Here is a 144,179-nt window from a genome sequence, read left to right as displayed (position 1 = left end):
CTTGACAAAATACACAACCACCATATCATGAAAATACAACTTTACAAAGTGTGTTCCAGGGCTCCCTGGAAGAATGTTTCACAGACATCTCAGAGTCTACACATCCTTACCAAACTGACCCTCATTTTCTATGTTCCACTCTTGATGATGACACCACATCAACACAGATGTCCAAGCCAGAAACCTGCTACACTTTGTAGATTTCCTCCCCCTTTCCAGGAAATCTGGTTCAAGTGCCCATTCTACCCCATAAATGTGTATCTAAATCTTTTCCCTTTTTGCACTGCCATTACCTTAGTCCAGGCAGCAGCATTCACTATGAGATTATTGCAATGACTTGATGGGAGAGGGCCTCTCAGTTGCTAATCTTAAACTCATTCAATCATCTTCCTGACTGTTATATTTATAGGATTTCTAAAACTCAATGACCTCCCACTAAGTTGAAAGTCATTTCATGTCTCCTCGTATTATTGAGGATAAAGTCTCAACTCAGCATGGCATACAAAATCATTCATAATTTGAACAAACTCCTCTTTCACTACTCTTCCACATTAAGATGATGCCCTGGCCCAAACACATTTGTAAGGCAAACAACATTCCACATTATTTCACATTTCCATAGCTTAGTTATGCTATTTCATCTCTCTTCTCTTCACTTCCTGATCAATGCCAAGAGTTTTTTTTTTCTTTTTTTTTTTTTTTGTGGTACGCAGGCCTCTCACCGTTGTGGCCTCTCCCGCTGCGGAGCACAGGCTCCAGACGCGCAGGCTCAGCGGTCATGGCTCACGGGCCTAGCCGCTCCGCGGCATGTGGGATCCTCCCGGACCGGGGCACGAACCCGCGTCCCCTGCATGGGCAGGCGGACTCTCAACCACTGTGCCACCAGGGAAGCCCCCTAGCAAACTTTTAATGGGAGGCTTAGTATCTCGTTCTATCCACTTCGTTGGATAGAATACAAACTCCCCAACGAAGGGCAGCAATTCTCTTCTCTTAGCTGGTCTTAGAATAAATGCAGGGGAGTTAGCAACTGAAGATACTTGAAGCCTGAGCTGAGAAAGCTCCAAAGATTGTCATTCCTTGTGCTAGCAATTTTTTTTTTCATTTGCCACGTGTTCTTAAAGCACAGAGAAATGTCCTTCTTGCCTCTGTCATATCTTATTTAGTTCAGGGATTTGATTAATTTATAGATACTAAACCTCATGAACAAACTTTTAATCCACCCTACCCATGTCTAAAATACTGACCCAATATTGTGTGTATTAGTTTGCTAGGGCTGCCATAACAAAGTATACTGTGTACTAGGTAGCTTTAAGAACAGAAATTTATTGCTTCACAGGCCTGGAGGCAAGAAGTCCAAGATCAAGGTGTCAGCAAGGTGGCTTCTCTCTGAGGGCTCTGAGGAAGAATATGTTCTATCCTCACTCCTAGATTCTTGGAGTTTATTGGCAATCTTTCGTGTTCCTTCACTTGTCAACACATCACTCAATCTCTGTATGCATGTATGTGTTCCCCTTTTTATAAGGACTCCAACTGTATTGGATTAGAGGACCACCTTACTCCAGGATGACCTTAGTTTAATCAATTACATCTCAAAACAAGGTTACATTCTGAGGCACTGGGGGCCATTATTCCAACACGTGGGTTCTTGGGGGACACAATTCAACCTACAACAATATAGGTTGTAAAAAAGTGATTTATTTTTCCGTTGACCTTTTATATACAACACTGGAGAAGAATGTACAAGGCACTCAGATGCATTAGTAACCACAATGGAAAGATGAAAAATCATCCTGAAAATGATGATTGTTAACAAAATATTCATTTAGAAGATGAGCAATCAAAAATATTTCTGTTAGAAGTAATTTTCTGTGAAATTTTAACCACTTTCTCTACCACTAGTCTTTTCCATTTACTATCAGTGTGTCAATGTTATTTCAAAACTAGCCAACTGGACCACAGTATAAATTCAAGTTCTCATTTTCCTTCATTTAACTTTTCTATATTTCCCTTTTCAATCATTAATCACTATTGCTGATGACAAAGTTCTGAACATGCAGAGTTCAATTGACTTGACAACATGGATGAATTATGAACCAATTTGTGCTTAATTTTCTAGCTGTTGTTTTCCAACCAAATCAGTTCAATCAAGCACCTTATATAAATAACAGGGAATAACAATTAGTAAATCATTGAAAGTCAACTTATAATTCTGAGAAGTGAGCATATGTTGGCTTAATGGACATTGAGACTCTGGCAACTGTAGGCTTACAGCCCCTAGCCTTTTCTCCTCTAAAAACTTTTCTTCATTTCACATCATTAATTAATTTATATTATCACACCTTGGAAATTCTAAGTGGAACTGGGTCTTTCCTGAAGTTGAAAGCTGGAATTTCCCTATTTTAACATTTGGGTCCTTTATTTTATCATTCCAATTTTCTCACTCCCTTCTTGCTTGTTCTTCAACTCTTAACCATAATTGTCAGATTCTTGGACCTGCTGTGTTCTCCAGATCTAACATCCTTCTTTTGGTTTCATTTTTCTTTCCTGCCATTCATGGAATTTATGGTAAATCTGTCACTACATCTCAACAATCTTCAACTCTGGCTTCTTAGTAGAACTGGAGAAAAATCTGTACCTTACAAGGCTCTTTTGTTCACTATAAAAGGTCACTAGAAGGCAAACATAGCTTAAATTCTAGATTTAATAGTCATTGTTCTACAAATGCTTTACTGACATTATAAATGGGTGCTGTGGTGATTTGTAACACCTGTTCACAATATTTTCCATGTCAAAATACTTGTAGCCATGGTCTATAATGGATGACTTTGGGCCCTCAGTTGCAGCTGAGAACTAAGTAAAATGTTAGGTCTTCCCAGAGTCACTACCTTGGCTCAAATCCATGCAGTAGTTGGATGAGAGTCTATTCAAACCTGAGTCTTGGTTGGGTTTCTCATTTTAATAAGGGGATGTCAGTCTCCCTATGGGCCCATTAACGTATAAAACTCTGCTAGCTCTTGCTTATGTGCCTACATGCCATATGTCCTTCAGGTTTTAGTCAGAGAATATAATTTAAAATTCCCTGCTATGCAATTTTTTATCAAAAAAGAGTTGGGGGTAATAATATTCATGGAGAATTGACTAAAGAATTTGTAATCCATGTGCTTCCAGAAATATTCTAAATTCCACCCTAGATGATGATGAATTAAGCCATATTTTTTGTTTGCTCATAAAATTATTTTTATGGAAATTAGATGTTGGAACTACACCATTGGTGTTATTTAGAGAAGCCAACTGGTAGGTTGCTTACTGTACCGCAAAGTGCCCTTTTCATGAGGATCCACAGGAAATATTTCTCTTAAGTTTCTCTATTAGAAAAAAGTTTTTCAGAGGGAAAGTCTATTTCATTCCCTGCTTCGTTAGATAGAAAACTTAGAATATAATTGTAGACCAGCTATATAAATATGATTTCATATTATGCATTTGGGGGTATAACTTTAAACTTGGCCATTTGTGATGGTTAATATTATGGGTTAGCTTGGCTGGGCCACAGAGCCCAGATATTGGATCAAACATTATTCTGGCTGTTTCTGTGGAGGTGTTTTTTGGATGAGATTAATATTTAAATTGGTGAACTTTGAATAAAGCAGATTATGCTCCATAATGTGGGTGGGCCTCATTCAATCGGTTGAAGGCCTGATTAGAATGAAGGACTCTGCCAGCAGATGATTTTTGGGCTTGCACTGCAACATTGATTCATCTTAGATCTCCAGTCTGCTGGTCCACCCTGCAGATTTTGGACTTGCCAGTTTCTATAATCTTGTGAACCAAATTCTTAAAATAAATCTCATTCTACTTATATATACATCCTATTTGTCCTGTTTCTCTGGAGAACCCTGTTAATAAAACATTATTCCTTCTATACTAATTTCTCTTTGCCTTAATTTCCTTTCTCTGTTTTTTATACTACATATTTCTTAGGCTCTTACAACTCCTTTTAAACATTAAACATGGAATAAATATATAACTCAACAAGTAATACACAGAAAGGGTGACTTCTAAAAAATATTTAGAAAAAAATGTTTATAGTGTCTTTTAAAACAAGGCTATTCTGTTGGCCTTGAAGGAGCAAACTTCCATATTGTGGAGAGAGCCACATGGCAGGAAATGATGGATGGCTTCTTGGAGCTGAGAGTGTCCCCCAACTGATGACCATCAAGAAAGTAGAGATCTTAGTCATTTAGCTGTATGGATCTGAATTCTGCCAACAACCAGCGGGCTTTAAAGAAGACCACGGGCCTCAGAAGAGATTACATCCCCTGAAACTTCTTGATTTCATCGCAGTGAGACCCTGAGTAGAGAATCCTGCTAAGTTCCTGGGCTCCTGATCCATGAACACTGAGAGATAATAAATTTTATTGTTATATTTAATAAATATAAGCTACTATATTTGTGGTAATTTGTTTCATAGCAACAGAAAACTGATACAGAGAAAATCAACCAGACTTACCAATATCAAGACAAATTTTAGTAAAACAAATTAATCATGCAAATAAAATCAGATTTTCGTATGACTTGCTTATGTCAATGCTTTATGCCAGAAGGCAATGAAGTAACACTATTATGATATTTGAGAAAAAAATATGAGCCAAGGGCTTTATATTCAGCCAAACTACCTTTTAACTATAAAGGCTGGTAGACAAACTACTATGAGCATATGAGAACTTAGAATTTATTGTTTTCATGAGTGCTTCCTGAGGAATCTACTAGAGAAAGATTTTTCAGACAACCAAATGACTGGAAAAGTGCTGAAAACAGAATTACTGTGAGCTTAAAATATATACTGACCTGTATAAGTCACATAAAATGATGACTATATCAGAGAAGCATACATATGTAATAGCTATATTCTCTGGCAATATCAACATAGTACAAATATAAAAAATGGAGGCAAAGTGGAGAAGCCATATAAAATACAGGATACAAATTATTCACCTTATTTTTAATAATTGAAAACAAAAAATACTTCAAACCAAATGTGAGATAACAGGAGAAGAAAGGGAAAAAGAATATACTAGTTAATTTTAATACTGTTTGTAGTAGGAAATTCATAACCAAAATATACATAATTTATATGCATTATATTTGTATGGTATATAGTAGAAAATCAATTGATAATTGACCAAAAATGGAGCCTAATAGAATTATATAAATATAAAGATATTGTATTCAGGTTACCCTTTGGAAAATCAGAGAAACTTTTCTATGTAGTCTTCCTACACTACTATGGAGCAATTGTCTGGATAACTGAAAATATGAGATGAAACCAATTTTGTAATATGCTACAGTTTATTAACTGTGAGAGAAAAAGTGTTATGCATATATACATCTTCTTTTATTAAAAAAATTAAAGGATAAATCATAAAATTAAAGAAGTTACATTGGAGATTGGAGGATAAATTAGGCTTTTTTGAGTACATGTCATTTTGCAAATATAATTTTTGCATCCTGTAAATAGTTTATATAATTATAAAACAAAATTCAGTTAAAATTGGTTCCTAATCAATTAAAAATCTAAAAATTAAAAATAATATGGAATAAATGACCATAAAAATGTGTCCAGTTAATGCATAATTCTACAGAGAAGATCTTTTGCATTTGGGTTTTAAACATCTCAGTTGTTTCTACAACCCAGCTGGTTTTCTACATCCCTCATGGGATATAGCCTGAGGACAAAAATTCCCCTGCAAAATAAATTTTCTCAAACTTTTTTCTGTCACCCATCTGTGGTAGCTCTGGTAGTATTATTTGGTGCCTGTTGGGTGTGGCCTTATACCTCAGCTGGCTTTATACATAGTTTGACTTAAGAATGAAGTACTAGACTCAAATAAGTGAAATTTCTTTTAAAAGATCTTTTTAATAGAGTAAAAGAAAAAAAGTAAATGAAATGGGAAATGAATTATATCTATCTATTTATCTATCTATCTATCTATTATTTCTCTCTATTTATTCCTTTCCTGTCAACTTTCAATTTCCCTTCCTTGGTTTGGGAAAAACCTAGTCAAGGCTTGTGACCTTAGGAAGAAGGGTCTGCTATTGGTTTGGTTAGGAGAGCTCTGCAGTGGGAGGGGAAAGAGAAGGATGTAAAATGCAGCACAAAGCTATTTAGAAATATTGGTCAAAATGTTCCCAGTGAGTGGTTTTCCATGGAAGTTCCCAAGAGTTTTTTCTTCCTTTTTCCCACACATTTCCCCTTCACACTATAGTACCACATTGAGAAAATAAAATAAAAGGTGTTTCTTTTTTGGTGTCAGCAAAAAAAAGCCTTCATCCTCTTCCTTTCTCCCCCAAATCCCTTAGCCTTAGAAGGTTTTGGAGACCCAGTCTGCCTTGGAAATCAACTGATGAGATATCTCATGCCGATCTCTCTGTACTTTTATTCCTTCATAAATTGTCTTAGAGATGCATATTACATTGCATTATGAAAATCTTGCTTATTACCTTGTCCTTGCATAACATATATCAAATGTGGTTGATTTTTTCTTTCATAAAATAGTGAATTTCCTGACCCAATGGGAAAAAAAATTGCTAGAAGCTATAATTACGTGTTCAGAACAGTTGTGAAATGCAGATGCTAGAGACATAACAAGCATCTGAAAGTATTATTGCAGTTTGTACAGTTGCCTTTTTGAAAGGCAAGTGCTGAACTTCATCTTCTTAATTTTTATTTTTCAAGCTGAAGCTTGCAGAAAGTGACTGTACTGGAAACTGTCACTCCCTTGGATTAGGACCAATGCCAATGATGTAATTGAAGGGGATAAGGATAAAGATAAAGGTTCCCCACTTAAGAGATGATTTATCTCATCAAATGGGATAAATGTAAAAGTCTATCATCTCTTTCTTCACCTTACAGCCTTCATTACTCATCCTGGACCCACCCCATGTTCTTTCAAGTGAGCTATTTCAAGGTTTGCACTCCATGCCCCAGCAGCCTTGCTTTTTACTCTCTCCCATTGAAGCCTTTCACAAACTCCAAACTTTGATCAATCCTTTTTTTCTCCTCCATCTAAGTGTGGGATATTCCCATGAGCACTTAATAACACTAGGTGATCAAGATACTGGGAGGTCTTCAAGGTGCTGGGAGGGGAGTGAGAGGGTTTTACATGTGGGAAAGATGTGAATTGTCATGGTAGGATGTCTGCAAATACGGCTGCCAATTCTTCCCATGTCTGTTGGTTATGTGCCACTCCATTCCCAAGAAGGGGAGTCTATTTCCCTTCCTACTGACCCTGTGACTTGCTTTGAACAATAGAACACAGAGAAGATGCAACTGTGTGATCTCAGACTTTTTTTTTTAAACATATTTATTGGAGTATAATTGCTTTACAATGGTGTGTTAGTTTCTGCTTTATAACAAAGTGAATCAGTTATATATATACCTATGTTCCCATATCTCTTCCCTCTTGCGTCTCCCTCCTGCCCGCCCTCCCTATCCCACCTCTCTAGGTGTTCACAAAGCACTGAGCTGATCTCCCTGTGCTATGCGACTGCTTCCCACTAGCTATTTTACATTTGGTAGTGTATATATGTCCATGCCACTCTCTTCCTTCGTCCCAGCTTACCCTTCCTCATCCCTGTGTCCTCAAGTCCATTCTCTAGTAGGTCTGTGTCTTTATTCCTCTCTTGCCCCTAGATTCTTCATGACCTTTCTTTCTTTTTTTTTTTTTTTAGATTCCATATAAATGCGTTAGCATAGCATACGGTATTTGTTTTTCTCTTTATGACTTACTTCACTTATGACAGTCTCTAGGTCCATCCACCTCACTACAAATAACTCAGTTTCGTTCCTTTTTATGGCTGAGTAATATTCCATTGTATATATGTGCCACATCTTCTTTATCCATTCATCTGTTGATGGACACTTAGGTTACTTCCATGTCCTGGCTATTGTAAATAGAGCTGCAATGAACATTGTGGTACATGACTCTTTTTGAATTGCGGTTTTCTCAGGGTATTGGCCCAGTAGTGGGATGGTATTCCTATTTTTAGTTTTCTAAGGAACCTCCATACTGTTCTCCATAGTGGCTGCATCAATTTACATTCCCACCAACAGTGCAGGATGGTTCCCTTTTCTGCAAACCCTCTCCAGCATCTATTGTTTGTAGATTTTTTGATGATGGCCATTCTGACTGATGTGAGATGATATCTCATTGTAGTTTTGAGTTGCATTTCTCTAATGATTAATGATGTTGAGCATTCTTTCATGTGTTTGTTGGCAATCTGTATATCTTCTTTGGAGAAATGTCTATTTAGGTTTTCTGCCCATTTTTGGATTGGGTTGTTTGTTTCTTTGATATTGAGCTGTGTGAGCTGCTTGTAAATTTTGGAGATTAATCCTTTGTCAGTTGCTTCATTTGCAAATATTTTCTCCCATTCTGAGGGTTGTCAGACTTAGGTTTTAAAGAGCATTACTGGCTTCTTGAGATCCAGCATCATGCAAGGGAGCTTGAGCTTCATCAGCTCCTAGAATTTTTAGTCACTCTGGATGTCACCAAATATTGAGAGTAAAGCCATCTTAGAAGTTCAGCTCCAGTCCAACACCCTGTTAAATGTACTGTAATATCATGACCAGCAAACCACACACCTAGCTGAGCTCAGCCAATCCACAGAATTAAGAAAACTATAAAGCTTGTTGTTGTTTTAAGCCACAAAGACTTGGGATAGTTTGCTAGGCAGCAATAGATAACTGATACAATCACCAAGTCTAAAGATGATTTTGCTTGCACATACACTTCCATTCTCGGAGGTGAAATAGAGTGTGGTTTAGTGAGGTAGTTGTTGGGGATGATGGAGCCTTTCTTCAGTTTTTCCCCCACTTACTCCCATACCCTTGTTCAAGAAAAACTGAGACTGTTAAATGAGGCAAAACTGACTGTATTCAAACTACTGCAATAGGGAAGAGAGACTCCAGTATAAACTGAGTTTCACTCCAATTAAGACAACATTGACTGAGGTTTTTAAAGGGAGAACAGATAGGGAACAAAAAGGGACCATAGGGAAGTAAAATGGGAAGGGACTAGGGGGGAAAGTGGAAGTAGAAAAATTACAGAAGGAGATAGGCAGATAATTACTGAAAATGGTTTAGCAAGGTGGGTTGGGACAATGTACTTTTTTGCAGTTTGGCAGCTTTGTGTTTTCTTGAGCAAAGATAGCCTGAGGGTTAGGGTTACTTTTAGGATTATGGTCTAGTTCAGGTGGAAGCCAAGCTGAAGTTTGGTCAAGTCTCTTAGCACAGTGTTTAGGCAGGTCCTCTGTGCCACGTGGGAGTTCACAGTTCACATCCCTCCATGCAGATGACCTCAAGTCCTTCTTCAGAGATGAGATAGGGCATGAACTCTGCCTCCACACGGATACATTCTTCATGGGAGGATGAGGTGTTCCTCTATTTAAATTCTCCATCTCTTCTCTTTGCTATCTCCCACTTTATTTCCTTATGGATTTGCTTCATAAAATAGCACTTCTTCCTTCTCTATTTTCTATCATAACCTCTGCAATAGCTCCTCCTCAACATTTCAAGTCTCTCCACTATTATTATGATTCTTCTCTCACCTTGAACTCTTTCTAAATTCTTTTCTTTTTCTTTGCTTCATGGCTGAGTTCTATGGGTATTATTTACACACACTTTCCTCACTTTTTATCACCTACTCTAAGTAAATTTCCATCTCAATTGAACTTTTGCCAGAACAACTCACCCATGATTTTTGAACTTCTAAATCTAGTGAGAATACTCACCTCACCTGTAAACTTATTTTTCCCAGTGCTTTTGTGGTTTTTCCACTCATCTTTCTCACTGTTTGTTTCCAGTCATGTTTTAACTGCTCATCAATCACTTTTTTTAAATGTAGGGTTGTGGACCATTGTTCTTTCTTCAAGCCTCTTTTCTCATTAGACTTTCCCTGATTTAACTCATTTATTATGTTACATGCTGAAGATTATTAATGTATGTTTTTGTTCTAGTCCCTGTTATTGAATTATCCTACTGTCTTTTGAAACTCTCTGCCTGAATATGTGAGAGGTAATTCAAACTCAGTAATTTCTTGCTACCACCCCTGACACTTGCCAAACCTTGGCTCCTGTGTTTTGTTTGTTAGCATAATCATTTTGCCAGGTCAGAAACATGGGCTTGATCCTACTCTTCTGGACTTCCCCTTACCTCCTGAATCTTACCAGTTTCTGTGTCTTAAATATATTATGATTTCTACCTCTGCTGGTCAATTCCAATTCCACGGCCTTAGCTAAGATTTCTTGCCTAGACGGTTTCAAAAGTCAGTTTTTGAAGTTGCTTATCCCTTTTATTAATTTTTAATCTCTCTGTATTCATACTAATAATTTTTTTGAAATGAACATTTGATTACATCGTACTTTACACTTCAGCTATACTCAGGGCTCAGCTGAAGCGTCATTTCCTGTATGAAGCCTCCATAGTACGTTCCTTACCACTCTTCACTCTCTTTGCTCTTCCTACTGTACCTTGCACAAACCTCTAGCAATGCACTCAGCCCACCATTTTGCAGTTTACACGTTTTAAGGTCTTAAGGATTGCAGCTTCCGTTGTTGACCTCTAGAGATCTGTGTAAAGAAGCTTGGGCTCAGTCAGCCCCCAGATGTTTCAGTCACAATGGGTGAGACACCAGATCAGAGTGTGAAACTATCTTAGAAGTTCCAGCCCAAATCAAGCACCCTGAAAGCTAAGTTTCTAGTTTCTTTTGTGAAGGGACTGTTGTTCGACTTTTGATTACCTATCATTTATCAGAGGGGTTGACAAAGTATACCATGGACTAAATCCAGCATTTCTCCTCTTTTTGTAAATAAAGTTGTTTTGGAACACAGCCATGCCTGGTTGTTTGATGGATTGTCTGTGGCTTGTTTCATGCTACAGTGACAGAGTTGAACAGTCACAACAGAGATCCTATGGCTTACAGTGCCTAAAATATTTACTATTTGGCCTTATAGGGAAAAAGTTTGGTACTTCTGTTTGTGAATGAATGGACATAAAGTGCCATGAAAATGATAGGTCACATTATGAAAAAAAGAATGGTGTATTACTTTGCAATCATTGTTGCTTTTGTTGTGGCCATCCATTTACAATGCTTGGTGTCAGCTTATTTATCTCTTGTAAAAATAAAATATAGTGTGTGTGTGTGAGTTGACAAAAAAAGAATGGTGTATTACTTATGGTAACTATAGCTGTTATACAAATTAACCCCAATATTTTTGAATATAAACAAAGTCAAAGTTTCTGTGTAGTGCATATTAACAGTTAACAGGTTAGCAAGATGCCCTCCTCCACACAGTAATTCAGGGAACTTGGTAAATGCAAGTTCTTCAATAGGCAGCTTCCAAAGTAACCTTGGATATGAAGTAGGCTGTGTTCCCAGGAAGGAAAATAGAACAGAATATTATGGTAAGCATATAGCAAACTCTGCCACACATAATATCATCATCACTGGTATAATTTTTTAACAAGTGTCTCCTTTATGCGAACACTTGTTCAAGTTAATTTATTAATCTAATGCTCATTCACGTTAATTACTTTAGTAGAAATCTTCTACCAGATATTACAGTGAGGTAAAGGACGCTTTAGTGAGAGTGGTGATATTGGTAAGGACTCAGTCGGGGAAGAAAGCAAGTAACTTTTGGAGTATGGAACCTTTTGAAGGGAAAATAGGTGGTTTATTGTAGGGCTTTTGTCAGTCAGAAAAAGAATGGAGGCCTTGAGTTCCTAGGAGGTTGAGGAAAGAGAGAGACAGTAAAGGAAATGTGAGGATCTGGAACACAAGCTTCACATCTTTGACTTGGGCTTCTCAGAATACAAGGTTTCAGGGGACATATGGCAGAGATGATCAGGCATTTAGGGATTGTTTTTGAGGTTACCACAGAGCAGGATCCAATCTCTCTTCAGGCATGACTCACTTTTTTTTTTTTTTTTTTTTTAGAAATTTCATGTAATGTCTGAAACATTTATATTAACATATTTCCATACAAATAACCCAAAGAAAGTTTAGTATATGTTGTTTTTGTTTGTTTATACTGCAGGTTCTTAATTAGTCATCAATTTCATACACATCAGTGTATACATGTCAATCCCAATCGCCAAATTCAGCATACCACTATCCCCACCCCACCGTGGTTTTCCCCCCTGGTGTCCACACGTGTGTTCTCTACATATGTGTCTTAACTTATGCCCTGCAAACCGGTTCATCTGTACCATTTTTCTAGGTTCCACATACATGCATTAATATACAATATTTGTTTTTCTCTTCTCTGACTTCATTCTGTATGACAGTCTTTATATCCATGTACATCTCAACAAATAACTCAGTTTCGTTCCTTTTTATGGCTGAGTAATATTCCATTGTATGTATGTACCACACTTCTTTATCCATTCGTTTGTCGATGGGCATTTAGGTTGCTTCCATGACCTGGCTATTGTAATAGGGCTGCAATGAACATTGGGGTGCATGTGTCTTTTTGAATTATGTTTTTTTCTGGGTACATACCCAGTACTGGGATTACTGGATCATATGGTAATTCTATTTTTAGTTTTTAAGGAACCTCCATACTGTGCTCCATAGTGGCTGTATCAATTTACATTCCCACAAACAGTGCAAGGGTGTTCCCTTTTCTCCACACCCTCTCCAGCATTTGTTGTTTGTAGATTTTCTGATGATGCCCATTCTAACTGGTGTGAGGTGATACCTCATTGGAGATTTGATTTACATTTTTCTAATAATTAGTGATGTTGAGCAGCTTTTCATGTGCTTCCTGGCTATCTGTGTGTCTTTGGAGAAATTTCTATTTAGGTCTTTTGCCCATTTTTGGATTGGGTTGTTTGTTTCTTTAATATTGAGCTGCATGAGCTCTTTATATATTTTGGAGATTAATCCTTTGTCCGTTGATTCATTTGCAAATATTTTCTCCCATACTGAGGGTTGTCTTATCATCTTGTTTATGGTTTCCTTTGCTGTGCAAAAGCTTTGAAGTTTCATTAGGTCCCATTTGTTTATTTCTGTTTTATTTCCATTACTCTAGGAGGTGGATCAAAAAAGATTTTGCTGTAACATATGTCAAAGTGTGTTCTTCCTATGTTTTCCTCTAAGGGTTTTATAGTGTCTGAGTCTTACATTTAGGTCTTGAATCCATTTTGAGTTTATTTTTGTGTATGGTGTTAGGAAGTGTTCTAATTTCATTCTTTTACATGTAGCTGTCCAGTTTTCCCAACTCCACTTATTGAAGAGCTCCACTTATTGTTTTCTCCATTGTATATTCTTGCCTCCTTTATCAAAAAAAAGGTGACCATATGTGCGTGGGTTTATCTCTAGGCTTTCTATCTTGTTCCATTGATCTATGTTTCTGTTTCTGTGCCAGTACCATATTGTCTTGATTACTGTAGCTTTGTAGTATAGTCTGAAGTCAGGGAGTCTGATTTCTCCAGCTCCGTTTTTTTCCTTCAATATTGCATTGGCTATTCAGGGTCTTTTCTGTTTCCATACAAACTTTAAGATGATTTGTTCTAGTTCTGTAAAAAATGCCATTGGTGATTTGATAGGGATTGCATTGAATCTGTAGATTGTTTTGGGTAGTATAGTCATTTTCATAATATTGATTCTTCCAATCCAAAAACATGGTATATCTCTCCATATGTTGGTATCAACTTTAATTTCATTCATCAGTGTCTTATAGTTTTCTGCATACAGGTATTTTGTCTCCCTAGGTAGGGTTATTCCTAGGTATTTTATTCTTTTTGTTGCAATTGTAAATGGGAGTGTTTCCATAATTTCTTTTTCAGTTTTCTCATCATTAGTGTATAGAAATGCAAGAGATTCCTGTGCATTAATTTTGTATCCTGCAACTTTACCAAATTCATTGATTAGCTATAGCAGTTTTCTGGTGGCATTTTTAGGATTCTCTATGTATAGTATCATGTCATCTGCAAAGAGTGACAGTTTTACTTCTTCTTTTCCAATTTGTATTCCTTTTATTTCTTTTTCTTCTCTGATTGCCATGGCTAGAACTTCCAAAACTATGTTGAATAATAGTGGTGAGAGTGGATATCCTTGTCTCATTCCCGATCTTAGAAGAAATGCTTTCAGATTTTCACCATTGAGAATGATGTTTGCTGTGGGTTTGTCATATATGGCCTTTATTATGTTGAGGTAGGTTCCCTCTATGCCCACTTTCTAGAGAATTTTTATCATAAATAGGTGTTGAATTTTGTCAAATTTTTCTGCATCTGTTGAGATGATCATATGGTTTTTATTATTCAATTTGTTAATATGGCGTATCACATTGATTGACTTGTGTATATTGAATAATCCTTGCATCCCTGGGATAAATCCCTCTTGATCATGGTGTATGATTCTTTCAATGTGTTGTTGGATTCTGTTTGCTCGTATTTTGTTTAGGATTTTTGCATCTATATTCATCAGTGATATTGGTCTATAATTTTCTTTTTCTGTAGTATCTTTGTCTGGTTTTGGTATCAGGGTGATGGTGGCCTCATAGAATGAATTTGGGAGTGTTCCTTCCTCTGAAATTTTTTGGAAGAGTTTGAGAAGAATGGATGTTAGCTTTTCTCTAAATGTTTGAGAGAATTCACCTGTGAAGCCATCTGGTCCTGGACTTTTTATTTGTTGGAAGATTTTTAATCACAGTTTCAATTTCATTACTTGTGATTGGTCTGTTGATAATTTCTGTTTCTTCCTGGTTCAGTCTTGGAAGGTTATACCTTTCTAAGAATTTGTCCATTTCTTCCAGGTTGTCCTGTTTATTCGCATAGAGGTGCTTGTAGGTGTCTCTTAAGATGCTGTGTATTTCTGCGGTGTCTGTTGTAACTTCTCCTTTTTCATTTCTAATTTTATTGATTTGAGTCCTCTCCCTCTTTTTCTTGGTGATTCTGGCTAATGGCTTATCAATTTTGTTTATCTTCTCAAAGAACCAGCTTTTAGTTTTATTGATCTTTGCTATTTTTTTCTTTGTTTCTATTTCATTTATTTCTGCTCTGATCTTTATGATTTCTTTTGTTCTGCTAACTTTGGGTTTTGTTTGTTCTTCTTTCTCTAGTTACTTTAGGTATAAGGTTAGATTGTTTATTTTAGATTTTTCTTATTTCTTGAGGTAGGCTTGTATAGCTATAAACTTATCTCTTAGAACTGCTTTTGCTGCATCCTATATGTTTTGGATCATCGTATTTTCATTGTCATTTGTCTCTAGGTATTTTAAAATTTCCTCTTTGATTTCTTCAGTGATCTCTTGGTTATTTAGTAATGTACTATTTAGCTTCCATGTGTTTGTGCTTTTTACATTTTTTCCCCTGTAATTCATTTCTAATCTCATAGTGTTGTGGTCAGAAGAGATGCTTGATATGATTTCAATTTTCTTAAATTTACTGAGGCTTGATTTGTGACCCAAGATGTTATCTCGCCTGGATAATGTTCCATGTGCACTTGAGAAGAAAGTGTAATTTGCTGTTTTTGGATGGAATGTCCTATAAATATCAATTAAATCTATATGGTCTATTTTGTTATTTAAAGCTTCTGTTTCCTTATTTATTTTCATTTTGGATGATCTGTCCATTGGTGTAAGTGAGGTGATAAAGTCCCCCACTATTATTTTGTTACTGTCGATTTCCTCTTTTATAGCTGTTAGCAGTTGCCTTATGTATTGAGATGCTCCTATGTTGGGTGTATATATATTTATAATTGTTATATCTTCTTCTTGGATTGATCCCTTCATCATTATGTTCTGTCCTTTCTTATCTCTTGTAACATTCTTTATTTTAAAGTCTATTTTATCTGATATGAGTATAGCTACTCCAGCTTCCTTTTGTTTTCCATTTGCATGGAATATCATTTTCCATCCCCTCACTTTCAGTCTGTATGTGTTTCTATGTCTGAAGTGGGTCTCTTGTAGACAGCATATATATGGGTCTTGTTTATGTATCCATTCAGCAAGCCTGTGTCTTTTGGTTGGAGCATTTAATCCATTCACGTTTAAGGTAATTATCGATATGTATGTTCCTGTGACCATTTTCTTAATTGTTTTGGACTTGTTTTTGTAGGCCCTTTTCTTCTTTTGTTTCCCACTCCGAGAAGATCCTTTAGCATTTGTTGTAGAGCTGGTTTGGTGGTGCTGAATTTTCTTAGCTTTTGCTTGTCTGTAAAGCTTTTGATTTCTCCATCAAATCTGAATGAGATCCTTGCTGGGTATAGTAATCTTGGTTGTACGTTTTTCCCTTTCATCAGTTTAAGTATATCATGCCACTCCCTTCTGGCTTGTAGAGTTTCTGCTGAGAAATCAGCTGTTAACCTTATGGGAATTCTCTTGTATGTTAGTTTTCATTTTTCCCTTTCTGCTTTCAACAATTTTTCTTTGTCTTCAATCTTTGCCAGTTTGATTAGTATGTGTCTCAGCATGTTGCTCCTTGGGTTTTTCCTCTGTGGGACTCACTGCGCTTCCTGGACTTAGGTAGATATTTCCTTTCCCATGTTAGGGAAGTTTTCAACTATAATCTCTTCAAATATTTTCTCAGGTCCTTTCTCTCTCTCTTCTCCTTCTGGGACCCCTATAATGCGAATATTGTTGCACTTAATGTTGTCCTAGTGGTCCCTTAGGCTGTCTTCATTTCTTTTCATTCTTTTTTCTTTATTCTGTTCCACAGCAGTGACTTCCACTATTCTATCTTCCAGGTCACTTATTCGTTCTTCTGCCTCAGTTATTCTGCTATTGATTCCTTCTAGTTTTCATTTCAGTTATTGTATTGCTCATCTATGTTTGTTTGTTCTTTAATTCCTCTAGGTCTGTGTTAAACATTTCTTGCATCTTCTCTATGTTAAACATTTCTTCATCTTTGCTATCTTTGCCTCCATTGTTTTTCCGAGGTCCTGGATCATCTTCACTATCATTATTCTGAATTCTTTTTCTGGAAGGTTGCCTACCTCCACTTCACTTAGTTTTTTTCCTGGGGTTTTATCTTGTTCCTTCATCTGGTACATACCCTCTGCCTTTTAATTTTGTCTATCTTTCTGTGAATGTGGTTTTTGTTCCACAGGTTCCAGGATTGTAGTTCTTCTTGCTTTTGCTGTCTGCCCTCTGGTGGATGAGGCTATCTATGAGGCTTGATGGGAGGGACTGATGGTGGGTAGATCTGGGTGTTACTCTGGTGGGCAGAGCTCAGTAAAACTTTAATCCACTTGACTGTTGATGGGTGGGCCTGGGTTCCCTCCCAGTTGGTTGTTTGGCCTGAGGCAACCCAACACTGGAGCCTACCTGGGGTCTTTGGTGGGGCTAATGACAGACTCTGGGAGGGCTCATGCCAAGGAATACTTCCCTGAACTTCTGCTGCCAGTGTCCTTGTCCCCACGGTGAGCCACAGCCTCCCCCACCTCCTCCCGTCTCTGCAGGAGACCCTCCAACACTAGCAGGTAGATCTGGTTCAGTCTTCCCTGGTGTCACTGCTCCTGCCCCTGGGTCCCCATGCACACACTACTTTGTGTGTGCTCTCCAAGAATAGAGTCTCTGTTTCCCCCAGTCCTGTCGAAGTCCTGCAATCCACTCCCACTAGGCTTCACCGTCTTATTCTCTAGGAATTCCTCCTCCCGTTGCTGGACCCTCAGGTTGGGAAGCCTGACGTGAGGCTCAGAACCTTCACTCCAGTGTGTGGACTTCTGTGGTGTAAGTGTTCTCCCGTCTGTGAGTCACCCACCCAGCAGTTATGGGATTTGATTTTACTGTGATTGCGCCCCTCCTACTGTGTCATTATGGCTTCTCCTTTCTCTTTGGATGTGGGGTATCTTTTTTGGTGAGTTCCAGTGTCTTCCTGTCAATGATTGTCCAGCAGCTAGTTGTGATTCTGGTGTTCTCACAAGAGGGAGTGAGAGCACGTCCTTCTACTCTGCCATCTTGGCTCCTCTCCTCCTCACTTTTCTTTTGAACAGTTCCCCAAATAATAGCAATAGCAAAAGTAATGGAGAAAGCAGATTACAGAGTTCTAGCATTTCGATAATGGGAATGTGAAAACTATTAAATTGAAAATGCTCTCTTCTGGCAGATCAGGCCATTGTTGTATGCTGTATGATCAGGCTGTTTTATGTTCATTGAGTTCTGGGGCTCACTGAGGTTGAACCTTGGAGAAAAAAAAAAATACAGGAAAGATAAACTAATTCCTCAAAAGGGAAGTTCTTTCTCTTTTGACATTAGGGGGGAAAAAGAGGGTGAGGTAAGAAATAAGGAATTTTAAAGCATCCTTCTCTGTCTAGAAATTTCATGTTCCCAAATATTCCATGAACTAATTAAACATTTACTGAACCACAAAAGAAAAGCTAAGATATATTCCCTCAAGTAGTTTAATTTTTTTATTTTATTAAGAAAATAAAGTATAGTTGATTTACAATATTATATTAGTTTCATGTGTACAACATAGTGATTTAATATTTTTATAGATTATATTCCATTTAAAGTTTTTATAAAATATTGGCTTTATTCCCTGTACTGTGCAATATATCATTGTAACTTTGGTTATTTGGGGTCTTTTGTAGTTCCATATAAATGTTAGAATTATTTGCTCTAGTTCTGTGAAAAATGTCATGGGTATTTCAATTAAGATTGCATTAAATCTAGATTACTTTGGGCAGTATGGATATTTTAATAATATTAATCCTTCCAATTCATGTACATGGGATATCTTTCTATTTCTTTATATTATCTTCAATTTCCTTGATCAATATTTTGTAGTTTTCCAAGCATAGGTCTTTCACCTCCTTGGTTAAGTCCATTCCTGTTTAGTCTGTGGAAAAACAAAACATTTCTGTATACAAATCTTGTGACTTGAAATTTTACTGAATTCATTTATTAGTTCTAATAGTTTTTTGGCAGGGACTTTAGGTATACTATATATAGTATCATGTAATCTGTAAATAGTGAGTTTTACTTCTTCCCTTCCAATTTGGATCCTTTTATTTCTTTTTCTTGTTTGATTGCTGTGTCTAGGACTTCTAAAACTGTGTTAAATAGAAGTGACAAGAGAGGGCATTTTTGTCTTGTTCCTGATTTTAGAGAAAAAGCTTTCAGCTTTTCACCATTGAGTATGATGTTATCTGTGGGTTTGACATATATGACCTTTATTATGTTGAGATATATTTCCTGTACACCAACTTTGATAAGAGTTTTTATCATGAATGGGTATTGAATTTTGTCAAATCCTTTTTCTGTGTTTATTGAGATGATCATGTGATTTTTATACTTCATTTTGTTGATGTGGTGTATCATATTGATTGATTTGCAGATATTGAACTATGCTTGCATCCCTGGAATAAATCCCACTTGATCTTGGTGTATGATCTTTTAAATATATTGTTGAATTCAGTTTGCTAATATTATGTTGAGAATTTTTGCATTTATATTCATCAGAGATATTGGCCTCTAATATTCTTCTTTTTATAGAATCTTTGTCTTGTTTTTATATCAGCATAATGATGGCCTTGTAGAATGATTTTGGGAATTTACTCATCCCAATTTATTAATTTCTTCTAGCTTGCCCAATATGTTCATATATAACTGTTTGTAGTATTCTCTTATGATTTTTTGTATCTCTGTGATATAGATTATTGCAATTTATTTGGTTTATTTTCTTATTTTTTTTATTTGTGTCCTCTCTATTTTTTCCTGGTGAACCAGGCTAAAGATATCAATTCTGTTTATCTTTTCAAAAAACCAGCTCTTGGTTTCATTGATTATTTTCTGTTAGTTTTTTGGTCTCTATTTTATTTATTTCCTCTTTGATCTTTATTATTTTCTTCCTTCTTCTGACTTTGGATTTTGTTCTTCTTTTTCTAACTCCTTTAGATTGTATGCTAGATTGTTTGAGATTTTTCTTGTTTCTTGACATAGGCCTCTATTGTTATAAAGTTCCCTCTGAGAACTGCTTTTACTGTGTCCCACGGATTTTGGAAGTTGTGTTTTTACTTTCATTTGTCTTGAGGTATTTTCTGATTTCTTTTTTGATTTCATCATTGATCCACTGGTTTTCTTCAGTAGCATATTGTTTAATATCCATGTGTTTGTGTTTTCCCTATTTTTCTTCCTGAAATTGATTTCTAGTTTCATTCCTTTATGGTCAGAAAAGATGCTTAATATAATTTCTATCCTCTTAAATTTGTTGAGACTTGTTTTGTGGCCTGGAATGTGATCTACCTTGGAGAACTTTCTGTATACACTTGAAAGGAATGTGTATTCTGATGTTTTTGAATGGAATATCCCATAGTTATCTATTAAGTCCAACTGGTCTAATATGTCATTTAAGGCCACTGTTTCCTTATTGATTTTCTTTCTGGATAATCGGTCCACTGATGTAAGTGGGGTGTTGTTAAAGTCCCCTACTAATATTGCATTACAGTCAACTTTTCCCTCAATTTCTACCTTTATATCTGTTAATATTTGCTTTGTATATTTAGGTGCTCTTTTATTGATGAATATATATTAACGAGTACTACATCCTCTTCTTGTATTTATCCTTTATCATTATATAATGCCCTTCTTTGTTATATATTTCTTCTCTTGTTACAAATTTCATTTTAAAGTTCATTTTGTCTGCTGTGAGTATTGCTAACCCAGTTTTCTTTTCATTTATATTTTCATGGAATACCTTTTTATATCCCCTGACTTTCAGTTTATGTGTGTCTTTAGCTCTCAAGTGAGTCTCTTGTTTGTAGCATATAGATGGGTCTCTTTTTTTTTTTTATCCAATCAGCCACCCTATGCCTTTTGATTGGAGCATTTGGTGCACTGACTTTATTTTTTTTTATTTTTGTGGTACACGGGCCTCTCACTGTTGTGGCCTCTCCCGTTGTGGAGCAGAGGCTCTGGATGCACAGGCTCAGCGGCCAAGGCTCACGGGCCCAGCCACTCCGTGGCATGTGGGATCTTCCCAGACTGGGGCACGAACCCGTGTCCCCTGCATTGGCAGGCAGACTCTCAACTACTACACCACCAGAGAAGCCCTGCACTGACTTTTTTATTGAATTATAGTTGATGTGTAATAAGTTTCAAGGTACAATATAATGATTCATAATTTTTAAAGGTTATATTCCATTTATTGTTATTATAAAATATTGGCTATATTCCCCATGTTGTGAAATACTTCCTTGTAGCTTATTTTATACCTAACAGTTTGCACCTCTTAATCTGCTACCCTTATATTGCCACTCCCTTTTCCTTCTCCCCACTGGTAACTAGTAACTTGTTCTCAATATCTGTGAGTCTGTTTCGTTATATTCAGTAGTTCGTTGTATTTTTCAGATTCCACATATGTGCTATCATACAGTATTTTTCTTTCTCTGTCTGACTTATTTCACTCAGCATAATGCCTTCCAAGTCCATCCATGTTGCTGCAAATGGCAAAATTTCATTTTTTTATGGCTGAGTAGTATTCCATTGTATATATATATACCACATCTTCTTTATCCATTCATCTGTTGATGGACACTTAGGTTGATTCCATATCTGAGCAATCTTAAATAATGTTGCTATGAACATTGGGATGCATGTATTTTTCAAATTTGTGTTTTTGTTTGTTTCAGATGTATACCCAGGAGTGGAATTGCTGGGTCATTCATATGGAGTCCATTGACATTTAAAGTGATTCATAGGTATATACTTATTGCTATTTTCTTACTTGTTTTCTGGTTGTTTTTGTAGTTCTTTTCAGTTTCTTTTTTCTTCTTTTAGTCTCTTCTACTGTTTGATGATTTTCTTTAGCAATACGATTGTATTGCTTTCTCTTTTGTTTCTGTGTAACTGTTGTAGATTTTTGATTTGTCATTACCATCGGGTTCATATATGTTGATTTATAATTATATATACTTATTTTAGACTGATAGTCATTTAAGTTCAAACATGTTCTAAAAGATCTACATTTTTTATTCCCCCCCCCGCATTTTGTCGTTTTGATGTCATATTTCACACCTTCATGTTTATCCCTTAACTGTTTATTCGAGTATAGTTGATTTTTGCAATTTTTACTTTTACTAATGGGATTCTTTTTCTTTCCTATAAATTTTTATTTCTTGTAGCTTTTTCTCTTCTATTAGGGAAGAACCTTTAACATTTCTTTTGGGGTCAGTTTAGTATCGATAAACTCTTTTAGTTTTTGCTTGTCTGAGGAGTTCTTTATTGTCCCTCAATTCTGAATGATAACCTTGCTGGGTAGAGTATCCCAGGCTGTAGGTTTTTCCCTTTCAGGCCTTTAAGTATATCATGCCACTCCCTTCTGACCTGCAAAGTGTCTGCAGGAAAATCAGCTGATAGCCTTATGGGTGTTCCCATGTTACTCTTTGTTTTTCTCTTGCTGCCTTTAGAATTCTCTATCTTTAATTTTTGCCATTTTTATTATTATATATCTTGGTGTGGATCTGTTTGGATTTATCTTGTTTTTGACTCTCTGTACTTTCTCTATCTGTATATACATCTTTTCTTCTTCAGGCTTAGGAAGTTTTCAGCCATAATTTAATCAAATATATTTTTGGCCCCTTTCTCTCTCTCTTCTCCTTCTGAGATCCCTATCATGTGAATATTAGTATGTTTGATATTGCCTCAGAGGTCCCTTAAACTATCCTCATTAAAAAAAAAAAAAAACTGTTTTACTTTTTGCTGCTCTGATTGGTTGATTTCCACTATTCTATCTTCCAGACTGCTTATGCATTTTTCTATATCACCTAGTCTGCTGTTAATTTCTTCTAGAGTATTATTCATTTCAGTTATTGTGTTTTTTAGTTCTGTTTCTTTTTTGTATTTTCTAGTTCCTTGTTAAAGTTCTCACTGTGTTCATTTATTCTTTTCCCGAGTTCGTTAGCATTTTTATTACTACTGCTTTGAACTCTTTATTTAGTAAATTATTTATCTCTGTTTTGTTAGGGTTTTTTCAGGGTTTTTTCTCATTCTCTTGTTTGAAACATTCTTCTATCTTCTCATTTGTTTAAATTTTTTTGCCTCTATGAAATTAGGTGAAAGAGTTACCTGTCCTGGTCTTGAATGGGTGTACTTTGTGGGAGCATCCCTATGCGGTCTGTATGTGGCCAGTGACTTTGGTGGGAGAGCAGGATCTTAAGTGAGCATGGGTCATGTCTTATCCCTGGGTGTGCTGACAGCTGTCATCTTGATGTGAGGTATGGCTAGAGCCAGATCCAGGTGTGAACTGAGGCTTATCCTGTGCTCAGTGACAGTCACTGCCTTATGAGGTGGTTGGGGCCCAAATGGTTGAAGCAAAAGTCCTGAGGGTTGGATCCAAGCAGGTTTCATTTCCTCTATGTATATGCATACCCTCTTTGGGAATGGCAGCATCCAGCCTAGTGGAAAGCAATGCTGGAGCAAGAGAGGCTGAAGCAGGCATCTGGTGTGAGCTGGGCTGCAGGCTGGTGTGGTCCCAGCGAGCCAGTCAGAGCTTCAGGCAATTTTCAATCTGCTCCCTCCACGCTCTTCCTGGGAGTAAGCAAACATGTACATACACTCTTGCATGTATGAGCAGAGTCTCACTTTCTTATAGTTGTTTTCAAACCAGCTAAGTGGACTCCTCTTCCCAGTGTTGAACCCCATGGCTGTGGTGCCCAATATGTGGCTTGAACCATTCACTCCCCAGGGAGGATCTCTGAGCCTGTGATAGCCACCCACCACTTCCATGGATGTGGGTCTCAATCTGATTGCTTCTCTACCCTTCTTACTCGACTCCACGTGGGTCCTTCTTTACAGCCATTGTTGTAGAAGAGCTTTCCTGCCAGTCTTGTTTCCAGTGAGAGTTGCTCCACATGTAGATGTATTTTTTTTTTTTTTTTTTTTTTTTTTTTTTTTATAAATTTATTTATTTATTTTTGGCTGCATTGGGTCTTCGCTGCTGTGTGCGGGCTTTCTCTAGTTGCGGAGAGCGGGGGCTACTCTTCGTCGTGGTGTGCAGGCTTCTCATTGTGGTGGCTTGTCTTTGTTGTAGAGCATGGGCTCTAGGCACGCAGGCTCAATAGTTGTGGCTCGTGGGCTCTAGAATGCAGGCTCAGCAGTTGTGGCGCATGGGCTTAGTTGCTCCGCAGCATGTGGGATCTTCCCGGACCAGGGCTTGAACCCGTGTACCCTGCATTGGCAGGCGGATTCCCAACCACTGTGCCACCAGGGAAGCCCCTAGATGTATTTTTGATGTGTTTTTGGGGGAGGTGAGCTCACCGTCTTTCCACTCTGCTATCTTGATCTTTCTCCTCCTTCAAGCAGTTTAGAGACATCACTTCACAATATAGGAAAATATGTAATGAAGCATAAATGTATGGGATTCATTGTAAATATATGGTGAATTCTCTGCAGAAATGAGAGGAGGAACAAATCGTTATTTATTGCAAAAATAATGTTGAACAGGAAACCACCCCAAAACTTATTAGCTCAAAACAAAAATTATTAGTTCTCAGAAATTTACAGTTTGGCTGGGTATCTTTTAATCTAGGCCAAATACATCTGCCCTTGGCTGGGCTTATACAAATAGTGGGCCAGCTGATTGAGGATGGCCTCAGCCAGAAGAGCATAGCTCTATTCCATGTGTTCTCTCAACCTCTAGCCTCCTTTCTGAGCTTGTTCTAGAAGGAATGTATCTATTATAGCCATTGTCAAACTTTTTGATCTCAGGAACGCTTCATATTCTTAAAATCATTGAAGATCCCAAAGACCTTTGATTTAGGTTGGTTATAGCTATCAATATTTACTGTATTATAAATTAAAATGGAAAAATTAAAAATCTTTATTACTACATTACAAATAACAGTAATAAACAAAAGTAATAAAAAGCAATAATAAAAATTTTTAACATAAATGACATATATTTGTGAAAAATAACTATATTATTCAAAATAGAACATTGAGAAAGTGGCATTATTTAAAATTTTTCACAAATCTTTTTATCTGGATTAATAGACGTTAAACTCTCTTATCTACATCGGCACTGAATCTATTATGATATGACTCTATGCAGATCTTTAGATGGAAGGGGGAGGAAATTTTAGACTCTCTAAAAGGGTCTTGGGGACCCCTAGGATTCCTTGGGCCATAGTTGGAGAACTGCTCTATTCAAGTTCTCTATAGAATTTATCATGGGAATCTTTGGGAAAAGAGTTAAAAATGCAAAAAAAAACCATATAACAAATTGTGATTTTTTTCCCTCCCAAACTGGCTATTCACGGTGAATGTTTAAAAAAAAAAAAGTTTCCTCTAATTTGTTGTAACAAAAACAACAAAAAAAATCTATGCTGTTTGGGCCAGTGCGCCAAATCACTTAGTCTTCATGCCAAAAATGCAACAAATAAGAATTTTAATCATGGGAAAAAGTTTCAAAGGATCTGACTAAATGCCTAGGTTGAATTTGATAAAACTGTGATCTTAACTCCCATATACCATGCTTTATTGAAGGGATATTTTTTTCGCCACTCAAAAAATTCCAGCCAATTTCACTGAGATTCTTCATGTTCCAGAAACTTCCTCAAAGCTGACCTTTCATTCTCTGGTGAGCTGGGCAAGAATTTCTCAGAAATCAAAAGCCTGACTGCTCAGTCAGATTGGGAGTGGCATTTCCTAACATTTTGATTGGAAAAGAAAACTTGAGTTTTAACAATTTCATTTCAGAAAGAATGAGCTGAAGTTTCTTTGCCTAATGCCATTTACAAAGCTCATTACAAATTCTTAAACTAATGCAGTTAATGAAGAAAGTGAATTATTAGTTCTGGTTTTATAATTCCATTACAGTATCCATATCTTTCTGTTCCATTTCAAAAAGTAGATTCTAATATTTGTATGCAGCCCAACCCTTACTTTAAGTTACGGATTATAGAATAAATGAATTTAAATAACAAGTATCTTAAAATCCAATTTTAAAGCATAGAAAATTTTAAAATTAAAAAAACACACAGAAGGAAAGATAATCACATACAATCTTACACAAAAGCTACCACTGTTACCAGTTGACTTTTTCCCCCAATATTATTTAATTTTTGCTGGCATCATTAATACAAAGTTACTTTACATTAATTTTACACCTTTCCTTTTTACTTAAAATACATGATGGTCTTTTTTTCCCTTTCCTCTGTGATTAACCACAGAGACAGTTTAAAAAAAAAACCAACAAAACACATACAGCCTACTTACTAAGAGGAGTTCTATCTTTATATGTAAACAATGACTTGTAAAAGGCATTAAAAGTGACCTCAGAGGGAGAGATATGAACAGTCCCTAGGAAGCCTTAGATCCTCCCAGGCAGCGATGGCTGTGCGTTTCCTTCCTATTACCCTTGAGAGGGACGTGTGGTTTGTGCAGTCCTCCTGGTTGACCCCTCCTGGGAGAATAATTCTGTCATTTCCATTAGGAAGATGATTTATTGAGGGCAGTTCCTTTTCAGGATTGGACAGGAAAATCACCCTTGCAACCTGATGATGTTTATTTCCTCCGCAAAGCCCTTCAATGACGAGGTTGTAGCAATTACGTTGGCCTTAAACGGAATCACAGGCACCTCTCTAATTCCTTCTGTAATCTTATCTGGTAACACAAAGGTAACCACTGTGTCCTCGTGGTTTGGGGTGGATGTGAAGCAGGGAATGTAGCTCCCAGATTTCTCACAAGAGAGTATCCAGCCCAGTAACAGATATGCCCTTAGGCCATGCTGGAGAAGCCAGATGCTGGACAGTGGGTATTACAATTGCACATGCCCTTGTAAAAGTGAATATGATTGCAGCTGGAAAATAATTTTCTATCAAGGCACATGGCCAGACATTTTACTTCCATCTACTGATATCTCCACCTATTCCCTTTATTTCTCATTGAACCTCAGGGAACTCAATGATTCAGTCCCCGTTTTTCAAAAACTGTTCCTTTAGGTACAGTTAAGGGATGACCCTCTGCATCCCAGTAGAGGGCAGTTTCCTCAAGCCTACAGTAGTACATCATTGCTAAGCTCCCCTCACTTCTCAGATGTGGTTGTTCAGACCTGTCCTGGAGAAATGTAAACTTGTAGTCAGGTTACATGATTACACTGGCTACGCGGCAGCTTGCGTTGTGCTAAACTGGTCATTCACGCAGATACTTGCCTTAAAAAATAAAAGTGAATGCAGTTGTGGTTGTGAGGAGTGAGTGCTGTAGGGAGAGTAAAGAGATCTGGGTCCTGGTCTTGGATTTGTCACTAAATAGCTATGTAATGTTAAGCAAGTCACTTTAGTTCAATTCTGCATCTGCAATGAGGCATTTTGAACAGTATGACCTAAAATTTTTAGATACAGGAGAATTTTCCTATAATATCTTTAAAGCTCCGATAAAAATATATTTCAAGGCTAAGAGTTTGAAGTTAAAGAAATGGCGCTGTATATTAAGTAACATTAATTCAAATAGTTTAACTGATTCACAATATCAACTTTATAGATTGTCACCAGTCTATGGGAGTCAGACTAAATCATCTTTTATCTTAGGAAAATTCAACAGGGCATGACATTTGGGAGTGAGAAGTGTTTTCTGACCCTGCATTGGCTTCTCCCTAGCTGTTGGACTTTGGGTGAATAATCTTAACTTTCTAATTCTCAGTTTTCTCATGAGCAAGATGAGTGGGGTGGGCTAGATCAACATTTGTCCAAAAAGGACCAGTAGTTGAATAAGTTTGGGGAAAGATAAGCAGGGGTCTATACTGCAGCAAGTCTTGAACTCTTTCCACAGGGTCATCTAACACTTATTTAATGGGATCCCTTTCCCAGAGTGACAGTTGGAACAGTGAACAACTGATCAGCCTGTCACTGACCCATCAGAATGAATTCTGGCAGCTCTGAATACACTCTGGAGGGCCCCAGTGGAATCTGCCAATTGTTGCTGGCTCCTGGGGAGGCCTAGAGAGAAGCTGGATTACCAGGGAGAGTGGACCTTGGTCAATGGCTCTTTATTAATCTCTATGGAATTATGTCAGTATTTTCACAACTGACATGGCACCATAGTAAGTACACACTATCACATTTGCACTGCTCTAGGGTGAAGTGGCCTCTCTAACTTTTTCTCTCAAAACATGATGGCTAGACAAGCAACAGCAGCAGCACCTGGGAGCTGCTTAAAAAGGAAAATTCCTGGGTTCCACTTGAGATCTCCCAAATCCAAATCTGCATTTTGACATGATCCCCAGGTGATCAGTGTGCACCTTACAATTTTGGAAGTGATGGTATACAAAATAGGCCTCAGTTACTTAAAATGCACAGGGATTTTGGCTGGTGCCCACAGGCAATCACCAAAGAGTGCAGGTTTTCACTGAGAAGAAAAAGACAAATAGTTTCTGCTGAATCTGAGGACTCCTTTCTCTGCTGGATGCCAGGCACTGAGAGCATGCTTATTTTTTAGTTTCCTCTGCTGTCCCTGGTGACTGTGTACCGTTGGCTGCTCCTCTGTTTCCCTGTGGTTATTATTAACCAGACAAGTACTCCTGAGTCTTTCCTTCTCATAATTAGATGGGTTCTAGGTGGGTTCTTGATGGGCTCAAGGCTCTATCTTCTCAAATTCTAAGTCTAGGAACCGACTCTCCTTAGCTGGCTTTGGGATGATGGCCAAGCTATTTAACCCTCCCGGATTTTAGTCCTCCCAATTGTAAAATGGCCTCAAAGGCCTTTTCCTCTCAGGCAGGGATGTCTATGTCATTTTCAGGACATAATTGAAAGTGAAAATGCAGGGTCCCTCATTCAAAAAAGAAAATTTACAAAGTTCAGTTGAAAGAGTAAAATATACAGCTTTTTCCTTAAAAAATATTCTGTTATTTATAAAATGAAATAGGAGTAATAGTGATAAATGTATAACAGCATAAACTTGCAAATACAAAATACAGTATTTCTGTGCCAGAATAAAATAATAATACTACATCTTTTACATGAAATGTGATGGTCTTTAAATTTCCCTTCCGAAGCCTGCAGATACCTGCTTTGCAATGTTGCAGCCATTTTCAAAATGAGAGGCTCTAAACTCTGACAAATCTAATAGCTCCCTGATATGTCTTATTGCAATGTCCACTTTGACTTTGTAATAATTTACTGACAAAGTTTATTGCTTGTGTACTGGAAGTTTCTGTCCCTGTGCTAGTCCAGAGAGTTAATAGCTGTGCAGATGCTGTGAGGATGAGCTCCAGGCAGGGTCAGACCAACTGCTTTCCCACTGAGGGTCCTTCCCCCATGGGAGGCCCTCCTTTCCTCCAGGGCTGCAGCCACTGCTGTCACTGCTGCTATTGCTGCCACTGTCAATGCCAATGTGGGTCCCGATCTTACCATGGCTGCTCCTGGAAGCCCTGAGGAGCCCAGAGTTACCCCAGGTGTGCACAATGATTAGCCAGTCCAGATGCGCCACGCTACCCACCTCCAGCAGTGATGGGCTGAGCTCACCTCCTAAGCCCACACATGTGCTGGCTGCTTTCCAGTGGGTTGTATCTCCTCTGCTCATGCACATCCTTCATGGTCCCAGTGGGCTCAGCTTACACAACTCAGGTTCAAAGTTTGGATTATTAATAATTTCAAGAAGGCAATAGCAGTATATTAAACCAAGTGCTGGGCCTCTTCTGAGAGTGAGACCCCGTGTAACTACACAGGTGTAACACCCATGAAGGCCATCATGCTGGAAGGTGTGATGGAAATTATGCTTCCAAATTAGATCTGTATCATTATTTTTTTAACATCTTTATTGGAGTATAATTGCTTTACAATACTGTGTTAGTTTCTGCTGTATAACAAAGTGAATCAGCTATACATATACATATATCCCCATATCTCCTCTCTCTTGTGTCTCCCTCCCACCTTCCCTATCCCACCCCAAAGGGAATCCTCTGTATCAATATTGATTCAAATAAGCCATTCATTATTTATTTATTTATTTTTGGGGGGCTGCTGCACCGCATGGCATGCAGGATCTTAGTTCCCCCACCAGGGGGAATCGAACCCGTGACCTCTTTAGTGGAAGAGCAGAGTTTTAACTGCTAGACTGCCAGGGAAGTCCCTCACTCTTTATTAATGTACCATGTTTATAACCTTTCTTATGGAGCCATTGATATTCATAATGGTGGATTCAAATGAAACATTTAAGAAATTGCTTTTGCCATTAGAAATTTATTCTAAAGGAAAAATTAATTAAATTTTGATTAATAAAGTTAAAAATCCATGATCTGAAGAATATATTAATTCCTTGATTAAGCAGGTACTTTTCTGTAGGAGGTTAAAGACACTTAACATATTTAAACTCAGGCTAATTTTCTTTGTGAATCTGGAAGTCTGAACCAGGCCTTTAATAAATAGTGAATGAATGAATAAAAATCTTCTTGAGGAAAATGTGGAGAAAACCTAAGTTCTAGGAAGTTAGAAATTGGGTCAGATGTTCTAGAATGGTGTTTTTCAAACTATATTTTGCATTGAGAAATCACTTTGGGAGCTCAAGAAAAAGGCAAATATCCATGTCTCTGCTCCCCAGAGAGTTCTTATGGAACAGGTCTGGGATGAGACCCTGGGATTTGTATATTTAATAAGGATGCCAGGTGATTCTGACTCAGGTGGTCGGTGTACCAGCAAATTGAGTGTTTTACGTCAGCATAACCAGATTTTATCCCCTAGCAAAACCAGACCAAGAAATTAATGGGATTGGGCAGACCATGATGGATAGGGCAAGAATTTTCCTGCCTGGCTCTGAACTAAAAGAGTACTTACCCTTTTAGTTATTTTTATCTCCAGATATTGATATTTTTATGGCCTTCCAATTTTATCTAGGAGCTTGAATTCATCTAGAAAAGGTATCTGGGAGGTAGGCTATGCTTTTGAAAGACATATGCTTAAATCGGGTAATGGTGTGAGAAGGAGGTGAAAGGAAAGAAGAATGAGGAGAAGAAAGGAGGAGAAATGAAACTCAAAGATTGGAAGAAAACATTAATTCCATTATGTATATTTATTGTATGTCTGTTTTGTTATAAGAACTATATTAGACCCTGGGGAATTATAAATTGAAAAGACCCAGTTCTTAGAAGAAGGTGCCCATGTTATTTTCCTTCCCAGCAATTCTGTCTACTCACCCCAACTCCCATCTTACTGCCCTTCTTCCCCATATTAAGAGAATCAAGATTAATAAAGGAGAGAGGAAGAAGATGAAACAAGGGCAACGAAAAATTCTGTACAAGTTGTTCTTGCCTGTTGTTGTGTCTCATCCAAGTTCAAACATTTTTGTATTTCCATTTTTATTTTGAGCTACCAGGAAAGAGGTGAATTTTTACATCTCTTCCTTCATATGGACTCTATTTAGTTGCTACAAATTGATATTTTCTGATTTGAATAAAGCACATATAATTGTTATCATCTTATAAGTTCAAAATTTTAGTTTGAACTTCTTGTTTAGTTGATGGTTTCTAGACAGTTAAATATGTTTAATTTTCTGAGCTTTTCTTTCTGCTGAAATGATTTGTAACATGGATAACTATTTTAGTGGACTCTAGTGGCTAAAAAGAAAAAAAAGATTAAGGAATGAATTATTGCTGTTTATATAATAGGATGACTTTTGAACATTTCGAGAACTTTAGATTTCACTGAGTTTCCATTTCTGGTGAGATATTTGAACAGTAATATCTGAGTTTTCAGGCAAGCCACAGCTTAACTCTATTGCCATATTTATCTAAAATTGATTTTTCAACTATTTATAGTTAAAAGCTAATTTAAGAAATAATACTTGAAATAAGTTTCATTTAGAGGGTTATATATATATGCCTTTATTATAAAAAACTTTATAAAATTGCCATTTGATCTAGACTAAAATTTATGGGTCAGCATGGTACTCTATTTAAAGGGCTTTTAGGATAAATGTTTACCATATTTGTGAAATTTCTTTATAATAAGGTACACAAGTACCTTATGAAGGATTCATCTGAGACTCCTGAATATGTGTACATATATATTTTAAGGTGGGACCTGGAGAGATTGAAATGGGTCTGTTGAATGACAAGATCTCATTGTTGGTGATGTTTATCTTCATGGCTCCAACTTCTAGCACGACACCCTAACATGTTTATTAAATAAACTTTTATGTCCCTTTGATTTAATATTGAGTATATTTTGAATTTGATATTAAAATTGGGCTAAGAGGCAGTTCCAGGCCTCCCAGCAAAAGGCTAGATGTTGCCAAAGTTCTTCAGAACACTGCTGGAGTGTTAGCATTGTGTTCACAGCTCACCCAGGGTGTTTGCAGAAAGGCAAAGATATAGAGCTTTAAGGAAATTATCTGGGTAATTCATGGAAAAACAACAACAAGGAACAATGATATTGAGGAAAAGAAAGGTTAGGGCCTGAATTAACTAATCTATATGCAATTTATTTAATTTAGTGATTACCAATTTTATTCTTTATAATAATTTAAATGATTTAAAGTGATTTAAATCACTTTAAATGATTTTTTTTTACACAAGTTTTATCTATTCACAGTTAGATACAAAGACTTCAACATCACTGATCCTATCAATTTGGTTAAACCCAAGCCATATAAGTGACCTATTTATTTCTTCATTTTTTTGCAGGCACAGAGCTAATCCCAGGGCAAAGCAATGTCATTAGGTAAGCCCTTATCCTTCTCTTGTGAGTTTCCTCCCTGCCCAGTTTTCCAGCCTGTTACATATGTATTTACGTACTTGGTGGTTTGCTCCTACTAACATTTCTAGCACTTCTGCTTGCTTAGTTTCTCCTTCATATGGAGATGATGAAGGTATAAAAATACTGTCCCGGGCTTCCCTGGTGGCGCAGTGGTTGAGAGTCCGCCTGCCGATGCAGGGGACGCGGGTTCGTGCCCCGGTCCGGGAGGATCCCGCATGCCGCGGAGCGGCTGGGCCCGTGGGCCATGGCCGCTGGGCCTGCGCGTCCGGAGCCTGGGCTCCGCAGCGGGAGAGGCCACGGCAGTGAGAGGCCCGCGTACCGCAAAAAAAAAAAAAAAAAAAAAAATACTGTCCCTGTGAAAAAGTCCACACTTCAGGTAGTTTGGGCACTTATGCAAAGAACATTAAAAATAACAAGATCAGTAGTAACTCTATATGTTTATGCTCTATACATTTCAAGATTCTAGGTTCTTAACTCTGGAAGAGACATAAAGATCATATAGTCCAGTTGCCCTTTGGTAAATTAACTTTCTCTTCAGCTCCTATAATAACGTTTGATGTCTATTAACTTATATTTGAACACCTCCGGTGTAGGGAAACTCATACTTCTCAAAGTTCTTTAGAAATGTCTTCCTTTCCATTGACTCCAACCCATTTCTCTGTTAATATATAGCTATTAGTTTGTGTGTGCATTCACGCGTGTGTGTGTGTGTGTGTGTGTGTGTGTGTGTTGAAGGTAATATTGAGTAGTTCTAATCTTGCTTCCATGGATTAATCCTTGAAATATTTGTTGACATCTATTCCATGCAACCCAAGTCATCTCTTCTCCAGGTTAAATATGTTTAAATTCTCTCAACTATTCATTACATGATCCTGATATAGCTCAGGTTTCTAATTCTTTCACATACGTCACTTGAATTTATTCTCATAGTAACATTGTAAAATAGGTAAGGATTTGTAAAATTCTCCATTTACAATGAGAAAACTGAGAGGCTAGGATATTGGTTAGAAGAGAAGAGAACTGATACCCACTAGCTTTTTATATTATGGCCTTCTTGTTGCCATCTTTTAAAAAAATAACTATTGCAAGAAAGAAAGAGTTTAGACATAAATTTAGGTCACAGAAAATTACATTAAAATTTTAATTTTCAGGTGTTTCAATGTTTAATCAAGGATATATATTTTGGAAATTCCTGAATATTAAGTTGGTAAATCATAAGATAAGAATGTGAGAGAAGCCATCCATTTTATTTACCCAGCGCTCTTCAAGAAATATGTTTTGACTGGATTTTTTTGTTGCTAGAAAAATTTCTAGACTCAAGTTAAAAAATCTACATATACTATTACCCTAAATGAAACAATATCTCTGCTATATATTTGTATGGCCTTGATTTTCACTCCCTCTTTTTGGCATCAGGAGTCCTAGAGATTTTACTAATGAGCTCATAGGTTTCCAGTTATTTTTACATTAAGAATTAGAGAAAGAATACTGTTGGTCTCTTTTTAAATAGAAGGTGTACTTTCTCATGGGAAAAATACATATACCTGAGAGGTACAATTTCATTTTGTATACTCTACCTTCTAAATGTTACTTTTCATGCTGTAATGAATTCAAGAGGAAACTCTACCCTTTCCTCTAAATGACTCATGATGTAATGCCTTTACAGAATAAAAGCACAATTTGACTAATGGGCCTCATTCTTACTTGTAAGGTTTTATACATTTCATCATGTTCACCCTATTGGACACACCACAGACTACATAACTTATACATTCTAAAAATAGAACATACGAAAATCATTGATTCAAGAATCAGAGGTCTCATTCTAATTGAGTGTTTTAGCTTGGAATTTAACCACTAATAATGCTAAATTATAATGTCATGTAGGTACTTTTATGGATGGGTCAAGTGTAAAAAATAAAACCATTAACAGCATTATGGGATTGCTTAAAGTAAAGATTATCTCTATGAACTGTTAGATTAGAACAGTAACCAAGTGTTACAAATAAGCAAAAATAAGCCCACTTGTAGTAATGTCTATTTTCTGATATATTGAATATTTTGATTTTTAAATGGCTGGTAATCCATATTTGTTTTTGAAAATAAAGAAGTTTGTTTAGATAGTTGATCATATATTTTTAATTAATTGAGCCTTAAAGATCCTAAATAATAAAGTAAATAAAATGAAGGGTAATAAGTAAGCAAATAAGGATAGGAAGAAGGAGGGAAGACACACAGTAGTTTTAGGGGAAAATGGTGTCAGAGGAACACATTATGATTATAATAAAGGTACTTAATAGCATCAATTTTTTAGCCTAATAATTACCCATTCCTTTAGGAGAATCAAAAAAGCAAGTAAACACTGGAATAATACTAACTAAGGTATTAATGTTCTCATTCCCATATAGTTAATTTAGGTTTTTATAGTAGCATATTCTACTTTTTTTTTTCATCTGCAGCATGTGGAATCTCAGTCCCCAACCAGGGATCAGACCCACGCCCCCTGCATTGGAAGCCCAAAGTCTTAACAACTGGACGGCCAGGGAAGTCCCTAGCATATTCTATTTTGTATTCACCTGTCAAACATATTTTTTAATAGACATAAAATATGTCAAGTTTAGGAATTTCAGATGCTTGTTCCATTTTACTTAAAGGCATTGCTTCAGTTGGGATATATGAGGTTCTGGTACCAGTGAACCATTAAGCAGAGATGTCAGGTAGACCTTTGGTTATGGAGGAGGCAAAGGAAGAAGCCTCAGCTGGTGGTAGTCATGGAATAAGATGAAATTGCCTTAAACAGCCAAAAATACAGTCTCATACAATCTCAAAGGGCTTTTATAGAAATGACAGTTCATACTATATTTACACATTCATTGGAAAAACCCTGCAGTTTTAGATCTTTTTGCCAAGCTTCCAGAGTTTAAGAGAAGCCAAATCTATAGCTGTAATAATTCACTCTGTACTGATGATAATTATGGGCTTCTTATCTTTCACATTCCCCTTCTCCTCTCTCTCTTCTCTCCTTCTACCCAATTTACTGAGAATTTTATTTAGAGAATTTGTTTTTCTAATAGTTGTAACTAGCATAATTCACCTACCCATAAGTTTCCATAAATAGGCAGCAGTGAAGGAATGAGAATAATATCCAGTTAATAAAATGCATCACTAATGGTATTTTGTCCCTAAATTTTCCTAGTCATAACTAATATTAAGCAGTTGCCTTTTATACTGGGTGAAAATTTTTGTATCAGGATTGTGAACTAGGATGACCAAATGTTCTTGTACCAGGAGACTAGTAGTTAGGGATGTTCCTGCTTCCCTTGAGAACATTTGGAAAATGATTTCTATTTATCAGAAAGGATTTGGAAATTTCTGTGATAAGATGATAAATTCAGAATATTAATTGCTTATTAGTAGACTATTCCCAGTTGAAACAATAGAAAACTCCAGGAAACCTGATTAAAAAAAGGGAAAACCCCACCTGTCCCCTCCCTTTTTATAGATCCTTGGGAAGGGTGTAGACAGGAAGAGGAATGATATGTATTCACCGTATTCATTAGAATGGAATATAAAACTGAACACAGTATTTGCATCTGAGCATGAGCGACAATGATTCCATTATGTACTGACCTTTAGAGGAAGGGGTCAGGGAGGTTTGAATAGTCAGTATATGGGCTGTAAGACAAACCATTCCAGGACACAGGCTTTCAGTACGTGATGAGACTTATCCCAGAGATCCGCAGCAGCAAAAACAGCACAGAATGAAAAGGAAGTCAAGCCAGGGATCTGACAAGAGAAAGTGGTGCCTACATAAAATAAAATAGATTGTTAAGAAGCCAGCCAAGATGCTGTCATAACATTGCAAGGATCTCATTTCCATCTGTGCCCTTTGCAATATTGTTTTGTTATGTACCAAATGATGCAAATCAACAAACATGGAAGGTGGTCCTCTGCTTCAATTATTTTATAATCTAAGATACTCATAAAATTTATTTCCTGTCAACCGAAAGCACTTTGGAATATTTAGCTACCAGGCTACATTGTACAGTACACAGTGTTTAAATCAGCAGATCAACATGGTAGTCTGAGAATTGTCATTTATTAACTTTGAGCAAGTTACTTCATCTTTCTTTGCCTGATTCTTATTTGAAAAATGAAGATAATTGTTGAGATAATGGACAAGAAAGCACTTTGTGAACTCAAAAGTTTTACATGATATTACCAATCTTTTGGACAAAAAAACTATTGCCATAGAATTGAGTTTGCTTTTCCAGTGAGGGGGAAATGGAAAAACTGTTGGCTCAAGCAGAAGTGGGAAGATCATTTGGGGAGTTCAGAGGCTTTTGTCCAGGGTGAATATAGTGTAGGGGTTGTCATTAAACATTTACAGATTCACACCTGCAGAAATATGTTTTTTAAAATAACTTTTCTATACCCAAGCCTAAAAATAACAGCTTCCTTGCCACTGTCAAGGAAAACCCAAATTTCCAATTTAAGTTGAAATAATTACTCTGCCTTTACATTTATCAATTTAGTATTTAAATTTTGTCAGCTCAAGATTTTCACTTTCCCATTTACCTTCTTATCCTTTGGATGTAATTTGAGTCCCAGAATGGGCATATGTACCATCTTGGCTTTCATGACATTTGCTTCTACTATTGACTTACAAAACCTATCCAGTGCTTCAAGTAACTTTGTTTCAGACTATATCTGTCCAGGATTGTATAAAGAAAGCCCTCCCTGCTACTTCAGTTATTCAGGGAAGAATATGGTAAAAGAAATGAAAAAGTACAATGACAAATAATTAAACATAGTTATTATGCCTCAGAAGGAAGAGAATTCACTCTTTTTCAGGGTCCATCAAATTACTGTGCCAATAAAGACACAGACCTACTAGAGAATGGACTTGAGGACAGGGGAAGGGGGAAGGGTAAGCTGGGACGAAGTGAGAGAGTGACATGTACATATATACACTACCAAATGTAAAGTAGATAGCTGGTGGGAAGAAGCCGCATAGCACAGGGAGATCAGCTCTGTGCTTTGTGACCACCTAGAGGGGTGGGATAGGGAGGGTGGGAGAGAGGGAGACGCAAGAGGGAAGAGATATGGGGATATATGTATATGTATAGCTGATTCACTTTGTTATAAAGCAGAAACTAACACACCATCATAGAGCAATTATACTCCAATAAAGATGTTAAAAAAAATTACTGTGCCAAGGTCACAGTGATGCCTGATGTCTAGAGCCTCTAGCAGTTAATTCTTTGAGATGGACTTAACTTGGAGGGGATAGCTTCACAGGAGAGGTCTGTGGAAGGAGAATAGCCTTTAGCAGTGCCATGATTGCCCCTAGAGATGGTGGAATGGAGCAGTGATTAATGGTTAGTAATTACCTCTCCATGGTAGAGACAGCAGGGATAGTAGAGTAGAGGTGGTTAAAGGATGCAACAAGTGGTCGTAGCAGTAGGGAGAACCTGTTCCATTGATGCCAGAGCATCAGGAAGATCCCCTGATTGTTCTGAAAGACCCAAGTCAAGGAAAGCTTGATGGGTGAGAAATATTTTATCTAATGTTATTGCTGTGTGTTTCCTCCATTCAGACAAATCAGTGGCTCTCAGCTGGTGCTGATTCTGCCCTCTAGGGGACACTTGGCAATGAAGGAGACATTTTTGTTTGTCAAAACTGGGGGAGAATGTGTTGTACTGCACCTAGTAGACAGAGGCCAGGGTTGCTGCTAAACATCCCATCATGCACAGGGCAGTCCCTCACAACAGAATCATCCAACTTAAAATGTCAATAGTGCCATGGCTGAGAAACCTTGACCCAGGGAAAGATATTTTCAAGGGCTAAGATTCTGCTGATCTACATGGTGGGGTGGTAGGAATTTGAAATACAAATAACTTTTTTGGACAGTGTTAGGCAGGAAAGTACCTATTGTAACTATTCAATACAAACTCAAGTGCTTAATTCAGACTATGTCTAATTAATGTTTTTAAAATGAGTAAGGAAAAATAGCAATCAGTGATTAGAATGTTCTTTATGAGTTCCAAAAAAATCAGAATCATTCAGGCCTACATATTTCCCAATTTTGGCTGCTTCTCAAAATTACCTGTGGGGACTTATGAGTATTTCAGAAATTCTGATTCAGTAGTGTAAGTGAGGAGCCAAACATTTATATTTTTTGAAAGATTTAGATGAGATTCTGATGCCCACTCAGGGTTGAAAACCACTGTTTCACAGTCACATTAAGAAAGCTAAACTGACTTAAATAACATTCTCACTCTTCTCTGCTTGCAAATCTGATGGTTTAGTGGCTTTAGTTGGGGAGAGAGGGTCGTGGATATGTAGAAACATATACCACTCCACCTTCATTCTATATCTTATCCATAGCCTAAGTTTAAAGAACTATAATAGTTTTGGGATATATAGATGTACCTACAAAATCTTTTCTCTTTCTTGCTTTTTATAATGAACTCTCCCAGCAGAAATGTGTGGCCCATGAAGGCTTGATGAGATATTCAGGCAATCTACGTTACTGCTCTTAAAAAAAGTGATCCCTTGTGTTTCTCCCTTTGCCCTCTTGATCTCCGTGTGACTTTCCCACCGCTCCGCCCTCACCCCCAACCACATTTAATAAAGTTACTGATGAGGAAACAGGGTACAGCTCTCCAGGTTACACAGGAAATCAGGGAGCCGATTGGGATTGTATTTCCAGCAACCAATCCAGAAATCCCACCTAAATAGTTTATCCGAAGTTCTGGAAAGGCAATCCTTGCCAAAGCAGGTTTCAGATGAAAGAAAGTACAAGCTGGTTTGCCCATTTGAAGAAAACACACACAGAGACACACATCCACACACATGCAAGGATTTAACTTTTAATTTTGATCCTCTCCATTGTTTATCTCGATTTCAGTAGTTCAATGTTCAAAACAATATCCATTGGATTCAAATGAGCACAATACAAACTGTTAAACTTAACTTATATGTTTTCCTAAGACTGTTCTAAAGAAGGTGCTTTGTTGTTTTTTTTTTTCTTGTTTTTCCCGCTTCAAACAGGAGGTGCATTCTCTTTATTTTCCTGTCGTCAGGAAAGCCAGATTCCCTAGTGTTATCAGTATCTAGGAATTATAGAGGGACATCTTCAATTCTTTGAAAAAAAAAAAGCAATATTATTTCAGATTTTGCCATGGAATCCACTGCAAGCACAGCTCAAATCATTTCTAGCCCTCTTCATTTGCATGGAAGAAATGACTAAAAGTGATTAATGAGAGCTCTTTGAGAACTTTTGATGACAAGTTTATTGGGAACTGTGAATATGGAAACTGCTATCATTTCTGTTTCTAAAAATCATTGCCACGAAATGAGTGAAAAACATTATTAAGTCCAGAAAGCCTTTGCTTTTACACCAAACAGTGAAAATGGAATAAAAAGGCAAATCAATATAAACATTATGTGTTCCAGATGAGTTTTACCACATGACAACAGAAGAGTGAGACAGGGTTCTAAGAACTAAGTGACAGAGACTGAAGGAATGTAAACTGTAAGCCTTTTTAGTTATTATCTTAAAAAAGTGTCACATTTTCTCTTGTGACTCTGGAAAAATGGTAGCTGATAAATATAATTTATTGTCCAATGCCAAAGGCAGATGTAATTGTCAAGATACTTCTCTTTTGCTCTTTACTCTGGGACTTATGAGCCAGAAGGATAATCTTATCGGTAAAGAATTGCTTATTCACTCTGTAGGTCTATAAATGGGTACAATCTAAATTTTTATCACTCGTTATAAAATTTCAGGCAGGTTTGAAAATGCAGGAAAGATAGACTACCTAGAACAGGGGTCCCTATTACCCAATACTGTAGTTTATTGCTTTATTTGTCAATAGAGAACTCAGGATGCTACAATTCTGAGCTACCCTCTGGAGTTATTAGGTAGAGGTAGCTCTGAGCTACCAACCTAGAGTACAGAATTCTCAAACCTGGAAATGTTCCTGGAGACAATGTGGCCAAGCAATTAGGAAGTTTCTAAAAAGGGAGGAGGACCTTTGGTATGTCCAGATATTGGGAGCACATTTCAGAGCTTCTGGACAGGATGTTCCACTTTTGAACGACTTATGTAAGGCCTGTGTTCTGATTCATCTTAGCGTGCTGTGTTTGAGAGCTCTCGTGTTGAGAGCACTGTGGCAGCTTTCTTTGTATTTGTGCTTAAGTGGAAAGGATAGAGGTTATCCCAGAGGCCAGAAAATAGTAATGCATCTCCAGATAGCCTGACGACATTGTAGTTCCAGAACTGCAGAACAGAGCCCAGAGCAGGCTACTGAGACTCCGAAGTGTAACTTTAGCTTGGTTAAATTCTTGGTGGAGAATATGGCATAAGAAAAAGGGTTATGGTCACATAACAATGATTATCTTTGGTTTCAAAACATTTACTTACAAAATGATCTTCAGGGGCATGTAATCACTGTGAAATTATAGTGTAACTTTCCAATCAAACTGTGTATGATCATCAAAGCAAAGAAAGGAGTAAAGTCAGTTCAGTTGAGATCTGTGAGCCAAGCTTGTAGAGAACGACTGGATTCTTGTAGTAGCTTATCTTCCACTAACTCCATGTTGCCAGTCAAATCACTAAACTTCCATGTGCTCCACATTCTTCAGCTGCAAAATAATGTGCAAACCTGGCTCAGAAGACCTTTGTAGGGAAAGACTAAGAAAGTGGGTTTTTTTTTAAATTAAAAAGAACATGTTGTTATAAAAATGTATAAAATTATTTAGGGGTTGTTTCTGGCCTACAAATGAAGGTATCTTGTTTTCATTGGGATAAAAGGGGATTTTTATATTACATAATTTTATAAATTGGTCGTATGTTATATAATACATTATATGTTAAATGTTATATAACAGCAGCTGTAATTATCTGTGAGTTTTATAATACTGTGTCAGATACTGTGACAGTAATTTATGTGTTTTATCTCATTTACTCCTAAAAGAAATGGCAAAGCAATCTGCAAGGAGATATTATGATCTCCAGTTTTAGAGATGGGACAGCTGGGGTTTGGAGAGTTTGGAAAAGTTGGTCATCCAGTTAGCAAGTGGTGGATGCATGATTCAAATCCACTTCTCTTTGATTCCAGAGCCTATGCTCTTGGCAACTGTTATGGCTGAGTTATGTCCCTCCCAAATTCATATGTTGAAATCCTAACTTCTGGTACCTCAGAATGTAATGGTATTTGGAAATAAGGTCTTTAAAGAAGTAATTAAGTTTAGATGAGGTCATTAGGGTAGGCCCTAGTCCAATATGATTGGTGTCCTTATAGGTAGAGGAAATTTGGTCACAGACACACACTGAAGTAAGACCATGTGAGTACATAGGAAGAAGACAGTTATCTACCAGCCAAGAAAGAGGACTCAGAAGAAACAACCCTGTCAACAACTTCATCTTGGACTTCTAGCCTCCAGAATTGTGAGACAGTAAATTTCTATTGTTTAAGCCACCCAGTCTATGGTATCTGTTATGGCAGCCTTAGCAAACTAATGCAATCACCATTGTATCTTGTCAGCTCACCATTATATCTTGAATATCAGGAAAGATATTCAGCCTAAGAAGTCCTTAGCTAATCTGAGAAAATTATCAAGTCAGAGGCAAATAATTTTAGCTTGTCTCTATCTCTACCTTATGTCATCTAAACATAGAAATTTCTCATCTTTTCTGTGGTGGATTACCTTACTATTTAGCAAATATTCACTCTCCTCCTCTCCATGGAGGAATATACCTCCTTGCCCCACTTCTGTTTACTTGGTCATGGTACTTACCTTAGTCAATTAGATGTTGAATTGAGGTGAGGTTGAGACGTTGAATTGAACAGAGGCTTGAAATATTTTTGCACACTAACCTTGCCTTTCTTGCCTCTGAAATTTGGACCACAGGGAAAAAAAAATGTTGAGCAGACTTGAACCTATCCTGCAGCTTGGATCAGGAGTCCAGCCTGGCTCAGCCAAACTGTAGCTGACACTCAGTTCTGTGAGAATAAATAATTGTTGTTCTAAGCTATGGATAGTCGAAGTGGATGTTTTCTGTGCAGCATTATTGAGGCAGTAATGATGTACCTGTTATCATTTTATCACATGGTATCTATTAGCACACTATGTGTGGGTCCTATTGTGTAATGAAAGTCTCCATGAGTTTTCTGTTTGATTTGGGAAAAATCATGCCAGTCCTCCTCTGAATATTTCACACATTCTGAAGTTCAAGTCTAGAGAGGCATTCCATTCAGTTTAAATGATTTCTGGTCTTCTGGAACCTCCTTCTACAGGGAAATTTGGGCAGAGGTGTAACTTCTGAAGACCAAATCAGCAAACCTTATTGTTATTCATTGTTAAGCAGCTGGAACAGGATAGAATCTGTAGAGAAAAAAGACATTGAGAAGGGAGGAAAATATACAGTGGGATGCCCATCACAAAGAAATAAGCAATGTCAAAGGCAAACTTCATGCTCTTTGATTTTGTCAAGGATCGACCCTGGTCTCATTGTAGAGTAGCCCAAATTAGGTATTACACAATATCCAACAACAGTAGAATGAATAAATAAACTGTGATATATTTATACAATGGAATAATTTATAGCACTTGTTAAGGCTTTAATTGTGTTCTCCTCCAAATTCACATGTTGGAGTCCTAATCCTCAGAGCCTTAGAATGTGACCTTATTTGGAAATCAGATCATTGCAGATATAATTATTTAAGATGAAGTCACACTGAAGTAGGTTGGGTCTCTAATCCAATATGACTGGTGACCTTATAAAAAGAATGCCTTGTGAAGAGAGACAGATACAAACAGGGAGAATGCCATGCGAACATGAAGGCAGAGAACAAAATGATACACCTACAAGACCGGAAGTGCCAACGATTGCCGGCAAACCACCAGAAGCCGAGAGACGAGCATGGAACAGATTTTCCTTTACAAGGAATTAGCACTGCTGATACCTCGATCTTGGATATCTAGCTCCCAAAATTATGAGACAACAAACTGCTGTTAAGCAACGTACTTTGTGGTTACAGCAGCTGTAGGAAACTAATAGAGCAATGAAATGGATATACTTTTCTTCCATGCAACAATATGGATGATTCTACTGCCTATATTTTTGAGTGGATGAAGTTGGATGCTACAGAGTGTGTAATATGAATGCCAATTTATATAAATTTCAAACACAAGGAAAATTAACTCCTAGCAGTTACCTTTCAGGCCATGGGACTAATATATAGACTAGAGTATATATAGACTTTCTGGGTACTGCTGTATTCTATTTCTTGACTGTGCAGTGGGTACATAGGTGTGTTTTTAGTTCACTTTGAAATAGTTTATTGTGCTGTACTCTTACAATTTGCTATGTTTTTCAGGCACGTTGCCTGTCTATACAAATGATAATTTAAAGGATATCCATGGGGAGACATAGTGGGGGAAGAGACTGAAGCTAGAAGATTTAGAAGCTGTATTTGACTTTGCAAGTAAGTGCATGAGAAGGGGACATGAGATGACCCCTAGGGCACAGCAGAGGGTTTGGCTCAGACAGGAGGAAAGACACTTCTGTGCTTGCTGAGAAGGTTCCAGGTGCAGTATAACAGAAGTGGAGTTTGTGAAGTTTCCACTTTATCAGAGTTCTCTTCTTTCCTTTGTCTCCAGTAAAAATTGAATTTAGTGTTCCCAAAATATTTTTTGGCAAGTCTCTTTACATTTTCTAAAGTTCATTTAAAACACCATCCGTTTCTCTGGCAATGCCGGGGAGTGCTTGTGTCCACATGACATGACTCCTGTTGCTATGGTAATTGAATGTTTACTAGAGAAAATATTACCGGTTAATAATAGCCTGGATGGAAATAATAGCTACTGCTAAGCCCTTCAGAGTTACACACCATCAATTTCCAATTTGCTGAAATAGGTGCAATTTGCCTTTTGAGTTTCAAAGTATTATTTTTTCCAGGCCTTCATGATCCTTCCCCCACACCACGCACCACAGACCCACACCCACACATCCATATGCTTCTAAAGAATGTTCTGTTTGTCCAAAATGATGATTGAGGGAAGCTGTTGTGTTGGAGCATAGTCATAATTTCAACAGTAGGAATAATGAATAAATGAGAAGTTTACTATTTATTGGCTTTGGTTAATAGTGACATCGCAGAGGGAATAATCACAGAAAGAGAGTATAATTCATACTATTTCTTATACTCAATCTTTTCCAGAATCTCATTCCCAAAGAGTAAACCAACAAGCAGATGTGTTGAATTACTGTGTCAAAAATCATGCTTGTATACAGCAGAAACTAACACAACATTGTAAAGCAATTATACTCCAATAAAGATGTTAAAAAAAATCATGGTTGTGCATAACAAAAATGACTTTTAAGGTATCCAGCCCACCCTCTCCCTGAGTCTGGGCTTTTTATTTATTTGTTCCTTTCTTGATTGATTGCTTCTTTCTATGATTCATTAATACAGCAAATGTGTATTGAGCTAGTCACAAACCTGGTTCCCAGGTATGCAGACCCTGCCCCTGCTGTCAGAGGAGCTTTCGAGATAGATGATGCAATGTTTTGATGAAGTCAGTCCTCCCACCACCAGCTTTCCCAGTGGATGCCAACAGAGGTGCAGCTGGAAGAACACAGCTCATGCCTCAAGTTCCATGTCCTCCCACAATTAGACAACTTTCACCCACATGGTGGAAGCTGTGTGTAAGCACGGGGTGGGGGCTGTAGTCTAGTCCCTGGGCTTGTGGGAGGGAAAATCTCGCCTCCAAAAGTCAAGAAGACAAACAGAACCTCTGAGAGTCCAAGCTTATGCTTCCAAAAAAACCGTGGAGAAACACTTAGCTACCATGATGACCAGCTCTATCACATTACCACCGGACCTGTGAGGGTAGGAGAAAGGGTGAGTGGACCAGTTTGACACTTTGTGGACATGCAGTAAAAGGCCAGGTTATCTTTGGAGATGGGATCTTCTCCTCTAAGCCAGTGGTTCTAACACTTAATAGACAAGACAATTACAGGCTGGGAAGGAGAAGGGTTAAGAAATGAAGATATGCAGATTGCTAAGCTCCACCCTTAGACTGTGATTCAGTATTTCCAAGGGTGGAGCTCAGGAATATGCATTTAAACTAGTTCTCCTGCTTGTTTTGATAATGGTGGTCCCCAGGCCACACACTTGCGAAAGAAGGGACAGGTTGGCACTTTAGTTAAAACATTCTTAATGGTGGAGGACACGTGAAATGGGGCAAACAGATGCAAGAGAGATTAGTTAGAAGGATAATGTTCCAGGTGATAGATAATAAGTCTGGGTAGCAGCAGGGGTTTGGAGAGGAAAGATGGGTGAAACTTCGAGAAAGATTAGGTCGGGAGGTAGAACAGTTACAAGCCTGGTTATCCACATTGCCCAGGGAGAGAAGTCACAGCACAAGGACCCCGGCTTTGTATTTACTTGTGTGGGTCTTTCACCCCAGCATTTATCCAGATTCTTAGACAGAGAAGGTTAAAGTGAATGAAAGCAAAGTGCTGTACATCTGAGCCTGTGGGAGATACATACCAGATAATACTGCATTGTGGACTCTTAATGATGGTAACACACGTAGAGATGGAGAGATTTTTAAATTTTATTTTTGTTTGTGTGTTTTCCTATTTGAGCATGGTGACAGGTTATGCCGGGAACCAATGTTTGGAAGGATCAAGGGGGGCAGGGTAGAGACCAGAAGGTGGGAGACACCCTAACAATTAACATGCAGTTGTATAGGAGTTGCTGAAGTAGACACACTGATTTGACACTACCTACTCCAGAGGAGTGTGACCTAAAAATAACTTGGATTATAATTCTGCTGCTGTTTAATATTTCCTTGTGGGTACTGCCCCTGCTGGCTAGAGCAAAGACAATGACAGAAGTTCTGCAGTGGTGGCTACAGGGCAAGGGGTAACGGAGAGAACAGGTAGCCAAAGGGATAATCAGAACACCTAGAAATCGTGCATTTGGCAGGGTCAAAATACAGGATGTGATGATAGGGACTCAGTTACTCTAAAATGGGAGAGCCACAGTCTGGAAGTCTTTGCATCAGAAACCCTGTGTCATCAGCTCCTGTTTCCTTCATCAGAGCCTTATTCTCTATCACTTACCCAGAGAGAGAAAGTGAGAAGTGTTGACCAGCAAGCCACTCCTCCACAGGGCTACCAATGGCATTTTGACAACAGGCGGGCCTGCCCACAAGGCATGGGACCCTGGAGTAGAGAATAGATTGCACTTATGTGAGAATGCACATCATCTTTACTCTTTGCATATGAGCTGTTTGTTAGAGAACTAGTTTATGTGGAGGCTAAGATGAAAGTCAAGGAAACAGGTACCGTCAAGTATATTGTTTAGTCTAAGAGGTGGAAGAATGAATGATTAATTTCAAAGCAGATGCCTTGGCTCTTTCATATTTGTAATGAACATATATCCCTATTTTGGCACTTTGTCTTCAGAACAGGGATTGGCAAAAGACAACTTGTGAGCCAAATCTAGCCATGTCCATTTGTTTACGTATCACCTATCACTGCTTTTCCCCTACAATAGCAGGGTTTCATAGTTGAAGGGACTGTATGGTCTGCAAAGCCAAAATATTTTACTATCTGACTTTTTACAGACAAAGTTTGCCAATGCCTACTTTAGAAGAAACCTTTAAAAAGTTAGAGTCAGGGCTTCCCTGGTGGTGCAGTGGTTGAGAGTCCGCCTGCCGATGCAGGGGACACGGGTTCGTGCCCCGGTCTGGGAAGATCCCACATGCCGCGGAGCGGCTGGGCCCGTGAGCCATGGCCGTTGAGCCTGCGCGTCCAGAGCCTGTGCTCCGCAGCGGGAGAGGCCACAACGGTGAAAGGCCTGCGTACCGCAGGAAGAATATATGGAAGAGGAGAGGTAAAATGATTTACTTGACTCTCACTTTGGGGAACCAGAACCAGGGTTCCAAATGTCCTAAATTCATGTGATTTCTATTATTCTAACTCTACCCTAGAGCTGAGTGTATCTGTTTATGGAAAAAAAAAAACATCTAGTAAAATTTCCAAAGTGCTGTGAAGACCTTTGAACTCCCAGACATCTCAGCCCAAATCCCAGCACTCGAAACTCATTTCTTGGGGAGCAACATGTTCCTTTTCAGAGATGTAATATGCCTCTGGGAAGGCAAACCTGTTAAGTCTGGTTACAAGTCACTTGCATTTTCAGATGAATATTTCTCTCCTAACAACGAGACATGATGCCTTGTGGTGAAGGTGGGTTGGAGAAGACTGAGCAGAGTGGTGGGTGCAGAAGGACAGATTTCTGAGTGTGACCAAGGATGCAAAGGAATAGATCTGGAACTGGGTGTCAGGCAGTCAGGAGAAATAAAAAGTGTAAGTCTCCAGAAGGTGCTAAGTTTTCTCTTTATTCACAATTCTTCTAATCAGTGTTACAGTCAGAGCAGTACTTAAGCTTAGTCAAATGTATGATGGGTCTCATTTATTTGATTTATACATTCTTACTATCTTTTCTCTCCAGCCCTGTGACCAACCTTGTGCTTCATCTCACTGTTGCCTGGATACTCGCAGCCTGAGTGCTGACAAACTTCTTCAAGATGAAAAATTTGCTTTTGCGAAAACTCTACAATTATATCCCCAAGGAGGTTTCTCACCACCAGAGGGTCCCTGGACAAAGTTGAGTACTCTCTGGCAGGTTGTAAATTTTGCATATGGTGCTAGCAGAGAGAAGGGACAGCAGCAAATGTCAGGACCACATGGTTTCCAGTTAGATTGTAGTCAATGTGATATTTGTATGATACACTGTGTTCTCTGTTCAAAGATGTTCTTGAGAGAGAAGAAATGTTACATGTTTCTTTTGTGACAGGTGATGAATAATCAAGGGGGAAACTGGGGTGGAAAATCAGTTTTGGATTTGAGTGTTGTTAGATAGAAGCTAGAATTGTGATCGTTTATGTTGGTAGCACCATCTTAACAGAGTGGATATGTGTTTTTCTGTCTCACTTTGTGGTGGATGACAGAAAATGATGTTCAAACCTGATATGTATGTGTTATGGACATTTCTATATTTTTTAAAGAACACTCTGTAAATAATAGATTTGAAATATACACCCTGAAAATATGAAATTAACTCAGTGAGTAGGTTAATTCATCTATTTTAGGATATTACTAATTAAATATAGAGAAAGATGTAGCTTTCATAGATGAAACCCAATAATCATTAGATTTTTATAATGGTGCAATCTGGAGAATTTTTTTGGAGAATTTTTTTTTTTTTGGAGAATTTTATTCATGTGTGTGGATCTTCCTTCATAGGGTAGAGAGAGAACTGAACTGGGAGTGTTGTTCTTTAGGTGCCATCTCTATTCTTGCTCTTAATCAAATGGCTTTAGGTAGATCACAGTGTTTTTCTTACTCGATTTTCTTATCTGCACAATGAAGAGACTGAATTAGACAACTTCTTTATTTTCTTTTACTTCTTAGGATGTAATTAATTCTCTGCTTCATTTGGGCCATAGACTCTTGTCAACATTCCTTTTCTTTCCTTTTGATCCTCTGAAATGCTGTTTTCTCTTGACATGACTCACTAAAATTAAATTATTTGACTTCAAGTTCATCATCTCTCATTCCTTTTGTTTCCAGTCATTTTGCCCTCAGTGTCAGCATCTTGGCTGCATAGAATTTGAAGATGCATAGGTTAGAGTCGCACCTCTTATCCAAAATATCTGTGACAGTCATCATCCTGATTCCTCTTGTTCCTCTACAGGAAAAGAAAACCTGTGATTTCCAAAGCTCGAGGCATTTATGCTGGCTTAATTTTAGTTGTGTCAAATAGGACTGAAGTCTTGTATGAGTCTCTGACACATTAGATTTAGTTAAGAATGCCATCATTCTACTATTTTTAAACCCATTTCTTTGTTTAATATAATAGGCTTATTGCCCCTACCTAAGTGTATCACACAACCATTCTAACTGAAGATTATGAATCATTATGATTTCATCAAGTTTGAAGAGAAGGAAGGAATCAGTGGTGGTATGAAGCAATGCCAAAAAAACAAAAATCACAGAAAAACATATTTCTGTTTTTAACATTCGTGAAAGTGTTACATGTACAATCTTGCTTTAGAGTGAAGGAGGGAGGGAGAGAGGGGACCGGCTTAGCAATGATGATGTGCTGCACATTATAATGACAAGGAGAGTGATGTCCCAGTCTGCTCTGAAGAGTCCATTTGGAGTGAGAGGTCTACTTCTACCATGACTGTGTCCATATGAAACAAATGCATCACATGACTTTGCCTGACATCATTTTCCCTGCTTCACTGCAATTGTCTGGAGACCATGGAATGAGATGCTGTTAAGTCATAAGCCCACAGATATGTACGAGTGTTTAGCCAAGGCAAGGTTGGCAGCTTGGAAAGTTGTTTTATGACAAATACTAGGTTCATCTTGGCCTTTTTGAGAAAAGTTCCTTCAACACAGTGAATGATTCTGGGTTTCCCTAGGAAATGAAAGTTCAACAGTGGTGTATACACATGAGCAGTGGTCAAACTCTTGATTAAAAAAACTTTGAAAAAAACCCAATGGCCATCCTGAGACTGCTCTTAGTCCAGGAGTTGGTAGGAATAGAATTCCCTCATGTACACACAGACGCCTTGTGGGGCTGCTGCATGAAGATGGGACGCGACCAATGCTTGTTCACCATTTTGACTGTAGGTTTTCTACTTAAAATGCATCATTTGATCTTCAACCTTCTTGTACTCTTTGAATCAGACTGTTTCAAATAATAACATAAGTGAACTATTAATAGTATAATCTATTTTTTAATTTAAAAATATTTATTTATTTTTGGCTGTGTTGGGTTTTTGTTGCTGCACGCGGGATTTCTCTAGTTGTTGTGAGAGGGGGTTACTCTTCATTGAGGTGTGCAGGCTTCTCATTGCGGTGGCTTCTCTTGTTGCGGTGCATGGGCTCTGGGTGCGTGGGCTTCAGTAGTTGTGGCACACGGGTTCAGTAGATGTAGCTCATGGGCTTTAGAGCACAGGCTGAGTTGTTGTGATGCACGGGATTTGTTGCTCCCCAGCATATGGGATCTTCCTGGACCAGGGCTCAAACCCATATCCCCTGAATTGGCAGGTGGAGTCTTAACAACTGCATCACCAGGCAAGCCCAATAGTATAATCTTAATGTTAAGATCCCAGGCCCAGTGTCTGAAGACATTCATCTTCTTTTGTCCACAACATCTATTTATATGCATTAAAATGCATATCAATAAATGGAAACAAAAATTGAAATTCAGAGGGAGAGGTCATGGAAGGCTGCAGTTTTTAAATATTGGGCCTTGAAAATGACAAACAGAGAGGAAGAAATAGGACAAGGGTATCAGTGTCCTTAGCTTCTGATTTATTTCAAATTCAGCTGACTTGGGAGCATGATCCAGTTCTTCTTAGTCTACATTTGTCCCACAAATGTTTCCTGTGTTTAAAAAAATGGGAGGCATCTTGGCTGTGTATGTGTGGGGGAGGGTGGTGGAGAATAGCATTTCCAGAGTATTTTCTTTTCTGCCTTTCAGTGTTTTACAATCCGTGTTATGGTTATTAAGGGCTGATATGCCAATCTCATTTGTTCTTGAAGTGAACTATTTAGAATGTTCATCTTAATAGTTCAATAGATTTTTTTTGGCCACCCCACCTAGTTATTACCCCAACTAAGTATCCCAAGTAAACGCATATGGAATAATTGCAGAAAACTGTTTTCAGCAGTCCCTTTTATGTATAAAACAGATATTTTATTCTGTCACAAATTTTCTACTGACGTGTATTTAAAAATTTTCATCTCTAGTGAATATTTTAATTGTTATAAAGTGAAGAATTCAAAATGGATGTATGATTTGATTTTTGTCAGAGTTAAACAAAGGCCTGTATATGACTCATTGGGTTGTTCTATTCTTTGAGAGACTTAAAATTAAGAATTTGGAGAAAAACTAGAGATTTGGATTATTTCCAGCCAAAGATTAAAATTTTTTTGTTGCTGTAATATATTGATTTTGGGCATGTGATGTCCATAAATGGGAAAAGGAAAGAATAAAGAATCTTTAACCCTCAATTTGAAACTGTATGGACCATTTACCACTAGGCTGATAAGAATTTTATCACCAGGATGTGGATCTGCTTAGAAGGAAGCAGCTGGTAAGGTTTACCAACTTCAGACCTTCATCAACCTGTTTTCAGCCTCTGGGCATTTAATTCCAATTTTCTCTACTCCAGAGGTCTCTCTAAGCCGAGACTCAGATTGAGAAGTTTCTACTCTGGAACTTTTGCCATCTGGAACAGACACTTTGCATTTTCATCCCTTGCTCCAAATCTCAGCTGGGATCAATCATGTCTCCCTTATTTTATGTCCCTTATCTTCCTGTGTGTGTTGAACAAGTTCCCACAACTCAGCAAATGACCCCAACTTGAATCAGGCCTGTGTGCTTTGAAGGGAGCCAGTCTAGCACCAGCCCTGACCCAGAGGTCCTGGGTGAAACTGCTAGACAGTTTAGGGCTTCTCCTTGGGAAGCACTCCTCACTCCATACTTTTGGGAAGTTAGTTAATAGGACAAAATTTACTTAATAGGAATTAATGAAAAGGTTTTGTAAAACCAAGAGTTTTGCTATGTTCCAGGCCTCCTGGGAGCCCTCTGGTTGTTCAGACATTAGAGAAAGATGTACCTGCTTTACTCTGAGCCTGCCAATGGTACTTCTGCTTCTGTCCTTTGTCATACACTCACCTCTTAGATTTCCTCTGATTTTGAACATACTTTCAGCTTTTCCTTCCCAAGGTCATCCTGGGTCTGCTCCTGTTGTGTATTTCTTGGCCATTCCAGGTCCCTGCATATTTCATAGGGATATTCTTGGCTTTTGCTGGTGAAGACATTCACTTCCTGCCTAGCTGCACACATATCCCTCTTCCACCCGCCTCCTGGAGCCTCAAGTCCTGAAACAGCATTTCAAAAATGCCATCTGGCAATATTTTTCCCTCTTCTTTTTTTTCTGGCTACAGATCATAAAAATTTACTGTTTATTCCATTTGCAATCCCTCTTCTCTATAGTAGTGCTTCTCCACGAATGTGCATGTACATCACCTGGTGACGTTGGTGAGAAGCAGATTCTGAATCTGTCGGTTTGGCCTGGGCTCCACAGTCTTCCCTGGTGGGGCAGGTGCTGCTGGTTCCGGGATCACACTAAGAGTAGCAAGGCTTTATAGTTCTTGATTCATTTGTTGGAGGCTTACTAGGGCTGCCATAACAGAGTGCCACCACCTCAGTGACTCAAAACAACAGAAATTTATTCTTCCACAGATCTGGAGGGTAGAAGTCCAAAATCAAAGTGTCTACAGGGCTCTGCTGCCACTGAAAACTGTAGAGGAATCTTTTCCTGCTTCCTCTTAGCTTCTGGTGATTTTCTGGCAAGTTCTGGTGTTCCTGGGCTTGTAGATGCATCATTCCAGTCAGATGGTCACCTCCTCCTGATGCGTCTTCACATTGTCTTCCCTCTACCTGTCTCTGTGTCCACATTTCCCTTTTTATAAGGACACAAATCATATTGGAATAGATCTTACCTTAAGGACCTCATTTTATCTTGATTAACTTTATGAAGATTTTATTTGCAAGTAAGCTTACATTCTGAGGTATGAGGGTTAGGATTTCAACGTATTTTGGGGGGAGCCACCATTCAACCCATAAGAGAGGCCTACCCTCCCACACCTAGCTAACTTTATGTTATTTTTTTCTTAAATAGAATTCACTACTTTGATCAATAACTAAAACATGAGAAACTAAGTATCTTTAATTTAGAGTGGGCCAAGAAATGTGTAGATCTGGAATCACTGAGAAAGATACAGTAGAGTAGGGATATTTAAAAAGAAAAAAAAGGAGCCCTGGTGCTCTGTTCTTTTAGGTTTAACAGTGGGAGAAAGCATGGACTTTTGAGTCGGCCAGTTCTAAAATTTGAATCTTGACCTGTCACTTATTGGTTCTGCTTCTGGGGGGCAACCTACTTGCTTCTGCTAAACTTGTTTCTTCATAAGAAGAATGAGCATAATGACACTTGGTAAATAAAGGATGGTTGAGGAAATCAATAAGGCTTCCAAAGCATCTGGCACGTATCAATAGTAGACATTGAGTATATGGATTATGAGTTTTGTAAAGTCTGTATTCTGAATATCCCAGCAGAACTGTCAGTGGCACCCAGCCAGGTCATCCAGTGGATCTCCCAGGGCTGCCAGATCAGCTTGCAGTAAGTCACTGCCTTTCTCTCTCCTCCCTAAACCACAACAGTGATTCAGAAGTGCAAAAATGAGAAAGGAACTACACTTCATTGTGTTTCTGTGTGATTTTCCATCATAGATCTAAAATGTTGTTTTCTCCCATGTTTCTATATTTCAATGTATATCATAATTTTCCTTGTTGCATTCACTTTTTTTTAATAAATAATTTTCCCTAAGTGGATGATGTGTAAAGATATTTCCATCCTTTGGTTATTGTTTGTGTATAAAGATGGACATATGAAATGTGGGTGCTTCTAAAAGGAATGTAGCAGAACTCACTTGAATAGAGGCCATACACTTTGGTGTTTGGATGAAAAATGACATCATCTGTCACTAGTCCGGCATGTGAACACTCATCATTGGTCATTTATGTTAGATATAAGACTTCCGAAGTAGAGTTTGAATGAAAAATGAGAATAGTTGAGGAGGACATGCTATAGCTGCAAATTCATTTGTTTTCTAGGCCTGTGAATCTTATAATGCAAAAGCAGAAAGATCTTCCTTAGGCTAGGTTGAGGTTCCAAGTTGAATTTGGAGCAAGTATCATTCGTCTCTTGTGTGCCAACCATGTTAGAAGCTTACATATCCAAACAGTAGGGTATGAGACAATGGAAAACTTTGTCCTCACGTTTCTGTTAATGTTAAGGCAGATATCATTCCTGAACTGGCCTATTATTATAGGTCCATATAAACTACAGTGAACTAAGAAGACACTTGGTGAGTTGAATATGCAAACATTACACATACATGTAATGTGCTTACTCCTATATTTCTGTTTTATTTTACAATTGCCAAAGGGGGGATTTTTTAAGGAATTTTTTTTAAGGAATAAGGGCAGGGACTTCCCTGGTGGTGCAGAGGTTGGGAGTCTGCCTGCCAATGCAGGGGACATGGGTTTGGGCCCTGGTCCGGGAGGATCCCACATGCCGTGGAGTGGCTGGGTCCATGCGCCACAACTACTGGAGCCTGTGCTCTGGAGCCCATGAGCCACAATTGCGGAGCTGTGTGCCACAGCTACTGAAGCCTGCGTGCAGCAATGAAGACCCAACACGGCCAAAAATAAATAAATAAAATATAAAAAAATAAAAAATAAATTAAAAAAAAAAAAGGAATAAGGGCAAAACTTTTTCTGGAAGACTATTTGATTCCCTCTCCATCCCACCCGGCAAAACATCTAGTAATGGTGGAGGAGTTTGAAAGACCTTAGAGGAAAGTGGCACTCCAGATGAGAGTTTACTTGAAGTGAAGTGAAACTCAGTTGTTTCACAAGTGAAACAGGCTTGAAGGAACGTGCAGGGCATTCTGAATGCTTGCATCTGGTTTGATTCAAATCGTCTCACATTTGTAGAGTTTCAAATGAAAATAAAGTTCACAGCAAAATGAAATGCTATTTAAACCATGTGAACTGGAGCCAATGAAAAAATTCATCCTTATAACTGCAATGTGTGAAGTTCTGGTTGGTAAGTCATTTTTCAGAGAAGGTATGCAAAATTAAACCAGATACACCTTCATGCTTGGGTTAGTTCTTGGGGTTAAATTATGTCAACCTTTCTCATCCAGTGTCTCAGAAAACAGTTTCCTCAATTCTCTCTCCTCTAACAACTATTTATGGAGCTCCTACTATGTGTGGGTCTTCGCCATAGGTGTATTGATGCTACAGTGTTGGTGTGTGTAGCATATGATTCATGCTCTTGAGGAATTTACACTCTAGTGGTAAAGAAAAAAACACATGTTTTTATGTGGTAGAATAATTTATTGAATACTAATGAAGCTGATAAAAGAGGGGGAGGAAGTAAAATTTGTTGTTCCACTCCTTAGGCTAGAGAGCTAGAAACACATGGTTTCTAGATCGTCCTAGGACTTCTGTGTTGGGGGCTAAGGGGATTATCACAGCTATGAAAAGCCTAAACTTGATACTTTGCAGGGTTTGGGGGAGAACTCTATCATGGTCAATCACAAAGTTATCTGGACTTGGCACCTCAAATAAGCCTTATCTACCTGTATTAGTCAGGGTTCTCCAGAGAATCAGAACCAACAAGAGATGTATAGGAGAGACAGAAAGAGAGACAGAGAGAGAAACACACACACCACACACATGCGTGTGTGCGTGCACACACACACACACACACACACATACACGGATTTTAAAAAATTGGTTACATGATTGTGGAGGCTTGGCAAATCCAAAATCTGCAAAGTGGGCCAGCAGGATGGAGAGCCAAGGAAGAGTTGCAGTCCAAATCCAAAGACAGTCTCCTGGCAGAATTCCTTCTTGCTCAAGGGAGGTCAGTCTCTGTTCTATTCATGCCTTCAACTGATTGGATGAGGCCCAATCACATTACAGAGAACAATCTGCTTTAGTCAAAGCGCACCAATTTAAATGTTAATCTCCTTCAAAACCACCTTTACAGAAGCATCCAGAAGAGTGTTTGAGCACAGTTATGGGCATTATGACCCAGCCAAGCTGACACATAATTAACCATCACATTGCTATTGATGGTCTGGAGTACACATGGTGAAATGTTGTCTCAGCAAAGATCAGACCCTATGATATACCTAGAAAGAGTCCTGTCTGGTTTCAGAAGAATATTAAGAGGTTTGGACTTACGTTTTCTGGAAGATGGAACACACAAAAGAAAACGTGGTTACCAGAGATAGTAACATAGAAGTAAAATATTGGTGAAGGTTCTCAGTGCTTAGTACATAGTAGGTACTCAATAAATATTTATTGAATTAATAACTTAATAACTCTCCTGGTTGGAATGTAGCTAGTGTGAGTTAGAAAGAATTTCTCCAAGGGGACATAGATGTTTTGAAAGGCAAAAATCATGTCTGGCACCCAAGCTTACATACCTGGTGCTTGGGAGAATTAGGGCAAATAGACTCAGCCAGCTTTTGAATGAGTGCTAGGGTTACTATTCTTAATTCAGGATAGAGAATGGGTTCCATCTTGTTCTGGATGGGCTCTGGATCAAAAGTAAATTTACCCTGTGGGAAGAAAATAGTTGTTTAGTAAAAGAATAGATAAGACTAAAAAACTGAGGTACCTAATTGGTTCATTTTTCCAGTTTCCTCTTTCAGATAGATAGATAGGTCTCTCTATGCCAAGGGGAAATGCATATTTTGGAAAAGTCAGGGTCCACTTAAGATATTGTGATAGGTATCCTGAGAGGAGAATGGGGAGGGATAGAGAAGTGGGGAGACCTTTGAGAATCAGGTTGGGGTAGGGGAAATGGAGAATTGTCAAGAATTAAAAGAAAATGATAATTAAGTAGTGGTCTCCAGACAGAGCATGGATCCAAGCCCTTCTGGTTGGTTTTTCCCTTAGGTAGGTTACCCTAGAGGCTGGATCTCAACCATAGCCTGGGATAAGAGATCCACCAAACCACCACTGAGTAGAAACCACAGATGTCAGTCATGCCCATGATAGGTAGGGAGTGAGAACCTCCTTTTTCATTTTAGGAATCCAATTAACATCCTGGATTCTGGAGCTGTCCGGAGATGGTAGGGGCTCCAGGACTGTTTGAGATAGACTTTCTTAACATCTTTGTGGATTAAGAACTCTGGAATCATTAAAATTATATCTAAAGTTTTAAAAAATATTGGATTTAAAGTTTAAAAAATTAAAGTTAAAAAATGGGTCTGTGAACTGAGATTTATAGCTACTATATTTATTAAACTAGTTAGAAAATAAAGTACTGGAGGTAGAGTGAAGGACAAAAGGTATCTTTAATCTGAACATCAAGGAAGACTGTGTTAAGAAATTAACATCTGAATTCACCTTGATGACTTGGAAAAATAGGGCAACTTATTATTGCTCATCCTCTCTGGGTAGAAAAATTAGGTCTTTTTCTGCAACCCTAGCTTATGTTCTGTCCTCCTCTGACTTCTTGGAAGCAATAGAGGCATATAGATCATGCAGCCTTGACCTCATGGTCTCTCATCATCCATCATGTTCACAGTGCTCTGAGGTTGTATACACCAGAGCTCTTACTTTAAGCCTTAAATACAGTTGACATATACAATCTTTGAATTTCTAAAAACACACATTCTCGTTTCTCTCTTTTATTCCTCTTCCATCTACCTTCTCCATTTCCTTTTCATTTATCAGTTTATCATGTCTTTATGTAAAAAATATCTCTCCTTTCCAACCTCAACATCAATTTTTATCAGTCTGAACAACTAGAACTCTAAAGTACACTTAAGTCTTGGCATGGAAATGAGGTAAGAGGTACATATATTAAAAAAATATATAGTATATTATTACATATACAAAGTTTAAATACACCAAATAATATTTTTTCAGATCACAAAAGAGACAATTTAACAAAAAAAACCATGAGGTGGTAAGGGATTCAAATGAAATGGGAGTTGAATGGTCACTGCTGTATTCATAACTTTGAACCATACAGTTTTTAAAATTTATTTTCTTATGTTTTTGAATTTTATTTTTTTTATACAACAGGTTCTTATTAGTTATCTTTTTATACATATTGGTGTATATATGTCAATCCCAATCTCCCAATTCATCCGACCACCTCCCTGCCCCACTTTCTTCCCTTGGTGCTCATACATTTGTTCTCTAAATCTGTGTGTCTAGTTCTGACTTGCAAGCCGGTTCATCTGTACCATTTTTCTAGATTCCACTTATATGCGTTAATATACAATATTTGTTTTTCTGTTTCTGATTTACTTCACTCTGTATGACAGTCTCTAAGTCCATCCATGTCTCTACAAATGACTGAATTTTGTTGCTTTTTAGGGCTAAGTAATATTCCATTGTATATATGTACCAAATCTTATTTATCCATTCATCTGTCAAGGGGCATTTGGGTTGCTTCCATGACCTGGCTATTGTAAATAGTGCTGCAATGAACACTGGGGTGCATGTGTTTTTTTTGAATTATGTTTTTCTCAGGGTATATGCCCAGTAGTGGGGTTGCTGGGTCATATGGTAATTCTGTTTTCAGTTTTTTAAGGAAGCTCCATACTGTTCTCCATAGTGGCTGTATCAATTTACATTTTCACCAACAGTGCAAGAGTGTTCGCTTTTCTCCACATCCTCTCCAGTATTTGTTGTTTGTAGATTTTCTGATGATGCCGATTCTACCTGGTGTGAGGTGATACCTCATTGTAGTTTTGATTTGCATTGCTCTAATAATTAGTGATGTTGAGCAGCTTTTCATGAGCCTCTTGGACATCTATATATCTTCTTTGGAGAAATGTCTATTTAGGTCTTCTGCCCATGTTTTGCTTGGGTTGTTTGTTTTTTTTTTGGTATTGAGTTTCATGAGCTGTTTATGTATATTTAGAGATTAATCCTTTGTCTATTGATTGGTTTGCAAATATTTTCTCCCATTCTGAGGGTTGTCTTTTTGTCTTTTTTATAGTTTCCTTTGTTGTGAAAAAGCTTTTAAATTTCATTAGGTCACATTTGTTTATTTTCGTTTTTATTTCCATTACTCCAGGAGGTGGGTCAAAAAAATCTTGCTGTGGTTTATGTCAAACAGTGTTCTTCCTATGTTTTCCTCTAAGAGTTTTATAGTGTCTGGTCTTACATTTAGGTCTTTAATCCATTTTGAGTTTATTTTTATGTATGGTATTAGGGGGTGTTCTAATTTCATTCTTTTGCATGTAGCTGTCCAGTTTTCCCAGCATCACTTGTTGAAGAGGTTATCTTTTCTCCATTGTATATCCTTGCTTTCTTTGTTGTAGATTAGTTGACCATAGGTGTGTGAGTTTATCTCTGGGCTTTCTATCCTGTTCCATTGATCTATATTTCTGTTTTTGTGCCAGTACTATATTGTCTTGATTATTGTAGCTTTGCAGTATAGTCTGAAATCAGGGATTCTAATTCCTCCAGCTCTGTTTGTTTGTTTTTTTTTTTGTTTGTTTGTTTTCCCTTCAAGATTGCTTTGGCTATTTGGGGTCTTTTGTGTCTCCATATAAATTTTAAGATTTTTTGTTCTAGTTCTATAAAAAAAATGCCATTGGTAATATGATAGGGATTGCATTGAATCTGTAGACTACTTTGGGTAATATAGTTATTTCCACAATGTTGATTCTTCCAATACAAGAACACGGTATATCTCTCCATCTGTTTGTATCATCTTTGATTTCTTTCATCAGTGTCTTATAGTTTTCTGAGTACATGTCTTTTACCTCCTTAAGTAGGTTTATTCCTAGGTATTTTATGCTTTTTGTTGCAATGGTGAATGGGAGTGTTTCCTTAATTTCTCTTTCTGATCTTTCGTTGTTAGTGTATAGGAACGCAAGAAATTTCTGTGTATTACTTTTGTTGTTATACAAATATAATTTGTATCCTGCAAATTTACCAAATTCATTGATTAGCTCTAGTAGTTTTCTGGTGACATCTTTAGGATTTTCTAAGTATACTATCATGCCATCTGCAAACAGTGACAATTTTACTTCTTCTTTTCCAATTTGTTTCTTTTTATTTCTTTTTCTTCTCTGATTGCTGTGGCTAAGACTTCCAAAACTTTGTTGAATAATAGTGGTGAGAGTGGACTTCCTTGTCTTGTTCCTGATCTTAGAGGAAATGCTTTCAGTTTTTCACCATTGGGAATGATGTTTGCTGTGGGTTTGTCATATGTGGCCTTTATTATGTTGAGGCAGTTTCCCTCTATGCCCACTTTTTGGAGAGTTTTTATCATAAATTGATGTTGAATTTTGTCAAAAACTTTTTCTGCATCTATTGAGATGATCATATTGTTTTTATTCTTCAATCTGTTAATATGGTGTATCACATTGATTGAGTTGTGTATATTGAAGAATCCTTGCATCCCTGGGATAAATCCCACTTGACCATGTTGTATGATCCTTTCAATGTGTTGTTGAATTCTGTTTGCTCATATTTTGTTGAGGATTTTTGCATCTATATTCATCAGTGATATTGGTCTATAATTTTCTTTTTTTTTAGTGTCTTTGTCTGGTTTTGGTATCACGGTGGTGGTGGCTTCATAGAATGAGTTTTGGAGTGTTCCTTCCTCTGCAATTTTTTTGGAAGAGTTTGAGAAGGATTGGCGTTAGCTCTTCTCTAAATGTTTGATAGGATTCACCTGTGAAGCCATCTGGTCATGGACTTTGTTGGAAGATTTTTAATCACAGTTTCAATTTCATTACTTGTGATTTTTCTGTTCATATTTTCTATTTCTTCCTGGTTCAGTCTTGAAGGTTATACCTTTCTAAGTGAAACATACATCTTAAAGCAGCAGTAATGCACAGTTTTACTTTGAAGTGCTGATGATAGAAAGTTTATTGATTACAACTCTTCCAAGTTCTCAAGAACTTTTGTAGACTTCCTTGCCTTCTTATCTTCAATCACTCAAGTTTCTTTTAAGGTGTTAGGTAGAGAGCAGTTTCCTCTTTATATTTATTAAAAGAAGACTTTCACATAAAGATAAAAAAGGTTGTCCTTTGATTTTTTTTTAACTAGGAAATCTTTACTTTCTTTAAAACCAGCCTTAACATTAAAGAAGAATTCATTCTAATGCTTCTCAAACTTTTCCAATAGATAAAAGAGAAGAGAACACTCCAAAACTGACTTTACAAGGCCAGTATTATCCTAATACCAAAGCCAGGTAAGGATAGTACAAAAAAAGAAAACTATAGGTTAATATCTCTTATGAATACAGATGCAAAAATTCTCAATACAATTCTAGCAAACCAAATTTAAACACATATTAAAATTATCATGTACCATGATTAAGTTGGTTTTACCATTGTGATGAAAAGATGGTTTAACATATGGAAATTAAAAAATGTGATATACCACTTTAATAGAGTGAAGATTAAATTATATGACACTTTTGATAGAGGCACAGAAAGCATTTGACAAACGTCAATACAGTGTACTCTTTCATGATAAAGCTGTCAACAAATTGGGTATAGGAGGAACATACCTAACATCATAAAGGCCATATATGACAAATGCACTGCTAATATTGTAGTCAACCACGAAAAGCTAAAAGTGTTTTCTCTAAAATCAGGAACAAGACAAAGGTGCCCACTCTTACCACTCCTCTTCAACATAGTGCTGAAAGTCCTAGCCAGGGCAGTTAGACAAGAAAAAGAAAGAAAACGCATCCAAATAAGAATGGAAGAAGTAAAATAATTGTCTCTGTTTGCTGATGACAGTTATTGATATAGAAAATCTTAAAGCTCCACCAAAACACTGGTAGACTTAATAAATAAGTGAAGTTGTAGAGTACAAAATCAAAATACAAAAAAACAGTTGCAATCAGTTGCATTTCTATACATTAATTCTGAAAGAGAAATAAACAATCCCTTTACAATAGCATCAGAAACAATAAAATATTTAGGAATAAATTTAACCAAGGAATTTAAAAACCTATACATTGAAAACTATAGACGTTCATGAAAGAAACTGAAGAAGACACAAATGAGTGGGAAGATATCCTGTGTTCATGCATCAGAAGAATTAATATTGTTAAAATGTCCATACTACTCAAAGCCATCTATAGATTCAATGCAATCCCTATCAAAATTCCAATGGTACTTTTTCACAGAAAAAATGGAACCAAAATAGACCCCAAATAGCCAAAGCAACCTTGGGAAAGAAGAACAAAGCTATAGGCATCACACTTCCTGATTTCAAACTGTGCTACATAGCTATAGCAATCAAAACAATATGGTACTGGCATAAAAAAAGACCAATGTAACATAATTAAGAGCCCAGAAATAAACTCACACATATATGATCAACTAATATTTGGCAAGGGAGCCAAGAATAATCAAGGAGAAAATATAATCTTTCCAATAAATGGCGTTGGGAAACCTGGTTATTTACATACAAAACAATAGACCCGTATCTTACATCACCCACAAAAATTAACTTGAAATGAATTAAAGACTTAAATGTAAGACCTGAAATTGTAAAACTCCTAGAAGAAAACATAGGGAAAAATCTCCTTGACATTGGTCTTGGCAATAATTTTTTGCATATGACACCAAAACAGAAGCAACAAAAACAACAATAAATTAGTGGGATAATGTCAAACTAAAAAGCTTTTTCATAGAAAAGAAATAATCTACAAAATGAAGAGGCACCCCATTCAATGGGAGGAAGTATTTAAAAGCCATATATAAGGTTAATATCTAATATATATACGGAACTTATATAACTCAATAGCAAAAAATAAAAATAAAAAACAATCTGATAAAAAATGTGCAGAGGACCTGAATAGACATTTTTCCAAAGAAGACATACAAATGACCAACAGGTACATGAAAAGATATGCAATGTCACTAATCATCAGGAAGCTGCAAATCAAAGCCACAATGAGATACCAACTCACATCTGTTAGAATTGTTGTCATAAAAAACACAAGAGATCAGTGTTGGTGAAGATGGGGAGAAAAGGAAATCCTTGTGCATTTTTGGAGGGAATATAAATTGGTACAACCACTATGGAAAACAGTATAGAAGTTCCTCAAGAAATTAAAAATAGAACTACTATATGATCCAGCAATCCCACTTCTCTGTTTATATTTGAAAGAAATGAAATCACTATCTTGAAGAGACATATGCACCCTCATGTTAACTGAAGAATTATTCACAATAGCCAAGACATGAAAACAAACTAAATATCCATTGACAGATGAATGGATAAAGAAAATGAGATATATATGCATATGTATGTGTATATATGTATACATATATATTATTCAGCCATAAAAAAGAAATTACACCATTTACAACAACATGGATAAAATTTGAGGGCATTATGCTAAATGAAATAAGTCAAACAGAGAAAGAAAAATTCTGTATGAGCTCACTTACATATGGAATATTAAAATAATCTGCTTCTCACAGGAGGCTTGAATATTTTGGCATAATTGACTTGGGGGCTGAGCCCAAGTCCACATCAAGGCAGGACTAAGATGAGACAAGAAGGAACTGGAAAGGTCTGGGTAGCCCAAGGGCAGAATTTTGACAATTGCCCCCGCCAAAAAAAAAAAAAAAAAATCAGCTTCTTAATCTTTTGGTTTTACTTAAAATCTGGCACATGTCTGTTGGAGGATAGAGCAACCAGATGTTTGGACTCAACTTCTTGTCCTTCCCTTTTCTTAGATCCTGATACCTCAAGGCTCATCTGTCTCAGTAGCTCTTCAAATATTTAATTATGTATATGTATATTTACATATATTTATGCATATATAATGTATAGTTGTATCCATCTGTATAGTTGTAATACTTTATTAATCTTTTCTAGTTGTTTTCAGTGGAATGTTAGTATAATATGAGCTAGTGATATTGCCAAGTGTTACATTTCTGTTTTAAATGTTGAATATTTAAGGATACTAAATCATAAACTAAAACTTTCAATATAGTGATACTATTGGAAAAATAATTTCAGTCCTAGGAATGGTTTATTCACAACGATGAACTCTTAAAATGGGGTTAGAAATATAAGTATCCTTGATGATTTCATATGTCTTAGGCTTTCCAGTATGAGATCAAAGCAGCTGGCTAAAATAATTGTTTAGGAAGTTTCAAGCAAAATGTTTAAAAGTTATCTGTAGGTTATTTGCTCACCAAAATCATATATTTTCTGTTGCTGAACTTTAACACTTAACATATAGGCCATGACTGCCCATTTAGAGGGGAGAAAAAATATATAGTGTTAATGTAAATTTTCTAAAAATGATCCAAGAACATATAGATTCATTTTTCATGCAGTGCTGCAGTTTTTTTTTCATATATGAATACGAGATTCTAAGTTTGAACGTCCTAGTACATAAGACTAATACAGCATATGGTTGTGGTGATCGAGATAATTAAAAATGGTAGGCATTCTGGGAACACATAGTCACAAAAGCTTTTTAAAAAGGTCAAAATGAAAACATATTTTGGAAGATGGAGATTCAAAAATCTCACTTTCCTTGAATAACATCTGTTCTTTACTTCAATAAAGATTCCTTTTCTAAAAAATAAATATTGCTCTTCAGTCAACTGGTAGAGGCTTTTATAGAATCTTCTTTTGCAGTAAGATAGTGCCTTAAAGTGGAATGGGTGAAGGGAAGATGGGCAGAGGAGAGAGCACATCCTGTATACCTGCTTTATTATAAGATTAGTTTTTTCTAAAATATCTGTGAATACTGGACTGAAGTGCTCTATGATACCAAGGGGGACAGAACATAGAAGACTGTTCACATCTACTGAAATGGTTCAATAATTACACACCTTTTTAATTAAAATTTTATTTATTTATTTATTTATTTATTTATTTATTTATTTATTTTCAGACAAGAACTGTACTTAATTTGTGTATTTGGTGCCTAAATGTCCTTTCAGAAAACTAGCATAGTATATGTTCTATAGCTAATGAAAACCTGTACTTACAGGTCATAATGAATATTTCCTTCTCACAGGTCAAGTACACTCAAAAATATGTTGATTTAAAAAATAAGTAAATATGGTGTTTGGCTTGAGGCGACCAGAGGAATGATAGTAAAAATGATCCAAAATCTTGGAAATAGAATGGAGAAAATACAAGAAACGTTTAACAAGGACCTCAGAGAGCTAAACAGCAAAGAAACAAGGGTGAACAACACAATAAATGACATTAAAAATTCTCTAGAAGGAATCAATAGCAGAAAAACTAAGGCAGAGAACAGATAAGAGACATGGAAGATAAAATAGTGGAAATAACTACAGCAGAGCAGAATAAAGAAAAAAGAATGAAAAGAACTGAGGACACTCTCAGAGACCTCTGGGGCAACATTAAAAGCACCAACATTTGAATTATAGGGGTCCCAGAAGAAGAAGAGAAAAAGAAAGGGACTGAGAAAATATTTAAAGAGATTATAGTTGAAAACTTCCCTAATATGGGAAAGGAAATAGTCAATCAAGTCCAGGAAGCACAGAGAGTCCCATACAGGATAAATCCAAGGAGAAACACAGCAAGACACATATAAATCAAGCTATCAAAAATTAAATACAAAGAACAAATATTAAAAGCAGCAAGGGAAAATCAACAAATAACACATAAAGGAATCCCCATAAGGTTAACAGCTGATCTTTCAGAGAAACTGCAAGCCAGAAGGGAGTGGCAGGACATATTTAAAGTGATGAAAGGGGAAAACTACAACGAAGATTACTCTGCCCAGCAAGGATCTCTTTCAGATTCAAGGGAGAAATTAAAAACTTTAGAGACAAGCAAAAGCTAAGAGAATTCAGCACCACCAAACCAGCTTTACAACAAATGCTAAAGAAACTTCTTTAGCATTTTCAAAAGAAGGAAAAGAACTACAATAACAATCCAAAAACAATTAAGAAAATGGTAATAGGAACATGCATATCGATAATTACCTTAAAAGTAAATGGATTAAATGCTCCAACCAAAAGACATAGATTGGTTGAATGGATACAAAAACAAGAGCCGTATATATGCTGTCTACAAAAGACCCACTTCAGACCTAGAGACACATACAGACTGAAAGTGAGGGGATGGAAAAAGATATTTCCTGCAAATGGAAATCAGAAGAAAGCTGGAGTAGCAATTCTCATATCAGACAAAATAGACTTTAAAATAAAGACTATTACAAGTGACAGAGAAGGACTCTACATAATGATAAAGGGATCAATCCAAGAAGATATAACAATTGTAAATATTTATGCACCCAACATAGGAACACCTCAATACATAAGGCAAATTTTAACAGCCATAAAAGGGGAAATCCACAGTAACACAATAATAGTAGAGGACTTTAACACCCCACTTTCACCAATGGACAGATCATCCAAAATGAAAATAAATAAGGAAACACAAGCTTTAAATGATACATTAAACAAGATGGACTTAATTTATAGGACAGTCCATCCAAAAACAGCAGAATACACTTTCTTCTCAAGTGCTCATGGAATATTCTCCAGAATAGATCATACCTTGGGTCACAAATCAAGTCATGAAGAACCTAGGGGCAGGACAGGAATAAAAATGCAGATGTATAGAATCGTCTTGAGGACACCGGGAGGGGGAAAGGTAAGCTGGGACGAAGTGAGAGAGTGGCATGGACATACATACACTACCAAATGTAAAATAGATAGCTAGTGGGAAGAAGCTGCATAGCACAGGGAGATCAGCTCAATGCTTTGTGACCACCTAGAGGGGTGGGATAGGGGGGGTCAGAGGGAGGGAGATGCAAGAGGGAGGAAATATGGGGATATATATGTATAGCTGATTCACTTTGTTATAAAGCATATAGTAACACACCATTGTAAAGCAATTATACTCCAATAAAGATGTTTTTAAAAAATAAGTAAAAGGATATCCATAGATGGTTATTTTCCGTAGGCAAACAGTAGAAATGAATCATCTCGTTCTGTCTCTAGCCTTGAAGTAGTTAATACAAGTTTATGAAGGCTATAAAAATGATTTCTGGCATATAAATGTGATTGAGTTGTGATTCAATCAACATAGCTTTAGACTATCCCCAGGCAGATGTTAACCGTCAAGCCCTAGTATTGTCAAGTGTCATGTTCTACTTTTGTTAACCAAGACAGAGTTTTTTATGTATTAATCATTGTATCTCTTGGCATCCAGGGAAAAAAAAACAGCCAGAAACACAAAGAATAAAATGAATGGCAATGAAACAGAAAATTGCTAAATACAATTTGGTGGTCAAATCATGCTTTAGAGGGAACTTAACTTTCTAGGAGGTATACAGCAAATTGACACCGTACCTTGTCACCATAATTGGTAAGCATGGCTCTAACATCCCCCTGTCAAAAGTAAAAGGAAATAACAAAATTAAAAAAAAACAACACTTGTACCTTGTGATAAATAATAATAAAAATATCAACTACACAAAAACAGAGTTTTATCATATTTGGACAAACAAGAGATATACCATATCTTTAGTATCAAATGGTAAAATGCCTTACGAGTATTTTCTGAAACAGTGTCCTGATGCCCTGAAATTTCCTTCCCCCATTAATTTACCAGGCTCTTCCCTATTCATGTGAAATCGTTTCTTTCCTTCAAAGAGGCTGGAAGATTTTCTTTGATACTCCCAGTATATCTTGTATATACCTTTATTAATATGTTTAGCATTTTGATGTAAATTCTCAACTCTTTTCCTCATTATATTATAAGCAATGTGGATTATATCACTTTTTTAACATTTTATTGGAGTATAATTGCTGTGCATTGTTGTGTTAGTTTCTTCTGTATAACAAAGTGAATCAGCTATACGTATACTTATATCCCCATATCCCCTCCCTGTTGTGTCTCCCTCCCACCCTCCCTATCCCACCCCTCTAGGTGGTCACAAAGCACTCAGCTGATCTCCCTGTGCTATGTGGCTGCTTCCCACTAGCTATCTATTTTACATTTGATAGTGTATATATGTCCATGTCACTTCTCTCACTTCGTCCCAGCTTACCCTTCCCCCTCTCCGTGCCCTCAAGTCCATTCTCAACATATGTGTCTTTATTCCTGTCCTGTGCCTAGGTTCTTCAGAACCATTTATTTTTTTAGATTCCATATATATGTGTTAGCATATGGTATTTGTTTTTCTCTTTCTGACTTACTTCATTCTGTATGACAGTCTCTAGGTCTGTCTCACTACAAATAATTCAATTTCATTTCCTTTTATGGCTTAGTAATATTCCATTGTATATATGTGCCACATCTTCTTTATCCATTCATCTGTTGATGGACACATAGGCTGCTTCCATGTCCTGGCTATTGTAATTAGTGCTGCAATGAACATTGTGGTACATGACCCTTTTTGAATTGTGGTTTTCTCAGGGTATTGGCCCAGTAGTGGGATGCTGGGTCATATGGTATTCCTATTTTTAGTTTTCTAAGGAACCTCCATACTGTTCTCCATAGTGGCCGCATCAATTTACATTCCCACCAACAGTGTAGGATTGTTCCCTTTTCTGCACACCTTCTCCAGCATTTATTGTTTGTACATTTTTTGATGATGGCCATTGTGACTGGTGTGAGGTGATACTTCATAGTAGTTTTGATTTGCATTTCTCTAATGATCAGTGATGTTGAGCATCCTTTCATGTGTTTGTTGGCAATCTGTATATATTCTTTGGAGAAATGTCTATTTAGGTCTTCTGCCCATTTTTGGATTGGGTTGTTTGTTCTTTTGATATTGAGCTGCGTGAGCTGCTTGTATATTTTGGAGATTAATCCTTTGTCAGTTGCTTCATTTGCAAATATTTTCTCCCATTCAGAGGGTTGTCTTTTCATCTTGTTTATGGTTTCCTTGCTGCACAAAAGTTTTTAAGTTTAATGAGGTCCCATTTGTTTAGTTTTATTTTTATTTCCATTTCTCTCAAAGGTGGGTCAAAAAGGATCTTGCTGTGATTTATGTCATAGAGTGTTCTGCCTATGTTTTCCTACACACCATTTTTAGCTCCAAATATTTGAATATATTTTTATTTTTCTTTCCACTAAGATTAGAAAGAAGCCAATCTTCTAATTTCACATGTTGGAAGAATTAGTGTTCAGAATTCTAAAACAGACTGAATAGAATCGGATGATTAGTGCCCTACATTGCTGACCTAGTTTGTCTTCTTTCTGTTTAATTTCCTTATAATTATGAACTATCAGAACTGCGTGTGACTTCAAAAAACAATGTTTATGATTCTGTAAGTGGAATTTTAAGCTTCTTGTGGGTATGTGGTCATAAAATTGTATTATTTTTCAACAAATATATCATATTTGGTGGAAAGTTTCATATTATCCACTTTTATTGAGAAATGTTTAAGTAATTACTTTAAAAAATAGTTTGTTGAAAAATAGTTTTATTTTGTGAAGGGTCATGGGTGACTTTTTCAGTGCCTTTTTGTCTTTCACAAGAGGACTATAAAATACCTTTCCAGCCTTGTTTCCTGACACTGTTCTTCATCTGTTCTGTGCTGCAGCTGTGGACCTTCCAGCCAGCACCTGAATAAACTGTGTTTGCTCAGTCAGTTCTGACTTTGCACTTGAAGCTTCCCTTGTGTGAAGGCTCATCCCCCACTTTCCCTAATTTTTCAAGACTGAACTCAAATTGTATCTTTATGAGAACTCCAAGGATTTATGTAAAAAATCATTCCTATATTGTGACAATGAACACACAGTGTGTTATAATTATTTGTTAATGTGTTTATTTCTCCCTATTGAAGTTGAACTTATGTGGGGACAAAGTCAGTATTGTATTATTGTTCTTTGAACTACTGATATTTAGTATGGCATTAGGCATGAGGGAACAATGAATACATCTTTACTGAATAAAAAAGAATGAATCTAAGCTAAAATAACAAGGACCAGCATTTCTTTCAACATAATGTACCTTATATACCGGTTTTTGCTCTTCTTGTTATTGTTTAATTAAACATCTTCTGGGAAAAGCAAAAGTCTATTTTTATTAATGTATGGGTCTATGAAATATCTGATACTTGATACTGTATTATTTCTAAAGATTTTAATTAACGACTCTAATATACGCCTTTGTCCATATGGTTGTGCCTACAAGGAGTAATTTAATCTCTCATTCCTGTAGAGGTTTCTGGCATTTCTGAAGTGAGGGATGGCATATACTGATTCAGTCTTAGCAGACTGTCACATCAGCTCACTAAAGATGGAGCTTTTTGGTGCATCAGAGGTGGATGGACGTCAAGTGTCCCTTTGATGGGATTCTCTTTCTCTCTGGAATCTTAGTACACAACTGTATATAGGGAAAGAAGGAATTGACTGCCTTTTCTCAGCATGTAAAAAGAATTTACAATATTTTCCCCAAAGTGAGAACCAACCTCCAGTCAAAGGATTGCATTTGGAAATTATCACCACCTTGTTTGATACAATAGAAACTAATATGCTGTTCAATTCTTGTATATAGTGTTCACTCAGAGGAATTTCACCATAGATGCAAATTACCCAGATCAAGAAATAAATATAATTTTTGCTAGCAAAGAGATGGTCTTTATAGGAAAATAATGGCTTGTTTGTGAAGAAAAATGTCCTGAGATTACTTCAAAATTTTTTTACTCATGAAATAGATACTATCTCTTTACTAGTATATTTATCTGGTACCATTGTGTCTAGGGCATTGCTCACCAATTTATTAATTCTGGATGTTACTCAAATGCAACCTACAGCTAGATTCTTCAACTTTGAAGGAATTCTTCAGCATCATTAATATTTCTCTTAAGTGCTCCAGTATTTCAGGTAATCATGCATATCCACCGCACAGGCAAGCAAATCTCTGAAGGTTCTATAGACTTCCAACTATGTTTGTTATCACAAGAACATTCAGTTCATAGAAGTTAAAAACATCTCTAAGCAGCTCATAAATTCTGGCTTCAGGTTTAAACTTATGTCAGATGTCAGAGTCAATAACCTCCATAGTTGGTGTGCTCTCAATTCCATATCGTGTCATTAATTCACTTGATTTTAAAGTGCGAATCTGCTCCATAGATGGTTACCTGAGCCAGGATGATTCCTATAGTTAAGCAAGTGACCTTTAGTTCAGCTCTATATAGAGAGACATTCATTACTTTGAAGTCTGAAGCTTATTTTCTTTAAAATACTTAGAAATACTGGAAGTAGTCAAGCCTGTGGATCTCAATGTTGAGTGTGTATAGTAATCATCTGAGGGATTTAAGATGACGTTCAAGGGATCCACCCCAAGATAATCTTGTTTATTACATTGAGTTGTGGATACCCACCCTGGTGATTATGATCCAGGTGGTCCAAAGATCATACTTTGGGAATCACTGCCTTGAGCCTTATAATCCCTCTTCTTGGTAGGTTTGTAGGCCAGTTGTAGAACCACAGGAGCTGGTAGAGATTCTTCTCAAGGGAGAAACCTTTAAGGGAAGGCTATGAGGACTGGGGAGCAGAGTATCAAAAAAGAAGATAGAGGACCTAAAAATCTTCGGTTCAGTTTAAAAATAGTACCTCTTTTTTGTGTTAATGATTGATAATGAGGAAGCAGTTGGGATTATAATCACATTCTAGTGAAAAGAGACTGCTGAAATATTGATAATTAAGGGAAATGACTTTATGTTAAAGAGCAGTGGGTGACTTTTGTCTTTGGTGACACTGAAGTGATGTCCCAATCACTGTACCAATTGAGTTTGTATCTCTGGATTGGACTCTCTCTATTTTATCCTTCATGCACCTCACAGAGGTTGAGGATATCAGTATGAAGACCGTATTTGGGGTCACATTAAAAAAGGGGCAACAGGGAGCAGTGTAATCCTGTTTATTAGGAAAGATGATGGAGCTGGACTTCTCCTTGGCCTCAGCCAAAGCTAGAAACTCAGTAGAAGACCTGCATGGTCAGGCATCAGTCTGAAGGAGCAGGTGCAAATGTACAGCTTGCTATTATAGTCCAGGAGGAGGCCACCACCATGTGTGAGCTCAACCCACCTTGAGTCTGAGGACTGGAGAACAGACATGAGAAAACCAGGTGAATGTTCAGATTTGTCATTTTTTTGTGTGTAATTCAACTAGTTGGTGTCTTCTGTGTCTTTTCTTGCTCTATGAACTTATTTATATGTTTATTCATTTTCATTTGTTAATTCTACTAACATTCCTTAAGGGTCTATGTGTGCCAGCACTGAACAAAATGAAGGAAATGAAACATTAACTGTGGAATTTGGTCTAATGAGGGAAACAGATGAGGACAGGTCATTACAATGCTGGATGGTAAGTGTTGTAACAGGGAAATATGGGGTGCCATAAGGGCACAGAGGATGACAAGCTTGGTCAGAGTTGGGGATCCAAGAAGGCTTCCCAGTGGCAGAAGAATCTGAGCCCTGAAGGATGAGTATTATTAGTCAGAGAGTTGAAGAAATAGTGTTGTAGACAAAGGCAATAACTTGTGAGAGTCATGAAGAGGGAGCAAGAATGGTGTATCATGGAACCAAAAACTCAGCACATGCATGGACCATCCTGAAACCTGGGCATAGGGATGAGGCTGCAGAGGAAATTGTGGAGAAAATGGAGCCTCACTGGCTTTAGGGAATTGTATAGATGTATAAGTTCATATTTGGGTATTTTCTTCCTGTTCCTTTCTTACAAATTTATGGACAAATTGGGACTATATATTGCCCAAATTCAATACACTCCATCCATCATTTAATTTTATTTATTTATTTATTTTTGCCACGCCGTGTGGCTTGCGGGATCTTAATTCCCTAACCAGGGATTGAACCCACACCCTCATCAGTGAAAGGGCAGAGTCTTAACCACTGGAACACCAGGGAATTTCCCTATCCATCATTTTAGACCCCGATATAAGCAAATCAAGCCATATGTTTTATTGAAATTTTATTCTGTAATTAACCTTAAACTTAAGCTAAAAAATATCAAAAATGATGAAGTTTTATTTAATAGGTGATAAATAACTTTCATGGACTCTGACCACGTGCTGAACACCTTTCAGAATGCTTTGCAAATATTAATATATTTAATCCTTATAAATAACCCTTTATGTAGATATGATTATTATTTTCCTATCACAGGTGAGAAAACAGAAGCATCGGGAGGTTAAGTCACTTGCTCAGGGTACATTAGAGCTACCTATTGCAGGACAAGTCTAACTCCAGAATTTATCCTCTTCACTCTTATGTTTTACAGACTTTTTGTTTAAGTCTATCTATTCATTTTTTTAAACTGACTTAACCAACACAGTATATTTCCTTACAGTTCTTTTTTTTTAAATTTATTTTTACAGAGATTTTGATTTAAGAAATAGCTGGTGCAAAGAAACAGAGTGATAGCATTTCTCTAGTGGGTGAAAAGTATAGTTAGGACTCAAAGTGGCTGGTTTCTGATCAGAAATAGAGAGGCTACCATTTTTACAACCGAAAACGTATACAGAAGAGGCACATTTTAGACAGCTCATGGACACCATTCTCAGTCCTTGCAGCCCCACCTGTTATTTCAGGCATCATTTTGGAGCACTGTTTTCACCAGTTGTGTGTGGATGAGATAGACTTGACAACATCTCTCCTTGCATCTCTTGTTTCCTACTGTGGGGATTCTTAGGTGTTGCCGTGGGAGCCCTGTTGGTCTGTACACATGTGCAACCTGGAAATTCAGGGAGAAAATGCCCATGGCATCACCTTGAACCAGTGGGGGCTGGGGGGCAAAAGTCTAGAGATCAATATTTTCTCCTAATTCTAAGCTGCATTTCATAAGGCTCATCAGAAGTCCTGTTGGTTTGAGCTGGATCAGTTGTAGCAGTTGACCGTCTGGATGATGCAGCCTTGTACTGGCTTTCCCTTGTTCCCTGGTTCACTTTTCCTGGACTTCATTTCTGCTCATTGGGATCACATTTGCATATAAATTCCTGGCATGCAGACCTCTGTCTCACTCAGCTTTGGAGGAACTAAGGCTAAGATGATGAGTTAGAACATTGGTCCCAATGTCAGAGTAGTTTGATAATTAATTATGGTGTAAATGGTAGAATATGACATTGCTATTCTTATAGGAATAAAGCAATGGTGATTCCCTTTTTAAATGTAAACGTTGGAAGATGAGAGGTGTATAAAAGTCTCAAAACTGAGCTCCAGATGCAAAACTCCATAAGATTTTCCTCTGAAGTACAGAGATCAGAAACACTCATCAGGTAGAACTCATCATAGTAATCAGACTAGCAACATTTAGCTCTGGGTTCCATCACAAAATAGTTACAAGATTTAGGAAAGGTAATAGTTTCATGGCTTAGTACCTCCCTTTTCTGGATGGAACACAGGCATGTGGATGATTGTTACTATCTGTCTTCAGTGTTTTGTACAATGGTGTTTATAACACTCTTGCTGCTGTTAGGAATAAACCCTTGGCATAATCACATAAAGACGTGTCTAGAATTGTGAAGATGGTGAGATTTTTATCCTACTTGCAAACTAACAAATTAACTTGCCACAGATTTTTGGATGCTGGTATGAGATACAAGGCCCCTGGGTCAGAGATAAAGGGCAGTTTATTATTCACAGCAATAGCAGTAGCCAAAGTATCAGCATTTTTATACTGGTTCTTCAGACCCAGTTCTCATCAGGTGATGCAAACAGGTCCAGGTGATACCTATACATGTAGTGGGTTGCATTACAGGAAATGAACTCTGAATTTAGGGAACTCAAATCTTTAATAATGGGAAGCAAGATACCTGCCCTTTGCTCGGGGCACTCGTCTTCTTTTTTTAACTTAATTTCCACACATTTCATGTTCATAAACACTTTACTAGTCTTACTTTATTTATTTATTTATTTATTTATTTATGACTGTTTTGGTCTTCGTTGCCGTGCGCAGGTTTTCTCTATTTGTGGCAACTGGGGGCTACTTTTCATTGCGGTGTGCAGGGTTCTCATTGCGGTGACTTCTCTTGTTGCGGAGCATGGGCTCTGGGCATGCAAGCTTCAGTAGCTGCAGCACACATGCTCAGTAGTTGTGGTACACGGGCTTAGTTGCTCCAAGGCATGTGAGATAGTCCCAGACCAGGGATCAAACATGTATCCCCTGCATTGACAGGTGGATTCTTAACCACTGCACTACAAGGGTAGTCTCAGACATTATCTTTACTAACCTGTACAGTAAGCAAACATGCCCTTTACTCTGGAGGGAAACATTACATTAATTTTCTAAGTCTGTAATCAAACCTTCTTTTGGCTCCAGAGGGAGATATCTACCTCTATTTTCCAAGGCTGCTAAACACACAGACATCCTTGAAAATATAATCTGGATGAAGGGCAGGACATGAAGAAATTTGACCCATGGATTATTACCTCCCAGTAGCTCTTCAGAAACTTTGTGTGAAGAGTATATGGAGTATTACACTTCCATGAGACCCATGCCTGCTGCCCGGGGGGGAAGAGTTTTGGATGCCAGGAAATGGAAGTAGTCATACTGATGCTACCATGAACAAGGTAAGAAGAATATTTTCTTATCTCATTTACACAAGCACCAGTTGTTTATTAAAAATCTATTGTTCAGAATTGTTATATAAATACATATACATGTATATTTATAAGTAAATAGATGTATTAGATATGTAGTTAGAGCTAAGCATAGATATATAGATATATAATTGAACTCTTTTGATCTTAGTATAAATGATACACGTGACTTATTTTATTATTGCCACTTGTATTTCAAGTCGTATTTCCTTGTATTAGATTTTGTTTGGAGAGTTATTGAAGGTGTCATGATCATCAGAAAGAAAGTGCAACACTACATGCTTATGTTGTAATGATTTCACAAAACTTTCACTGAAGGGGCATATGAATATTATCTGGGTAATATGCGCTAGAGAAAGACTATGTAGACATTTCAAGGATAACTGGACATAGGCTCTGAGCTGCTAGTTATACCCAGGGACAGTCGTATTCCATTGTTGGAGAGGGCGTATAAATGAAGAGCTTGGGTCGGGTTCATTGTGGGTGGGCTCATTCCTCATATGCATATGGCAGTCATATCCCTGGTTCCCCAAATGTATAATTGGATTTGTTATACTGTACCAGCCAGAAGCTCTCAGCCTGAAAGTGGAATGGGGTACCTTTTTTGGTACAACTATGTCAACTTTATGTTGGCACCTGGAAGGATGAGGTGCCATCCTCCAGGGTGTATTAAATAACCTAAATCAGTGATCATAAGATGGTGTTGTTTTCCCAGCAGGTGGAATAAGAGGGTCTAGAAATAGAAACGGAGTGGCCCAGCTTGCCACCACTCCTACGACCCACTTGAGGGAAATTTTACCTTTCTTTTCCTTTAATTTTAGGCTCTGTGTGTTTGGAGGTCCTTGATCCCAGAAGGAGAATGGTTTCACTAGGAGACAAAATAAAAACCCTATTGAACTTTAAGTTATTATGGCTGCCTGGTCATTTCAGCTCCCTCATATCAACAGACAAGAAGGCAAGGAAAGAAGATATGTCAAGGTAGGTGACCCCAATTATCAAGTGGAAGGAAGTTTGCTGTTTCACACTGGGGCAGTTTGGCACCACTGATCCACTGGTGTGTTTCTTGGTACTCACATAGTCCACTGTGATGAGGTGTCATGTACAAGTACAGTAGCCATGACCCAAGAATTACATGGTGACCAGGGACTCAGATCCCTTAGAGATTAGAGTTTGGGTCACCCCAACAGGTCAGCTACCTAGACCAACAGAGGTACAAACTGAGGGTGTGGAGAATCTAGAATGGGTAGTAAAGGCAGGCACTGATGAGTATCACTTAGAGCCTTGAGAACAGCTGTGGTGGAAAGGTCTGCAGTAGTTCATTCTACTAACCTTCCTCTTGTGAGTTTCATTGGAAAATGAGACCAATTAGAATCCTGAAGAAGATGTTCCTAGATGGGGAGAACTTACTAAGTAGATTCAACCATCTTAAATTAGGGTGGACTGTAGTGAACACTATTATGTGCCATCCAGATCACCATTTTCAGAGCTAAGGTGCTCATTCTCCAAGCCTGAATATGTTGGCTGCTGATGGGTCTGAGCTCTGTCCCTCTCTGAGAATTGCCCTTGGTAGACGGACACTCCTTCCCTCAAGGTTATGTTTCCTTGCTGGGAGAACTCAGCATCCAATAACTAGTCAGTTTGGGGTCCAAAGTCTTGACCCCCTTGACTTAGCTTGGGATAATTCTCAAGGGCCATCCTCAACTCAGAACTCTCCATGCTGAAGTTTTGGTGTAGCCGCACCAGAGTTCAACTTTTCCCTCTGCAAAATCCTACTTCCATCACTCCCTTACATGTATTATTTTTGTGAAGACTTGCCAATAAACCCCTTGTATGCAAATCTCAGGGTCTGTATTCAAGAAATCTGATTGAAGACAACTTGTACATCTATTTCCGTGTAGGACAGTTTGGGTGATTTAAATTAATAACAGCATACCACCTTTGGTTTAGCATTTACTTAGTTTGGAATGAGGGTGAGATATTTCAGGTAAGAGAGAAAATATGTAACACAATATTTTTCCATGGTAGATGACCAAATACAGGGAAAGAAAACTACCTTCTCCCTTTGTAACAATTATAAAAGAAGAAATATGGGAGGGTGCCATCTCTTTTCTGAGGCTCTGATGCCTACAGAAACTTGAAAGGGAAAGGCCACTCCAATTCTGGTATGGACTACTTTGTCTTTGGCCTTGTAAAGGGCAAATTTGGGACTGCAAGAGTGAAAGTGAAAGAGTAATAGTTTGCTTCTCTCTCAATTCCCTTGCTATTGGATTTTACTCCTGGCTGGCTCACCCAGTACTGTGAAGTTCATGAGCTGTGTTCTCATTCTGACTCAGTCTGAGGCCACACACTTTTCAGGTCACTTTAGTAGTACAGCAATGAGGGTGAAAGTATTATTTGTAATCACCTCTTTTGTGTTCTTGCAAGTTAAGCAATGCTGGATAAAAACACTCTTTTTACTCAATTCTGCACAATTTCAAATTGAAGCATATTTTTACCATGAAGAGCAGACTAGAAATCCTGTTACTTGACTGAATTTATTTATTATTATATATTCTCTCAGTATGGCAATGTGGTGAAGTGGCCGACAGCCCAGCACTACTCACTTTTCCCTTGCTTCCAGGAAGTAGTACAATGATGGTTAACAGACATGGCTCTAGAAACCTTTTCTTTTAAAAATTCCTGTGACAACATTGAATTGTATGTCAAATATATACATATGTATAACCAAAAATATGGAAGCATGTATTTTTCCAGTCATATTTAATTGTATCAGCATAGAGTTCATATTGACTTTTGCAGCAATAGCTAATGAGCCATGTGTAGAAGAATCCAGATGTTTAGATTACATGCTCTGCCAATCCATTATACAAAGGTTCAATTATGACAATGTCTTGCATCTTGTGGAAAGAACTGCATCACCAATAAGGAAATATAATTGAAGGCTTTGAAGGCTGATTACATTGTTGCTATTTACAAATATGGGGGGATTTTCCTACTGACAGTGTTATTTTCAGTAGGAAGTGATGAGGTTGGGCGAAAGGATTCATGGCTTGTGTTTCCATGAAACCCTTCTAATTGTTACTACTAATATGACAATGTGTTTGTTTCATTAACTCCAATCACAGTCACACTCATACACACACACCACAAAATACATGAACACAATGAATGCTTTAAGAGAGATGTAAAGTGCTCAGGGGCAGGGTGATTGACACCCATTGGGACAGAGCAGGGACAGCTTCCCTAAGGGATTCCTGGGGCTAGATACTGAAAGATGGGGTTTTGGCAGTTGCAGACTGGGGATAAGGTAAGTGAACAGAATTGAATGAGCCAAAGACAGATAATGAGGAAAAGGCAAAGTGTTTTAAACATCTGCTGTATTCCTGTCAGTATTTATATATTTAGGCTCTTCTTTTTGAGACAGAGCAGGGATGGGACATTTCAACAAATCAAGTTGAATTCATTTAACTATATCAAGCTGTAAAACTCAGTGTTCTTTAGTGGGAGTCACTATTTTATTTGTCCCAACAACACTAAAACTTACATGCCTCCCCCACAAAGCTCCCACCTGATTTGACAGTTGAGAAATAAGTAAGAGAGACAGGTTCATGGACATGATTGTAGGATAACATGAACATATGGCTCTCAGAGGAGTAAGGAGAGAGAATAAAGCAGAGAAATGGTTTTATCAGGGAAAACCATAGCAAAGAAGCAGTTCTAAGATCATGGTCACTCTTCCTGGTCCCTCAGCTGCAAACATCAGCAAAACAAGTATTGACTTTGCTCTTGCAGTTGTTAATGTTTAAGCAGAAAGCAAGACAGGGTGGTCTTACAGATGTGTGTTAAGGGTCTTTTTTTAAGTCACAACTGTCAGTGATCGTTTTGTTTCTTCTCTCCTTACCGTCATATTCACGTTTGGGACTTCAACTTTGACCTCAAGGTGAAAGTCATCGAAACCGATGTCTTCGGACATCTTTTACTGCAAAGCTCTAGTATCCCATTTCAAGCTACGAGGTGCCTCAGACTCAGCAGTGCAAATCTTAGCTCCTTGTTTCACTGCTCCCCCTGTTCACATCCTTGCATCTCCCAGCCAGAACACCTACCTCCTGTTGATCCATCTCTTTGTGGTAGTAGTTTGCTCTTTGTTCTCTGTGGTCAAAACTTTGGCTTCATTCAATTCCTCTTTCTTTTGAACTTTAAAAATCAGTTGTTTGCATCAGTCTTTTTAATTTTCTTTACAATTGAAGTGACTCATGAATCATCCCTTCTTTTCCATTCCAAACACTAATGACATACTCTGGAACTTCAATTTCTCCTAGTGTGTCCTCTGCAGCAAGCTTCTTAATCGGTTCTTCTTAATCCATTTGCTCATTCTATTACCTGTACACTTTCTAAAATGCAAATCTGATTATGATGAAGAAGTTGATAACTGTAGCTAAATGGTAGGGAAACTAAAACCTCCCACTTGTTGGTTTGTGATGAAAATTAATCAAGATGCTATTCATAAAGAATTTAGCTTAGTTCCTGGGATATAATATATTCTGAATAAATATTGACTAGTATGTCTTTCTTCACCTTAGAAACACTATGTACATATTCCTCTTCTCAAATACACCTGATTCTCCCTCACATATGGGGCTTCTCACATCCATTCCTTTAGCTAGAACACTCCTTTGTCCCGTCTTCAACAGGGTATTTCCTATTCATTCTTCAATGTCTGTTCAACATTATATGTTTATATCCAGGTCTTCCCTGAGTAGCCAGATCTGTTTAAACCACTCTGATGTGCACTCCAGCAGAACTTTGTATTTCCAACCTCAAAGTTATTGTGTTCTGGAATAGAAAGTCTTCAAACCAAAAGGTTGATGGGCAAAGAATATAGAGCATATTTATTTTCTATAACTGATAGCATCTTTCTCAATGACTCTTATTGTAGTGAGGAATTCTAACATGCCTTTAGGTTATTTCCAGTTTTTCCTATGTAACTTATTGGGTGTCATTTGATTTCTTTCGGGTTTATGTCCAGTCTTCCATATTTCTTCTCTGCTCTCTGTTCCTCCTTGCAAGGACACCCACAATGGTCCTTTCTTGGGTCTTGACACCTCCTTGGCTCTTACAGGCTTGTCAGACCTCTCTGAACTTTAGCCACATGCTACATTAGTGGTCCACTGCAGTCTCATCAATTCTTAATTTTTCTGCCTTTGTAAACCTCCACATGGCACACGAGGACTTCTGAGCCACCCTCCTGCCATGCAGAAGCAGAGAGAGGTTCAAACCTTCCTTCTCCTTGATCATTCTTGCAATACTCTGCAAGGGTGAATAAATTTACTGGGCTCCAGGAAAGAGGAGGATGTGGCATTAGAACAGTTTCATTCAGGGGGAAAATGAACTGAAAAGGATATTTGAAAACTATCCCTTTCAATCCAAGGGACGCTGGAAAGGATAAGAAGCCAAATAGGAAGGTCCTATTTGGGGTTCTAAGAAGGGTCCACCTCATGCAATGCCTCTCACCCCAGCCTGGGTAGTTTTACAGTAGAAATAACAAGTGCGCTTAGTCAGAAAGAAGGTCAGTGATCACACTCCTAATCCTTTTTCTCGTCAAAGCATTTCCTGACACTTTGCCTCCATTTTATCCTATGTATTTTTCTATTATTGTACCCATGTCATTCACTGCAACTTCAATATCTATCTCCTCTTTCTCAACCAGTAGTCCTCAGTTGGAGGTTATCTTGCCCCCAAATGACAGCTGGTAATGTCTGGAGACACTTTTCATTGTCATAACTGTGGATCAGGGGTAGGGGGGTGCCATTGGCATCTAGTGACTAGAGGCCAAGGGTGATGTTAATATCCTGCAATGTGCAGGAAGTTTCCCCACAACAAAGGATTGTCTAAATATCAGTAGTGTTGGGGTTGAGGAACCGTATTCTAGGCTGTAACATCCTTAAGGGAGGAGTTATGTCTTATTTATCTCATTTCTATTACCTCACATATTGTTTAGTACACAGTAGAGACTTAATAATTGCTTTTTTAAAAAACATCTTTATTGGGGTATAATTGCTTTACAGTGTTGTGTTAGTTTTTGTTTATAACAAAGTGAATCAGTTATACATATACATATGTTCCCATATCTCTTCCCTTTTGCGTCTCCCTCCCTCCCACCCTCCCTATCCCACCCCTCCAGGCGGTCACAAAGCACCGAGCCGATATCCCTGTGCCATGCGGCTGCTTCCCACTAGCTATCTACCTTACGTTTGTTAGTGTGTATATGTCCATGACTCTCTCTCTCCCTGTCACAGCTCAACCTTCCCCTCCCCATACCTCAAGTCTGTTCCCCAGTAGGTCTGTGTCTTTATTCCTCTCTTACCCCTAGGTTCTTCATGACATTTCTTTTTCTTCTTAAATTCCATATATATGTGTTAGAATACGGTATTTGTCTTTTTCTTTCTGACTTACTTCACTCTGTATGACAGACTCTAGGTCTATCCACCTCATTACAAATAGCTCAATTTCGTTTCTTTTTATGGCTGAGTAATATTCCATTGTATATATGTGCCACATCTTCTTTATCCATTCATCCGATGATGGGCAGTTAGGTAGTTTCCATCTCTGGGCTATTGTAAATAGAGCTGCAATGAACATTTTGGTACATGACTCTTTTTGAATTTTGGTTTTCTCAGGGTATATGCCCAGTAGTGGGATTGCTGGGTCATATGGTAGTTCTATTTGTAGTTTTTTAAGGAACCTCCATACTGTTCTCCATAGTGGCTGAACCAATTCACATTCCCACCAGCAGTGCAAGAGTGTGCCATTTTCTACACACCCTCTCCAGCATTTATTGTTTCTAGATTTTTTGATGACGGCCATTCTGATTGGTGTGAGATGATATCTCATTGTAGTTTTGATTTGCATTTCTCTAATGATTAATGATGTTGAGCATTGTTTCATGTGTTTGTTGGCAGTCTGTATATCTTCTTTGGAGAAATGTCTATTTAGGTCTTCTGCCCATTTTTGGATTGGGTTGTTTGTATTTTTGTTATTGAGCTGCTCGTAAATTTTGGAGATTAATCCTTTGTCAGTTGCTTCATTTGCACATATTTTCTCCCATTCTGAGGGTTGTCTTTTGGTCTTGTTTATGGTTTCCTTTGCTGTGCAAAAGCTTTGAAGTTTCATTAGGTCCCATTTGTTTATTTTTGCTTTTATTTCCATTACTCTAGGAGGTGGGTCAGAAAGGATCTTGCTGTGATTTATGTCATAGAGTGTTCTGCTTATGTTTTCCTCTAAGAGTTTGATAGTTTCTGACCTTACATTTAGGTCTTTAATCCATTTTGAGCTTATTTTTGTGTATGGTGTTAGGGAGTGATCTAATCTCATATTTTATATGTACCTGTCCAGTTTTCCCAGCACCACTTATTGAAGAGGCTGTCCTTTCTCCACTGTACATTCCTGCCACCTTTATCAAAGATAAGGTGTCCATATGTGCGTGGGTTTATCTCTGGGCTTTCTATCCTGTTCCATTGATCTATCTTTCTGTTTTTGTGCCAGTACCATACTGTCTTGATTACTGTAGCTTTGTAGTATAGTCTGAAGTCAGGGAGCCTGATTCCTCCAGCTCATTTTTTCATTCTCAAGATTGCTTTGGCTATTTCGGGTCTTTTGTTTTTCCATACAAACTGCAAAATTTTTTGTTCTAGTTCTGTGAAAAATGCCAGTGGTAGTTTGATAGGGATTGCATTGAATCTATAGATTGCTTTGGGTAATAGAGTCATTTTCACAATGTTGATTCTTCCAATCCAAGAACATGGTATATCTCTCCATCTATTTGTATCATCTTTAATTCCTTTCATCAGTGTCTTATAATTTTCTGCATATAGGTCTTTTGTCTCTTTAGGTAGGTTTATTCCTAGATATTTTATTCTTTTTGTTTCAATGGTTAATGGGAGTGTTTTCTTGATTTCACTTTCAGATTTTTTATCATTAGTATATAGGAATGCCAGATATTTCTGTGCATTAATTTTGTATCCTGCTACTTTATCAAATTCAATGATTAGCTCTAGTAGTTTTCTGGTAGCATCTTTAGGATTCTCTATGTATAGTATCATGTCATCTGCAAACAGTTACAGCTTTACTTCTTCTTTTCCGATTTGGTTTCCTTTTATTTCCTTTTCTTCTCTGATTGCTGTGGCTAAAACTTCCAAATCTATGTTGAATAAGAGTGGTGAAAGTGGGCAACCTTGTCTTGTTCCTGATCTTAGTGGAAATGCTTTCAGTTTTTCACCATTGAGGATGATGTTTGCTGTGGGCTTGTCATATATGGCCTTTCTTATGTTGAGGAAAGTTCCCTCTATGCCTACTTTCTGCAGGGTTTTTATCATAAATGGGTTTGAATTTTGTCAAAAGCTTTTTCTGCATCTATTGAGATGATCATATGGTTTTTCTCCTTCAATTTGTTAATATGGTTTATCACATTGATAGATTTTCGTATATTGAAGAATCCTTGCATTCCTGGAATAAACCCCACTTGATCATGGTGTATGATCCTTTTAATGTGCTGTTGATTCTGATTGCTAGTATTTTGTTGAGGATTTTTGCATCTATGTTCATCAGTGATATTGGCCTGTAGTTTTCTTTCTTTGTGACATCCTTCTCTGGTTTTGGTATCAAGGTGATGGTGGCCTCGTAGAATGAGTTTGGGTGTGTTTCTCCCTTTGCTATATTTTGGAAGAGTTTGAGAAGGATAGGTGTTGGCTCTTCTCTAAATGTTTGATAGAATTCACCTGTGAAGCCATCTGGTCCTGGGCTTTAGTTTGTTGGAAGATTTTTAATAACAGTTTCAATTTCAGTGCTTGTGATTGGTCTGTTCATATTTTCTATTTCTTCCTGATTCAGTCTTGACAGGTTGTGCTTTTCTAAGAATTCGTCCATTTCTTCCAGATTGTCCGTTTTATTGGCATAGAGTTGCTTGTAGTAATCTCTCATGATCTTTTTTATTTCTGCAGTGTCAGTTGTTACTTCTCCTTTTTCATTTCTAATTCTATTGATTTGAGTCTTCTCCCTTTTTTTCTTGATGAGTCTGGCTAGTGGCTTATCTATTTTGTTTATCTTCTCAAAGAACCAGCTTTTAGTTGTATTGATCTTTGCTATTGTTTGCTTCATTTCTTTTTCATTTATTTCTGATCTGATTTTTATGATTTCTTTCCTTCTGCTAGCTTTGGGGTTTTTTTGTTCTTCTTTCTCTAATTGCTTGAGGTGCAAGGTTAGGTTGTTTATTCGAGATGTTTCCTGCTTCTTAAGGTGGGCTTGTATTGCTATAAACTTCCCCCTTAGGACTGCTTTTGCTGCATCCCATAGGTTTTGGGTCGTTGTGTCTCCATTGTCATTTGTTTCTAGGTATTTTTTTATTTCCTCTTTGATTTCTTCAGTGATCACTTCATTATTAAGTAGTGTATTGTTTAGCCTCCATGTGTTTGTATTTTTTACAGATCTTTTCCTGTAATTGATATCTAGTCTCATGGCATTGTGGAATAATTGCTTTTTTAATGAGTAAGTAACTGCATGAAGAGAATGAATGAATGAAGCACAGACATATAATTTTTGAAACACCCAAACCCTTTTGGTTTTGGTTCTTCTGGTTAGTATAAGTTTGGTAGTTGAGCAGAATAAATGTTACACCTAATTGCTTTTGGATTCCAGACACTGGTAAAATTTTTAAAATTCCTATGTCTTCTGAAGGAGAGGAGGGAGATAACATGGGAACAACCCCTTGCTTATTCCTCCTCCAAGCCACCTCCCCTAGCAAATAGATGATGTCATGACCCTGAAAGACTTTATGAGGCTGTATCAGAACACGGTATGCTGCTGGATACTTCCATCCAATGATTAAGAAGTTTGAGTAAAACAGTTCTGCGGGCATGCAGCATCTTCTCTCAAGAATGGGAATTGGTAGTGAATTATCGTCCATATGACACATGTGTGTCAATGCATGGTTTGATTGCTTGAAGAGCATCTCCTGAAACAAACTCTGAATGAGAGAAATAGTGCAAACGGGTGGATGTGTCAATGGCAGAGTTCTGGTAAGAAGTATGCAAGTGATCCAGGGACTCTGGATTTGTAGTTTTCTAAAATGAAATTATCAGTTATTTACACCCAGACAAGTCCTAGCTCATGCCCACATGTGTACAGTGTTCACACTTAACTAGTTTGGGCATTTTTTTTTGTTTTTTTAAATTTTTAAAATTTTTACCATACTGTCTTTCTGGAAGTTTTAGATATTCTTCAAATATTTGACAATCCAGTTGATCCTGTGATAAATTTACATGAGTGAAGAAAAAAGAAATGAAAAGTTTAGGAATTACCAATTTTCTGATTTCCAAAATGGTCCTTTATATGAAAGAATAAACTTGGTTGCATGAGGTCTATTTTTATGTGAGGATTACTATTTTAAGGGTAAATGTCCTATTGATATACATTAGATAATCCAAGACATATTTTTAGATGATTGCTAATAGTAGATGTATTAAAACTTGATTGTAGAATGAAGAAATTTGCAAATACTTATTTTACAGTATCCCTAAAAATGAATAACCACTACTTCCTTTTCATGAGAGAGTCGTATTTGGTAACATGGAGGGAAGAAATACTTTAGTCTGTGAGGGCTTCTGTCAGGTCAATAGCAGAGGGAGAAAGGGAGCATCCAAATGGGAGGGAGCCCTGACTTGCTCACTTGCCACTTGCAAGCCACTCTGTGAGTTTTTGATCCTCAAACAATCCCAGAAGGGGCCTGAGGGAAAATATTTATCCTCCGTATTAAGGATGAGGAAAATGAAGCATAGAGAGACTGAGTCACTCACCCAAAACCACACAAGTGGCACCTTGTGTAATTACAGATTGAGTTCCTGTCTATGAGTGAATTCCCTTCCATCACCCCACAACCTTTCTCATAAGCAAATAGGCTAGCGGTTCTCTACTTAACCTGCTGCCTATAACAACCACATGAGCAGCTTTCAAAGGACACTGATGTCCAAGTCCAACACCAGAATATCTGCTATAGTTGGTCTGAGGGTGGAGGCCTAGAAGTTAGCTCTTTTTTTTTTTTTGCTCCACAGGTGATTCTAAATTGTTATAAATGTTGAGAACCACTGGCCTGAGTCCTAATGGTCCTGCAGTTCATTTTGTCCTTTGTATCTGAGAAATTCTGTTTATTTTGGACTTTTTCATGGGATATTTACAAGAATTTGACAAGGAATTAAATATGCCTTAATTTGAGTGACACAGAGCAACTTCTTGATTATTTCCCATAAGGCAGGATGTTATTAAACCAGCTCTATTAAGCGGGGTTTAATCATGAGTAAAAACACAAAGTTTAGCTGTGTGAAAAGTAAAAAAAATCTTTTCAATTTACTGCATCATATCTTTGGAATCGGTTACCAGTGGCCTGGATTGTCAGTGGAGCATTCTTGAGGCAACTGCAAAAACACATGCAGTTCACCAGGCCATGAGCTAATTAGTCCTGGCTCCAGTCCAGATAACACTTAGATTAGAGGTCACTGTTTATCCTATTGCATTCATTTGAAAAGTGTATTCCTTATATTGGAATGCCTTTGTGTTTTCCTCTCTATGTTAAAGTGTTTGAAAGCCATAATGTGATGTTTTGCATTTTGAAGTATAGATCTAAGGACAATATTTTCTTCCATGAAGAATGGGTCCCTTGACTATGTCTTATTGTACATGGAATTTACATGACCCCTGAGACATCTTTAGCTCATTCTTAGAACATGCTTTTCTTTATTTTCTAAATTTCTATTCTCACTGTTATTTTTGTCTTTTTCTACACTGTTTTTCTTTTCTCCTTACATTCATCTTAGGTCTACCAAGGATTTGTGACATCACAAATGAGTCTCATCCATGCTCAGTGTGTACTGTCGAACTAAAGAGGTCAATTGTCTCTGGACTTAAGTACCAACTTCTTTCTGTTTATATTCAGTAGTTTTGCCTATTAAGGGAGTCATATACCTGTTTGCAATTTTAGAAACAAACTACATAAAACTAAACTTAACAAAGGGTGAAGCTATGCCTCAAATCAACGGCCTATAAACTAATCTTTGAAAGAAAGTCAATTTAATGTGTCCATCTTTTAAAGAGAAACCCTAAACTAAGTGTGTCTCTCAAATACTAAAACTTTGATATCCACATTGATGTCCATTTGATATCCACATTGTATGTATCATCCTTCTTTTGCCTTCAGACCTTTTAGACTTTGTAAAAAGGTGGAAGAATTATGCTGTGAATTCAAGGCTTCTATTCACACTTTTCTTATAGTATGATATGCCTGATGATGATATTAAATCAGATATCAGGGAAGATAAAGAGCTATAACAGATCAAATTTTAGCTCTTCCCTCCTGTGCCACTTCCACAAATATACGGTCTCTAGAATAAGGGCCAGGATTTGCATTTTTATGATTTAGATAACTCTAAGACATCCTTATTAGCTGATCCCCTACAAATAAAAATAATTTATATAAATACAACAAGATTTAAAAAAATCGACTCTTCATGAAAATTGAGAGGACAAACTGTCACCTTGACCTCACTGTAAAGAAAATGCAGCACTACACTTTTTATTGTTTTCTAAGGAAGGGAAAACCTAGGTAATATTTTGGACTCTTCCAGCCTGACTGAGCCCGATGAAGGCCTAACTTTCAAGGGTGCTGAGAGCAGAAAAGTCTGCATCTAGGACATGCAATCTGTGCTTTCTTACCAATGCACATCAACTCACAGATCCTTCTCCCCAGCTAGCTTCTCCTCTGCTTGTACATTTGTCATGGCCTCCCTCATCAGCCTAGTCTTCATTTCATTCCCTCACCTTCCATCTGAAGTTTCCAGATACGTTTTTATGTTTTATGCATATGGCAGGCTTGATATATTATTTGATTAAAGTTTCTATAATACAAAATCTCTTCATTGTAATGATCATTGGCTTTGTTTGTTTGTTTCTTTTTTTTGAGCCTACGTCAATGGTTAGTTTTGATCACTGGTTGTAAAGTTCCTGCTGAAGAAACTGTTACTGAAACACAATCTCAAAAAGTATAAAGTACCAGAAGTACTAGAAGTATGACTGTAACATGTCACCAAAATGATTATTCACATATATCTCTGGTTGTTCTACTGTTTCAGAATTTTTTGACAGAATTATTTCCTAGCAACGTTTTCCTGAAATTGTGCATTTTTTTTATTTGTATGAGGATTCACAGTTATGGAGCATCCATGAATGATGTTACACTTTATTTTTTTTATGCTTTAAAAACTGTTGCAAATGAGCAGTGCATTATGACCTCATTGGCTGTACTTGATAAAATTGATGTGAGGTTATGGGTGAGGGGTGAGAGGGAAGTAAACCACCTCCATAATAGGCACACAGAGGTGTTAGATAGTTTTGTGCCTTTTGTATGTGTGGCCCCTGCTTGTGTGGTGTATAAGGAAGACATGTAGACCATCTCACAGGATGTATGTGGTTGGCAATTGGAAAATGTGTATCCAGCAGATGTCATCTAATGAGAAAGCTTTGTAGAGAAAGTGGTATTTAGTCTGAAAATTATAGTCTAGTTTGGATTTTGATAGGTATAGGTGCAAGAAGGGAGAGGGTAGTGAGAATAGGAAAAACATGTCAGTGAATACAAAGTCGGAAAGGTGAAAAGCCTCAGAAATTGTTCAGTTGGAGCATGGGATACAGATGAACAGGATGCTTTGAGAAATGGGATTGGGAAAATTGCTGTTGCTGACTGTGTTCTCATGCATTCTGGGAAATGATATGCTATTTCTCTTCTACTAGAGATTTTGAAGACAATTTTTTGGTGTGAAATCAAAAGCTTGAAGGAGTTCACCTGGAATTTACAGACTGGCTATCTGGTCCAGCTTCTTCTCTTCAGAGATGGAAGTGGTATTTTGTACTGATTACAAACAGAGTGCTGGATTTGGGAGATGGGAGGAAAACAGACTCCTCATATTGACTCTGTGATTTACTAGCTTTGTGAACTTGGATGAATTACCTAACTTTCCTAAGCTTCATTTTCCACATCTGCAAAGCAGCAATGAAGGGGTTGTGAGAGTGAGGAAAACAATGCACGCAATGCTTAGCTTAGTGGCTGGAATATGGTAAATGTTAAAAATATCTGCTGTTATTATTACTGGTGGTGCTATTGTTATTACTCATGGCTTCAATGCTATAGTTTTTCACTCTTTATTGCTTTGTTTTTACTGAAATTGCCTGGTTTGACTAGAGTCAGTGGTCAACTGTCTTGACCTCGGACAATTTGGTAAATGCAAAGTCCAATGTGCAGAAAGTCACCTAGAAGTCAGCAGTCAGCATCCTGTAAGAATTGGCCACCTGTGCCACACTTCGTGTAGTAATTTCTGTTCTGCATCTGGCTGTATCACTCCGGCTTCCAGGTATGGGAATGGTAAGAATAACATAGAGGTAGAGAGATCTCATCCTCAAGCTCTTCTTTTTGAATGTTGCTGACTTCAGTATTTTCTAGAAATAAGCAGCTTTCAATCTCAAAGAACAAGACAAACACTTTTTTTTCTTTCCAACCATTAAAGTACTTTTATTAAGTCATCAGATGAGCACTTTCTAAGAGAAAAATAGTTTATGTGTGGTTTGGATGCTAAACATTGACTCAGCGTCAGGCCTAAGAGGGAGAAGGCCAAGTGATGCTTGCTGACACATAAGTAATAATAATGGAAAAAATAGACTGTCCCAAGTTTGCTAAATAAAGCCATACGTTTGGAAAAGCACAATACACCAAACTCTTATATGTTCCTTTTTTTTTTCAAGATTATTCTTTTCATTGCTCACCAGCATTATATTATTTTCTTCCAATACACATATCTTCCCAAGTTCCACTGTTGCCATAGTCTTCTGCCATGTGTTCTATATTTTTGTACAGTGCTAGTCATGATTAGGTAGTATTAAGCAATACTTAGGAAAGCAAGCCATTTGAAATGACTTTTTCGGCTAGGAATTTCACAGAGACTATATGTAGTTGTTCTTCTTATTTTAGGGATTAATTACTTTACTAATACAAACAATGACTGCAATATAAGCTTTGAGAGACTGACTCACTAAGGAAACAAGACAGGTTTGGTAATGGATCCCTTGCTATTGACGCACATGAAGAACTTTCTGAAAAATGGTAATCTGAGAAATTTAATTGCTGCAAATCTGTTCACATAAAACTGATACATACATCAGGAAGTGGGCCATAATTAAATATTCTGTGATTATATGTCAGTTTCAAAGGGATTGCATTACACAGCCAGGTGTTTTGCTTTCTTGAAATGAAAGAAAAGGGAAGTAAATCAGTTTTCAGTTATTTGGTGCCATTTTCTGTTTTCCTCCCCTGGGAAGTCATTCTGTAGATCTACAAAATGAGTCAAGGATGAGAAGACAAATTTAGGAGATGAAAAAGCAAGGAAGAAATGTTTATTTGCTATGTACCACCTTTGTGATGTTGGAGTCCTTCACCTTTCTGTGCCTCATTTTTTTCTTTCATATATGGGAAAGACTCTTATAAGCCAGTGCTCTGGAGGAGAGTTACCCAGAATCCCTTTAGGGAACATTACAGATAGAGGCTGGGAGAGAAAAGGACCCAAGTGGATGTCAACCAGCACAAAGCCATGTTTTATGTTGGGCTTTTATTGATTTTGAACAAAGTATTCTTTGGAAACAGTATTTTTAAACCAATGGACTGCTAGGTAATGTCTAAGTCCTTTGTAGCATTAACATCCCTTGAATCTATGTATTTGATGGCTACTTAGAAGCACCTGAGCAAGGGGAAAGAGAGAGAAATAAAAAAAAACAAAGAAATTGATTCAGTTAGTAATCCTTTAAAAAAGCCCTCTTTCATTAATTATTTTTCTTTAAATGTTTATTTACTTCTATTATCTTGAAAGCAATATGTATTAGTTGCAAAAAGTGAAGGAAAGATTTCACAAATACTTGCAATATTTTAAAGATCTACTTCTCTTGGTAGCTTTTCACTTTTAACGATAAGTTTCTGACACAAGCACCCAATCTTTTATTTCTGTTCTTTTTTATTACTTGGCTTTCCCAAGAAATAAGCCTGTATCTTATTTGTAACTCCTTTTCCTATATCATTATTGAGATCATTCTATCAGTCAAAAGATCCTACTACTTAGGAAAGCATGGAAGCTAAGGGCTTATGCTCACAGATGCTTATATACATATATATAAATGTAAAAAGAATATTTATAATCCAGCAATTTCACTTCTGGGTATTTATCTGAAGAAAATGAAAACACTAATTTGAAAAGATGTATGCACTCCAATGTTCATCACAGCATTACTTACAATAGCCAAGATATGAAAGCAACCTAACTGACCATTGATAGATGAATGGATAAAGAATATATATATATATATATATAATGGAATATTACTCAGGCATAAAAAAGAGTGAAATCTTGCTATTTGTGACAACATGGATGGACCTGAAGGATATCCTGCTAAGTATAATAAGTCAGACACAGAAAGACAAATACTCTATGTTTTCATTGATATGTGGAATCTGAAGACCAAAACAATCAAACATAAAACAGAAACAGATACAGAGAACAAACTAGTGGTTGCCAGAGGAGAGGGAAGTGCAGGGCTGGACAAAACAGGTGAAGGGGATTAAGAGGCAGAAACTACCAGTTATAAACTAAGTAAGACACAGGGATGTTATTCGCAACACAGGGAATATAGTCAATAATATTGTAATAACTTTGTATGGTATGTAATCTACAAAAACGTTGAATCACTCACAATGTGTACACCTAAAACTAGTATAATATTGTTAAGTCGACTATACTTCAACAAAAAAAAGAATATTTAAACACTCACTTCCTTTCTATTAGTACATAGTTGTGGTCGAAGGACAGTTTGTGTGTTTGTGTGTCTGTGTGTGTTGTGGGAAGCAAAGTAGAAGAAGTGGGAGGCAATTTAGTGTGCTGGAATGTCATGGAATCCCATGTTTTGTGTCGTGTAGATGATGCATTGTAGGAGTGATATTATTGTGAAACTTTGCTCAGTCCCAGTTTCCCTCAAAGTGGGTTTGGTTCAGTTTTTCCAGTGTTAAGGGTATGACAATGTATCATGATCTTGTCTAAAAGCAGCCTCTCACAGATTACGATGAAGAAAACAAACTCACTCACCTAATATAAACACATAGAAAGCTTCTCCTCAAACTTACGCCATCAGATCTGTCTCATTGTATCCTGGGTGCCAAGTGAGGATTGACAACTGTCTACCAAAGGTTTCAAGAAAAGAAGACTTTGCTTTTATTTTAGAAAATGCCTTTTTACAATATTCAGACAATGCTCACTCCCTTGACATTATATATGTTTGTAATGATGACTGTCCTCATTTCCTGTTATAACTAGTTCCACATAGCTTTCACTGTAGACTTTGTTAGTTCTTTCCCCTTGGGAACATACTCTTTCTTTGAGGTTCAAAGACCTCTATGTTATAGGCTACCTGGTTTTGCTTAACAGTTGGTCCTACTCTGATCTTGTTTCCAGTGCTCCTAAGTTAGGCTCTTTATGCTTTGTGTCTTTTGTCCAAACTTCCACCTTATACTTGGAGAGGCAATATGATGTATAGAAGAAAAATCTTGGATTTGATTTAGAAGACCTGGATTTGAGTCTTGATTATTCCCACTCCTTGGTTGTATGATGTGGAGAAATTCACATTACTTTCTTAAATTTCTTTACCTGTAAAATGGGGTAACAGATATTATCTTCTCCCCAACACTGTTGAGTTGTCATAATGAGATGCCCTATAAACTGGGCAGCAGTAGTCAAATTACATTATTACTATCATTATCATTATTATTATTACACTTCTAATAATTGAGTTGCTCTCATTTTTCTATCCCCCAAATTTAATTGGCTCTCTAGGAAATTTTGTGAGATCAGGATAAAACCGTGGCCTTGCTGATCTTCTCAGAACCTAGAAATCTGACCATATGAGCCCTGATAACTATGATTAAGACTTGATTCTGATGTAAGACTTGCTCAGCATTGATGCCTTTCTGGATCTCTGTCTGCTCCAGGCTCACGTTATTCTTTGCCTGCCTAATTTTTTTTTTTAAATTGAGGTTTAGTTGCTTTACAATGTTGTGTTAGTTTCTGCTGTACAATGAAGTGATTCAGCTATATGTATACATATATCCCCATATCTCCTCCCTCTTGGACCTCACTCCCATCCCCACATCCCACCCATCTAGGTTGCCAGAGAACACCAAGCTGAGCATCCTGTGCTGTACAGCAGGTTCTCACTAGCTATCTATTTTACACATGGTAGTGCATATATGTCAATCCCAATCTCCCAGTTCATCCCACCCCCACCTCCCCATGTCCACAGGTCTGTTCTCTACATCTGCATCTCTACTCCTTTCTGGCAAATAGGTTCATCTCTACCATTTTTCTAGATTCCACATATATGCATTAATATATGATATTTGTTTTTCTCTTTGACTTACTTCACTCTGTATGACAGTCTCTAGGTCCATCCACATCTCTACAAATGACCCAATTTCATTCCTTTCTATGGCTGAGTAATATTCCATTGTATATATGTACCACATCTTCTTTATCCATTCATCTGTCGATGGACATTTAGGTTCCTTCCATGTCCTGGCTATTGTAAATAGTGCTGCAGTGAACAGTGGGGTGCATGTGTCTTTTTGAATTATGGTTTTCTCAGGGTATATGCCCAGTAGTGGGATTGCTGGGTCATATAGTAGTTCTGTTTTTAGTTTCTTAAGGAACCTCCATACTGTTCTCCATAGTGGCTGTATCGATTTACATTCCCACCAGCAGTGCAAGAGGGTTCTCTTTTCTCCACACCCTCTCCAGCATTTATTGTTTGTAGATTTTTTGTTTTTTGTATCTATTTCCTCTACTAGAATCTGAGTTTCATGGAGGAGACAATATGCTGTATACATCCCTACCTTTGTACCTTAGCATAGCAAAGCAACTGTGGCATAGCAAATGTGCAATAAACTTTGTTAAAAAAACTTGCTTATTGTATATTGTATGGTATAATGTGCCATTTATTCCATAAATTTCTTGATGTCTACTAATGGAATGGATTGAATTGTATCCTTCTAAAAGATATGCTGAAATCCTATCTCCCAGTACCTTAGAAATGTGAACTGATTTGGAAATAAGGCTGTTGCAGATATAATCAGTTAAGTTTAGATGGTCATACTGCGGTAGAGTAGACAACTAATCCAAAATTTCTGATGTCCTTATAAGAAGGACATTTGGATTCAGACTCACATAGAGAGAACAACTCTGTGTGATGATGGAGGCAGAGATTGGAGTTATACTGCCTCAAGTCAAAGAATGCAAGGATCAAGAACCACCACTAGAAGCTAGGAAGAAGCAAGGGAAGATTCTCTATTAGAGGCTTCAGAGAGAGCATAACCCCACCAACATCTTGATTTCAATCTTCTAGCCTCAAGAGCCATGAGGAGATACATTTCTGTTGTTTTAAGTCACCAGTTTGTGGTAATTTGTTACAGAATCCCTAGGAAATTGATATAGCCAGGTAATGACTAGGTTCTGGGATCAACAGCCAGCAAGACACTTTATCTCCACTCTCATGGAGCTTTGCACTAGATAGCTTCTCTTTACCCCTCTAGATCCATTCTTCACCTTTCACCTCCCTGCTTCATCACTGAGGCTGACCAGTATGGACTGTATCAAAAAGTTTCCTTGTCTTCCTGCTTCAGGTTGCTTTGGGCCAGTGAGGGAGACAGAGACATGAAGGTGGGCTATTTACTCTGCTAGCTTATGACTTGCTGGGTCACTGTGGATTGACTGCTCCCTTTAACCAAAGATCATAGCTCCTGTTATATACAGTCACCTTTCTGGGTTCTGGGAACCTCACTCTACTTTTCTTTAGCTCTGAGAGTGGTGAGAGCTCCCCACTCTCATTACTCATGGGTCACTCCACTACCAGTTTTGGTTCTGTCCACATCTTTGGAAATAATTCTTTTATTAAACTCACCTGGAATTACTCAGTTTGAGAGTGCCACTGTTTCTTGCTTAGAGTCTGGGTAGTTTAGTTACTGAAGAAGACACACAATAAACATGTAAGCATATTTTTAAATGGAAAGTCTAGAAATTAATTAGTAATATTAATGTTAATTACTATTACTACCGAAGGAATAAACCAGTACATTTTGTTTTCTTTCAACAATCAGAAAGAGAATTAAACAAATAGATTACTTTCGTGCAGAATTTGATTCATTTAGCAGCACAGAGGGGGGAAACTACTTTAAAGATCACAGTGTCTAATGGCTACAGAACAAATGGGAAATTTGAGAAGAGAACATCATCATAGTGTTAATTGATTTCACGTGGTTTTGAGCTTTTCTGGCACTAGGAAGATCACTACTGTATATGGTTTACATATGACTGGTATCTAGTGCCAGAATGCAACTCCCTTCTATCTGTTAAGTGCACTTGTGAGTAAGGAGTGAGATCTTGAATCTTTGGCAAATAGGACTGCCTAATTCTATTTGTCCAGGAAGTAATGCATGCAGTTAAAAAAGACTTTTCTTTCCAACTAAGGAACCCCAAAGTAGATCACATTTCAGGCTGAAGAATTTATATGCTTAAACTTAGAAAATTGGTTATTTTTTATTCATACACATGTAATATCACTTTCCTTAATGCATATGTTCTCAATAAAAGATAAAATTTCTATTGCATTCTGAGGAAGACTCAACATAAGTTAAAAGCATTGTATGAAAACCTTCAATATGAAGATGAATAGGCAGTAATAAACAATTATTTTCAAGGCAGAGTTACCTAAAATTTTTTTCTTGATATTTTACTGCTTATGAGATAAATTTCAAACTCTTTGGTTTCACTTTACCAAACTTACTTCTTGCTGTTCCCCTGAGGTCTTCTGTATATAGCCAAATGGGATGTGGTGGGTTTAGTTGAAAATAATACAGTAGTCTCTTTCTCAATATCTAGGATTAGATTTCTATAAACCTTATGTGAAATGAGCTCATGAGAATCAAAATTCTGATGAGTATAATTTATGTTTATTAAAGTAGAACCATAAAAACAACAACTAAAGTACCATTGTATGTACCTTCATTTCGTAATTAATAGCATTGGATGGGTACATATTGATCACCGGTAACTTTTCAATATTTCTTCTCTCATAATATAATCATTATGAACTTGTTTAGTTTGATGCTGTTAACACAGAGTGCAGAAGTTTTCCTGTGTCTGTCTGCCATCTACATCTCCAAGGCCTTTCTGATTTTATGACGTGAAATTACCTTTCTTCACCTTTGGTTTCACCATATTTCCACAGACATTCACATGCATGCCTGAATTGGAAAACAAACTTGGGGTGGTCCTTATTTCTCAACCTCCATTTCCCAATTCAGGGCTGAGTGGTGCCAATTTTGAACATGATTACTGCATAACAAAGTCCCTCCCCATCCATAGCCTCAGGGATATTTCCACCCATAAACCAAAAAGTGCAGTTGCAAGGTTTGGTATTAGCCCTCCCACTGCTTCCTTTCTGTCTCCTACAGTTTTACTTCATTGTCTCTCTTTTTTTTCTCTGCCTCATGATTTATTGCTGCTTCATCTCCCCAACTTCTAGTTTCCTATTTCTCTAATTATCTACACTAGGAAGAACCTTAAATTCATGTGTGCAGTAACCAAAAGTCCCTGAGCACACAGTGCACAGAGTAAATCCATCTGAAGTAGAATTTCACACAAAGAAAATTTGAGATTGGGCATGAGTGATTATTCAACACATTTTTTGTGGGGTCTTCTTGCCTTTACTTGTGATCTTGCCTCTTCCCAGAACAGCCTTTGTACTCTTGGCCATCTGGGAAATGTGTATTCATCCCTTAAAACTCAAGTTAGATACCACTTCCCCTGGGGAAACTTTCCCAGCCCTATCAGGCAGAATTAGTCAATTCCTCTGTAGCCACATAGCTCTTTGGTCTCACTTGTTACAGCAAGAACGTGTTTCCTTTTCAACAGCTACTATGTGCTTGGTACTTACCACATTGTGTTAGTAAATGTTTGCTTGTCTGTCTCACTTAGTTGACTTTGAACTTTTCAAAGCAATGATACTTTTGCCTCTTTAGATCTACCTCAGGTTTGAAGATGGTGGCATCTGGGCATGGGATATGAATACATGCTTGCTGAGTAAATAATGTATAAATATTTGAAAGAGTACATTAAATGAATTAGTAAGACTATTTGGTAGATGGATGTCAGACTAATTTATTGAATATGTATACATTATATGTATATATATATATGTATTTTAAATAAATGTTAATTTATATTTTTATGTCTATTCAATATATTTTTATCTTTAGGTTTTATTAGCTGGATTGCAAATTCTGTGAAAATAGGAACTGATACTTATGCCCTCAGCTCCAGGTACCTTGTGCCCAGTTGGCACTTACTGTGTATTTTTTAGAATTTATGAATGAAGAATAAAAAGACAACAGTCTTCAACCTTTTTTTAAATGGAGACAAGAATATTCAATCTGATTATTTTTTCAACCCAAGCTGCATCTCTCTTAGTTCTATATCACTTTTATAAGCGACTGGACATGGAAAAGGTGAAAGTTTGGACAGAGAGTGGAGGTATAACTTATTCCCAGTCATTAAGAAGACTTTCATTTGGAAAATTCCCCTCAATACATCAGAAACAAATGCTTTGAAACAAAGATGAACCCATGGATGGAACTGATTTGCACATTTAAAAACTACCTCATGACTGCAGGCATCAGTTGATTCTTTGGCAAACCATTGCTTTTTCTTATCCATAAGTTGTTTGTTTTTGGAGGAAATGGGGTATTCTGTTGAGAGGAAATATATATTTTCTCACTCTGAGTACTTGTCTTTCTCACTTCTGTTAAAATTATAGTTACTGATAAAATCCAAGCCTCTTTGGTGATGGTGATTTTTTGTATGATATCTACAGATACAAATACTGCATGCGTCAAAGAGACACATGCACAAACAAAACAGCACATGCTGTACTCACAGCCAGTTACACAGAATGCTCATGTGTCCATCTGTTGCTTATTAATTTTCTTCCTGCTATTTGCATCATTCTTTTGAAGAAGCTCCAGCAGTCTATTGCTTTGCCCAATTGTTTATAATGTCTATAAATCAGGGACTTGAAGCAAATGAACTGTCTAGATTGTGTTTGCAAAATATTTGGATCTTCTGGTTTTGTTTTATTTTCCTAGCTTTAGAAAACATATAGATTAAGTTTTGATTGAAACTTATTTTCTAATTACTCATTTTTGGGGGGGAGGGGAGGAATGGTTTACTTTTTTAGCCAATAAGTAGGTTCAGACTCTGTGTTGGTGTCTTGCTCAGTTTGTTTTTAAATTCTTGCTGTAAATGTTGACAGTTTTTCTTTCTCAAGAGTCATCTGAAAAGGCAAAACAAAACCCAAAAACCTATTAAATACATTTTTAGAAATCAGATAAAAGTGGCTGGGGAACAGATCTTTCTTCTAGTACCAGTTTTTAACATTCACCTGTGACATTTTTAACAACGGCTATAGTTCAATGATTAAGTTCAGATTTGAGGTCTCAATGAGCTGAGTTTGGAATATGGGAATTTCTATTAGAAACCCTGATAAAGAGGACAACTAGGGAAGGAATCCAATATTTCATGTTGATTTATTGACTATGTGCGTCAACAGCATGCTTTTAATTTGCAGAGTAATATAAAAATACTCAGAATCTGTGCCTAGGTCAAATATGAGTCCATATTTTGTGTCACAGACATTATATCCAATCCTCTCCCTTTATTCCCAGTCACGGTTTTATAGAGGGATGAGGTCGGAAAGAAATTAGAACTAACAGCATAAGTGAATCAGTTACATAAAATATTTATGAGATGATGTGAATAATGCAAACTTAAGGGGAAATTTTCCTGTTTTTTTTTTAAATTATTATTCAAGAGATTATAGGTAAATGGACGAGTTGTCTTGATAACCTAAGCAGGTCTACACAATGTGACTTAAGTTCAATTGACAACCTATGGGGATTTTGACTTATATCTTTCTTATTTATGTGACCTTGGTTTTGATGTAGATATACACCCAAAGAGTATGCAATTTTAGGTGAATAAACTATTTCAATGATTAAGCTACTCAGTGTAATAAGGGTGCTAAATGTATTGTTTATAACAAAAGTTACTGGTTGGTACCATTTACGTCTGCAGAGAGCTAAACAGTTTACAGAAACGTTCACCTCCTTGACTCACTTTAGTGGAATAATAGGGATTATTAGACTCATTTTGTAAATCTGGATTTCAAGGATCAGCACAATTCATTGATTCATGACTGAGGTTAAAAGAAAACCAAGATGCAGTCCAAGGCTTATATCACAGTTCTTGATTTTTCAGTGTCTGAAAATATATTCATTGCATAAGGTACATAAACTTATGTGGCCACCTGTTAAGAAGTAGCTTTTAAAATGGAATTTGAAAGTAATTACAACAAGAGAACAAAAGATCCTGATGTGCCTTCAGAATCCTGAAAGCAAGGAATCATTCCCTCCACAAGACATTTTGTGTACTATGCATGAACCATTTTCTGAGGAAAAATACCAAGATTTTAGCAATTTTGAGATGGTGGATTCTGCCCCTGAATGCTTCCTTTATTCCAAATGGTCCCATTCAGTGAACAAAATCAGTCAAACTGCTTGGTTTCTTAGGAACAAACCAGTAAACTAAAACGGAATCTTTCAAACTGATGTTTCAATGAATACTAGCTCCAGGAAAGATGTATCCAGGTATTTCAAGAACAAATTGTACAGGGTCAAACAATTTGGGAGAAGGATGTAAATAGATCCCACTTTGGGAGATGTAAATAACATTAGTTCTGAAGAAAATAAATTTGTTAAGTATTTTCCTAGTGTTTCTCAAACTTACTGGAATACACATCCACATACATATATATAATAATATATTTTAATTATTAATTATATATTTATTAATACATAATAACTTGAGGAAGCAAGTTTGGGAAATTTTGGAAAAGGATTATTTTCTTTACCAATTGTTAGAGCTTTTCATTATCATAGCATTTTATAGGATTTATGAATTCTACTATGTTATGAGATTTTTAAATATTACTGTGCAAAAATTAAATCAGACATTTTAAATGTAAATGAGGTTCAGAGTACAACAGAAAATCTCTTTTTTAATGCACACAATTATGCTTATATGAGGTTATTCTACTCCCCCAAAGAAACTTCAGGGTGTGAATTTGCTCACTTTAGTCCTCAGCCTGGCAGTCTAGTTCGCTACCATCTGGTCTCATCTGCCCCCTCAATTTCTTCCTTCCTTCCTCCCTCCCTCCCTCCTTCCTTCTTCCTCCCTCTCTTCCTTCCTTCAACATAGTTGAATTCAACACCACCAATCAACTGGGTATAATGGATATCTATAGACTACTTCATCCAAAATCAGAAGAATACACATAGTTTTTCCTCAAGCTCACATGGAACATTCACCAAGATAGACCACATTCTGGGCCATAAGACATACCTTAAATTGAAAAGATTAGAAAGCAAACAATGTCTGCTCTCAGATTTTATTTCTTTATCACATGAACACATTTTGGAATAATAGCCCTCCTTCTTTTGGTGGGATCTGAATCCTTTTAAAGCTACTTCTCCTGGGGGTCCTTATGTCCACTAGACTCTCAAGTATCAGATGGCAGGTCCCAAAGCAGCCCCAGGTCACTGCTAAGTTAAGACTCAGAAGCAGAGCTATACAGCACCTCCCAAGGGCAGCTCTTTCCTTGCTCGTTTTCCAGAGGATGGCTGACTCATGGTGTTCCATGCTCTGTGCCCTGGCTTTTGTTCTTTGGCCTGTGACTCAGCTCCTCCATGGTTTCTCCATGTTTAGCTTCATTTCTCTCAGCTGTGACCCGTGTTCCTGGTTTCCAAGTAGAGTTTTTTTTTTTAAGTTTTCCATTATTCTGCTCCTGACTTATTGCTGATATGTGTTTCATGCTTTGCCCTCTGTCCTTGGTCATGAGTCCGACTAACTGGAAATTGCTGATCAAGGGCTGGTGGCTATCACCTTGAGCATGCTGACTCTTACGTCCCTGTCACCACAATGACCTCATTTGTGCTGTTACAATAGTGTGATTTCTCTTTTCTGAATTATGACTGCACATGTGTCCTGTACTCTTTCCTTGCTATTTATTATACAGTACTTTCTCTGGTGAACAAGGCCTTTACAGTGCAAAAAATTAGACTAGGTTTAAGATATTCCAAAGAATATGGATTATACTGAAATAGAACTCAAATCTGCAAATACTGTTAGTTTCAATGAATTCTGGACTCCTCCAAAGTGTTCCTGGATTCTTTATTAAATTACATAACAAGTCATTCATAGTCTCTGCCCTAGGTCTCCCTAGTTGCAAGGGGGCAGATTAGAAGAGGTCAGAAGATAGGAGATGAATATTTATCATTAGAGAGTAGGAAATGCTGGCATTAGAAAATGGTTACATAAACCAAGGTTTGGTAGGGTGATGAGGATGATAAGAGATCCATAAATGCAAATGAGAAAGGACACACCTCCCCTCATTTACATTCTTTCTTTTCCTCTTTCTTTTTGCTCTCAATATTATACATTTTTGATGACAAAAATGGGATAACTACACTTATGTGAGAAATAAAGCATAAATGATTGTCATGTCTACACAAATGTTTCTATTTTGTTTCATGTGCTGCGTAAGTTATGTAATGATAGAGAGAGAAAGGAAAGACAGATGATTTATTAAAGAGCTAATTCACATTAAAAACTATCCAAGGAAATCATGAGTACATTTGTGTTTCTTTAACATAAGTAGTAGTGGAGATAGATCTGCACAGGGAAAGAAAACAGAAAACTAAATGGTGAAGAGAAAGTTGTGATTGCTCTAAGCTCTGTCACCACCAATCCTGTCCCTTGATCACCTCTCACCCCCCACCCTTCTCTTCCTGATCCTCTGGCAGGAAAGAACCTGTGGCTTGTAGGGATATATCCCAAACTGGATTCCTTAGGCATAGTGTACAGAGCTTTTGAACAGAGAAAAATAATAGAGGCACTTGTGATTGCTGATTTCTCAAAGTCTAAGGTAATAAAAAAGAGCAGGGCCTCTGGTTCACAAAATATAAGATGTGGCATAGTTTACATGCCAGACTGTAGTGGAACCAGACAAGAGTAAAAACATATATATTCCTTCTTATAGAAGTGATTTGAATAAGAATGGAAATAGATCATGCCCTCCTACTTAGTATATTCTACCCCTAAAATAGGTTTTCAATCTTTCTAGTTTCTACCATTTCTAGACTTTTGTACAGGGGACAAAATGTGAGTCATGATGGCCTAATGTATAACGTTTCATTTTGCAAAAACATTTATATAGTATAATGGCTTTCAGACGTTGAGTGATCCTAGTGGGCTGTGTTCTCAGAATATCTGCATCTTTCTTCTGGTTGTATGCTCTGACAAGTCCATTCTGCCTTGCCTCTCAACCTCCTGTGGGTCTCTTGTCCACAGGTCATACAGACCTTTTCCAAATAGTCTAGGGGTTGCCATATGTCCCTTGTAAGGCCAACTAGAGTGATTTTTTTTTCCAGTTAACATATCAACATGTAAAGAGAAACTATCTTTTTCATTTGGGAGGATGTGAAACTGGGTTGCTGGCAAGCATGTTTCCAGCTGGATGGGGAGGACCTGCCTACAGAAAGAAACCAATAAAAACCAGAGTAAGGAGGTGGAAGCTGAAAGGGGTCTCAGTTTCTGCATGTCCCCCTTCCATCTCATGAGTTATATCAGTGGTATTCCCAGGTACAGGACCTGTGAATTCCTCTTTTAACCTTGTGATAATTTGCATAGGACTTTCATTACTTGCAACAAAAAGAGTCTGAATATAATGTGTGATGTTAAATTTAAGACAACATAGAGCTCAGTTCACACTACCACATTTGTGTGTGGGAGCGAGGGGGTGGGGATGTGAGGAATAACTCTGGGCATGCCCAACACGGACTTAAATACCACACATTTGCATATGCACTTTCAGGTTTGCGCCCCTCTATAAACGGGGCTTGAGACACGTTTATCTTCATTCCCCAGGGACCCCAGGGCCCAACACCTCCTGGCACAGGATCAGTGTTCAGTTAATGCTTCATAAGTAAAATGAATCAAGGAATGAAAAAAGAAAGATTCCTGCAACTACAGTCTGGTGTGATGACATTGGCTTTGTGGAAAAGAGTAGATTTGAGGTACATTTTGTAATGAAACTCACTGTCTCTTCTGTTAAAATCAATCTTTTGTGGGTGTGGGTGGGGAGGCTGATAATTTACTTGTGACTTGATTCAGTCCAACAGCCTTCAAGTGAAGCGTATGGCTTTAAGGTCAATCAAGTGCATTTTATTTTGAAATTGTCTTAATTTTACTTAATATGGTTTTATGACGATTAAGGAAAAAATACATAGATTGCTTATTGCCTGGCACATAGTTAAGTACTCAAGAAATGGAAGCTATAATTGGAAAAACAAACCTATGATACAAAACAAACAATACACAAAAAGTCATGGAGTTTGCTCCATTGACAATTTGCTAATCAATCATCAAAATTCATAATTGTACAGGTCTTGCCTCCTTAAAATATGGGATTGCACCCAAGAGAAGGTGGGCCCTACCAAACACTCCTCTACCTCCTGCTCTTCTCTATGTTTGTATACAGCTTTGCCTCTGTTTCCAAATTCCTGAGTTTGAAGTGTGTATGTGACACAAGCAAGGTGGCTGGCTGTGTTGGAGATACAATGACGGCCATATTGTTATAGCCTATTTACTTTCCTCCATTTAATGGTGGACTCCGATCCTAATAGTATCTATGAGCTGGGGGCAACAAAATTTCTTTAGAATTGGGTCAGCAACTATAATTTACTTCTCTTTCTTCTCCTCCTGTGACTTCTGTGATGAATAAGCCCTGAACACCCTTGCTTTCTGATTTCTGGATGAGCTCAGCCAATGGGAGTTTCCAATGAGGGATCTAAAGATGGTAGAAAAGAGCATGGGATGCCGAATCCCTCAGCCATCTTCCTGCTGGGAAACAGGAAAATACTGTTTTCTCACTTTTACTGCAGGTCACCAGTTTCTAGGCAAGCAGTCACTTCTATACCTATGATGGAAGCTACAGCTTTCTGGGTTCTGAAAACTGCGTCCTTACTTCCTACTTCAGTTCTAGCTCCTCATTTTTCTTGCTTGGGGTGTTTCAGTGTTCTTTTTTTATTTCTTTTAACCCTTCCCACTGTTTGTAAGTAGTCACTTCATTTAACTTTTCCCAGTGACCCTGTTGGAGTTTACCATTTTTTTTCCTGGAACTCTGGCTGATATAGAGCTTATTACCTGCCAACACTTTTTACTTAGGGAAATGATCTCCTTTAATTATCACATCAGTACCTTTTAGTGATACATGCTATCTAGGTAAAACGATAAAGAAAGTTAAACTCAGGGATTTTTATTAACTGGTGCACAGGCACCTATCTAACAGATGGGAGAGCCTGAATTCAAAGTCAAGTATTTGGGATCTTAGTACAGAGATGTCCACTACCCCACACTGTCTTTTCTTCAGCAGCTACAAGTGCTTCTACCAGTTCAGGAAAATTCAGGAGTTGTATGTGTTTCTGTCCAATGCATCTGAGAGAAGATCTAATTTAGTACAACAACTCTATTTATAAAGGTCTTAAGAAACATATACAGTTCAAGTTTCTAAACACACACATCCAGCATTACCTAAATGTTCATTTTATTATGTCTTACATCTGATTCTTAATTGTTAAGAATTCGTAACTGCACTGGAATAATTGTTAGAATAAATGTAATTGACTCACATCAAAGTACATTTATCCACAGATCTTTACAAACATTCATGTGTTGTGTAAGTGTAATTCTACACTTTATTTCTAAAAACTTGAATCAACTGTGACCCCACACTATTTTTTCACTTGCACATCTGAATATCTAAGTGCCTCCCCCTCAAATTACAGTCACATTTGTCAGTCTCAATTCTAAATTTGGCAAAAATGTATTATTTTCTCCAGTCCTCCATTTCCCCAAAAGACTTCAGTCCAACTGGCCCCCATCAAGAATGAAATTTACATAGTCAATCCCTTTGGCCTTTGTCTGATAAAGTTAAGCATAGTAACTTTGATGACTATTTCTCAAATACCATTATTTTATTCCACATAACAGATACTTGAACTTATCCCTTTCTTTCTGAAATTTTTCTGTTAATAAATCATCATTTTCTCTCATTTCCTTGTGGTCTCAAACTATCCAGCCCATCAATAAGAATTTCTGTCAGTGGATTCTCTGACAACAATAATCAAGGCACAAATTTGTCACCTCCTCTGCCAGAGTTATACATGCTGAATTCCTGAAGGGAAAACTTCAACTTTTATTAGACTGTCTACCACCCCAGTAATTATTTAAATTGAGTAATAGATTGTCCTGATAGTGGTCATTTCAGTCAGGAAGGTCCTGGTGGTATCCCCAATCTTTGAACCCCCAAAGACAAAGTTAATTTCTATTCTCAGGTCACTAACAAAGCAATGTGCAATTTCAAAACCAATCAAGACACAATTCTATGAGGAAGACTTATTTTTCATCAGAGGGAGAAAACAATTTTAGATTTTTGTTGAGAGGCTGAAGGACAGCATGCAATGGGTGATGGAAAGGAAAGAACAATCAATATGGAACCAAAGGCTCAGGTTAGGTCCTGGAACCATCTCAAACTTATATGCTTGATTGTTTTCCCTAAGTCTCTGTTTTTGTTTCTCATCTGAATGATATAGATAATAAGGAAAGAGGAAGGTATTTACCTTCTCCAGTTAATTGGTGAAAAGACAGTATGTTTGGCAAAGATGTGGAGAAAAGAGAATCTTTGTACATTGTTGATGAGAGTGTAAACTGGTGCAGCCACTGTGGAAAACAGCATGGAGGGTCCTCAAAAAAGTAAAAATAGAACTACCATATGGTCCAGTAATACCACTTCTGGGAATATATCCAAAGAAAGTGAAAACACTCATTCTAAAAGATACATATGTCTCAATGTTCATAGCAGTATTATTTACCATAACCAGTAATCTAAGTGTCTATCAACAGATGAATGGATAAAGAAAATGTGGTATACATACATATATACAATACAATACTACTCAGTCATAAAAGAATGAAATTCTGCCACTTGAAACAATGTGGAAGGACCCAGAGAGTATTATGCTTAGTGAAATAAGTCCGACAGAGAAAGACAAATACTCCATGTTATCACTTATATATGGAATCTAAAAAATAAAACAAATGAATGTGTATAAAATAACAGAAACAGACTCACATATATAGAGAACAAATGAGTGGTTACCAGTGAGGAAAGGGAAGGGGGAAGGGCATGATAGGGGTATGGGATTAAGAGATACAAACTACCATGCATAAGATAGATAAGCAGCAAGGGTATAATATACAGCAAAGGGAAATATAGCCACTGAGTTATAATAACACTAAACGAAGTATAATCTATAAAAATATTGGTCTTGCTTTAATTTTAAAGCAATTGCTTATGCTCTCAGATTACTACTACATGACAGCTACCACATAATGGCATGTGAAAATGCTGAAGTAAGATTAATTTTTTTTTTCTGTTTAATGGAATGAGTAAGCATGATCTAACCTAATTTTCTAACTTCTGGTGGTTTGGTTAAATAATTACCTAACACAACAGGAATACCCAGTTCCTATTTGGGGGAAAACTAGTATTGTACCAGCAGAATAATTTCGCCAAAATGTATCATCCTGCCAGCTTTTAAAAATTTCCTTCTTGTGTGTTGATTGCACACCATATTCATATTCATTTTCTTCTGTAGTATCATAACCCTAGTATTATTGCAGGCAATGGACTCATTTCTCAACATTCTCTGTTATGTGAGGCTATGTCACTGAGTGCTTGTCAGTGACAAGCACTCAGTGACATATAAGATGTAAGCAAAAATTGAATCCAAGAAGTCAGAGTGGCTTGGCTCAGGTACCCTTGCTTTGGAGTGGATAGAAGTCATGACTCACTCAACATTTCTCCTAAAGACTTTGAGCTGTGTAGGAATAAAGACACGTCTTAAAGTGATGTTCAGTAAATGATTGCTCACTTTATGACTGATCAACTAATGTCGGTGTGATGAGAAGTAGGGGGAAAGCAAGAACTAGTTAGATACAATTTATTTATTATCTGGAAGTTCAGTTAAGGAATAAATGGAACATTGCTTAATTTAAGCAAGTCTGGGTCTGTTGGGAGACAATTCTGCATGGGTCCCTTATATTTCTGCATGTCTTGCAAACAGAAACGCTGATGATCTTTTCGTCATCCTAGGTGACCTTTTCAAAGATGTCTGTAGAGCAAATAGCCTTACAAGATAGAGAGAGCTTCTCTCTCTGGAGCAGAAGGCAGATTTTCTTACTGTTCAGTTTAATATGGGCAATGTTTCCCTCTGGAGCAATGGTTGAACAGTTTGCCTGCAGCTCGTTATAAAAAAAATGGGGTTTCATAAGTAAAGAGTTGCTCATCTATGATGCAAAATTACTGTGTGTGCAGCATCCACATGGGAAAGTGTGAAGCACATCCTCCTTTCTGTGTCTTGAGTAACAAAGGTTTTTCTCTTTGATCTATGAGTCTGGTGTCTTTTGACCATCTCCATGACATTTCAGCAGGCTAACAATCTGTTAGTTGCAAGTCAGGTGAATTCTTATACCCTTCATTTTTGACAAAGCCTTCCCAGTTTCATATGGTAGAAGAGCGTGTTAGGTTTATGACGAGGGAGCCAGAGAAAGTGATGCAGAGTCAGTTATGGGCTCCGTTCACATTCTATATCTGGCAACCAATGCCTTGAGTGAACACAGGTTCTGTGATCACTCAGGGATCCCAAAGGTATCCTCAAAGCCAGTACTGTTCATGAGGATAGTGGCAGTTGCATTGTGTTGACCAACTCCAGTAAAAAAACAACTCCTACTAGAAATAAAATTTATCTGTAGAATCTTGCCACACTTTTATTTAGCAACTTTTCTGGGACTGCAACATTAGCTCCCCACTGGACTCTGGAGATTTATTGCATCCCATCAGTGTCATGTCCATTAATGGCATGACACACGAGTTCTGGAACATCCATTCAGCAAATATGTGCCTGGTAAGTGAACATTCCCTGTCTGGGTTCCCTCTTCCCCCAAATCCCACATTGTTCTCTGACCCTCATTTTCAAAAATACTTTAAAAATATCTGACCTTATGAACCAATTCTTTCTTTCTTAGAAAACTGATCACCTCTAAAGAATTAGAATGGAATGAACAAGATTTGAGACAAGCAGGAGAATCTCAGTGTTAAAGACTCAAAGTTTGAGAACAGACATAACTGGTATAAAAATGTGAATATGTGATCTTTCTCATCCAGGGCACACTGCCTTGGAGGAAGGCAATCAATGGACAATTGTATGAGAACAATTTTAGAGGTTTTGCCTTAAAAATATCTACACAAAAGGAGGCTGGACCAAGGACTCATTCTCCCAGAGCCCCTTGGTCATGCATATATTCTTGACATGGTCAAGGTCTTCTTGCTGTCCCATCAGCTCCATTTTCAATTTGCTAGACTGTGACATCTTTCAGTGGTACCGCAACTGCTGATTTTGCTTATCAGCCTTATATTAATAAGGACTTATTTCCCTAAGAATATTATGTCTTACACCTCCTCTCTTAAGAAATCTGGCACAGATTTTCCTGGGGCTATATGGGAGGACATTTGGATAGTGCTATACAGTGCCACATTCAAAAACAGGGGAGAATATACTATGGCCCATAACCTAGGAAGCATTTTTACCTGTGAACTTGAACTTCATTAACTGAAATGAGAAGAATTCCATTTTTTTTTCATTAATAGACATATATTATCAAAAAGTGTACTCAATTATTACTGTATTTTGAATTTCATCAATAAAAACTTTATGGACATTTGTTTTCTCTCTTGTTGAATAAGTAATTTATATAATATTTTGTTTCATGGTCCTTGAAGCCAAAACTATTTACTATCTGGCCTTTTACAGAAAATGTTTGCCCACGCTGCTCCGATATAGATCCCAGGTGGAACTGGAATCTTGCTGCCTGATTCTCTTCTATTTGGGAGTGAGGTCACTGCCTTCCATATAGTCCTGCTCCAAGCTGAGAGGTTGGGAACAGATACAGGTTGTGTTTAATGTAAACAGAACACACAGGTAAGAAATTTTACTCTGCTTCTTTAAACACAATTTTTCACCTAAAAATATTTTCTCCATCAGCCATTGCCACCATGGTATCATAGGAGAGTTGTTGATGTTTCCTGGGCTTCAGTTGCCTTACCTGTTCAAGGTCATAGTGATAAACAGGCCAGGTGGTCTGGATCCTCTCAGCATCCATAAATATATGCATTAGCTAATCTGTGTTCTAAGAAGAGGTAGTTAAAATAACATAATCCAATATATTGAACTATCATATCACTATTTAAAAAATATCATTGGGGCTTCCCTCGTGGCTCAGTGGTTGAGAGTCCGTCTGCCAATGCAGGGGACATAGGTTCGTGCCTCGGTCCAGGAAGATCCCACATGCCACGGAGAGGCTAGACCCGTGAGCCATGGCCGCTGAGCCTGCGCGTCTGGAGTCTGTGCTCTGCAACGGAAGAGGCCACAACAGTGAGAGGCCCACGTACCGCAAAAAATATAAATAAAATAAAAAATATCATTGAAATATGAAAATATTTTGACATATAATATTTTTTTCTCCAGAACAATTCTTTAAGTGGTATAGTGATATAGAAACACTCTTAAACACTGTGGGTAAAAGAAGGTGAGTTTGGCACATTTTTATTAAAACTATTCTAACATTTACTTAAACATTTCAAAATGCCCAAACATAGGAGTTTGGAAGATGCAGACTTGTATATGTTATTCTTTCCATGAAGTTAAATAAAATTATAAAGACTGGAAACATAGCAGCTGTTTTAAAGGAATGGCTTGCTAATGGTTTGTCCTAAGTTTCCTGGCATTAAGAATATGATATGGTTTAATCCTTCTGTGATGGCATTGAAAGGACAAACGAAGCACAATTTACATCAGGGGAAGGATTTTTGAGGGCAAAAAAAGACTTGTTTAACCTGCTTCTCTGTTACTGTCATAATTTCCCACAGCTGGATCTTTTACTGGCAATAAAAAACACTCTTTCCCAAGGCAGGTATCTTTTCTGTCTTCATGAACTCCAATTAGTCTCTCTTTATTTTCCCTTACATTTGGTACTACTAGGGCAGGCTGGTACTGTTCTCTGAAATATTCTTGCTACATTAAAATTTTTTTCTTGGCAAACTGGCTTTTATCATGTTATAGTCACTCAGTTCTAAAAAGAAGAGGCAGTGTACTGTCTTTCCCATCCTGCACCCCTGTCCTGCCCAAAGACCAAATAAATTAACACCAGAAAAGTATTAACTATAAATTATCTAAATTCTGTTACACATAAGGTGAAAAACTATGGACAAAACTTCTTGCTAAAAAGAGGAAGATGGAATTCTCATTTTTTATTGTTTTTCTTCTGCACTGTATTTGTTGTCCATTGGTGCAAAACAAGTCAACATAAATTTAGTGGCTTACAACATCACCAGTTTAATATCTCACAGTTTCTGTAGGTCAGAAATCTGAGCATGGTTTCAATGGTTTCTCTGCTCAGGGTTGCAATCAAGGTGTTGGTTGGGGTTGGAGTCCTCATCAAGTTCACTGGTTGTTGAGTTCTCAATTTTCCTTGTAGATGTTGGTCAGAAATTACTCTCAACTCTCTGGGTTTCTACAAGTTTCTTGACACATGGCCATTTCAGGCAGCAACCATGCATCAAATCTTCCTTATGCTTTGAATCTCTGACTACTTTCTGCAATCAATCAGGGAAAACTGTTTGCTTTTAAAAGTATCATGTGATTAAATCAGGCCACCTTGGTAATCCTTTATCTTAAAGTTCAATGATTTGTGTCCTTAATTACATCTGCAAAATCTTATTGCAGCAGCATGTAGATTGGAGTTTGATTGAATAACTGTTAGACTGTGTGTGTATATCAAGGGCCTGAAACTGTGGAGGGTCATCTTAGGGTTCTGCCTACCACATGTACTATTACACATGCACATAGTACATAATAAGTGATATTTAGAGAGAGTAAAGAAATTGAGAGACTAAAGAATGTTACAGAGCAAAAATAACGGGGAAAACCACAAAAACTAAACCCAAACTTCTGTCATTAGTCCTTGGTTTGGCAAGTGTGGGGACATTTTCAGTGATAACCTCTTTGGAAAAATACCTGACTTGGAGGAGAATGTTTCTAAGAATGTCATGCTAACTGGGAAAGTGCCATGTGTAACTCTGATTAGGGAGTTTTTTTGTGGGTCAATGTAATTGAGGCTCCCAACAATTTTCTCCAGTCTTGACAGGGTTCTTCTCATTGCTTAAAATAGCATAGTCAACTGTTGGAGAAAAGATGGATTTTCTGCCTTTAACAGTTTGGCTGTTGTTAATTTCTACAAAAGGTATAGTTTTCTGTCACAATGCATATATTATGTCAGAGAATGAAGTGTAAGTGCTTAGTCTTGTTGGGGAATCCTAGGGTCCACCAGCTCAGCATCTTTCCAATATCTCCTTCATATGCCTGAGCTCTTTCCTCGCTTACTTTATGATTCTTATCCCATTCTTACACTTAGGTTTTCTTCTTAAACATCTCTTCCAAGAGATACCTCCCCTTATTCCCCCATTTGATAATTTTTAATCATCTTGCTAATTGTGTTTACTTGCTTTGTCACCTTTTCCCCTCTAGAACGTAAGCTTCCTGACAGCAGGACCTTATCTGTCTCATTGTCTGTTGTATCCCAGTGCATCTTCCCAGTCCTCTACCCCATACTTGGCACTAAGAAGGACCACCATTCTGGAGACTCTCAAAAGAAGGTGCTTTCAGAATGGCTTTCCCCTGGCAACATCAGGGGACATTTAGGACAAATTAATCTCCTAAGTGAACTATTGCAAACTTACCACTTTTCTGAAAACTTTGAAGTAATGGCTTCCAATAAAATAAAATTCAGATCCGTGAGAGAAATTTTGTGCATCAGATGTGAATTTGTGACACCCTTAAATTAGCTTTCTGAAATTGAATCCTTTCTTGGGTCTTTGAATGAGGCTGATTTTCTGCTTCAATCTCATTCTTGAGCTCTCGACTAGTATAAACATGTTCTTGGATGACATCTCCACATGAATGACCCTCCAACATCTCTAAAGCAACACATTGAAAATTGAAGTCATTCCCTCCTGCAAAGATGTTCCTCTCTGTATACCATCTCAATTAAAGGAAACAACACTGCTCAGTTTGCCATAGAAGAAGCTACCAGTCATCCTAGACCCCATGCCCTCATTCAGCCTACACTCCCAGTCCACTGTCAAAGCCTGTCAATTATTCCAATGCTCATTGGCTCCAAATTACCTTCAGAATAAAGTTCAACCTGCTCAGCACATAAAGTGCTGCTCCCTACCTACCTCTCCAAGATTGAACTATTTGTAATTCCTCACTCTTATTCTTCTGGGCTCTGTTCATGCTATTATCACCACATGCAATGACTATTCTCTCCCTCACATGCCTAGCTCTCTCCTACTTATTCTTCTACTTATCCTTCAAAATCAAAATCAACTGTTACCTCCCCTCCTCTGGTCCCTACCACTAAATGGGTTCAGTCCCTTTTCTATGCTTCTGTAGTCTTCTGTACATATATTTCTTTTATATCATTTTTTTATGCTTACTGAGACCTGTTGTTTGGCTGTTTTGCTTCCTCTGAAGAGAATAAAACTTGAGGTTAGGAATTTTGTGTTATTCATCACTGTGTTCCTAGCTTCATGAATAATACCATTTCTTGAATGAATGTGTGAGTGAATTAAATAGGTGAATATTGAGAATGCATGCTGAGTGACTGTTGAAATTGCAGGTCAGTTGTTCAGGATGCTATAAATATTTCCTTATGTTATGGAGGTAAAAAAAAAAAAGACCTTGTAGTCGAGATGTTCAAATAAAACACAGTGAAACAGAATTGCATTCCCAAGGGTATATAGTCATTAAACTTTTTAGGTTTCTTAGTTTTCTATTTGTTTATCCAAATGAATATTCCTTTTTCTTTAACTATGGAGAGTAACATGGTTTTCTTCATTTTGTAAAGGAGACCAATCATTTATAATACAGGGAGAGTCCTTTTTGACTTTGAAGATGATACGGAATGGAAAGCATGTAGGTTGTCCCAAATTCCACAGATGTATGCCACGTGAGCCTCCGTTGATGTGGTTATGAAGTGTGGCTTCACAAGTCTGTATCCACAGTACCTTAATATTGAGAAATATAAACACATGTTATTAATTTAAGTAGCTTTCCATTTTGGCTTTAGAGGTAGTTAGACAAATTTCACTATGTATTTCAAGAAGAGAAGGAAAAATTAGTATAAATTGCTCAACTGCATCTCCACAGTATAAAAGACATAGGGAATTTGTTCACCATCTACTCATTTGATCAATTCAGACAACCACGATCTATTTCTTTGACCTGAGTTAATAAGCTTGGTAGTCTACATTGATTAGACTAACTGGAAATCACTTAATCCTTATTTCAATTTATTTTGCATAAAAATGACAATAGAAAGCACAATTAAAACAAATCTTTACATAATTAACAAAATAGACCTTTATTAATTATATATGAATTCTTGGCAGAGGAAGTGTCTTAGTCCTGTCGGACTGCTATAACAAAATATCATAGACTGGGTGGCTTATAAATAACAGAAATTTATTTCTCACAGTTTTGGAGACTGGAAGTTTGAGATCAGTTTCAGCATGATTGGGTTAGGGCCCTCTTCTGGGTTGCAGACTTCTCATTATATTTTCACATGGTAGGAAGAGGGTAGCTCTGTGAGATCTCTTTTATAAGGGCACTAATTCCACTAATGAGGGAATTCCACATTCATGACTTAATCACCTCCCAAAGACCCCACCTATTATACTATCACTTTGGTGGGTTAGGATTTCAAGGTATGAATTTTGGGGAGATACAAACATTCAGACTGTAGAGGTAAGCAACGAATCTGAAGTTAAGAAAGCTTGTAAATTAATCCCCTATCCATCTTTTATTAGACAACAACAAAGGACTATACTAAATATGTGATCTATGTGTTCTGATTTTGATAATAATAGTTTCAAATGAAAAGACACATTTTCATGATGATTCATATAAAGAAGAAATATAGATTGGTTGAGTTTCCACCTGCATTTCTTCATAAGGGAAAAAAAGACCATGTAAAAACTATAATCATGGGAAGCCTTTTATATAGGTAGAGTATTTTTGGCTTATGTATATAGATTTGTAAAGTCATAAATGTTTTGATGAACTTGAGGTTTCTTGGGAGCCTCAAGCTTTTTTTAAGGCAATTTAAAATTACATCTTATATTGGGCTTAAAGAGGTCTAATAAATAGGACTCTTATAACCTACATAAATCGTGAACCAATTAAAAAAAATGATTCAAAAGATGTAGACCTCTTAAAATGTCCTCCGTCCTCAGTTCCTTTCATTCTTTTTTCTTTATTCTGTTCTGTGACAGTGATTTCCATCACTCTACACACTACTATATATAAAGTATATAACAAACAAGGACCTACTGTATAGCACAGGGAACTACTCTCAATATTTTGTAATAACTTATAAGGGAAAAGAATCTGAAAAAGAATATTTACATATATATATATATATATATATATATATATATAAAACTGAATCACTGTTCTGTACACCTGAAACTAACATGACACTGTAAATCAACTATACTTAATAGTTGATTAAGTATAGTTAATAGTATAGTTAATAATCAATAAAAAATCCAATAAAAGTAAAAACTTAAAAAAATTTAAAAACACAATGTACATACCTTAATTAAAAAATAGTTTATTGCTAAAAAATGCCAAAACAATTATAATTCTAACATCAAAGATCACTGATCACAGATCACTATAACAATTATAATAATGAAAAAGTTTGAAATAACACAAGAATTACCAAAATGTGACAAAGAGATATGAGGTGAGCAGATGTTGTTGGAAAAATGGCACTGATAATCTTGCTTGACACAGGGTTGCTGGGAATTTTCAATGTGTAAAAGTAAGCAGTATCTGTGCAGCATAATAAAGTGAAATTCAATAAAAAGAAAATAAAACAAAACAAAAAACCCACAAAAGACGTTGACCAAATTTTATCCTTTTGTTAAACTACTAAATCTGTTTTTGGAAAATATGATGGCCAATAACAGCAGGACTGGAAAATCCCAAGCTTCCTCAACTGGGACAAGATCCTCTAAAACATGGAGCAAAAATGCACAGATGAGAGTGCATGCTTCTTGCAGGCCTTATACTTACAGGATGGACAGTTCAGGAAGAGCCTGAGAAACTTGTGTCTAGTTTCACCTTCCAAATTCAATAGTCAGATTAAGCACGATGCTCCCTTGAGGGCCGAATGAGGGCATAGCAGAGACACTTGGCTGATGTGCACATCAGTGGGGCATACCTCATGTAGAAGGAGTGGAGTAGTAGTCACTCATCTTTAATGTTATATGTTTAGTTAAATTTACTCACTAATTATATCATGATACATAAAATAAAATTAGTTGTCTTAATACTTTGTTTTGGGCCATGTTGAATTTCTTTGTGTTCAGCAGCCACGGTCCATGGGCCCAGCCGCTCCGCGTCACGTGGGATCCTCCCAGACCGGGGCACGAACCCGTGTCCCCTGCATCGGCAGGTGGACCCTCAACCACTGCACCACCAGGGAAACCCTTTCTCTGTGTTCTGATGGCAATGAAGCACTGATGATTTCTGAAATGTATTTCCCAAATCTTCTTCTTTTGCAAACATATTCAATTGCAACAGACTAAACACATTTCCCCAAGTGCCTACCCTAAAACTTATGCCTGAAGGGGATGGTATGATTATCAAAATTATCATCTGTGACTATGGGCCTGTATTTCAAAAGCTAAGATTATGTTTTACACAAAACTTACAGATGGAAACTAAAAGCACAAATACACAGGTATGTTTATATATGCAGATATTTGGTATTCAGTGAACTAAATATTCAAATATTTGTCAAATTTTTCCAGGTTTTGTCTGTGTGTGTGTCATGAGAGCATGACTATTTGTATCACATGCCTGAAAAGAATAATTATTTTGACAACTGAAATTTTCATCCTCATCAACATCCTGTGTGCATTTTATCAAGATTTAGTAAATTGAATAGTGTCCAATAGACACTATTGGATTTTAAAAATTAAATATATAAGGAATTGCACTACATGTATAACATCTAAGTCTCCTTCTTCAGTGTGTTCTCTGATTGTAGATTTAGAAACCAGGAGATTTGAAGATGGAAGGTTACCAGTGAGTATTTCATAAGGACCAGAGGTTCATCACTGAATTAACTTGAATTAATTAGAAAAATGCTTTTGTTAGTTTTAAAAAGTGATTTTAAAGATTAAACTAACATGTAGCCACACCATTTCATTAATATGACTTGTCCTATTGAATTTCTACTGAATAAATAATACTAAGATTGATGTTTTAGGTTAAATATGTTTTAGCCACCTCTGTAATAAACTTTCATGAATTGACCTTTCCAAGTACATTTTATTTCCTGGGTGCACAGGAAGTATATATATATATATATATATATATATATATATATATATATATATATATATAAAGAATCTGAATGAAAACAGTTGCAGACTGCATTTCAAAATGAAACACTGTCCTTAATTTCTTTTAGCCTTTGACACTACCCACATAGCTTTCATTATTTAAAGGGCACAGAAAAAAACTACTGCTTATATGAATTAGCAGTAAACTTTTTTTTTTTTAAGCAATACATGTTTAAGCAGAAACAGAGGCTAATTCTTTTACAGGCTTGTGTTGTGGTCTACTGACTTCCTGAAGAGGCATGAATCAAACCACTAAGCCACATCATAAAATACTTTATTTGCTTTGAGGTATCAGTTATTATTATTATGAGTGAAATGCACTCAGAAAAACAGACATGTTAAAAGGCAACTTCATCTTATGCTCCCTGAGTGTGAATTTCTGGTTGTCCTATAGAACAATGAGCTTCTAGAGGCTGAGTTTATGCAGTGTAACAACAAAAATTTGACATCTAAGTCAAGCTCAGTAGTAGAAAAGTTAAGTAATTGGACACCTGGGAGTACTATTCTAGGGTGTCTTCTTTTTAACTATTATTTGAACTTGAATTCATAGTCTGAATACATGGTATCTAGGATTGAAGTAGTGCAGGAAAAGCCCTTGATTTGCCTCTAAAAATAAAGCAAGGGGACTCTGGGTCATCAGAATTTGTAATCTGCTACCTATATCCAATTTCAATGTGTAAACAAAGTAATGGATCCTGCCTATTCTATGTTGTTGTATATATACATAATGTCTACTCTTCCTCTGGTTGAAGAAGTTGGAAAGCTATTAACTATATTTCTCAGACCTCCTTGCAGCTGGGGTTTGAAAGCAATGCAGATTCACCAAACTGCCTGACTCGCTTGAGATTTGGAAGGTGTATATAATGCAGAAGCCATTCTCCTGCAGCTTGTAGCTATTGCTGCTAGCCAGCAAACTCACAGATATAGGAAGTCTTTTAATTTCAGTTTTCCAGTGTTCATTCTGCAGCTCCCAGTGTGCCCAGAAGCAGAGACATAGGTGGCAGCTTTTATTTTTTTTGGGGGGGGGCCTCACCATGCAGCATGTGGGATCTTAGTTCCCCAATCAGGGACCGAACCTGTGCCCTCTGCAGTGGAAGTGTGGAGTTTTAACCACTGGATCTCCAGGGAAGTCCCAAAGATGGTGGCATAGTGATCATTCCTTCCAATCTTGGAATCATGGCTGTCAATAGCCATTCCCCAGCTTCTTGGATGTGGAGAAGACACTGGAGCAATGTCATTTGTGCTTCTTCCTTCCAGCACAGCTCCAGTGACAGCTTTAGTGGGTTCAGTTTGATTGTTCCTGAAGTCATTCCAGGATTCCAAGCCTAGAATCTGTTTCTTGAGCCTTTCTGACAATTTTGTAAGCACAAGATTCCCTACTTTAAATCTGTCCCAGTTTAAAACACTTAGGGTAGTTTCTTTGTCCTGCACAGAATTCCTCCTATTGCATTAGGTAAGCAAATAAAGAAGTGAATGTTTGGAATATAAAGCTCTATTTCACTTTTAATAGTGCTCAATAGTATTTCTTTAAAGTTATACCTCCACTTCCTTCTTCACTAAATAATGGAAGACCCGTATGCCTAAATCCCAATTTACAATCTGATAAATTAGAGAGTAAATTTTCACAGTAAAATATATTTGTTCCTAACAATATACAGTAAGGGTTAATTTATATTTGACTATTTAAGATATAAATCACTGATGTCTTTAAAATAGCCTTGAAAAGCAGATACAAAATTTCAGGTTCCAGGTATATTGTGGTGAGAGAAGATGCAGCTGTACTTAAAAAAAATAGAATAATACTCAATGAATATAATAATAATAGCAGTGCAGTGTTGTGTTTTTTCCTGCCTGAATAGTCAAAGGGTTTATAAAGTCTGGGTGAGCAGACAGTTCTATAGACATAAGTTCTCCATGGAAAACTCCTTGGATCCTGTTCAAGGCCAGTGCTGTCTGAGCTCCATTTAAGTGATGGCTCAAAGCAATAGCCAGCCATGGACAAAGTACTGGATTGGACACCAAGAACCCAGACTAACTCAAGGAAAGTCTCATGAGGATCACTGGCCCTAAAATAAATTGAATATTCTTTGTCTTCTGGTTTGGTTTCCATGGTAATTTGTGTTTTGGGGGGAAGCCTGTCTCTTCCTGGCCAAATTATTTGTACAGTTCAGTTGGATCAGCCATTTAGAGAGTTCAGCTGACTGGATGGTTTGTCTTTTTGGCTGGCACGAAGTGCTGGTAGGATTGGCTGGGTGAAAAGTATTGTTTTGTCTGAGTCAGTGCACTTTCTGGTGATGCTGGGCAAATTCTGCTCACTGTTGGTCGATAGGAAGAGATGGCATGAGCAAAGAAAATTGAGTGAATAGATAGGTCATGGGTGAATTTGAATATTTCTTAATCCAAATTCCTTGTAGTTATTTAATGATAAGCTTGTAATCTTTCTTGTCCTCTCCAACCCCGCCACCCCTGAGAGCAGGCAAATGATTAACCAGATTGGTATGGGTGCCTACATCATGTTTACGTTGCTTTCATAGAAGTGGAGAAAGGACAGACAATAATAAGATTTTCTTTACTGAAAAAGTGGTTTATGATGCATTTCTAGGATATTTCAAGTCAATTCAGTTTAATTTACAAAAATATATTGTACACAAAATCAGTGCAGCCTAAAGGGACTGACATGGGGCATTAGTACAGGCACTACAGGTGTCTCTACCCTTAGGGTCTGGAGTGGTGGTTCTCAATTGTGGCTGTGTGGTAGGATCATTTGAGAAGTTTTTAAGAAATACTCCTGCCTGGGCTCCCCTGCAGACCACTTAAATCAGAATATCTGTGGGCTTGAGCTCAGGTGCTAGTGTGCTTTTAAAGTTCTTCAAGTGTTACTAATATGTAATCAGAGTTAGAACTATGTTTAGTGGAATAGAAATACAATATGTGATGAATGCTGAAATTTATGGCTTAAATTAAGTTGGTATCAAGCTTTTTAGCACACTAACATTATTTTTTTCTTGGGACCATCTTTTACAAACACACAGCATCTATTAGCCCTCACACAAAGTCCCCTTTAGAATTTGTCACCATGGCAATTTGCACTCATCCTTCCGTAATACATGTAATCACATTTGACATTACAAGACATTATCTGTGTTCCTCAGTAGTGTGGAAACACAGTGGGAGTAAAGATTATGTTGCTCTATTACCTAACACAGTGCTAGGAACATAGTAGATGGTCAACAACTATTTTTTAATTGAATGAATAAATGATTTTGCTAAGTAAGTTACTAAGTAATGATTTTGCTAAGTTACTGCACTCATGTAGTCTATTATTTATTACTAATGAGGTTCTCACCTATATTCTAGGTCATGAATCTGTCCTGAAGATGTTATCAAGAGCATAAGAAACAGATCTATGAAAGTTCAGACTTAGAACTAGTACTTAAAGTTACTTTTGTGCGTTATCCTTCAGGCAGGCTGGCCTCTCTCCCACAACGGGGAAACTAAGAAAGTTTTTTGTGTCTGGAGTTTCATTTTTTGCTATTTGATTTTCATTGAAAATTTTAAAATTATTCCTTTTCATTTTTCCAATACCATAGTGGAAAATATTACCTCAATTATATGCCAAGTCAAAGTGTCTTCTTAATGAAACTTTAATTTCTCCATTATCAAACTGCCTTTCTCATTCTCCTTTTGGCACTATTCTAAAATTTGATTTGTGCTAAAAACTCATTTATTTCTCGTTGGTTACTAGGAGACAGCATTCTGTGAGCTGTGTGCCTCTTCATAGCTGAAGGCAAAAAGCTAGCTAACTCGGAAGCAGGAAATAATTAGCAAATTCACACATTATCCTTCTGTTTAGACTACAAATCCAAAGGCTTCATGTTTACAGGATACTTTCTCTTTTGATCGAAGGGGTTCCCATTTAAAAAAAAAAATGTAGTTAGAATTTGGCTCAATGTTCAAAATATCAAACTCCCCAAATCCCACAATCTGTTTAAAAAAAAAAACAAATAAACATCTCTGTTGAAGACAGAGTAGACTATTAGCTAAAGAAACAATGTGTTTGAATTTTAAACAGAAGATAATCATTTCCAGGCACAAATACACACACATACACACACACACACATATATATACATATATACGACAATAGAAATATTAGATCCATGACAACTAATAATACATACGCAGATGTGTAACTGGCTAGAAATAAGGAAAATCAAATTTATTAGAGACAGACATGTATATGCAAGCAGGCTTGATATGTGTGTGGCTTTGCCAAGTTGAAAACTGTTCAATAATAGTATATATTCTATTAATTCAAAAAGTCTCCCAAAATGGAGGTCACTATGATCGACTGTATAGACACCTGCTCTGGAAACAGAGGGAGTCAAAACAGGGCTGGCATCCAGGGAGCCCATGAGTGGCCTATGACTCACTGTGAAATCAAAGATGAAGGTGATATTTCAAGGGGAAGGAGAAAACATTCTCTAACATAAAAAAACAGTCACTTTTACACTGCATACCTCCCCAGTATATAGTCTTTAAGGAAGACAACAAAATTGAAATCCTTAGTTGCTAACACTACTTAAATGTTTCTAATATATTATGAAGGAAGGGATTATCTAGAAAATTCCCCCCATAGAATTCTATGATTTCTTAAGCATATTTCCTATTATAAGACAGTTTGGCATACTGGGGAAGAACCCAGACTCTGGAGCTGGAGTGCTCAGGTTCAAGTCCTTCTTCTGGCTTTGAAACTATAATCAGACCTCACTTTTTAAGACTTTAGCCTCCCCATCTGTAAAATGAGGTTAATGAGAGTTTTTCTGAGGACTGAATTAATATTTACAAAGACTCAGAAGAGTTGGGCATATAGTAAGGACAGTATGTGTATTTTATTAGATAAACAAATGATTGGAGGTTCATAATATATACCTCCCTGACTCAGAGAAACAACTGAAAATCCTCTTGATTTTGGACAGAGCCAGCCTGTGGTCAGGCCAGGGCAGCTCAGAGAGCACAGAGATGCCTTTCATACTTTCCCAGAAGAAATATTTCCTGGAAGCAAGAATTACATGGTTTGCTCTGTAGCGTGACATCAATAAAAAGCTAAGCCTTGATAAGGAGCATCCCATAACTGTGGCAAATGGAAAGATGGAAGGAATAAGGCGCTTTCAAAAATGCCTTAGAACATCCTATTCCTGTGCTCTTTCCTGCTGCCTACTCCTTACCTGCTCAGGTTCACCCTCTGTGAAAATTTTCCTATTCACCCCTCCCTCACAGATGGAGCCAGCCCCTCTCTGCCTCTGACCCCACAACAGTCTGCAGTTCATCCCTCTTAAAGCCAGACTCATCACATGGCATCAGGGTCATCTGGTATCAGGAGATGTGAACTCAAAACAACCCCTCTTCCGAGCCCTGATTGTTTCCCTCTCCAACTTCCTGAATAGTTATTCCAAGCCTTCACCAATCCTAGTTCCCCACCATCTCTGTTTCTGCTTTCACCAGAAAATAAAGGCTTGATTGTCTTTAACTTAATGGCTCCTCTTCCTCACACTCAACTGTACTTGTCCCTTTGTGAACACTATCTGAGCAAAGGCGTTTTATCACTATTCCTGTTAATACCACCCTTTGGTGTTCTACCTCATATTTCTTGGTCACCGTCTTGGGGAACTTGTTCCAAAAATGATGCCTTCTTTTCTGTATCTTCTACTTCTTATCCCCCATTGATGTTGTCTTTAGTTTTGATAAAGATTTCTTTTTTCACCTTCTAGAGGAAATGGTTCCTAGACTCAGTTTCCCCATCTAGTTACTGTCCAGATGTCTCTATACCTTCTCTTCTACTGACATTATTTACTATTGTACTTTGGCCTCACACCCACCATTCTGCTGACATCTTTCTAGAAACCCTCATCAATGCCCTCCTAGGTGTTATATTTGATGGGAAATTTTGTTTCTCTTCTTCCCTGACCTTATTTATGATATTAGTCTTGTTTACCACTTTCTGCTCCACTTTTATTTTTATGTGAATTGTTTACTACTTCTCTGGTCTTCTCAGTGTTCTTTGGAGCTTTATTTTCATTTGTCCATACCTTAAATGTTAGGATTTTCCAGCCCTTTGTTCTTAGTCCTCTTTTCATGTTATTCCACAAGGGTAATTTTATCCCCTTCCATACTCTTGTCTACATTCAGTTGCTCATAACTCTCAAATTTCTTTCTCTAACCAGCTCCCTCAGTTGAGCTCCAAAGGAAAACATTTTGTCCCTAGCTGGATATCTCCACCTGTTGTCCCATTACTAAACTAATCTTCTCACCTAAAACTTACCCTTCTACCATCTTTTTGTGATCCTAGACATTACCCTCACTAGCTGCCTTCTACCTTACATCCAGCATCCATTCAATCCATCATCACATCCTGTAAACATACCTCCTAATTGTCTTCTTTCCTACCAACTCTGTCATAGTATCAACTCATCAACTCGTGTAATCTCTTGCCTCAACTTTTGTATATTTCTCTCTGCTGTTAGTCCCATTCTTCACTGGTCAGTTCTTCACTTTGTGTCAGATTACCCACAGGATAGAGTAAAACTTATTCAGTTGAACTTCATTAACCTGTGTACATGCATCTTTCAATGTAATCCCTTAACACTTCCACTAAAACTCCTTCACACATGTGGGCACACACAAATCCACATTACTGAATTACTCATGTTAGCTGAGTAGAAGATGTCTTTCCTCTCTGTCACTTAGATGCTGCTTTCTCTGCCCAGAACATCCTTTCCCCTCTGCCCAGCAAATGCACACTCACTCAAGTTGCCATTTTTAAAAGTTTTTTTCCAGTGACATTTCCCCTCAGTTCTTAGGGCAGATCTGGTGTGTCTCTCCTAGGATCACACAGTACTCCACACGTAACTCCATAATAGCAATGATCTCATCACATTGTAATTGTTTTTCACATGTGTGCTCTCCATTCTACTTTAAGCGACTTGAAGGTCCATGAGCCTTCATCTCTGTTTCCTCAGCTTTGGCCAGAAACACAACTAGGTGAGAGGAAAACTGGTGGAGTCATTTGTAATATTTTAGAGATGGCAGGGACTTCTTTGGGAGGAAGGGAAAAAAGAAAACAACTCAGAAAATTTTGTTGTGTAGAAGGTCAAAGAGTGATTTCTCCCACATCATTTCTTCCACAGTGCAAGGCTGGTGCAGGGAGGAAAGCCTAACACATAAGGGAGATTCAAACCATGGTGTAGGGGAAGAATTAGAAGCTACAATTTTTCTTTATCAGAAAAATAAGGACTGTAGTGGTCATAGTTCTGTGGGTGACTGTTGTGTGTGAGTGGGTGTGTTGATAAATCCAGTTTGTAGAAATATGTTAAACTCAACAAAACCATTTCTAATGTAAGGTATGAGGATCAGGGAAAGGAAAGAAGGAGGTCAAATGAATATCATGATAGAGTGTCATCTCAGGAATGCTAAGAGAGCATAAAAACTTAATTATTTACACCTATCATGTTCTAGGGTATTATTAGATATAATGGAGATACAATGTGAGCAAAACTAACAAGCAAATCAAAAGCAAAACAATCAACAATAACAATAACAACAAGAAAACATTGCCTTTACATTCATGGTACTTGAAATCTAGTGGGGCAAGACTGAAATCAATTAAAAATCATATTAAAGAATGAAATATTACTTGGATAAATGTTAGGAAAAAGAGTTATGTGGAATTGGGAAAACAGAAGCAAGGAGGTTGCAGCTGGTTAACAGAAAACTCCATTACAAAAATAGGTTCCCTGTAAACCAAAGCAAAAGAAATTGAAGAGGTTGAGTGTATCATATTCCTTGTAGGTTTTGGATGAAATTTCCATCAGGTCCATCCTGAATTCTTTCAGCCCCTGTATATGTGGGATGGGAGTTTATTTCATGGCCAATGTTGCTAAGAGTTGCAAGTGATTATTAAGGGGATAAAATATTTTCTGGATCATTTATTGCCTACTGTGTATCATTGACAGTGGATGCTGCTTTAACACATGTAAATAAATATCATCAGAACAAAAAGTCATTGAAGCTAATTAAGGGAGATTTATTTAAATCAAGACCTACATCTTCTGCAAGAGAAGAAATGATGCCATCAAAAACTGGTAAAATCTTGTGTGACTTTCTTCTCTCAGTTTATGAAAGTGTTTCATAGATTATTATTAATTCTAACACTGATAATATATTGATATTGACTGGCAGTGCACACAAAAAGATTCTTATTGAGGAAAAACACAAGCAGAAGATAGGCATTGTGGGACTGATATGCTGTCTGAGTTTTGGAATGTTATTTGACAACTGAAAATGAATATGTAGATAAATCAGATTATGGAAACATTGAGATCAAAAATGTTGAAAATGGATGCACTGAGAAATTATAAAAATATCTAATATTTATTGAATAGTTTTATGTGTTAAGTAGTTTGACAATTTCTTTTTTGTTGTTGTTCTTTCGGTATGCGGGCCTCTCACCATTGTGGCCTCTCCCGTTGCAGAGCACAGGCTCTGGACGCGCAGGCTTAGTGGCCATGGCTCACAGGCCCAGCCGCTCCGCGGCATGTGGGATCTTCCCGGAACAGAGCACGAACTCATATCCCCTGCATCGGCAGACAGACTCTCAACCACTGCACCATCAGGGAAGCCTGACAGTTTCTTTACATATCAACTTGTACTTTATTTTCATGTCTTGTGCAGTTATCGTCACTCATGATGGTGCACCTAAGAAATTCCACAAATGTTATCACTGCATATTTCAGCTAATATTTGATAACTGCAAAGGGCACAAACATTCACACATGGAGTTTTACAACTCATACCACTCAAAATCAACTTTTAGTGTAAAATAGGAATATATTAGCAGAAAACCATTAAAGTGAAAATTGGAATATGCAACACAGACACAACACCTAATGAAGTATATTAAAAAGATCCAGAAATTCTGACCCTATTTGACCAGTATTGGAACTATGAGCAGGATAACTTCTGGAGATCTAATGTATAGCCTAGTGAATATAGTTATAACAATATATTGTATACTTGAAATTTGCTAAGAGAGTAAATCTTAAGTGTTCCCACCACACACAAAAAATGGTAACTATGTGAGGTGATGGATATGGTAATGAGCTTGATTGTGGAAAATATTCCACAATGAATACATATATCAAGATATCACATTGGACACCTGGGAAAGCAGTGGAGGAGGAAAGAAACCCATGCACCACTGCAGTAGTGCGGGGCCCATGAAGGGGCATAACAGCACCACTTAATCTCCTTTACATCTGAAAGAGCCTGAATTCAGTGATCTAAGCCATTGGTATTACAGGGTTAAAACAAAGCTGTGTGGCTGACAGGGTCTTGGTGCTCCGGCTGGGTGTCAGGCCAGAGACTCTGAGGTGAGAGAGCTGAGTACAGGGCACTGGACCACCAGACACCTCCCAGTCCCACATAATATCAATCGGCGTGAGCTCTCCCAGAGATCTCCATCGCAACTCTAAGACCCAGATCCATTCAACGACCAGCAAGCTCCAGTGCTGGACACCCCATGCCAAACAACTAGCAAGACAGGAATGCAACCCCACCAATTAGCAGAGAGTCCACCTAAAATCATAATAAGTTCACAGAAGTACAAACCTGCAGCCTGTGAAAAGGAGATCACAAATGCAATAAGGTAAGCAATGAGAAGACACAGAAACAGACAGCAGATGAAGGTGCAGGGTAAAACCCCACCAGACCAAACAAATGAAGAGGAAATAGGCAGTCTGCCTGAAAAACAATTCAGAGTAATGATAGTGAAGATGATCCAAATCTTAGAAATAGAATGGAGAAAGTACAAGAAATATTTAACAAAGAACTAGAAGAACTAAAGAGCAAACAAACAATGATGAACAATAAAATAAATAAAATTAAAAATTCTCTAGAAGGAATCAATAGCAGAATAACTGAGGCAGAAAAACAGATAGTGTCTTGGAAGATAAAATAGTGGAAATAACTACCACAGAGCAGAATAAGTAAAAAAGAATGAAAAGAATTGAGGAGAGTCTCAGAGACCTCTGGGACAACATTAAACACACCAACATTCAAATTATAGGGGTCGCAGAAGAAGAAGAGAAAAAGAAAGAGTCTGAGAAAATATTTGAATATATTGTAGTTGAAACATTCCTTAATATTGGAAAAGAAATAGTCGATCAAGTCCAGGAAGCACAGAGAGTTCCATCCAGTATAAATACAAGGAGAAACAAGCCAAGACAAATATTAATCAAAGTATCAAAAATTAAATACAAAGAAAAAATATTAAAAGCAACAAGGGAAAAAAACCAAATAACATACAAGGGAATCCCCATAAAGTTAACAGCTGATCTTTCAGCAGAAACTCTGCAAGCCAGAAGGGAGTGGCAGGACACATTTAAAGTGATGAAAAGGAAAAACCTACAACCAAGATTACTCTACCCAGCAAGGATCTCATTCAGATTCCATGGAGGAGTTAAAATCGTTACAGACAAGCAAAAGCTAAGAGAATTCAGCACCATCAAACCAGATTTACAACAAATGCTTAAGGAAATTCTCTAGGCAGGAAACACAAGAGAAGGAAAAGACCTAAAATAACAAGCCCAAAACAATTAAGAAAATAGTAATAGGAACATACGTATCAATAATTGCCTTAAATATAAATGGATTAAATGCTCTAAGTGGAAGACACAGACACACTGAATGGATGCAAAAATAAGACCCATATATATGCTGTCTACAAGAGACCCACTTCAGACCTAGAGACACATACAGACTGAAGGTGAGGGGATGGAAAAAGTTATTCCTTGCAATTGGAAATCAAAGAAAGCTGGAGTAGTAATTCTCATATCAGACAAAATAGGCTTTAAAATAAAGACTATTACAAGAGACAAACAAGGACAGTAAATAATGATCAAGGGTAAATACAAGAAGAAGATATAACAATTGTAAATATTTATGGAACAAATATAGGAGCACCTTAATACATAAGCCAAATGGTAACAGCCATAAAAGGGGAAATCGACAGTAACACAATAATTGTAGGGGACTTAAACACCACACTTACACCAATGGACAGATCATCCAAAATGAAAATAAATAAGGAAACACAAGTTTTAAATGATATATTAAGCAAGATGGACTTAATTGATATTTATAGGACATTCCATCCAAAAACAACAGAATACAGTTTCTTCTCAACTGCTGATGGAACATTCTCCAGGATAGACCATATCTTGGGTCACAAATCAAACCTTGGTAAATTTAAGAAAACTGAAATTGTATCAAGTATCTTTTCCAATCACAAAGGCTAGATATCAATTACAGTAAAAAATCTGTAAAAAATACAAACAATACACTACTAAATAAATGAGGCTAAACAATATACTACGAAATAACCAAGAGATCACTGAAGAACTCAAAGAGGAAATCAAAAAATACCTAGAAACAAATGACAATGAAAACATGATGACACAAAATTATGGAAGGCAGAAAAAGCTGATATAGGAGGGAAGTTTATAGCAATACAAACCTACCTCAAGAAACAGGAAACACCTCAAATAAACAACCTAATCTTACATCTAAAGCAATTAGAGAAAGAAGAACAAAAGTAATCCAAGGTTAGCAAAAGGAAAGAAATCACAAAGATCAGATCAGAAATAAATGAAAAGGAAATGAAGGAAATGATAGCAAAGATCAATAAAACTAAAAGCTGGTTCTTTGAGAAGATAAACAAAATTGATAAACCATTAGCCAGACTCATCAAGAAAAAGGAGAAGATTCAAATCAATAGAATTAGAAATGAAAAAGGAGAAGTGACAACTGACACTGCAGAAATACAAAGGAACATTAGAGATTACTACAAGCAACTATATGCCAATAAAATGGACAATCTGGAAGAAATTGACAAACTCTTTGAAAATCACAACCTTATGAGACTGAAGCAGGAAGAAATAGAAAATATAAATAGACCAATCACAACAACTGAAACTGAAGTTGTGTTTAAAAATCTTCCAAAAAACAAAAGCCCAGGACCAGATGTCTTCAAAGGTGAATTCTATCAAATATTTAGAGAAGAGTTAACACCTATTCTTCTCAAATTCTTCTAAAATATAGCAGAGGGAGGAACACTCCCAAACTCATTCTAGGAGGCCACCATCACTCTGATACCAAAAACAGACAAATATGTCTCAAAATTACAGGCCAATATCACTGATGAACATTGATGTAAAAATCCTCAACAAAATCCTAGCAAACAGAATCCAACAACACATTAAAAGGATCATACACCATGATCAAGTGGGGTTTATCGCAGGAATGCAAGGGTTCTTCAATATATGCAAATCAATCAATGTGATAAACCATATTAACAAATTGAAGGAGAGAAACCATATGATCTTCTCAATAGATGCAGATAAAGCTTTCAACAAAATTCAAACCCATTTATAATAAAAACCCTCTGGAAGGTAGGCATAGAGGACACTTACCACAACATAATAAAGACCATATATGACAAACCTACAGCCAACATCATTCTCAGTGGTGAAAAACTGAAACCGTTTCCACTTAGATCAGGAACAAGACAAGGTTGCCCACTCACACCACTATTATTCAACATAGTTTTGGAAGTTTTAGCCACAGCAATCAGAGAAGAAAAGGAAATAAAAGGAATCCAAATTGGAAAAGAAGAAGTAAAGCTGTCACTATTTGCAGATGACATGATATTATACATAGAGAATCCTAAAGATGCTACCAGAAAACTACTAGAGCTAATCAATGAATTTGGTAAAGTAACAGGATATAAAGTTAATGCACAGAAATCTCTTGCATTCCTATATAGTAATGATGAAGAACCTGAAAGTGAAATTAAGGAAACAATCCCATTTACCACTGCAACAAAAAGAATAAAATACCTAGGAATAAACCTACCTAAGGAGACAAAAGACATGTATGCAGAAAATTATAAGACACTGATGAAAGAAATTAAAGATGATGCAAACAGATGGAGAGATGTACCATGGTCTTGGATTGGAAGTGTCAACATTGTGAAAAGGACTATATTACCCAAAGCAATCTACAGATTCAATGCAATCCCAACAAACTACCAATGGCATATTTTCACAGAACTAGAACAAAAAAATTCACAATTTGTATGGAAATACAAAAGACCCCGAATAGACAAGGCAATCTTGAGAAAGAAAAATGGAGCCTGAGGAATCAGGCTCCTGGACTTCAGACTATACTACAAAGCTACAGTAATCAAGACAGTATGGTACTGGCACAAAAACAGAAAGATAGATCAATGGAACAGGATAGAAAGCCCAGAGATAAACCCACACACATATGGTCACCTTATCTTTGATAAAGGAGGCAAGAATATACAATGGAGAAAAGACTGTGTCTTCATAAGCGGCACTGGGAAAACTGGACAGCTACATGTAAAAGAATGAAATTAGAACACTCCCTAACACCATACACAAAAGTAATCTCAAAATGCATTAAAGGCCTAAGTGTAAGGCCAGACACTGTAAAACTACTAGAGGAAAACTTAGGCAGAACACTCTATGACATAAATCACAGCAAAATCCTTTTTGACCCACCTCCTAGAGAAATGGAAATAAAAACAAAAATAAACAAATGGGACCTAATGAAACTTAAAAGCTTTTGCATAGCAAAGGAAACCATAAAAAAGATGGAAAGGCAACCCTCAGAATGAGAGAAAATATTTGCAAATGAAGCAACTGACAAAGGATTAATCTCCAACATTTATAAGCAGCTCATGAAGGTCAGTATCAAAAACACAAACAACCCAATCCAAAAATGGGAGAAGACCTAAATAGACATTTCTCTAAAGAAGATATACAGATTGCCAACAAACACATGAAAGGATGCTCACCATCACTAGTCATTAGAGAAATGCAAATCAAAATTACTATGGGGTATCAGTTAACACTGGTCAGAATGGCCATCATCAAAATATCTGCAAACAATAAATGCTGGAGAGCATGTGGAGAAAAGGGAACCCTCTTGCACTGTTAGTGCGAATGTAAGTTTTACAGCAACTATGGAGAACAGTATGGAGTTTCCTCAAAAAACTAAAAATAGAACTACCATACGACCCAGCAATCCCACTACTGGGCATATACCCTGAGAAAACCATAATTCAAAAAGAGTCATGTACCACAATGTTCTTTGCAGCTCTATTTACAATAGCCAGGACCTGGAAACAACCTAAGTGTCCATCGTCCATCAACAGATGAATGGATAAAGAAGATGTGACACATATATACAATGGAATATTACTCAGTCATAAAGGAAATGAAATTGAGTTATTTGTAGTGAGGTGGATGGACCTAGAGTCTGTCATACAGAGTGAAGTAAGTCAGAAATGGAAAAACAAATGCTGTATGCCAACACATATATTTGGAATCTAAAAAAAAAAAAAATTGTTCTGAGGAACCTAGGGGCAGGACAGGAAGAGAGACACAGATGTAGAGAATGGACTTGTGGATGTGGGGAAGGGGAAGGTTAATCTGTGATGACGTGAGAGAGTGGCATGGACTTATATATACTACCAAATGTAAAATCAATAGCTAGTGGGAAACAGCCACATAGCACAGGGAGATCAGCTCGGTGCTTTGTGTCCACCTAGAGGGATGGGATAGGGAGGGTTGGAGGCAGACACAAGAGAGAGGGGATATGCAGATATATGTATACGTATAGCTGATTCATTTTGTTATACAGCAGAAACTAACACACCATTGTAAAGCAGTTGTACTCCAATAAATATGTTAAAAAAAAAGGAAAACAAAAGAAAAATGCTAACATGTGGTGAATGTATAATAACCAACTATATAGTATAGGGAAAACAGAAGACTTTTCACTTCCTAAGTTAAATATTGTTTAAAAGTTTAATAGAAATCATTTGTGACCAAAATTTTAAATAAAAATAAAATTTGAAAGAAAAAAAAACACAGAAAACAAATAAATCACATTTTACACCTTAAATATATACATGTTTTCTTTGTCAATTATATCTCAATAAAACTGGAAAATAAATAATAAAAATCCTGGAAATTTGGAAGAATCTATGCATATTAGTTAGCATGATGGATGGTTACTTTATTCAAATGGTCCTCAGGGAAAGAATCAGCAGTTCAATCCATCAGCATTGCAAGTTTTCATGAGATCCAGCATGGCAAAAGATAAAGAATGCACACTGCTTAATTTTGTGTTGGAATAGGCCTTATTTTCTATGAAAGAACTATTTCTTAGCTGGATGAATGCTAGGTTAATCAAACACAGAAAACCTTGTTTAACTGTGAACACAAAGGGAAAGAGTGAAAATGGTCTCTAAATTTCCATTCTCTCTTCAGGATGAAATGTGGAATTAGTATTTTTCTTCCATTTGAATTCACTGGTGACATAACACTCATGGTCTTCCCACCTCCTCTTAAGAAAAAAAAAAAAAAAACCCTCTATTCTTGTCAATGTGCTTCTCAGCCAGGAAAAATGACATTAGGAAAAACACATTGTACGGAAAAGGCAAAAATGGAAGTCTCAAAGTGAAATATTCTTCATAAAAAAAATAGTTCTTTTATACCTCTTTGGTAATAAAAATACCACCCAGTGTTAGAAACATTTTATATTTAATTTTACTCACCACCACTTTTTAAGAGAGTTGATAATACCAATTTCCTTGATGGATAGACTAAACTACAAATTATTGCTACCTGGATTTAAGAAATTTACTCCCTATTTTATGAATAGATTTTTAGATATTGAAAAAGAAAAAACAAAAAGAGGAATAGGTCAATTTTTTCCTCCAGTAAATATATGTCTTTCTTTGCTTCTTAAATGAAAAAGTATTTTATAACATTGCCAATCATTTTTCACCTATGATATCTGACTTTTGTCCATGAATTTGTTAAGTGTCTAACGTATGCTGACACATAGGCTTCATTCTATTTATCTTCTCCAAATAATTAAGAGACACTTCAGGAGGAATCAAGTCTGTGTTTCCTCCATTTTTTTTCTGCTCTGATGAGAAAAAAAAAAAAGTCCAAAAACTCTTACAAAAGACAGTTGTAACTAAACCATTGGTGCTGTTATCCTGGTGCTTATTAAAGTGAAACACGGTTTCCAGGCTACTCTTAAGTATTTTAAAATCCAGATTGGAGATGAGAACATATTTCTAATGATTTGTTTAGTCTGGTAATTATCAACCCTTAACATGGGCTGAACCAGCTCTCTCTGTGATTGGCGCTCTTATCATCTGTTACATTGTTATTAAGCATACATTTTCTTATAGGAAATGCTAGGGCAAGTTACCCTGGGCTTTTGAATTTGAATGTTTGCTCAACAGTTTAGTCATGTGAGCGAATTTGAGGTTTCTTGGCAGAAGCCAGGTTTTCATCTGGTTCTTCCCTTTTTCAGAGTGGGTGATGTAGCAGAGTTCCTGTGGAGAGAAATGTACACTTTGAACATCCCAGAAGCCATCTCCTTTTCTGAAAAAGAGTAAGGCCTTGTTGGATAAACTGTCAATTTGGGGGGCTTCTCTGTTGATATATAGCTCTCTGTGTCTCCAATCATTTGTCTTGAATGCCTAACATCTGTGATGGAGTCTATGGACCCCAACTCTTGGTGCCTCAATTCAACCTAACAGCCATAAATATCTACCCTGGGCAAGGTACCCTTCTAAAAGCAACAGAAAGATAAGACTCTAACCTCAGTTAGATTACTGTTGAGGGAGAATAGGGTGGGGAAAAACTCATTTCAAAAATCTATAATAATAGATCTCCATCTACTAAGTACCATCTGCTAAGTGGAATATGAGGAGAAGTGTGAGGGAGGAATTTGACATTGGAGAAGGATTTTGACAAAGACAAGGAGAAAGCCTTCTAGACACAGCAAACATTTGGTTTTAGTTCTCTACCAATTGACCCCAAGTTACATTTCCAGTTCCGCTGTTTACTATTTATGCAGTCATTTAGTTAGACAATGAGTCAAATGTGTGTGCATATGTGGATTAATTCTTACTGAGTGCTGGGGGAAATGAGCCCAACATTCATGAAGCTTGCAGCTTGCCAGAGGAGAAAATCCCTGTCTTAAAGGGAAATGCTCAGAGAGTAAAATTTAAGTTGGAAGGTCACTGTTGTGAGGTGAGGTACTGTTTCAAGTATTGAAAGCAATAGACTTGAGATTTGTAGAAATGGCCACGGCAAGAAAAGAGTTGTACAAACAAGACTAGAAAACTCATGAGAGAGGTGGGCTGGGCTACTGACTTGCTTGCATTATTTGTTCGTTCATTGAACAATGAGGTGTTGATTGTGTATGATGGGTCAGAAATTATGTTGGGCATTGGAGGCAAAGGAACTAGACAAGCAATGACTTTTTTTTAAAAAGTATCCCCGAACTGAAATGGGAGGCTGAGCCTCCAAAATCAACTCTTAACACAGAGGAAAGAGGAGCATTAGACTTCAAATGGAGATATAGGAATATGTACATATTAAGAAAACTGAGTTGAGTCTTAAAGGACTAGCAGATGTTAAAGAGCTGCACAGGATGAGGACAGTACTTGGAAAAAAATCTGTGTGCTGTGAGAGAACATAAATTATTCAGCATATTTTTATGTGTGAGAACTACATATAGGACAGAAAGTTGAGAGCAGCAGGCAAGTGAAAATGTTGTCAGGAAGAATAAGTGGGGCTAGTGCATGAAGGGTTAATGAGGATGCAACACGTCAGTGTGAGGATGAGACACGAAGTAGCAATATCTGATAAGGTATAGTTAAGGCTTGGAGAATGGCTGTATTCTAAGGCAGAAAACTATATGGAGAAAATATCTGAGGTTCAGACCTTAAGTAATATGCACAGATACTGCTGGAGAAGAAAACCAGGAAAAAATAGCTGGGAATGGTCAGAAGGCAGAGAGAAGGCAAGAGAAAAGATTGTTAAGACTGCGTCATAGAAACCAAGGTAAAAGGCCATTAAGAGAAAGTGTCAAACACATTGAAGGGATCTTGTAGAACAAAAACCAAGAGGTCACCCAATATGGCAGCAATAAAGTCGTTGGTGACCTTTACAAGAGCAAACTTGGCATGCTGTTGGAAATAGAAAGCAAACTACATGGTGAGAATGGGGAAGTAGGTGGAGAGGAAATAGGTGTAATGGGTGTAGAAAATTCATCTGAGAAATCTGGCAGAGCTCTTGCCTGGCAATGAATGTCCAAAGAGAGAGCAGAGCTGATAGCTAAGTGAGGAAGCATGTTGTCATTTACTGTTATACATAAACCATGTGTTTCAGCCCAGATCATCTAATCTCTGTCCCTGAATGTGTATTTGGCATTTCCTCTTCTGAACTACTGCTCAGCTCCCTAAATTATTTTTGCCCCTCCTCTCTTTTTATCCAAAGTGTATTACTCACTCAGTTTAAGATGATGTCCAGCACGGAGTAAGTGTTCAACATATTTAATTGATTGAACAGTTTCTTCTTTGCTTCATTGTGTTTGGATATTCTGCTAATATAAGTCAGTTCCAGGAGACAGAAGAATAAAAAGGATTAAGGGCATATTGGAAAGAATAAGCATTTCAGATCTCTCACACAGGAGAGACATCAAACCTCATCATATTAAAGGCATAAATGAATTTTTTTCCTGCTAGTTTCTGTGGGAGACACTCAACTAAAAACTGTAATTTTAGGCCAAATCATCCAGTGAACAAATAAACAAAGAGAAACAACTCACCCCTCACAACCTACTCAAAGGGAGTAAATTCACATTCTGAGTTATGAATGTCTTAGGATAACACTTTGAAGATTAAGACATGAAAAAAAAAGGTTAAGACATGAAAGATCCAAATTTTTCCTCTATTCCTTCTAAAGAAACATCTAGAACTAAAAAATTAATAAAGTTTCCAATGACAGAAACAAATATTAATTTTGTATTTGCTATATAACAGACATTATGTTAGGAGTTTCGTGTATGTTATTTCATTTCCCCCTCACAGCAATCCTGGAAGAAGGGTAATATTAGTATGAATTCAAAGATGAGTAAATTGAAGCTCAGAGGTGTGTAGAAACAGGTCTCAAGTGATCTTTAACACATATTGCTTCCCCATTAACATTACTATATTGCATAATCATTTTGTCCCAAAGTTTGTATAAAAACTTGATTTTTCCAAAATGACTGCTTACTGTAAGCATTTAAAAACTAAAAACAAAACAAAAAACAGATAGCTATTTGTGAGATAACACATTATGAAAAATATTAGAAATACCAACAACAAATAACACAAATACTAATGAAGATGCCACTTATATTTCATTTTATCACATGGTACTACAACTATTTTACAGATCGCTCTTTTTCCTACATGTGTTCTCATTCAGTTATATGGAGCTAAGTGCTGGAAAATCCAGAATCTTGCTGGACTGCTCTTAATTAAAAAATTCTGGTTTGGAAGCTAGAAAAGGTTGAACATCACAAAATCTGTTTCTTTTGATTACAACTGGCCAGCCCTGATCATGCAAAGCTATCAGAAGAAGACTGAGAATGGAAAATGGGAGCTCCATCTTAGAATGAAAGTTGGCTCTGAGGGTTTAGAATGTAACTCAAGGGTCCCTGGCTCTGGAACTCAGATGTCTAGCATAGCTGGCCAGCTCTGGAAATTTTCAGAGATTTCTGGCTGGTATGTTGGGGCCTGGCTGGCTGGCTTTGGAGAGGCTGTGCTCTGGGTTCTCCCTGGTCCAGAGAACAGCGAGCATATCCAGTTGGCTCCTACATCTGGCCAAGTTGGCAGATGAAATGATTCTACCTTTGGGGGACAAGGAGTCAGAGAGGCTCATGATCAGCAAATCCAGGAATGAGCAAAAAACTGATAAATTAACTGATGGATTCCACTCACCAGGGGAGAACTGAGTAATGTAAGAGGATTTTGTTTTCACTGCTATGATTCAGGTACTGTTAGATTTTATGTTAATGAGTTTGGTAATTGGGTCTCCTAAAAGAATTAATGGGTTTAAAATCTCATTATATGGATGTGACAAAGCTTCTCTCCTTGACCAAACTCTAGCCAGGCTCCTCTGAGCCCTCTTCTAGAGTAAGCCTCAATCTTGGTCTATAAAAACTACACACCCTGAACATAAATGACTTCATCCACTTTCTATCCCCACATTGAAAGACTTAAACAAACACATAGTTTCTAAAAGCTCAAGGTTGAATCCCTAGGGGGAGCCTAACCTCCCTTAAAGTATCTATCTTAGGAAGCTCAAGGCTGCCAAAATAATCTACTATTTGCTCTAGCCAACACTTGATCATAGGCCTCTGACCACCCTTTCTTCGAGCATTTAATAAAGAGTTGTGAATCCTTCCTCTGTCCCCTTGAGATGTGTGTGTATCTCCTGTAACTCAGGAGTCCTCAAGGAACTGAAAGCCATTCATTTAAAATGCAGTCACTAGGAAGGGTGAGGCCTATGTTTCCCAGTCTCTGTAGGAAGACAGAATGCTAACTTTGACAATTGCCATCTAGCAGAAACAGTTGGCCTAGTTGATATTTACACTGACCAACCACTTGTAGGTTTTCACTTCCCTTACTCTACTGAGCTCCCCACTCACCCCCTCCCTACTCCCTCATTCCCCGTTTAAAACACCCAGTTACCTGTGTACATCAAAGTTGACTTCAGTTCACTCTGAACCCTCTTCCCTATATCAATAGTATATTTTGAATTAAGATCCAACCTTATCATTTTAACAAGTAGCCTGACTATTTATCTTTGACAGACACGAACATTAATCTTTAAAAAAATTAGCTTTAAAACAACCAAATACCAAAGTCTGTATACTCAGGAAAGTGAATTTAGGAGGAGAGATTTTGGGGGTGATTGTATTATGTAGCCTCTAAGATGGTCCTCAGCATTCTCCACTGAGAGAATGTAGTATTCATACCCTTGTGTAATCCCTGCTCACTGAATATGGGCTGGGATATATTGTCTTGCTTCTAACAAATAGAAAATGGAATAAGTGATGGGAAGTCACTTCTGAGATTAGGTTATAAAGGACTGAGTCTTCCACCTCGGAAGCTCTCTTGTTGTCTATTGGATGGCTCACTATGGAGGAAGTCAGCGAGACAGCCCTGTTGAGAAGCTCCAGAGAGAAAACTCAGAAACAAAATCTCCTGAGTCCTCCCAACTACTATGTGAGTGAACCTAAGAGTGGATTCTCCTTTACTTGAGCCTGGAGACCACTGTAGCTCCAGTCACCACCTTGATTGCAGACTTGAGAGACCACCTGGCTAAGTTGTTTCCAGATTTTTGACCGATAGAAACTGAAATAATAAATACCTGTTGATTTAAGCCACTAAATATCAGGAAAATTTGTTATGCAGCAGTAAGTAACTAATACAGTGGCCCATATTTACCCAAGTGGTTTACCTAAATTTAGAGTAAACTACCCCTACCCCTACATGCAGATCTTACATTAATGCATTGTTTCTATAGACTATTGTCATATCTAAAGAAGAAATTATCAGGGCTTTGGTTTAGAGCAGAAGTTCCTTAACTCACTTCTGTGGCAATAGGGAAACACATATTTCTAGTTTTATTTCTTCTGGAGAGTTTCCATCATTTTAAATATGTGCCATGAATATCCATCTTCAAACAAAATTCAAACTTCATACATTGGGGTCAGAAATTACTTTGGGATTCTTCTTACCCACATTGCAAAATTATTTCCTAAAGTCATGTAACTTTTGACTGAATCCACTTTGAAATGCCTTGGGTGGTTTATATTAATTCTTCTATTTCACCTGAGATGTCAAGCTCAGACGAGAACTACCACTTCTGTGGGGATTTTCATTTTTCAGTTAATCTATGTATTGAATGTTTTTTCATTGAGCCAGCTGGGTTTGTGGTGGCTGAGTCCATCTTTTTACATACAGAATTCCCTTATATTTGTCTTATCTCACCCATTTTATCACATCTTAGTCCCAGGGTAGATAACACCTTTGACTAAATTTCATTCAGACCTGACAAAAATATTTAAAATAAAATACATTATTTGCATGAGTCCTTTACATGTAGTTAAAAGTTATTTTGCCTAAAGGTTGATTATTATTAATTTTAGTGGCAACTTCCTCAATAGCCTTCATATTGTGAGAGTATTTTAAAGTTAAGTTTCTTCTCGCCACCACCCAGGGACAAATGCCATTAAATAGTGATCACAACTCCATTAAATTAGGTAGTCTTAATGTCAAGGGAATGTTAAAGAACCCATTGGTCATTCAATATTAGAACGTAAGAAAAATAACAACAAAAAATCCTTACGCTAATCTGATTATTTGATTTGTCAAAGACTTTACCTACAATACTGCAATAACTTTCTGGAATGGGTGCTATTATTGTTAGCATTTCACAGAATAGGAAACTAAGGCACAGAGATGTTAAGTTACTCTCCCAAGGTCACATCACTAGTAAGTGGTAGAACTGGGGTTTAAACTGAAGTCAGGCTGGCTCCGAAATATGTATTCTTACCCAGTGTATACTGCCTCTCAAAAAAAGGTGTGATTTTCTTTGTGCTTTATAAAAACAGGTGGAACCATAAACTTGTTCAGAGTAAACAATGTTTGCTTTCTTCTTTTTAAAACCCTGTATTGACTGTAAGCAAGATGCTCAGAAACAACCTATGGTCCCTGACCGCAATTTTAGAACTACTTCCCTAAGCTATGCTTCTCTGAAAAGCATAATTTTCTCTACTATTAGATCAAACCCTATATTGATGCTTGAAAGATGAAAAAGAATATTGTATTTGGTTGTATATATGTATATATATATAATGTGGATCGCGTTGTATATATGTATGCATACTTATGCATATATACATGTGTGTAGATACAGAATATTCACATATATATTACAAAATATATACATATATTCTGTAATATATACATATATATTATATATATGTATATTATACATATATGTATATATTTGTATATATATGTATAATATACATATATATTATATATAAGTATATATAATATATATATTTATATATGTAGTATACATATATATTATATATATGTATATATTATATATTATATATATTCTGTATATATGTATATATATATATACATATATATACAGAATATATATTACAGAATATTCACACACATATACACATGTTTATAGTACAGAATGAAGTTCTAAATTTCTTTTTTGTAAGTTCTCAATTTCTTTACCAAATCAAAAAGCTAATCCACAATTGTGGTAGGAAAATAATGTTCCTGCTCCCTAAAACGTTCACATCCTAATCTCAACACATGTAACTATGTTCTTTTTCATGGCCAAAGGGACTTTGCAGATGTAATTAGGTTAAGGATCCTGAGATGAGGAAATTACCTTGTATTATTCAGTTAGGTCAATTATAATCACAAGGATCCTGATAAGTGGGAAGCAGGAGCGTCCGAGTCAGAGAGAGACTGGAAGACGTTTCATTGCAGGTTTTGAAGATAGAGGAAGGGATCACGATCCAAGGAAAACAGGGAACTTCCAGAATCTGGGAAAAGAAAGTCAACAGCTTCTCTCTTACAGCCTTCAGAAGAAACCAGCCTTACAGACATTTTGCTTTAATTCCAATGAAACCTATTTTGCACCTCTGAACTCCAGAACTACAAGATAATGAATTTGTGTCGCTGTAAACCATTGTTTGTGGTGATCTGTTATAGCAGCAGTAAAAATCTAATACAACCATCTAAACAGGACATCTAAAATGTCCTCTAGAATTCATCTGGAATGAATTTTCCCATGTTGAAAAACTGAAGAGACCCAAATCTGTCTTGGGCGTCATCCTTGGGGTTCCTTATCTCCTTTATCTTGAAATTAGGCATCATTTTTCTCATGCTTATTTCTTTTTGTCTGAATTAAACTGCGATAGCTACTTGCAGGCAGTTGGTCTTTTAAAATATTCTGTATTTCCAACTTTTCAGTGCACCACGCTCATGTAGAGTATCCTACACAGCAGAATCTTGATGCATACTTGATTTATTGATCACATTTGCTTATCACTATTTTCTGAATTAAGATTCTTGTTAGTAATTTTCTGGAAAAATAATAACCACAATATGAACCAGAATGAAGTTCAAAAAATGATTGCCCTGTTTTTCCTTCTCTAGTCCTGTGTTTTGAAACATTTAATTTAAATTTATTTTAATTTTTGTACAGATGATTCTGATACTAGAGCCATTAGAGAATGTATGAAATACATGTTGAGAGAAAAATAACATAAAACAGATACTCCTTTTCTCCTGATATTTAAGAAAGAAAAATGGATGTTTCTGTCCAAAATTTCTGTGTTCATAAAAAATATTTTTGAATCCCTCAATGCCTGTTTTCACCTTCCCATTGGCTTGTGCTTTTCTACATATTTCTGAACCCTAACTTCATCCTTTTGCTATATATGCTGTTTATTTAGACAGCCTGAAAACAGTGTTATCTAAGTTACATCAAAACAGGGTCTGTTATAAGGATATATCTTAAACAAGAACTTTAATGTTCCATTTAAATTTAAACACCTTCCAAAAGATGGCATTCTGATTTTCCAACATCTCTATTCCAGAAAAAGTATTTGTCTCTGAAAAATTAGCTTGTTTCTTTATAATTTATTCAGGGATAGTTCTAACCTGCACAAAACTCTGCTGATATTGAAAATGAGTTGGCATTTTCCTCCACAAAATTGAATTACTCATGATATTCTCTACCACACAAATCATGCTTATATACACATTTTGCACTTTGAAAGGGAAGGTTTGTCTAAAAATGAGAACTTGTTTTTCACCTTAGCTGTCAATGACTTGACAAAATCTCAATTGGATGTTTATAGTATATTTTTTTGAATATTGATTTTGCAAATGGTGGTTGTGATCTTCATTTAGAAAAAAGACAGGCCACATAGGGCTCTTTTGGGGACAACCTGGTCACCTGACTTGCCCTCTCTGTACTATTCTCTTTTTCTCAGAGGTTGTGGGTATGACAGGGTTGGTCTGCTCTGCAACGGGGCTATTCCTAATTGAGAAGAGGGTGGATTGAAAGCCCAGCACAGGGCCTTATGGTACAGATTACAATCCTTGATTGAAAATTTGCAAGGGAAGGCAAGTGAGTTTTAGGGACTGAGCACCAAACCCCACCTCATATTCCCAACATCTATTCCAAGATACACAGTGGATGTTATGAAAAGTAATCACATGGAATTTGAGAGATCTAAAAATTTACAGTGTACATGCAGGTGAAACACTTGAACCAACTAGAAATACATATTGTCTAGCATTTGTGGAAATTTTGTGCAAAGAATACATGGTGGCCTTTTTGTGGATGATGTTATAAACTGTGCATTGGATATTGCCAGTGTATCCTACTACATAAATAGCTAGGAGCCGGGGAGGAATGTTTCAGCCTGCCCAGAAATGCAAGGAATATTTTCTAGGCCATATGGAAGAAACATACAGTTTAAGCAGTTCGAGGAGAATAATTGGGGCTCCTCCCACTAAGACTGGGGATAAAGTTTCTGGTCCATTTAGACTCAAGAGGCAGAGTGAAGACTGAGAGACTTCTTCCTTTAGGGCAACACACTCCAGCCCTGACACTTCTTGCCTCCCAGTGAAATAAAGTGCAGTGATGTCCCGACTCCTATAGTCTGATTAACAACTGCTCTGCCTACGGGACTGAGAAAACAAAGGATCAAAGTTAGAGCGAGTGGGAGTTTTGTTGTCACTTCAGGCTAAGAGAGAAACAAGAGAAAGGGGCTCCCGTTCTGGTTCTTTACTTATGACAATTTGTATGTGTGTTTAGAGGGCCGGAAGTTGGGTCAGGGAGAAGACCTGAAGGATCTCAGATTAGTTATTCTTGATTAAACGATAGAAATAAACTCACACTTTAGTCGAGCAGCCTCAAGAAGACAAGAAACATTGAGAGTGAGCCATTGAATTGAGGACTATGGAATTCTTACAAGTGGGTAAAATAAACCCAACTTTCTATTTTGAAGACATATGTTATATAATTTATTGGTTTACAGAAACTGAATTTGTGATATTTTAAGTTTTACTTTAATATGTCCTATTATCTATCTATCTATCCATCCATCCATCTACCATCTGTCTATCTGCCATTCTCACTAACCAAACAGCTGCACAATCAGACTTTTAATCTTAAACAAAATAGAGATGGTTAAGACTTTCTCTTATCATT

This window comes from Phocoena phocoena, chromosome 4 (genome assembly GCF_963924675.1).
Source record: "Phocoena phocoena chromosome 4, mPhoPho1.1, whole genome shotgun sequence".
NCBI lineage: Eukaryota > Metazoa > Chordata > Mammalia > Artiodactyla > Phocoenidae > Phocoena > Phocoena phocoena.
This window is presented reverse-complemented; position numbering follows the sequence as displayed.